Raw genomic sequence first — 121,896 nt, 5'->3', positions numbered from 1 at the left:
TTTGGCAGCCGGATTGGGGGGTGGCACCCAGTTTGAAGAAGAGTGGGCGGTTGTAGTGAAAGAGGCAAGAGGGCCAAACCCCTATGACCTTCAAGAGGAAAAAGAAAACACTGGGAATGCGGAGCGAGTTGAGACCATAAACTCTGGGGTTGCAACTGGGAAAAAGGGCTGTGCCCCCCTCCCCATATCCTGCCGTATCTCTTCGTGATTTGTGACTCCATCAGTTTTCTGGGGTCCTGCTGTTGGTCCTCTTTCATGATCGATGTGTCTTCTATGCTCCAAGGCCACCCTACTAACTCTGTCTCTTGGCTAATGTATATTCTAACACCGCCACAGTAATAAGCTGCATAGCTCTGACCTCTCTCATGCGTTGAAGTCGTGGTGTCCTTGCCATTCCACCACTCCTTCAGCTCACCCTCCTAAATCATCTGGTCCTATGGTCTATGGTCATTTTTATCTGTCCAGAGTTCCAAGGTGTACTCTCATCTTTTTATTTTTAATGGAGGCACTGGGGATTGAACCCTCATAGTGCATGCATGTTAAGCACGCGCTCTGCCACTGAGCTATACCCTCCCACCCAGTATATTCTCATCTTAACAGTAAAGGCTCAATAAGCATTTATGGGTTGATCACAGAGTTTATCACCTAGTTGGGGAGACAATACACGCTTGTGAAATGAAAAGCCATGTAACCACAAGCACAAAGTTAAAGAATACAAACTGAGCTCAGAGAGGTTCAGGAGATGCAGTGTTGTTAAGTGATCTGTCAGGTTGGGCTAGTTGGGGAAAGTTTCCAAGAGCATGGAGCAGGTAAGTTTTGAGCTTTGAATGGGAAATTTAAAGTGATGGACATGAGTTGGTGGAGAGGTGGACCTTTTCAAACAAATGCACAAAGGGAGACAATGCAAGATATAACTCAAGCCAAGACAGGTGCCTGCCCCGCCCTGCCATTTCCCTGTCTCAGCAGCTCTGCGTGATCTGCCACCACACCTGTTTCATTTAGAAGAGAGCTCCTTGCAACCTAGTGCCCACCAGGCTCTCTCTACCAAATTCACTGCTCAGGCAGCACTTACCAAGTACTGCAGGCTGTGCTGGAAGACACATAGGCAGGACCTGTTTGCAGACGTTGTGAGCAACTCTCTCCCATCTCTCTAGTCTGGACCTCAGGTAGGAATACAGTCTTCTTTTTACCGTCTATGTGACAAATGCATGGAACTGCTAGTAGGGTGCAAATGGAGCAGAAGGAGGCAGGAATACATAGATCCAAGATGGTTATGTTACCATGAGGAGACTAATACCACTTTGAAGGCTCAATGTGCTGGCACCTCTGAAAAAATCCCAGGTTGTATGGATAGGAGGAAGGCCTGGTCATCACAGAGTACATATCAAGCAATGCTGTCAATGGTACAACACTAGGCTCTATACAGACTAGTTAAATTCTAGTCCCTCCCCCTAGGAGCTTGCTGTCTAACAGGAAAAACGGGACATGGCCAGGCAGAAAATAAATACAATATTTAAAAGTTGTAAAATGTACAAGTGCAATGTCACTCGATTCCTGATCCCCATTTATTCAACTGACATTTACTGAATGTCTACTATGTGGGGTCACAGAGATATATACAACTTGTCTCTGCCTTCAAGGAGTTCACAGGTCAGTGGAAGAGACATACACCTAAGCAAATAATTACAATACAATATGGTTTATGCTATATAACATAAGCCTGCACAAAATGCCTGGGAATGCAGGAAACAGAGAACTAACTGTACCTGAGCAAGACAGGGAAGGCTGAATAGGAATTTTCCAGAATAAGAGACTTGGGGAGGGGATGATGAGAGGGAGGACATCCCAGGATGAGGAGGGAAAGGTATACAAGGGTATGTACGGTATTTCCAGGAAATAGTGTGACACTCGGACTGGTCAGAACTTAATGTGCCCAGTGAAAGAGGACGCAGGAAAGATGGGAAGTGGCCTGAACCTGAAGAGACCTGTATGCCTTGCTAAGTTTGAACTTTATCACACAGGCAGTGGGGAAAATTAAATGAAGTTTTAAGCAGGTAAATGCTATGATCACATGTAAGTGATATCCCAGGTCTCCTGCCTCCTAGTTGTGTGGCTTTGGGCAAGTCACTAAGTCTCTGAGCATTAGTGTCTTCTGTACAATGGGGACAACAGTGGTACCTACCTCACAGGGTTGATTGGAGGAGTAAATGAGCTAATGCCTGTAAAGCAATCAGCACAGCACCTGGCACATAGTAAGTGCTTCATAAATTTCAGTTGTTATTACCGGGAGTGTTTCTTAGAAAGGTTACTTTGTTGGCGGCACAGAATGTAAACAGCAGCTGGGAAAAGATTCTTGGTGTGAGGTCCAATTAAGACGCTGCTGCGTCTGATAAATTAAGATCTTGAACCGGGATTTCGATGTGGAAGGTTCGGGAGATGAAAAGATGAAGAGTAAGTCTAGTTTAGGAGACTGGGTAGGTTAGGACAACCATTAACCAAATTCAGAGATAAGAGTGTCCAGAGGATAGGGGTGTGGGTGCAGGAACAGATAATGAGTCCTGTTTGGAACCTGTTGAATGAGAAGTGAAGCCGCCGAAGATGGAAACCTGGAGAGTATCAATATTTTAAGGAGAGGCCAGAAGAGCCAGTGGGGAAAACAGATTGGTCAGCAACCTCGTATCAGTGGGAACTGCGTGTGGGGAGTTGAGGGCAGCGGGGGAGACCCTATCATCAGCCAACCATTTGTTTATGTTCCCCAAGCCCTCCACCCAACTCCTCAACACGCATACAGCCTATTTTCTAGTCCAGTTCCTTGCTTCTCGCTTCTCGGTTTTCTGTTTCTTGCAGAGATCGCATTTTTTTCCTTTTGCCCTCTTCTGCCTGAAAGAGGGAAAGGTGTAGCATCTCTCAACGCGGTCATCCAGGCGACCCCTAATCACAAGGGAGGAGGTGGGAAGGGCGTAAGAGGAGGAAAATGATTTTTAAAGAAAAGAAAAAGTCCGCAACGACCTCTAAGGATTAAAGTGCCACCTCTCTATATCCTGCCACGCCGCTCTCCTGCCTCCCTTATCGGGCTCCTGGCAGCGAAGTAGGACGGGAAATGTAGTCCTCAAACCCGACCAGGGTGGCACGGCTGAAGAACTCGGTTTCCCAACCGGCTCTCCAGGCGCGTGCGCAGATGGCTGCCCCGGCGAGTGGTAAACAGAGACGTCAGGCGGGGGCCGCTGCTTGGAGCAAAACAAAAGGGAAACCCGGGGGGCGGGGGGTGGGGGGGTTGATAGGGGGATCGGTGCGGGAATTCGAGAGGCCGAGGCGGCGGGGACTTGGACCCGGTTGAGAGTCGGGGGGAGGGAAGAGGCGGAGGGAGGGGGAAGCAGGGGAGGGGCAAGTGACGCGGGGGAGCGGGGCGTGGGGGAGGGCAGTGATCCGGGTGGAGGAAATTTGGGAGGAGTGTCCGGGGGGCAGCAACTTAAAAGGGGGAGGGAACTGCGGCTAAGGAGACGTTCGGTGATGGGAGCGCGATGTGTGCCTCAGGTTTAAAAGAGCAGGAAGCTGAGTGAGAGGTTGGGGAAAAAGTGTCTTCGCTAGGCGGAGGTTACAGGTGGTGTCTCGGAAAGAGCTCCGAGGCTGCAGGCAGTAGTGGAGAAGAGGATCAGAGAACTGTGTGGAAGGGACAGCTTAAGGGCTAGCGTCCTGGGGCGAGGGGGAAGTTCGAGACTTTCTGAGGACTGGTAGGAATGTGCCTCCTGGCCCTCGGTGCTTCCCCCCTGGGGGGAGGCATCGCGAGGTACGGTGGCAGGCTCCTCTGAACGCTGAGCGCCGGAGGTCCAACTCCACGTATGGATCCAGGGAATGAGAATTCAGCCACAGAGGCTGCCGCGATCGTAGACCTCGATCCCGACTTCGAACCCCAGAGCCGTCCCCGCTCCTGCACCTGGCCCCTTCCCCGACCAGAGCTCGCTCCCGAGCCATCCGAGTCGCCCGAGGTGGAGTCAGGTCTGGGAGAGAAGGTACACACGGAGGGGCGCTCGGAGGGGCGCTCCGAGCCGACCCTGTTGCCCTCCCGGCTCCCAGACCCGGCAGGGGGCCCCCAGCCCGGGATCCTGGGGGCTGTAACAGGTCCTCGGAAGGGAGGCTCCCGCCGGAATGCCTGGGGAAATCAGTCATATGCAGAACTCATCAGCCAGGCCATTGAAAGCGCCCCCGAGAAGCGACTGACACTCGCCCAGATCTATGAGTGGATGGTCCGCACTGTGCCCTACTTCAAGGACAAGGGTGACAGCAACAGCTCCGCAGGATGGAAGGTAACTATGACCCCCTTACCTCCGTCCCAATACCCGTCTGCCCCTGAGCCCTCCAGTCTCCTTACTGCTACTCCTTTTACACCCCTACCCCAGAGATCCACCTTCAGTGGTGAATTAGACAAACATTTACTTAGTCCATAGTATATTCCATGCTCGGTGCTTGATGCTGGAGGATCATAAATGAATAAGACACTGTCCTTGCCCTGGAGAAAATTGAATTCTCTGCTCACTGCTCAACACTCCCAGTACTTTGGCTTGGGCTGCCCCAAACACTTATCCCCACAGAGAAGTCTTTATCCTATGTACAGCAGGAACTGTGTGGATTCCCTGCAGGAACCTAGCCTTCCCTCCTCCCCCACCTCCCACCCCAACACCTTTTCTCCCATTTCTGTGGGGTTACTTGGATTCCCTGCTTGCCTCTCAACACCTCAGGGTAGAAGTACTATTCTAGAACTCTGCTACCCAAGAAGATGGAGTGGAGTGGCAAAAGGTAAAAAGAGCGATACCCAGGGGGTAAGGTAGCTGATCCTGCGCACTGAGAAAAAACAGGGTGTGGGGGGCTGTGAGCGACTGTCTGTCTCAGTTTACCCTATATAATGCCAAGAATATCTCCCTGGTAAGGGGCTCTCCAAGTTGTGGGGGGAAGTTTTCACTCCCTGTTGAGGAATATTCGTGAAAAAAAAGATAGGGCTCTGATGGGAGAGCACAAGGTTGGGAGTTCCTTGGCCTTCCATGAAGAAACTGTGAGGAGAGATCTCACTAGATGCTCTGAAACTTGTCCTGAGAAATATGGGGCTCTGATCACGAAATTGGGGTGCTTCAACTCCTATCGAAGTCTTGGACACTGGTAAGTGGTGAGATCAGGATGCAAGGAAATACAGAGGATCAAATGAGCAGAGGGTCTTACCTGAGGTGTAAGAGATCAAGGGATCAGATCTGCAGTATCCCTAGGGGTTGGGCAGAACAGAAAACGGGACAGCTGAATGAGACCCTTGGCACTATTTCTGGGTAGACTGCCACGCCACAGTCTCAGCTCATAAAGAGCTCCCCTCCTTGGACCCAGCCTACACAGCTGTTTTTCTTTTCCCTTAGGTTCATTTTCCAGGGTAGAAGAAATAACCAAGAGTTGTTAGTTATGCTGTGGGAGTGTAGTCCCTCCTTATAATTTATACTTATAGGGGGTTTTTTTTGTTTGTTTACAAAGTAATTAATTTTTTTATTTTATTAGTCTTTACAGCAATTCCGAGATTCCTCATTTGACAAATTAATTAGGAGACTCAGGTCTAGAAAGCTTAGGAAACTTGCCAAGATCAATAGAATGAGAACTTGAACTCAGGTCTAAGCTCTTTCTGTTAATCCATGCTGTCATAGAATAATGGCAAAGCCAAATCAGGCCAAGTCTGGGGCCTCCAATGCTCTCACCTCTCACTCCCCACCCCTGCCCTGGTCCAAGGTAGCCTCAAGCCTGAACTGGCTTCCCTGGTGATGGGCCAAGGTTACTACCACCCCACCAGGGGGCGGCACTCACATAGAACAAGAAGGCTTAGTTTAGGTGGTTAGGGGAACAGTGTGCAGTCACCCCTCTTCCAACAGGTAAGAATTATAGGCTTCTAGGGAGCCGACCTTTCCAGGTAGGAGGCTGTACCACGTACTAGTTCCAAGGTCTAAAGAAGAGGGGATGAACAAATGGGCCTCACCGGTACTGAGTAGTAGGGAAAGGAATGAGCCTTCTCAATAGACCCAGAGTTAGAGGCTGCAAAAGGGTGGGGGGGAAATCATGGTGCCGGAAGTCACTGTGGTTCTCAGTTACTAAGCTCAGGCTGGATGGACAAGTGTGATCCTTGAAGGAACCAAAAATACTAATGCAGCCATAGTAGTTGGAGTGCCATTACTGCAGGGTCCCAGGGAGACAAGGAGTTCTTCAGCTAAAGAGCCCTGGAGCAAGAAGCTACTTAAGCATCTTTCCCCAGGCAAAGAGTCCCCTTATCTCCAGCATCAGTCTGAAACACATGAAGTGATTTCTGACTGTCCAAAGCTTCAGCCTCCTAGCTGCTCCAAGCCCTTCTGGGCTCTTCCCAAGTTTCTAAACACCAAAGAGCTTCATGTGGGAGGTCAAATGCCCCTAAGGTTGGAGATATTCTGCACAAATTCCTGAGAAGTAGGGGAAAGGAGGTAGGAAAGAGAAGGGAGGTTCTTGGGGGGGGGGAGGGCGGAGCCGGAGGGGGGCGGGACACAAAAGGATGGTGTAAGTAGCCTGAGGCAGCCAGTGAAAATAAGCTGCTCTGGGGGCCCAAGAAGCTGCGAATCTCAGCTCCCTGGGCCCCTGGGAAAAAATACTTATCTCTAGCAGAATATCTGCAGCGAGGGAGGAAGGAAGAACACAGCTCCTAATACCCAAGGCACTCAAGAGCTGACGGAGCCTCAAGGGGAGATTCACCATCTGTCACCTGAGGGCCACCCACCAATCAGGCAACAAATATTGATTATATACTGGGAGGTTGGCACTCTGAGGGGGGCACTGCTGGGGGCTGCCCACCTGGACAACGTGATCTGTGTCTTGGAAGTTACACTTGATAAGGCAGATTGCATGGAAATGAAGAACAATATACTATAGATTGGGCCTGTTTGAGGGGAACAGCTTTAAATACTGTACCAGAATTTTGGCTGCAGGAGTCAAGCCACCACTTCATAAAACGGGGCACTTAAGCTCGGTTTGGTCTTGATGAACTAGGAGAATTTTAGAGAGGGGAGATCCTTCCCCGGACCAGGAAGGCTGGAGGAATGTGTTTTGGGTATTCGAGGCACTAGGAGAAGCCTGGCCTGAATGTAGTTGAGGGTGTGCGTCCAGAAACTGAGAGAAATCGGAAAAAAAGGAATCTTCAAATCCTACAGAGAGCCAGGATCCAAATGCCCAGTGGGAGAGTGGAGCATCAGCCGTGCTGAGGTTCCAGCCCCTCAGCCTCTTCAGAAAACTGGCTTGGGACAGGGTGGGTCAGTCCTGGGCTGGTGTTGCGCCACTGTCCTGTCAACTCCACCCAAGCAGGCGCTCAAGGAAAGGGGTGGAGCTGTGGAATGCTCTTTTCCATCTGAGCCGAGTTCTTGCTGAACCCGGAGTGTGTCTTCCCGATGCTGGCCAGCCCCCAGAGACTTGGGAGGACTAGAGTGCTGTGAGCTTTTCGGGGGGGTGGGGAGGAGGGGCGCAGTGCCTTCTGAATTGGTGGTTGCTCGGGTTGTCTCCTGGGATCCCTGTGCAGAGAAGTCCGGAGCAGAGACCAAGCAGCTGGTCTTCAGGTGGGAACAGTGTATGGTCTCCTCCCCTACCGCCACCCTCCACTCCTACCCTGGCCTGTCTGCCCCTTGGATTTGACTAGCTTTGAGTTTCCAGGAATGTCCCTGCTGTGTCCCACCCAGCATCCTTGTAGACTGGACTGCTGGCCCCTGACTCCCCTCCATACATCTCATGCCCCTTTCCTGTTGCCTCTGCCCCTCCAGAACTCAATCCGCCACAACCTGTCGCTGCACAGCAAGTTCATCAAGGTTCACAACGAGGCGACTGGCAAGAGTTCGTGGTGGATGCTGAACCCCGAGGGAGGCAAGAGCGGCAAGGCGCCCCGCCGCCGGGCAGCCTCCATGGATAGCAGCAGCAAGCTGCTCCGAGGCCGCAGCAAGGCCCCCAAGAAGAAACCCGCTGTGCTGCCAGCTCCACCGGAAAGCGCCACTCCGAGGAGCCCCACTGGCCACTTCGCCAAGTGGTCGGGCAGCCCCGGCTCTCGCAACCGTGAGGAAGCTGATGTGTGGAGCACCTTCCGTCCGCGGAGCAGTTCCAATGCCAGCACTGTCAGCACTCGGCCCTCCCCCAGGAGACCAGAGCCTGAGGTGCTGGCAGAAGAAGAAATACCAGCCTCAGCCAGCGGCTATGCAGGGGGTGTTCCACCCACCCTGAAAGAAGATCTCGAGCTGTTAGATGGGCTCAATCTCACATCTCCCCATTCCCTGCTATCTCGGAGCAGCCTCTCCGGCTTCTCTTTGCAGCATCCTGGGGTTTCGGGCCCGTTACACACCTACAGCACCTCCCTCTTCAGCCCAGCAGAGGGGTCCCTGTCAGCAGGAGAAGGGTGCTTCTCAAGCTCCCAGTCTCTCGAGGCCCTGCTCACCTCTGATACGCCACCACCCCCTGCTGACGTCCTCATGACCCAGGTAGATCCCATTCTGTCCCAGGCTCCGACACTTCTGTTGCTGGGGGGGATGCCTTCCTCCAGTAAGCTAGCCCCGGGGGTCGGCTTATGCCCTAAGCCCCCAGAGGCTCCAGGCCCCAGCAGTCTGGTTCCCAGCCTCTCGATGATAGCACCGCCTCCAGTCATGGCCGGCGCTCCAGTCCCCAAGCCCCTGGGGGCTCCTGTGCTCACCCCTCCAACTGAAGCTGTAAGCCAAGACCGAATGCCTCAGGATCTCGATCTTGATATGTATATGGAGAACCTGGAGTGTGACATGGATAACATCATCAGTGACCTCATGGACGGGGACGAAGGACTGGACTTCAACTTTGAGCCAGGTACGGCACCCCATAATCACAGCAGCATCTCGCAACCTATACCCACTCCTTAGGGGCCCACCAGGCCTGTGATTTGAGCAAGGGGGAGATTTAGAACATGGCGGTGTCTGGGGCCCCTGGGGAATTGGAGGGAGGATGTCATATTAGAATGGCATCGTTTCCGGATGGGACCCCCCCAGGCCCCTCAGTGCCTACCCCTACAAAGTAGCCCAGGAGAGGTGGGGGGAAGGGCTGTCTCTGTTTCCCTTGGTCTGAATCCTGATGATGGAAAGTCATCACACCGCAGACGAGCCTCTTACCTTGTCCTCCCATTTGTTCTTCCCACAGATCCCTGAGCCATGGCCAGAAGCTTTGTTCCCTGCATCAGAGGTGGAGCCAGGCGTGCCCATATTCACTCTTTACCCTTGACCCCTCCCCGGGAATTTGGGACCCTGCTTTAGGGCTAGGGTAGGGTCTGCTCACAGGGGTGTTGAGGAAATCATAAAGCTGCCCCATATGGGAACTCTAGGGGGTGGGGAGGGGGAGAGGGAGAGGGTTTATTCTCACTGTGCCAATTAGGGGGTAAGGCCCCCCTCTCAGGAGCCAGCCCCGGCTCCCCCCATCCCCACCCTCTAGGTCTTGCAGCAGGGGCAGGCAATGCTGTTGGAAATGCGAAGTCACCAGTGGCCTTACCCCTGCCTTTGGGAGCAGGATTTTTTGTAGAGTCTTATCTGAGCTGGTCCAGGCTGAGTCCAGCCTGGGATTTTTATGCCGTGGCCCCTTCGGCCAGCGGTGTGGGGTTGGGAGGGGGTTAGTGGGGACCTAGAAGGGCCAAGGTCTGAGCACTGGAGTAGCTCACCAGGCCAAATCCCCCTTGGAAGGCTGCAGATAACAGAAAGGCTTTTTATAAACTTTTAAAGAAATATAAACACAAATCTAGAGATTTTTAACAGTGGCAAGGTGCTAGTGATGGGGAGAATGCTTTTTTTCTTTCTGAAGGCTTTGTCATAGTGACATGATGTAAACACTACAGACATTACTACGGGAAACAGAGGGGAAGTGACAGAGAACTCCAGGCCAGCAGGGTGCAGGGAGCAAGTGTGGACTGGATCTAGAACAAGGTCTGTGCAACACTAGCTTGGCGGTACCCTGAGGAAAAGCTAAGCCAGGGCCTCTCGTTCTGTCACCTTGTGCCTGGGAGTGTGTGGCATTGGGGTGCAGCCACCCTCTCACGTGACCCCCTGTGGCTTAGTGCTCCAGTGGGAGAGTGCGTTGAAGGCCTGGAATTAGTTTGTGGCCTGGGAAGGGGGTGGGAGGAGGGAGAAGAGGAGGGAAGGATTTAGGGTGGTAAAGTTAGGCACAGAGACCTCCCTGTTCAAGGCCCCAGGCAGCTGTCCCTGCCCTTCTTCCCCTTGCCTGACTGCAGGGGTTATGTGGAAGTGTGTGTGGTAGCAGGCAGGGGGAGGGGCGGAACAGGGAAGGGGGAGCTGGGGAGCTTGGCTGAGGGTCTGGGAAATGAGCAGGGATGGAGGGGAATGTGGATCAGGTTTACTAGCACCTGCTAGGGAGGCCATCTGGGGCTCCTTCTCCACCCCAACCCCCAAAGCAGCCCCTCCCCCAGTCCCCTTTGCCTTGTCCCCTTCCCCCGCCCCTGCTGTGGGTTCCCATCACTTCCTGTGTCAGCGCCTGGCCTACCCAGATTGTATCATGTGCTAGATTGGAGTGGGGAAGTGTGTCAAATCAATAAATGAATAAATTCAATAAATAAATGCCTATAACCAGCTCTGGTTTTTGCTTCCTCACTGTTCTTGGATAAGGAGGGGAGGGTGGGTGGTAGGGACTGCCCAGAGGCAGACCGGTGGGGGGTGGGGGAATTTCAGCCGGGGACTGAGGTGGATTGTGGTGGGGGGAGGGAAGATGCTCAGAAGTCACCTAACCCCAGCAGGAGTAGGCGGGCTTCGATAGGCCTCCCAAAGGGAGGTAGTCTGGTTGGAGAAGACCCCACCCCCTACTCTGTCCCTCAAAGGCTCATTGTACTGGACTTCGCTGTCTTTCCTCGCCCCCACAGCCCCCACCCATGTGCTGGTCCCTGCCCTCTCCCGCTGCTCCTCCCCACCGTTAGAGCCTCCTCAGTGCTGGGCGACTTAAGCCTTGGTGCAGATAACTGGGAGAAGTCTTTCTTGAAAACAGGAACCCCACGTTCAATCCCACTAATTTCATACCTAGTATTACTGCTCTCACTTGGTCACTTTATTTGGTCAGCGATATTTATCCCTCCTAGTGACAAAGTCCACTCTATTCTTAAGGATTGGACCCCTGCGAGTGGGCCCCTCTTCGTCTGATCGTCCTGATCTGGACTGGAAAAGGAAAGGGTCAGTGAGCAGATAAAGAAGTCCCTTTGCATGGCAGCTTGCTTCAAACTAGGGCCAAAGGCTGGACAAAAGAGGTTAGAGGCAGGTCTTGGGAATGGGTGTTGGATTTGGAAAGGAAATTCATCCCAGAAGGCCGGGGTAGAGGAGCCTTGGGTTGGCTGGGGCGGGGAAGGAGGTTGCTGGGAGAGACCACATTTGGGAAGTCTTACTGGGGGGTTCATGGAGGATTCAGTTGAAACAATTCTTCTGGCTTCTTGGCTTCTAAGCATTTTCATTTGGTTCCTCTCCAGGACTTCACATTGTGTACGCAAGGCATCTAGGAACCAGGAAAAGGCACTCCACCACCACTGAAAACTAGAGACCTTACCTACCCATCCTGTCCTTCCCGCCATTCAAATGATCCCTTGGAGTAACCGAGCCGAAAGCTACGCTTTGCTCTCTTCAGCAGAAATTGGGACACCCAGACTCCAAGAGAAAAGGATGAAGGGAAAGATGGAAATGATGTGGTGGTGATAGGGAGGTGTACTGAGGAGATGGTTGAGAAATGGTGAGGAGGGGTGAGCAACACACGCACACTCCTCCTGGTTTGAGCTAAACATCCCTCCTAAAGCGGACCTCAACCCGATCCCCCCTTTCCGAGAATCCTGTGACCCAACCTGCTGTATTCTAGCAGTCCCACCTGCCCTATATTCTCCATCACCTAGCTGTGTACAGTACTATCTGTGTTCCTCCTTCCTCCATCATACTCCTTACCAATTAGCTCAGGTTCTGGATTCTTCAGGAGGGGCACAAAAGCTCGGTAGATTTTCTCAAATCGAGTTCCTGTGAACACAGCAGTATGCACTCCCCAGCTTCCCGTCACCCAGTCTCCAACCTTCCAAAGCCCAAGATTTCAGGACTTTCACAATCAACACTACCTTGAACTGGTGTCCCTTATTTCCTCCCCTCAGGTCCATCCCTAGGATCAGGTGAGGGGCAAAGAATGTGCTAACCTACCCATGGTCATAGTGGCAGTGCCCTTTCTTTGGCTGACTAGAGACGGTCTATTTGGAGCTGGTTGAAGGTGCCTTATCTGAAGGACAAGGTTCCCAGGCCATCTCGAGGGCTTTGTTCTATCTCTAGGGAATGCTCCCAAGCCTCTACCTGGTGGCCCAAACTTCACCCTACAAACGTAGTAGGTGCTTCGAGCTGTAAGGAATTTGTTGGCATATTCTCCAGGGGTCTTCATCAGGAAAAGCAACTTCATGGTCCCCGTTTCATCGCACAAATCGATGGTGTCTGGAGGGAGGCCACAGGATAATTGGGGCAGCTAAGGAAGGAGAGTGGGAGCAAAAGGGGCCAGTGACCCTATCCAGAATGGGTTGGAGGAAGCTGTCAAGATTCAAGAAGCTCTCCTTTTGCCATCAGGAGGACTCAGGGGCTGGAGATGACCCTACCACTTCTGACCCTTGGGCATCAGTCCCCTCCCCACACTCCTCACCTCTTTTCGGCAGCCCCAGTTTACGGCGGGTATAAAGCAGCAACAGGAATACAGAACAATTAGTATTGGCCAGAAACTGCTGATCATCTGAGAAGAGATGGGATAGGGTGATGTGGCCCTTCTCTAGGTAGACACCATCCCTGAGATCTCCATTGCCCTCAAACACCCCTCACCCTCAGCCTAGACTGGATGCCAGCTCTGTGGTACTCCTCACCTCCATGTTTGATAAAGATGAACATGCTCTCAAGATCTTCTCACTCTTCGGAGGCAGGCTTGATGATTCATGGCAGAAGGAGGGAGTGTTCTAGGGGACTTGGGGGGCCATATGGGCCCATAAATTTGGGGGACCGGAGAGGCAGAGGGATTACATTGGCCCAGACTGGGCAGAGAGGAGAGAGCTATTGGCAGCTGCAAACAACCAGCATCCCTAGGGGTGGGGCCTGAGCCTGCAGATGAAGGATTATGAGGTCAGAAGTGGTATGTGTGGCAGAAGAGGGAGAAAGGATAAGGCGAGAAGAATCTGGGTAGGGTCTAGAAAAGGTTGGTTGGCAATGGGGGCAACATGGTAAATCTAACTCTAAGCGGCCCCTCAGAAGGAGCACAGGACACCTAGAGAAAAGTAAGTTTCTGGCCCAGTCTTCTTTTCTAGTGAATTTCTACTGCCTCCACCACATGAGTCCACGTATCCATTCCCTGGCACCAGGCCTCCCACCCTCACTGCACCCCCGTTTCCTTTGCTCCCCGCCCCAACAACAGACATTCTTGAGGATTCTCAACAGAAATTTTATTTCCCATTGATTCTGGAACAACTGAAGGGTAGATGGAAAGAGGGAGGGCGGGAGGGATGGACATAAGAAGCAGTCCTCTGAGGAGGAAGAGCTGGGTTGGGGGAAATGAGATACCGGGCCATGTCGGGGGTAAAGGGGCAATTCTCAAGTAGGAGATATTGAATGAGGGGGCAGCTGGAGGGGGCACAAAATTCAAAATCAGCCACGGAGGGTGGGGCACAGGGTGAGGGGAGTGTTGGACCCAGGCTAGTTGGATGAGGAGAAGTTAGTACAGTTTAGGGCTACAGGACTGTCAGGGTTGCTGTAGGGTTTCAGGGCTCAGGTTTCAGGTTTCAGGGTGTAACATGGGGGAGCCCAGTAGGGGCTGCGCTGGCTGCAGGGGGAGCCCCCAGGCCCTTCCCCTAGAGTCTTTCCTTTGGGGGCAATCTCACTGACGTGGCAGAGCCGCTCACTGTAGTCTGGCTGTAGGCTCTCCGCCAATCCCTTAGAGACTCCACTCCAGGCCTAAAGACAGATATCGCCAGGTCAGGGGTCAATTAGGAGCAGGAAGTGAAAGAGCCAGGCTCTGTGCCAAGGGAACTCTCACAACATCTGCAACCCCTGTGATTACAGAAGGGACCCGCACATACTTCTGGGCCCCCCATACCACTGTTTCTGTCTGCCTCACCCAACCTAGGATCTGTCCTTCTGTGTGTCTTCCTCCACTAGCCCATCCCCCAATTGCTGGCCACATCCTAACTGTTAGTGCAGCCCCTCTCCAGCCCCCATACTCTGTCTAGCTGGCAGGCAGCTGGCAGTTGACAGACTGCAGTCAGCCTATGACAATGCGCTCACCGAAAAGTTTCCGTGGTATTCAGTAACCAGATCCTCTAGGTTCTTGAGGGTAGGAATTCGGGGCATAGTCCTGAGGGGGAGAATGAGGGAGCAGGGGAACATCGGTTATGCTCTTTTATTCCCCTTCTCTCAGTTCTCCCATCTGGAGTGAAGTGATTCTGTGTTCTCTGTGCTGGCATCTTCCTTCCATCACCGTGACCACTTGGATGATCCCTCATTCCTTACTGTCCTGCCCTCTACTCCTGGAGACCGGGTGATAACCCTCCTCTACTCTTCCCAGCCACCCGCCTCCCACCTCATTTTGCCAGGATTCTGAAATCTCACCGTTCCAGCCAGCAGTACACACAGATGAGGCTAACAATCAACCCCATGGAGCCAAGGGGGATAAGCACAGCTTCCAGTGCAAACCATAAAGGATTCTCTATAGAAAAGAAAAAGGGAAGAGACTGAACAAATGTAGTGCCCCTACTATGTGCCAAGATTTAGAGCCCCCACTTGGTGCCAGGCACTGTGCTATACACTTTCCATAGACTGAATGCTCAGAACTCCTGAGAGGGGGGAGCACTTACTATCTCCATTTTACAGATGAGGAAACAGAAGAAAGGAGGTGAGTGATGTGCCCAAGGTCAAAGAGGTGGTCAGTGGCAGAGGCAGCTTTCAACCCTAGATTTGCCTGGTTCCAAGGCCATCTTCACCAGGAAGGCTTTCTGGGAATGCTGAAGGCAAATCTACATTCTATACCCTCTTTGACTACCCCTCAGCCTCCTCCTCCTCCCTCTATCTTCCTACTCTAACACACCAGTCCCACCTTACACAGAAAATCCCTGCTTTCTGGGGGTTGGCGTTGCACACTCAGTGAGGGGAGATGGGCCACCAAGTTTGAGGGAGGTAGAGCAAAAGATAGTGGTGCTAGAAAGGTTGAGGGTACTGGGCTCATGGGGTGGGGTGATGCCTTAGACTCATTTTACCCTTTGAAGTATTGCTGCCCCAATGGATTGGGTGGCTCCAGTCACTCCAGTGCTGAGCACTTCCACAGAGTGGGTTATAGCGGCTCCGAACACGGAACGTATAGAATTTCTGCGCATCCACACTAGGCAGAGAGAAGCTTTGTCTGTGGTACACGGATTGTTCCTTGGGAGAGAAAGAGGGCGAGGGAAAGATGGGTGTCTATACAAGTAGGGAGAATTTAAACTGCTGCCCCCCAACCCACCCCATGTCTTCTTCCAGTTCTTCCTAGTTTCTCCCTCTTCCCTTGACTACTCAAGCCACTCTGCTCCCTTCGCTGACTAGACTTGAATGCCTCCTCTCCAGACCCCCTTGAAGGCTTCCTTTTGTTTACTTGCCTGTCTGGTATTGGGAAGAGTAGGGGTAGGGAAACCTTAAGGAAAACTCACTGGCAATGATAGAGAAAGGAGTTGGCGGAGGGTGGAAGGTGGGCAGGGGAACTGGGAGGCAGGAGTTTGGCTGATTGAATCCTTTTATCCCCACTTGCTTGGCCTTCGCCACTATCCCCATGCACTCACAGTCCAGCCTCGGTCCCGGTCACTCCGGTACTGCACCAGGTGCTCCAAACAGTGGTCCAAATATCTGTTGCTCCAGCTCAGTTCCAGCTGGGATTCACTCAGGTTGCGAAGTGTCAGATTCTCTGGAGCCCAGGGGATCACTGGAGATATGTGTGCGTGTGTGGTCAGTCCCCTGGCCTAAACAAGTCAGGATCCTGAAGGTAGTGCCCCTGACCCCTCCTCCCTTCCCCATCCCATCCCTCACCTCCCCTCTTCTGCCCAAGTACTCTTATGGTGAAAGAACCCCATTCCATATACTTCAATTCCTCCCACTATCCCTTGGCCCCTTTCCAAATTACCCAGATCCTGCAGTTTTAGCATTTGTTCATCCTGCCTCCTGGGTTCCCGTGGATCCTGGAGGTGGACAACAAATGTTTCGTAGAGACGGATCTCCTCTTTCCCCAACCAACAGCCGGAAGTGATCCCTTCAGAGAATAGATAGTGGCCACACTCCTGGACTTTACCATCGTCAGGGTTCTTGTACCTGGAAGAGGGTTTAAAGGCAGAATAACAGTGAGGTAAACTTGAGTACTACAGATTTCCACAGCCCAGCCTCAGCTCCTCTGAACTGACTTAGGACTTACCCCACGAGAAAACAGTGGGGAGCCTGGGAGGCTGGCTACCCTCCTTCTTGGTCCCCACGCAGTCTCTCACATCTAACCCACCTCCTCTCCCTCTTCTGTGCCATCCCCTCTTCCCTTCTCTTACCAATAGTGCAGAGTCAGGTTGGTGGGCTGGGGCTCGGAGCTGCTGTTCCAGGTGCAATTCATGTACTCAACATTGAACACGAAACACTGAACCTTTGGGAGGGGCAGAGTGGAAACGCTGAGGGTCCCGGAGGGTGTAGCGGTCAGGAAGAAACCTAGGTGAGGGAGAAAAAGAAGTGGGGGAGGGGAAGAGAAGACATGATGGTCAGCAGAAGCAACAGCCTGAGGCCGGGAATCTTTTTCCTCTTGCCCTCCCCCACAGTACTCTTAAGTTCTACCCACATCCTTCTAATGTCCAGTGGCAGGTTCCAGATTTCTGTACGACCCCTTCCTACAGCCTCCCTTCTCACCAATACCCTCCAGTCCCAGGTTTCCCACCAGTTGTGCTGTCTTCATTTCCATTGGGCGTGAGGACTGTGGGGTTCAGCCCCACCCCCAGCAGAGGCAGCTGCAGGAATAAGAGGGATCTGAGTGGCAATGGTGGCTTCAACATGGCGCTTACTCTTCGTTCCCTGGGTGTAGACTGTGTCAGGAACCCGGGCCCCTTACCCACTACCCCTCCCCACCCACACATTTCCTTCTGTCATAACTTCCGGTGGAAAGAACCTTAGAAACCAGGGCTTTACAGAGGGTGTGGCGAATGTGTGCTATGACACAGGCTAAATCCTCTGGGAGATTAGGTGTTAATCTAATCTGTAGGTGTAACACCACCACTGTAACGTGGTGTTAAGTAGAGACTAAAGTGGGGTATCCAATAATGTCACAGACTCAAGAATCCTCAGACTACCTAGATCCTGGGAAGGATTTATCACCACCACCACCACCATTCCCAACCACCTTCTCTTCTAAATCATTTTATCCTGTAGAGTGGAGGGTCTGAACTCTCCCCACCACATCCTATGCTATGCTTCTTCCTTGGCGTAGTCACCTTGAAACTTCTATCAAAGCTCTACCATCTTGGCTGGATGGAAAATACAGTCTTGGGTCTTGTGGGCACGTCTATAGCTACCTTTCCTCTGACCTAATTCAAACCAGAATATCCACCCTTAGCTGTTGTTGGAGCTGGGTCCCTGTTGAGACTGGTAAGGAAGCTGGGACTTAGAAGTAGATTCTGGAAATAGTAGAACAGATACTAGCTCAAACTCCTTATCTTTGCCTGAATCTGCTTCTCTTCCTTTGTCGATATCTCAGTTAATGGTATCATCACCGTCTCAGTCACCCAGACTTGAAACTTCAATGTCATCTTCAATTCCTCCCTCTCTCTCACCCTGAGAATCCAATCAGCTCTACTACTTTGTGTTCCTCCCAGCAGTGTCCTCCTTTCCATGATCACAGTCACTGTGCTAAACCATCCTTTCATTCTCTCAACTCATGATTATTACTAGAACTCCCTTTCTAAAGGCCCCCTGCTCTCTCATCCATTCTTCATTCTGCTGTCAGATTTATCTTCCGCCAAACAGAGCTGATTTGAGACACTAGTTACAGGAATGGTTTCTTTAGTAAACATTTATCGAGCCTTTAATATGTGCCAGGCACTGTGCTTAAGTTCTAACTCACCCTAATTTTCTGAGGGTTAAAATTCCTCAGGGTTAGCTCAAATGTTACCTCTTCCAATGTTTTCCTCTTCCCCAATCAGAATGAATTTGTCTTCCGATTGTGATTCAATGGCATTTTGTTACTGTTACTTTTATTTGTTATTTGCTAGTTTTATTGTTTTAAATTTATTTTGGGGGGTGATTAGGTTTATGTATTTATTTAATGGAGGTACTGGGGATTGAACTCAGAACCTCATGCACGCTAGGCATGCACTCTACCGATGAGCTATATAGCCTTCCCCTATTTATCGTTATTTGTTATTTTTATTATAGCACTGTCTTTTCTCTAAAAGGCCATACATACCATCATAGAAAGGGTATCGAGAGTCAAGAAAAAATCCTGGTCTCCACTCTGTTATTCAATAGCTGTATGATATAGGGCAAGTGAACTTCAACCACAAAATGGAGACAGTAATAACCCCTAACTCATGGGGTTTTTTGCGGATTAAAGGAGGTAATGTCTGAAAAGCATCTGACACTTAGTAGGTGCCTCTTTAGATAGAGCAAGGGTTCTTAACCTGGAGTTCACCGACACTCAGAGGACATATGTTTTAATTTCGGGGGGGGTGGGGTTGGAATCTAAGAATCTCCCTGGAAAGTGTCTACCATTTTGTATATCTCTACGTGCATTTTTCTGGGAAGAAGGGCCATAGCTTCCACCAGCATTTTAAAGGTATTGTGAATCAGAAAAGGTTAAGAACCTCACTGCTAGACCATAAAAACCTTGAGGTATTAAAGCCGGCCTTTCAGGCTTTAATGGGTGCTTTCTTATGCATACATAGTCTCTAATCTTCACGATAGTCCCTCTGAAGGAGGTGTTAGTACACCCATTTTTCAGATGCGGAAACTAAGACATGAAGAAGGGGTTTGTAAAAGGCAGAGTTCCTACTCAAGGCACAGACGATCGAGCACTTATTCTAGGCCAAGAACTGAGCGAGGCGCTGGGAACCCTGTTCCAGTCGGCTCCCGCCTCGCAGGTTCGTATCCCCAAACGCAGCGCACACGGCTGGCGGATGTTGCCGAGCTACTCACAGCGTGAAACCGATCTTCGGCCGCGGGGCCGAAAAGCTCCGGGCGCGGAGCTCCGCCCCACGCCGGCTGGGCCCCGCCCCCCGCTGCGGTCGGTATTGTCCGACAGTTCCCGGCTTCCCTCGGTTTCCCTCGGTAGTTTCCGGCAATGATCGAGAGTTTCTAACGTGCCGCCTTGTTGTCTCTCGGCTGCCGTCCTCGCAACCGCCGCCCCCTCCTTTTCGGCTCCCTCTCCCCCTCCCTCCGCGGCCGGGCCCGGCTGGCGCCTCTGGCGCTACGGGCTGGGTAAGATGGCGGCCTTCGGGATCTTGAGCTACGAACACCGGCCCCTGAAGCGGCCGCGGCTGGGGCCTCCCGATGTGTACCCTCAAGATCCCAAACAGAAGGAGGTGCGTTCAAAAATCAAGGCTTTCGATGGGCCAGGGGCCAGCGATCGGCAAAGGAGGAAGCACTGATGGCTCGGGAAAGGGGGGGGCGGGGCGGTTTGGTGAGAGCGAAAGTCCCGAAAGGGGGAAGAGTAAAGTGGGCTGGTGGAGGAGAGTAGGACCTGGGGGTCGGGGGTCGGAGGAGTGGTCCCTGGGTGCGAATAGGGAGTGATGTAGGGGCTGCGCTGGAGGCGCCCCCCTCTACGCACACATACCTCAGAAAGTTGTCTGAGGCAGCTTGGTGAGCTACGGCTGCTTGCAAGGGAAGAGTGCTGTGGAGCGAGCTCTGGGGGATTGGGAATCTTAGTGACTGTGGGGGTGAGGGTGGGGTCCAATGACTATAAGGGCCTAGCTTTAAGTAACAGTCTGTTCTACTCAAAAATTTCCGCCTTGTTCCCTTCTCTTCTGCCCTCCTCTCCCACCACTCCCCGCCCAGGGGAAAAAAAGCTAAAATGTCGTTTTCTTGCCTCAGGATGAACTCACGGCCTTGAATGTAAAACAAGGTTTCAATAACCAGCCTGCTGTCTCTGGGGATGAACATGGCAGTGCCAAGAACGTCAACTTCAATCCTGCCAAGGTGAGACAACCCTGCCAGGCTGAAGGAAAAGGCTGGAAGAATCTGAGAAGGAGCAAAGGCCCTGGGTTGGGAAGACTTAAAGGGACGACCTAAAGGGCCGAGTTTTCCTTCAAAACGTAATGCTACCATATTGGCATTTGCCCATCAGAGGCTCGACCACTTCTCTGCCCCTTCTTGCCACCCTGAGGTGTAGTTTTCTTCCCTCAGATCAGTTCCAACTTCAGCAGCATTATTGCAGAGAAGTTACGTTGTAACACCCTCCCTGACACTGGTCGCAGGAAGCCCCAAGTGAACCAGAAGGACAACTTCTGGCTGGTGACTCCACGATCCCAGAGTGCCATTAACACCTGGTTCACTGACCTGGCTGGCACCAAGCCACTTACACAACTAGCCAAAAAGGTGAGGTACTGTTTCCTGTTCTTCAGGCCAGGGAGGGGAGCCTGGGTACCAAGTACCCTCCGATTCCTGAATTAAGCTACATGGATGCTAGCTCACGGGGGTAACAGAGGTCTCACCATTTGCCATGTCCATCCAGGTCCCCATTTTCAGTAAGAAGGACGAAGTGTTTGGGTACTTAGCCAAATACACAGTGCCTGTGATGCGGGCTGCCTGGCTCATTAAGATGACTTGTGCCTACTATGCAGCAATGTCTGAGACCAAGGTTAAGAAGCGACATGTCGTTGACCCCTTCACGGGTGAGTAACTCCTAATACCAGGGGCCCCACCATTGATCGCTTCAAGGAGTGGTAGAGAGATCCTTGAAATTATTCCCCTTCCTCATCTATATTCCTTGTATCTTGCATTTACTCAGTCAGTAAACATCAATTATCTTGAGTATCTACTGTGCGTGTGTGTGTGTGTGTGTGTGTACTGGGCTATAAAGATGACCACCACCCAACCCCTGCCCTTAGGATGCTTATAGCCTAGTAGAGATGCTAAGGCATGTGTGTGACTCATATGATTAAGTATAGGATGTAGTGTCAAAAGTAGAGGCAGAAGTTTCTTTGAGACTTCAGTGGACAGAAAGATGACTTTTTTTTAAAGATGTCTTTCTTCTGAGGACACCTAGGAAGGCTTTAGGAAGGTGGCATTTGACTAGAGCCTAAAAGGGATGAATAGGATTTAGAAGTATGGTGATTGGGGGTGGGGTGGGGGACAGAAGGTGTTCTAAGCAGAAGGACGGGATCAAATCGCCTTTTTCCCATCTTTCCCCTAGAATGGACTCAGATTATTACCAAGTACTTATGGGAGCAGCTGCAAAAGATGGCTGAATACTACCGGCCAGGGCCTGCTGGAAGTGGGGGCTGTGGTTCCACTATAGGGCCCTTGCCCCATGATGTAGAGGTGGCAATCCGGCAGTGGGACTACAACGAGAAGCTGGCCATGTTCATGTTTCAGGTAGGAAGGAGGGCGTGGCGTGTGGGGCGTGGGATTGAGCCTGCCCTCATACCCTGCCAGCATAGAACAGAATCCGCCTGCCACCTTGCCCCACTCATGGTTCTCTTTGTCCTTTCATTTGCTTTATCAATCTCATCTCTGTAAGAGTCCCTGGGTGAAACTAACCCTGTTCCGACCCCTGGTACCCATAGGACGGAATGCTGGACAGACATGAGTTCCTGACCTGGGTACTTGAGTGTTTTGAGAAAATCCGCCCTGGAGAGGATGAATTACTTAAACTACTGCTGCCTTTGCTGCTTCGAGTAAGGCCTAGGATATTGGGGGGGGGGGGTCTAGGGAGGATGTGAGGAGGAATAAAGCGTGAGAACAATGTCCCTTGGAGAGAACTAAGGGGGTTTGATGGTCATGTCTTCACAGTACTCTGGGGAATTCGTTCAGTCTGCGTACTTGTCTCGCCGCCTTGCGTACTTCTGTACGCGGAGACTGGCCCTACAGCTGGATGGCGTGAGCAGTCACTCGTCTCATGTGATGTCCACTCAGTCAACGAGCACACTGCCCACCACCCCTACTCCTCAGCCCCCAACTAGCAGCACACCCTCTACACCCTTTAGTGACCTGCTTATGTGCCCTCAGCACCGGCCCCTGGTTTTTGGCCTCAGCTGTATCCTTCAGGTAGGTACTATATGGGCCTGAGGAAGTATTAAGAGGCATCTTGAGAAGAGTTAGGTTCTTGTCCTGGAGAACAGGGGTGATTCTAAATTGGAGGTGACGGTAGGCACTGAGTACTTGCTTGGAGAGTGTTGCTTCTCGCTCATGGCGTGTTAGGTCCTTTTCAGTTAGTTAGTTCTCTTGTAGGTCCAAACCCTTTAGGAGGGTGGATGAGGGGAGGGGCTCAGAAATGGACTGATGACACCCCAGGGATTCAGAATAACTTGGGATCAGAAATTTAAGGGTTGGGTCTTATGATGGGATTCTAGAGAGGTGGCCATGGTAGTGGAGTTTGACTTAACTGTTTCTGTCTTGGCAGACCATCCTCCTGTGTTGTCCTAGTGCCCTGGTTTGGCACTACTCACTGACTGATAGTCGAATCAAGACTGGCTCACCACTTGACCACCTGCCAATTGCCCCCTCCAACCTGCCCATGCCAGAGGGCAACAGTGCCTTCACTCAGCAGGTGAGTCTGACCCGTAGCCTGGTACCCCCAGATTGGGATGTGAGAGGCTTAAGTGACTCTTTTGGAAAGAGTGACTTGGAGTCTGGTGCTCTTGTTTTAGCCTGGAGCCCCGGCCTTTTGTATGCCTTGCTACATCCTTAAAGCCTTCCTTCCTGCAGGTTCGTGCAAAGTTGCGGGAGATTGAGCAGCAGATCAAGGAGCGGGGACAGGCTGTTGAGGTTCGCTGGTCTTTTGATAAGTGCCAGGAAGCGACTGCAGGTGGGTGCCAGAGTACAGACAGTAAGAAGGATGCTTGAGGAAAGAATGGGGATGATAAGGACATATAGATCTGAGACTCGGAGTACATTGGACCTCTAATTAAGTCCCCTTTACCACTTTCCCTCCTTAGGCTTCACCATTGGACGAGTGCTCCATACTTTGGAAGTGCTGGACAGCCATAGTTTTGAACGTTCGGACTTCAGCAATTCACTTGACTCCCTTTGTAACCGAATCTTTGGATTGGGGCCTAGCAAGGATGGGCACGAGGTAATAAGCAAGAAGGAGTGCATAACATAGCAAGAGCAGCAGTATATATGAGGGGAAGGCATGGTGAGGCATTAAAACCAGGGGCTGTCTGAAGAGACGGATGGTCTTACTGGGCATCCGATGGTTTAAGATGGGGCCCAGTCATTGGGAAATTGGAACTCAACTCTTTGTCCCCAACCCTCCCTTACTTATCCCTGTCTTCCTTTGGTCTCCAGATCTCCTCAGATGATGATGCTGTGGTATCATTACTGTGTGAATGGGCTGTCAGCTGCAAGCGCTCTGGTCGGCATCGTGCTATGGTGGTAGCCAAACTGCTGGAGAAGAGGCAGGCAGAGATTGAGGCTGAGGTGAGGGGGCAGAGAAAAGAGAATGCAGTCAGCCAATGGGGCAGTGGCAGCTGGGGTCGGAGCCAGATTGAGCTGGTTGTGAGACCACAGTTGAAGTTGTGAGAGTAAAGAAGTGGTCGAGAATCTCAAGGGAAAGTTGAGGACATCAGGCGAAAGTAGAAAGGAGTTGATCAATGTCAGAGTTAGAGAAGCGATCCAGGCTGCAGCTGGGAGGTGGTCAAGAAAATGGAAGTCAAGGGGGGAGTGGACGTGAAAAGCTTGAGGTGGAGGCAAAACTGGTAGTAGTTCAAGGATTGCGCATGAAAGAGTGAAGAAACCAGTGAAACCTCCAAGCTTACCGTTTGCTCTCTCTCTTACAGCGTTGTGGAGAATCTGAAGCCTCAGATGAAAAGGGTTCCATCGCCTCTGGCTCCCTTTCTGCTCCCAGTGCTCCCATTTTCCAGGATGTCCTCCTACAGTTTCTGGACACACAGGCTCCCATGCTGAGTATGACCTCTGTCACCCTCTGTTACCTCTCCCGAGACTCAGTTACTCATCCCTGTCAGGAGAAAGCATTGTGAAGGGCCTTCTGGGGTATATTCTGTCTTGAGCTCAAGGCAGAATGACTTTTGGACATAATTCTAGTCTCTGATCACCTTACAGTTGAACAGAGTAGAGAAGTAAAGAGAAGAATCAAAATAAGAGCATACGGGGGGAGGGTATAGGTCAGTGGTAGAGTGTGTGCTTAGCATTCACAAGGTCCTGGGTTCAATCCCTAGTACCTCCATTAAATAAAAAAAAAAAAAAACCTAAATAAATAAATAAATAAACATAATTACCTCCCTCCCCCCAAAAAATTTTTTTAAAAAAACAAGAGCATATGATTGAAGCATTTTCATGTATAAATAACAGAGATGCTGTATTCCTTTATGAGATGGTGTGCGGGTGGGAGGTGGGGTAACTGAGCACACTTTGTCCCTCAACAATTTTGGAGGTTTTTTTGAAGGATATCATTCTTATTCTTGCCTTAGGTGTGTCCCTCTCTCTTTCTTCCCATCTCTTTCCCGCTCCCCTAACTCATCTTTTCTCATTGCTTGCCTCCAGCGGACCCCCGGAGTGAGAGTGAGCGGGTAGAATTCTTTAACCTGGTACTGCTGTTCTGTGAACTGATTCGACATGATGTTTTCTCCCACAACATGTATACTTGCACCCTCATCTCCCGAGGGGACCTTGCCTTTGGAGCCCCTGGTCCCCGGCCTCCCTCTCCTTTTGACGACCCTGCCGATGACCCTGAGCGCAAGGAGGCTGAGGGCAGCAGCAGCAGCAAGCTGGAGGTGAGCAGGCTTTTCCTTGCCCTAGTTTCTTCTGAGGTTCCATCTTCCTGGTTCCTAGAGTCCTCTGAAAACCCTTTACCTGGTAACGAGGGTAGGACCATCTTAGTGCTTCGCAGTTTACCAAGCCCACTTATGTCAGTTTTTTTTAATTTGATCCTCGCAGCATCCTTGTAAAGTGTTCTTTTTTTAAATTTTTGTTGTTGTTGAGGGAGGTAATTAGGTTTATTTGTTTTTATTTATTTATTAACAGAGGTACTAGGGATTGAACCCAGGACCTCGTGCATGCTAAGCACACACTCTACCACTGATCTATACCCTCCCCCTACTTGTGAGGTATTCTTATCCTCATTTTAAAGCTGAAGGAAACCAAGGCCTGTGGAGATTATGTGACCGGTCAAGGCCTGACCCAGATCTGGTGCTTTTCCCAATGTGATCTCCTCTCTCCAACTTCCCGGTCAGCTTTTCCTGATGGTGGGAAGCAGCCCCCTGGAGCTGAAGCAACTTCACATCTGTTCTCTGCCCTCAGGATCCAGGGCTCTCAGAGTCTATGGACATCGATCCTAGCTCCAGTGTGCTCTTTGAGGACATGGAGAAGCCTGACTTCTCAGTAAGTTAGATCCCGCTGTGGAAGAATCTGGCTCCTGAGGTCCTCCCGTGATGCCACTTTGGGGAATTTCTTTATGCCCCCAATCCCTTTGTCTTCCTCTAAACATTCTGCCCTCTCGCCTCTCTCTTAGTTGTTCTCCCCTACTATGCCCTGTGAGGGCAAGGGCAGTCCATCCCCTGGGAAGCCAGATGTTGAGAAGGAGGTGAAGCCCCCACCCAAGGAGAAGCTAGAAGGGACCCTTGGGGTTCTTTATGACCAGCCGCGGCATGTGCAGTATGCCACGCACTTTCCCATCCCCCAGGTACCGTTCCCCACCACCTCGCGACCATCTGTTCTGAGCCCAGGTTTCTGTCCAAGGACTGTGCCGAGGGGTTGGAGCTGTTCTTGAGGGTGTGGTATGCTGGGAAGGGCTTGAGCACTGGGATGCTGAGGGGCATGGAGCATGCTTTTAAGAGGAGGGAGAGCGATCCGTGCCTACTGGAGTCTGACGGTGCCGCTGGGATGCAGGAGGAGTCATGCAGCCATGAGTGCAACCAGCGGTTGGTCGTACTGTTTGGGGTGGGAAAGCAGCGCGATGATGCCCGCCATGCCATCAAGAAAATTACCAAGGATATCCTGAAGGTTCTGAACCGCAAGGGGACCGCGGAAACTGGTGGGTGTGAGGCTCCTGAAACAGATCTCCCCCCAAGAGCGCCCTAGTCAGTCTTCCCCTCCCCAGTGTAGGGAACTCCCAGTCATGTCCCGATGTCCTGTCTCTTGGAGTCTCCTGAGAGCTCTAGTCCTTTTGAAACTTCCCCCCTCATTCCCCTCCTCTGCAGACCAGCTTGCTCCTATTGTGCCTCTGAATCCTGGAGACCTGACATTCTTAGGTACCTCACAGTAAGCCCCATACTGCCCGCCCTCCCTCTCCCTTCCCTCCCTCCACCTAGCACCTCCCTGTACGTATTCCTCTAAGGTCCACATAGTCTGTGGTCCTCCAAACCTTTGCTTCGCTGTCCCCTTCCCTTCATCCCCTCACCCACCCCTCCCTTGACCCACCCTTCCCATGTCCCCTCTTCCTTCCTTCCCTCCCTGCCTCCCTCCTTCCCTTCCTTCCTTCCCCTTTCCCTCCCTGCCCCCATAGCCTTCTCTCCATACCCCCCTCCCCACCCCCAGTCACCTAGTCATCTTCCCTGTCCTGACTGGTCCCTTTCAACTGTCCCCTCAGGTGGGGAGGATGGGCAGAAGCGGCGACGCAACCGGCCTGAAGCCTTCCCCACTGCTGAGGACATCTTTGCTAAGTTCCAGCACCTTTCTCATTATGACCAACACCAGGTCACGGCTCAGGTATGGGCCTAAGTCCAGGCCGCTTTCCCACATTCTGGCCTCCTGTTCTGTGCTCCTTTCCTCCTTATCTTCCATCTACCCCCCAGGTTTATCCCTTTCCATCATCATCCTTTCTCGCTTCCTGAGTTCTCCCCGCCTCTCTCCGCTCCCATCTCACTCCCACTGCCCTTATCAGGTCTCCCGGAACGTTCTGGAGCAGATCACGAGCTTCGCCCTTGGCATGTCATACCACTTGCCTCTCGTGCAGCACGTGCAGTTCATCTTCGACCTCATGGAGTATTCACTCAGCATCAGTGGCCTCATCGACTTTGCCATACAGGTGGGGAAGTTGGGAAGAGAAGGGCGGAGGAAGGAGTTTGTGCTCCACAGGCTTGTGAGGACAGGGGAAGAAGCTCAGGCCAGTGGCGCGGGCTGTTTGGAAGGACTGAGAGACTAGTGTGGGGGGAGAGACCCATGAGCTAAGCCAGCAGGAATAGACTCAGGTGCTCCCTGGGGAGGCTGGAGAGATGGAATTGAGCATTGGGCCCAGACTGTCTTCCCATTGTGGAGTTCGTAGGATTGGATCCTGGAGACTGGTCACCTCATCGATGTGGCGTGTTTCGTGAATAAAATAAAGGACAGGCATATGACTGGGGCCCTCCTGTACTGAGGTGGCTTCTTTAGGAAGTGGCTCGGGCCGGCCTTGCCAGTTTCCTGGCGGGAAGGGGGTTTGCATGTAACCTGCGAGGCCTCTTCTGGTTTCTCATCCACCACTTGCTCTGCTAGCTACTGAATGAACTGAGTGTCGTGGAGGCCGAGTTGCTTCTCAAATCCTCGGACCTGGTGGGCAGCTACACTACCAGCCTGTGCCTGTGCATTGTGGCTGTCCTGAGGCACTACCACGCCTGCCTCATCCTCAACCAGGACCAGATGGCACAGGTCTTTGAGGGGTAAGCCAGCCTTCAAAATACCCGGAACACGCAGGGCTTGGGTGGAGGCTAGTGGAAGTGGCCTGCAGAGAACACACCGGGCTCTCACAGTGGGGAAATGCATGCTGTCCAGTCATGGGGGGAGTATTGCCAAGGGCCGGGCATCTTTGCTGCTCCAGGCACACCTCCTGACCTTGCCCCCTCGTGACAGGCTGTGTGGCGTCGTGAAGCATGGGATGAACCGGTCCGATGGCTCCTCTGCGGAACGCTGTATCCTTGCTTATCTCTATGATCTGTACACCTCCTGTAGCCATTTAAAGAGCAAATTTGGGGAGCTCTTCAGGTAAGAGAGGTGGGAGGTAAGGGGTAGAGAGAGTGGGACCTCGTCCCATCTTCCCGCTCTCACCCGACCCAGAAGCAGAGCACAGCCCAGGACCCTGCTGTTTCTGCTCTGCAGGGTCATTTGGGGACTGTGTCCTCCACGTGTTCTTGGCTCCTGAGAGTGGGCCTCCTTCCTCCTCAGTCTGTCTCCAGCCCATCTCCATGGGGCCTGCACTCCTCCTCCCTGCCTCGGGAGGCCCCTGCGCCTTATTCTCACTGGGTTCCCTTCCTCCCCAGTCAGTCTGCTTTGTCCCATTTCCCTTTTTCTTGTCCTCAGGCCCCTGGTCCCTCCCTTTCTCCTTTTTTTTTTTTTTTTTTGCTTTTCCCCCCTTTCCTGACCCTCCCTCTGCCTCTCCAGATCTTCCTCAACACTGCTTTCTCCTGTCCCCCACCCCTGCAGCGACTTCTGCTCCAAGGTGAAGAACACCATCTACTGCAACGTGGAGCCGTCAGAATCCAACATGCGCTGGGCGCCCGAGTTCATGATTGACACTCTGGAGAACCCGGCCGCTCACACTTTCACCTACACGGGGCTAGGCAAGAGTCTTAGTGAGAACCCTGCTAACCGCTACAGCTTTGTCTGCAATGCCCTTATGCACGTCTGTGTGGGGCACCATGATCCCGATAGGTATGGGGCGTACTGAGTGAGGCATGGGCACCACGCTCCCGCCTGATATTGGGAGGGATGAGATGCCCGGGAGGTACTGCAACCTTGGCGATTGCCGGGGTGGAGATGAAAACTTAATGAGTCTGAGGTTTTGCAGAACGAGGTTTTTCCTGAGGGCGTTTGTACTCCTCCCCAGGGTGAATGACATCGCCATCCTGTGTGCAGAGCTGACGGGCTATTGCAAGTCGCTGAGTGCGGAGTGGCTGGGGGTGCTTAAGGCCTTGTGCTGCTCCTCTAACAATGGCACCTGTGGTTTCAACGACCTCCTCTGCAACGTGGATGTGAGACTGGGGCTGGGGGCACACCAGGCACTGGGCAGTTCCCAGGGCGGAGGTCTGCTTCCAGAATCGGGGGAGCAGAGGGATGGAGTCTGGCAGAGTGGAGGCAAAGCGCTTTGAGTAGGCATCCTCCCGCCATACTGAGTTGCCGCCTATGTCTGCTTTTTCCTCCAGGTCAGTGACCTGTCGTTTCACGACTCACTGGCTACTTTTGTCGCCATCCTCATCGCTCGGCAGTGTTTGCTCTTAGAGGATCTGATTCGCTGCGCGGCCATCCCTTCCCTCCTTAATGCTGGTGAACTACCAATCTGTAACCCCTAGAATATCTAGACCCCACATCCCAATACACACTCGATGGCTGCTGCTGTTTGGTGTGGGGCTTCTGGTGGCAGCAGAGGCCAATCCTGTGGTGTGCCTCAGGCTGGGAGGGGCCTCTTTCTACCCCTGCATTGGCAGCCCTGATCTTTCCGGTTCCTGACCCTTCGAGGTACTCTCTTTATCCTGCAGACCAGTTCGCTGCCCCACCTCTCCTCCATTGTCCTGTTTTTCCTCCTTTCACCTGACCTCAGCTCCCCTTTTAGCCCCTCACCACCCACAAACCCACAGTTGGCCTTCATCCTTTCCCCCTGCTTTGTCTTCCTCTCTGTAGCCTGCAGTGAACAGGACTCGGAACCAGGGGCCCGGCTTACCTGCCGTATTCTCCTCCACCTTTTCAAGACACCTCAACTCAATCCTTGCCAGTCGGACGGAAGTAAGTGACCCCGATCCCCGCCAGGCAGCCATAGAAACGGTGGCTGCCCCACCCCCACTGTTTCTACTTTTGCTTCCCCCTGACTTGGGCTCCCTCCCCAGACAAGCCTACAGTAGGAATCCGCTCCTCCTGTGACCGCCACCTGCTGGCTGCCTCCCAGAACCGCATCGTGGATGGAGCTGTGTTTGCTGTTCTCAAGGCTGTGTTTGTACTTGGTATGAGGGTAGGAAGGGAGTGGTGCCAGAAGTGTGTATAGGGTGGAGTGCCAGCTAAACTACAAAGGACAGTCTTTCTCTCTCCTGAAGGTGGTCTCTCTGACCTTTGGGGAGGAGAGGAGGGCAGGAAGTATATTTCTGTCCCATAGGGCAGGATTTGGGGAGTTGCTGCGTCTGTGGGTCCGGGGCGGGTCTCCACACAGCATTCGTTCGAATCTCACTCTGCCCTCCCTATCTCCCGCCCGTGAACCACAGGGGATGCGGAACTGAAGGGGTCGGGCTTCACTGTGACAGGAGGAACAGAAGAACTTCCAGAGGAGGAGGGAGGAGGTGGCAGTGGCGGTCGGAGGCAGGGTGGCCGCAACATCTCTGTGGAGACAGCAAGTCTGGATGTCTATGCCAAGTACGTGCTACGCAGCATCTGCCAGCAGGTCAGTCTTACCGTCCCCCCACACCTCCTCAGCGCCACTGTGCGATAGCGTCCTGTTTCCAGCCATGATCCCACTACCTCCTGACCATACTTCGTGTCCCTCACTAACTCCCGGTCCATCCCCCTTATTCCTAACCCCCTCACCGGTCGCCCCAGTCTCCTGATTATCGGCTTCCTCAGGAATGGGTAGGAGAACGTTGCCTTAAATCGCTGTGTGAGGACAGCAATGACCTGCAAGACCCAGTGTTGAGTAGTGCCCAGGCCCAGCGCCTCATGCAGCTCATCTGCTACCCACATCGACTGCTAGACAACGAGGATGGGGAGAACCCCCAGCGGCAGCGCATTAAGCGTATTCTCCAGGTAAGCCAAGGTGACGGGGCTCTTGGAGGAGGTGGTGGGGCCTGAGTGTGGGGTGAAATGATGGGAAACCTTGAGAGAGAAAGAGGCGGAGAGTTAAGGAGGAGGACGGATGAGGATGTGGGTGGAAGATGGTGAGATAAACAACTCCAGCATGGGTTTCCACGTCAAGCCAATATGGTCCAGACTCTAGAGTTAACTGTGAGTGAGGGCACAGCTCTCTGGAGTAGGACTCTAGCTTATCCGTCGGAGGCATAGCATCCGGGAGACCTAGGTTTTGGCCTTGTGTGTTTGGCACGTTGGTCACGGCTCAGTAACGAGTAGCACCCCTATCGAAGAGCTCCCACTTGTCGAGTGTCTGCTTCATGCTGGGTGCTCTGCTCAATAGTCCTGGGACATCTTCCCATTTAATCTTTACAACCTGTGAAGTGATCTGAGCATCCCTGTTCGACCAGTGAGAAAACTGAGGCTTGAAGAGGTGAAGTGACCTGCCCAAGGTTAAGTAACTCACACAGCTAGTTAAGTTCAGAGTCAGCATATGAAGCTAGGTCTGCCTGTGTCCCTTCTGGCTGGCCACGGTGCTGCAGACACTCATGTGACTGGAGGGTGGAAAAAGAAAGCCGTTGTGGAAAAGCTCAAGGAATGAGGCCTGTTCAGCCCAGAGGAGATAATGACGAAGAGAGATTAGCTAAGACTAGCCTTCGGGTCTGTAAAGGACTTTGAGCAGCTGGTTTAAAACAGGAGCGGCAGACTTCAACTTCAACATCAAAGATTTAGGTTAAGCATTAAGCAGAACTTCCTGATGCTAAGGAATGTGAGGCTCTGGAACAGGAAACTGGGGAAAGATGTGAAGTCTTTCCAAAACCGCTTTTCAAGTAGGCTAGATTTTGCAGCCATTTTGGATTATTTATGTGTGATCTTTCCAAAAGAAGGGACGTCGAGGTCCCTTCAGACCCATGGGCGTATGTGATTTTAAGATTGTGAGAGATCAGGAACTGTCCTCTGGGTGATGAGTGGCTGGGGTGACATGCTGATGACTAGCCTGGGGTGGATCTCTATCGCAGAACTTGGACCAGTGGACCATGCGCCAGTCTTCCTTGGAGCTGCAGCTCATGATCAAGCAGACCCCTAAAAATGTGAGTGGTGCCCGGGCCCTGTCTTTCCTGTGCTCACTTCCAGCAACACATGTCAGAGAGGTGGGCCACCACAGAAGAACCTAGGTCCTACCTTTGGGTTCTGGAGATAAGACAGGATGGGAAGATGGCAGACGTGTGGCACTGATGATAAGGGAAATGGGTTGGGAGCACTGGGGCTCTGAGCTGTGGGGAAGGTTGGCACTGGCGACGGTAGAGGCTGTTTCTGTGGCCACAACCATAAGGAGGTATGTAAAGGAGAAGACAGTGGGGTGTGGGAGAAATCTGAGGTGCTGGAGGGCATGACTCCCAGAAGAGTGGTGTTACTAGCCTCCCATCAACCTCCACAGATGCCTTTCTCCATTCTCATCTCTCAGCTCTCCTACCATCTCTTTTCCTTTGCCCCCAGCTCCCTACTTAGCACCCCTGTGCCTTTCGTCCTCCTCAGGAGATGAATTCCCTCCTAGAGAACATCGCCAAGGCCACAATCGAGGTTTTCCAGCAATCAGCAGAGACAGGGTCATCTTCTGGAAACACTGCGAGCAACATGCCCAGCAGCAGCAAGACCAAGCCTGTGCTCAGGTTGGGTAGAAATATACTAGACCCCATCCCCTTGTGAGTGTCTCTCCTGGTGGCAGGAATGATTTTGGCCATGGGGAGGTACCAGGTATGTCTGTCTGCAGAGGAGAGGATGGATGATTCCAACCCTGCCTGGCTCTTCTGTAACCCCTTGTCTGCCATCTCTCCAGCTCCTTAGAGCGCTCTGGTGTATGGCTGGTGGCGCCTCTCATTGCCAAACTGCCCACCTCGGTCCAGGGGCACGTGTTAAAGGCTGCTGGGGAAGAACTGGAGAAGGGCCAGCACCTTGGTTCCTCTTCCCGCAAAGAACGTGATCGACAAAAGCAGAAGAGGTACAGCAGCTGTGGGGGCGCCAGGACTGAGGGGAAGAAAGGAGAGGCAGGCCCAGGGAAGAAGAAAAGTTGAGGCACAGGGGTGAGGAGCAAAATCAGAGAAAAGTGGACAGTTGGAGGATGAGAGTGGGTACGGTTGAGCAAGAGGCTAGATCTTTTTGTCTCTTTTCTTGAAGTATAGTTGATTTACAACGTAGTATTAGTTTCAGGTATACAGCAAAGTGTTTTAGTTATACGTACACACACACACACACACACACACACATATATATATAGGGGGTAGATAATTGGTTTGTTTGTTCATTTGTTTGTTTTTTTAATGGAGATACTGGGTATTGAACGCAGGACCTTGTGCATGCTAAGCGGGCACTCTACCCCTGAGCTATACCCTCCCACTATGTATATATTGTTTTTCAGATTCTTTTTCATTTATGTGTGAAACTGGATCTTAAGAGAATAGAGTCTGAGGGCTCAGAGGAATGAGATTGGAATTTGCCTGATCTCCAACCCATGGTCCTGTTCTGTTCTGTTCCTCCCGTCTAGCATGTCCCTGTTGAGCCAGCAGCCCTTCTTATCCCTCGTGCTGACATGTCTCAAAGGGCAGGATGAGCAGCGTGAGGGACTCCTTACCTCCCTCTACAGCCAGGTGCACCAGGTACAAGTCTCTGGGCCCTGGAGCCGGGCAGGAGGGCAGACAAGGATGCAGCCACGAGGCCGCTTACATACTCCGAATCCACAGTATTTTCGGATGAATGCCCTGAGTGCTTCTCATGGCGATGAGAAGATCCTTGAACTGTGTGTTGTGCTTGTTTCTCTCTTAGATTGTGAATAATTGGCGAGATGACCAGTACTTAGATGATTGCAAACCAAAGCAGCTAATGCACGAGGCCCTCAAACTGCGGCTCAACCTGGTGAGAGGGGAGCAGGGGATAAAAAAGCCAGGGGTGGGGCGAGGACCGCAGACAAAGAAGCCGCAGCCTGGGGAGGTGAGGGTGAGGATGGTGGGCCCAGGCTCTCCTAAAGGATGCAGGACCTGGAAGTGGTTAAGGGGACTGGATCCTTTCAGGGGCCCCACCTCAGGATCCTAGATTCGGGCTGGGTCCAAGCAGCCCTTGAAACCTACTGTGGAAGGCTGAATGGAATCTTGGACATTCTCTAGTCCAACTCCTATCATTTTATAAGTCAGGAAACCGAGGCCCAGAGATGTCAAGAATTAAGTCCTTGGCCTGAGGATATGTAGCCAGTCATAGGTACAACTGGAACATTGACCTCAGGGGTCCCGCCTCCAACCCAAGTTCTAAGCTAAGTTTTCCTTAAATGCTGGGCTTTGCCCCCTGAGCCATCTGACCGACTCATTGTGGCCCCGGCAGGTGGGGGGCATGTTTGACACGGTGCAGCGCAGCACCCAGCAGACCACAGAGTGGGCTGTGCTCCTCCTGGAGATCATCATCAGCGGCACTGTCGACATGCAGTCCAACAAGTAAAGCATCCCCGCCCCCTCCCTCCAGTTTGCTACCCGAGAGGATCCCCTCCCCCCACACCAGGTGACCAACCCACCAAGATTCGGTGTGGCTGGTACTGTGGACTCCGCAGTCCGGGGTTCCCCGCATTGTTTTGGCGCCCACTCCCTGCCTATGTCCAACCTGGAGCTCTCTGTCTGTCTGAACTTCTTTCTCCTCTGGTTTTCTCCCCGACTTCCTGCCACAGTGAGCTCTTCACCACAGTCTTGGACATGCTGAGTGTGCTCATCAATGGAACACTGGCCGCGGATATGTCCAGCATCTCCCAAGGCAGCATGGAGGAAAACAAACGTGCCTATATGAATCTGGTGAAGAAGCTGCAGGTTAGTGGAGGGGGCAAGGCCGAGACCTGGGGGCCTGGAGTGTTGGCTCCCGCTCCCCTGACCTTGCTTTCGGGGGTCCCACCTCTATGGCCTTGTGCTGCCCAAGGCCCGCTACTCTCCCCTTGCGCTGCCCAGCCAGCCGAGTTTTCTTTGTTACTCATATGGTAAGGATTGACTAACTGTCTTCTTGGGGCTGGCTTCTGTGCTGTCCCCAGAGAATTCCTGTTCCTGTTTTCCCGTGTCCTTGAACTCTTGTCCCATTTTCCTGTGCCTGCAGAAGGAGTTGGGGGAGCGCCAGTCAGACAGTCTAGAAAAAGTTCGCCAGCTGCTGCCACTGCCCAAGCCGACCCGAGATGTCATCACATGTGAGCCACAGGGCTCCCTTATCGACACCAAGGGCAACAAGATTGCTGGCTTCGACTCCATCTTCAAGAAGGAGGCACGTTCCATTGTCTTCCCGTCCCCTGCTCCCTGCCCCACCCCAACTTTGTTCCCCTTTGGGCCGGAGCCTCCCCTGCATTAACCTTGTAGCTACAACAGACTCATCAGGCTCTGTTGATGAGAGCCATCCCTGGGGTGTTGAGCCAATCACGTAATTTTCCTCACATTTCTTCTCCCCACCTTGGGAGTCTTGCTCTCTTTCCTTGGTGTCTACCCACCTCCCCTCACCCCCTCTCCCCTGTTAACATACCACTCATTTGTCAGCACCCAACTCTCCTCTTTCCTCTGTTCCCCCCACCTCCTGTCCTGCTCTTCCCCAGCTGGCACCCCACCTCTCTGCCTGACTGACGGCCTGTACCTCTTTCATCCTGCGTTTCTCTCTCCCCACACCCACCCACCCATCTCTGCAGTTTTCTCTTTCCCTTCTCTCTGTCAGTTGCAGTATTTGTTGAGAAACCATAATCTTTGTGTGTAATAGAGAGAGAGAGAGAAAGGAAAAAGAGGATGTGGAGCTTAAAATCCAAAGTCCAGCATACTCATCTAGCCATCCTCTTTATTCCTTCCCAGGCCCATCTGTCTCTGTCTGTCATTCTGAGTGTCTCTGTCTCTCTGCCTTTCTCTCTCTTCCTGTTTTTCCCTCTCTCCCTGTCTCTGTCTCTCTCTGCCTGTCTCTAGTTTTACTGCCTTTTCTCTCTTTGCCTTCCTGTTTCTATATCTGTCTTCCTCTGTCAGTGTCTGTCTGTCTCTGTCTGCTCCCCCATCACCCTTCCCCTCTCAATTCTCTCTCCCTCCCCACCGTGTGTGTGTGGAGGGGTGGTCTGTGTGCCCATGTCCGTCTGTGTTCCTCTCATCATCTGCCCTGAATTTACCCATAACTTTTGGGGGGGGTTGGGGGTGCAGGGAGGTAATTAGGTTTATTTATTTTTATCTATTTTTTAATAGAGGTACTGGGGATTGAACCCAGGACCTCATGCATGCTAAGCATGCTCTCTACCACTGAGCTATACTCTCCCCTCTACCCATGACTTTTTTCTTTTACTGCCGACAGATACTTTCCCCTCTCCTCCAAATCCTTAAGGTCTGTCTTCTATTTTCCAAGTTTCAACAGCTCACTGTTTCTCATTTTCTGGAGCAGGGTCTGCAGGTTTCCACCAAACAAAAGATCTCTCCCTGGGATCTTTTTGAGGGCTTGAAGCCATCAGCACCACTGTCTTGGGGCTGGTTTGGAACAGTGCGGGTGGACCGGCGCGTGGCCCGCGGAGAGGAGCAACAGCGGCTGCTGCTCTACCACACGCACCTGAGGCCGCGGCCCCGTGCCTATTACCTGGAGCCGCTGCCGCTGCCGCCGGAAGATGAAGAGCCCCCTGCCCCTGCCCTGCTGGAGCCTGAGAAAAAGGCTCCAGAACCCCCCAAAACCGACAAACCTGGGGCTGCCCCACCCAACACTGAGGAACGCAAGAAGAAGTCCACCAAGGGCAAGAAACGCAGCCAGCCTGCCGCCAAGACAGAGGTCAGTGCCCCCGCCCCGTCACCCCTCTTCCCCAGGCCCTCTCTCTTCCTGATTCTGTCCAGTGTCTACTTTGTGGGAGGGATGGGGGCCCTGGGGATGTACCTTTAAGATGAAAAGAATGAACCATGTCGATCCAGCTCCTGTCCCCACCCCCCGCACCCCACCTCACCCCACCTCACCCCAGCCCTCTCACTTCCATCCTCTGCTGTTGACCCAGGACTATGGAATGGGCCCGGGCCGCAGTGGCCCCTATGGAGTGACAGTGCCTCCAGACCTCCTGCACCACGCCAACCCTGGCTCCATATCCCACCTTAGCTACAGGCAGGGCTCCATAGGCCTGTATACCCAGAACCAGCCACTACCGGCAGGTGAGTGCCAGCCACGGGGCATGAGGGACTGACCTGAACATCCCTCCTGCCTGGGGAATGATACCAGTGCTCCCAGGAACTCAGGATGCCTGGGGAACTGAGCAGGAGATGAGGCATGAGGAACCTAGAGAGGTCCACCTGCTCCCCTTTCCAGGCGGCCCTCGCGTGGACCCATACCGCCCTGTGCGGTTACCTATGCAGAAGATGCCAACCCGACCACCTTACCCTGGAGTGCTGCCCACGACCATGACTGGCGTCATGGGGCTGGAACCCTCCTCCTACAAGACCTCCGTGTACCGGCAGCAGCAGCCTGCAGTGCCCCAAGGACAGCGCCTTCGCCAACAGCTCCAGGCAAAGATAGTGAGAGGGGCAGTAAGGAGGGCCGTCAGGGAGAGGGGCTTTTGAGGACTGAGGGGACACTCGGGACCTTCACAAGGACACGGAGAGTGGGAGATTCAAGCAACGAGGTGGCAGAAAGCATTTCCTGAGTTTGAGTCGGTCTCCTTTTTCCCTTTAGCAGAGTCAGGGGATATTGGGACAGTCGTCTGTCCATCAGATGACTCCCAGCTCTTCCTACGGTTTGCAGACCTCCCAGGTAAGGGCACGAGGTGGTGGGACTCAGGGAGCTCGAGGCAGGTGGCTCTTCGCATTCTTGGCCCTGACACCCTCTCTCCTCCCTCCCCCCAGGGCTATACTCCTTATGTTTCTCATGTGGGATTACAGCAACACGCAGGCCCCGCAGGTACCATGGTGCCCCCCAGCTACTCCAGCCAGCCTTATCAGAGCACCCACCCTTCTACCAATCCTACTCTTGTAGATCCTACTCGCCACCTGCAACAGCGGCCCAGTGGCTATGTGCACCAGCAGGCCCCAACCTACGGACACGGGCTGACCTCCACTCAAAGGTACCCAAGGGAGCCGGAGGCTGTGAAGACACACTGAGGCGTTTGATCTGGGCCAACCTGTGCCTGGAGGTGATGGGACGGGTCAGAACTTTTGGAGGCGCCAAGAACACTTATCCGGCCACACAGCCTGTCGCCACAAAATGCCAGAGCCGGAAGGGACCCTGGCGACTAATAGTCTCACACCTGCTTCCCCAGCATTTCTTCTCGGACCAGAGAGGGGAAATGTTTTACGGGACTCTGAGAAGGCAAGACCTGGGGTTCACAGATGCGCTGTGGGATAAGGAGTCATCAAAATGCTGTTCGAGCCATTTAGCAATAGAATGGACTAGCGAACACATTCTCCCACCAGGCTGAGTGTTAGTCAAGCTTTAGTGAAGACATTGTACCCTTGACTTGAGGCTCTGCTGCTTAGGGTTTAGAACACTGTGGGGTGGACCAGAAGGAAAGTCCCTGACTTAGAAGTGTTGATGAACTGTCCACTGTGTGGCCAGCACTATGCTAGGACCAGGTGGGATGAGAAAAAGTATTTTTAAAAAATACAGAGTTCCTCACCACAAAGAGCTTTCACTATAGCTGGAGAGATGAGACACAGAACACTGAAGGAACACTGTGCTGACAGATGCAATCAGCTGTGTAGTTGTGTGCTGTGAAGGAAAATGGGAATTCAGGAAAAGTGTGGGATGAGATCACTGTGAGCCTGACTCATCAGAGAAAGTTTCGTGAAGGAGGTCAGACTTGAGTTGGCCTTTGAAGGCTAGCTGTGATTTGGATTTGTGGAGAGGAGGGGAAGGAGAGGGTTCCCTGGTAGAGGATGTAGCAAGAACAAAGGCATGGGGACCTGAAGAAATGGGTGACTGGGAGGCCAGGAAGGAAAAGAGCTTGGATGGAGTGTAAGATTGGTGCCAGGGAAGTCATAGGGGATAGGCTGGGAGTGGGCAGGGGAGAGAGAGCCTTGAGTGCTCTGTGTAGAATTGAGACACAATCTCAGAAAGGGCTCTCCTGATCAGGAAAGTGATAGGATGTGTTGGGAGCCTTGAGAGATTAACATGGAATGCGTGGGGAGGATGTATAGGGAAGGTGAGAGGAGACTTGAGACCAGTAGCCTGTTACAGTGATTTCAGATCAGGGTCAGGAACGTGTCCGGAGCAGAAGAACTCAGCAGTTTTTAAGACCCTGAAATGCTATTGGGGCCCAATGACGACAATAACCGAAACAATTTCAGTGAGTGTTCATAGAATGCCTAGCCTGGGGGGCGGGGGAGTATAGCTTAGTGGTAGAACACGTGCTTGGTGTGCACAAGTTCCTGGGTTCAATCCCCAGGGCCTCCACTGGGGGGAAAAAGTCAAATAAAATAAAACAATCAAGGGTGAACTTAAAAAAAAAAGGCCTAGCCCACACTCAGACCGTTTTTCATTTTCATAAGAGAAAAACAGCGACAGCAGAATTCAGAAGTTCCTGACCACAAAGGTTAGGAGACATTCAAATAGGGTGTTGCCTCTGCCCCTCACTCCCCAACTGAGAAATCTGTCAGAACGCAAAAGGGCCCTTCCGCTTGGTGACAGGAGGAGTGAATGAAATGGCTCGTTGACATTTCTTTCAGGTCAGGGACCTGGGGCTCATCCACCTCCTCTGTCCCCAGCCCACGCCTTGGTCTCTGGACCTCCTTGTCTTGTAGGTTTTCACACCAGACCCTGCAGCAAACGCCCATGATAGGCACCATGGCCCAGCTGGGCGCGCAGGGCGTCCAGGCCGGCGTCCGGTCGGCTTCCATTCTGCCTGAGCAGCAGCAGCAGCAGCAGCAACAGCAGCAGCAGCAGCAGCAGCAACAACAGCAGCAGCAGCAGCAGCAGCAGCAGCAGCAGCAGCAGCAGCAGCAGCAGCAGCAGCAGCAACAGTACCACATCCGGCAGCAGCAGCAGCAGCAGATCCTGCGGGTGAGGCTCTGGGATTTCATCTGGGACCTGGGACCCCGAGGAGGAGGAGAAGGAGGAGAGGCACGGGCTCAAGGGTGCTTCTCAGGGCGCAATGAGGCAGCAGCTGGCATGCAGTGGGAGCTTAAAAACCAGTTTCCTCCCCTCCCCCCTTTTCCCAGGGGTCCTGGTGGGAGAGAGTTGGGGGATCGTCTGCTGGGTACTCCAGATTTGATTTTCCCTGCAGCTCTCTAAGCAGGGAGGGCAGGGGACCCAGAGTCCCCTCCATCTGCTTCACTCCTTTCCCCATCCCTCCGCCACTGAGGCTCAGCCCCATGGTCTCCTTAGACCTGCATCTCTCTTCTGTCTTCACAGCAGCAGCAGCAGCAGCAACAGCAGCAGCAGCAGCAGCAGCAGCAACAGCAGCAGCAGCAGCAGCAGCAGCAGCAGCAGCAACAACAACAAGCACACCAGCAGCAGCAGCAGGCGGCTCCGCCCCAGCCCCAGCCCCAGTCCCAGCCCCAGGTAGCTGCCGGCCAGCCCCAGGCTCAGGGACAGCGGCCCAGGGTGGGCAGGAGGCCAGTGAACCAGATGGGGGAAAGGTGGGAGGCAAGGCAGGGCCCTCGACATGAGGATGGAGAAGGACACTCAAGGTTCGAGTTCCATCTTCCACTTCCCATTTTCAACTCAGTTCCAGCGCCAGGGGCTTCAGCAGACGCAGCAACAACAACAGACAGCGGCTTTGGTCCGGCAACTCCAACAACAGCTCTCCAGTAAGCCCGCCTTCCTCCCCTAGGAGAGCCCCGTGGTGGGGGCAGTGGGGGAGGCCAAAGTAGCTGAGGTGGCTTGCTTCCAGCCCAGGTTGTGCGGGAAGTGTTGCACTCTATCCCCTCGCTCGGTACCTGAATGGCTCTCCTCATGCATGCCCACAGCCCCTGCTTGGCCTCGCACCCCTGACAATCTCTGGTTTTTCACAGATACCCAGCCACAGCCCAGTACCAACATATTTGGACGCTACTGAGCCACCCGGAGGAACTGCTTGTGCACTGGATGTGGCCCCACCCTTTCTTCTTAATCCCCAGCCCCCTTCCTGGGCTAGCACCAGTAGTGGTTGGGGCTCTTCCCTCAGGCTCCATTTTTAATGAGTTTTTAGTATTTTTGTTAATGTGAGGCATTGAGCTGTTGGGTTTTGTATATTATTTATATAGAGACCCCAGAGCTGTTGCACCCAATACACAGAGCTTCTTTGCAAAGGGATTGTGTGAGTTTTGCATGTCCGGGAAGGGCGGGCTTTCGGAGCTGGGTTGGGGGCTGGACTGATGACTCAGAGCCTTCATTCTGTTGGGATCATCTCCCCTGTTTACCTTCTACCCCCCAAATTTTAAAACTCTTAATTGGATCGCTACCCACTCTTCCCTTCTCCAACCTGCCAACACATTAAGGGTTGGGACCTTAGTCTCTTAATGAGGACAGCATACCTCCTCGGCTAGATGGTGCGGCTGGTGTATGGCTTTTCTCCCTGGGAGCGTACACCACTGGGGTTGGGGAGGGGCCGTTGGGCCAGAGGAAAAAAATCACTGGAACCTGATTCTCCTTCCACCTGACCCATGTGCTGGGTTTTGAACAAGCTTCTGGGTGGAGGGTGTGACGGACATGGCCTTCTCTTTTTGCCACCTTGTGCGGTCCCCGTCATGCACCGAGTGGTACCCTAGACAGAGAACTTCCCTGAGTCACATTTGTGGGATGAAAAATTGCCCTCTGTTGGCAAGTGTCACCATCAGATAGGTGGTGGAAGGACAGACAGTGTGGTCCTAAGAGGAAAAGAAACCAGCCAAAGGAAGCACCCTTTTCTCTGCTCTCGCTGGAACGGCTTGTTTGCACACGACCCACCTTGTCAGTTACCCCGGATGACCTGCTCACTCGTATTTTACAGTAGAGAAAATGCAAAACTGGCTGCAGAGTCACATTTGGAGCTGTGGCAGGGCCATTCTCAGCCCCCTTGCCTTCAAGTTTGGGGCGTTAGATCTAAGGCTCTGCAGGAGAGCCAACCGGTTTACTACAATGGAGTCTTCTGGTGTGCCCAGCTGGGGCTGGAAGAGGGCCAGCCCCAGCCTCGTGGGTGGGTGGTACCGGATGATTTGACAACTTCAGGACACCGTCCAGGCCGTAGAGTTGTACTCTATCATCACTGGGAAGTGTCAAGTGTGCTGGTAACACCAGGAGCATCAGTCAATACCCAAGTTATAAAACTTTTTAAAATTAAATCCCTCTTCAAAGTCCACAAAGCTCTTGCTCAGATGGGACTTAACCAAGTCTAAGAGTTGTGTGCGCAAGGAATGGAAATCCCCGACGGTAAAGGTGAACGTGACTAACTGAAGCTTACTTCTGACCAGTTCTGTCCCTGGCAGGAGCATTCTGAGGAGCTATGGGGGTGGAGGTTTGGCTGGAATAAGGGACACTCAAGAGGGGCTTGGGGGCAGGGGCTGAACAAACTGGACAGGTGCATGACACACAGAAACAGAAGACACAAAGACAGCCGGATCTGGAGGGGAGAGACTGAAATGGTCGGACAACTGGCATGCTGACAGTCCAAGTCTGACATGCCCCTACAGAAGCAGCAGAAAGGAACAGCACTGACCTTTGGGAGAGTGACGGGATGAGGGCAAAGCACCCCCCCACCAACCTACTGGTTGCTGCTTGAGTAGCACTGGTGCTGAGGAGAGGTGAGGGATGCTGAGTGAGGCAGAGGCGGGTCTTTGTGGAGGATGACTGGAGACTCCTGCAGGCGGTGCCTCAGTTTCTCCCTTTGTTTCAAGGTCTCAAGCTTTGCAGGTAAAGTTTGGACTCGCTGCCTGGGACGATCACCTGTCTGATTTGAGGGGTGTGTGGGAGAGAGAAGGAGAGAGAGCTTAAGCAGAGCATGCTTGAGCCTGAGAGGAAGTGGGCCATGCCCCAGGACTTGAGCCATCTCTGGCACAAAAGGAGTTAATGGCAGGGACCGCGCCCCCCCGTGTCCGGGCACGCGCAGCGCGCCCCCTTGGTGCGCGGGCACAGCAGCCAGGCTGCCGGAGAGCAGATCTCGGGGATTCGGGTGCGGAGCCCTTGGCCTGGAAGCGATATGGGTGGTCCGTGGCCCGGTTCAGTCGCTCGCAACAGCCCGGGGAACAGGTGAGGCCGCCTGCCCCGGTCTCTCATCCTCTAGCTGCCCATACCTTGCCTCGATCCTGTCCTCTCCCCATCCCGGGGTCCTCCACTCCCCAGTCAGTGCTCCTCAACCTTCTCAACCCCATGTTCTCCATCGGCATCCCTGACCCCGCAATCCTCCCCCGCTTCTCTTTTCTTCTCCACCTCCTCCCTGAATCCCGCATCCCTATCATCCTCCTGTCCGTGGTCCCTCTATTTCCACAGCCCGGGCCGCATGCTCATCAAAATACCCCTCCTGAGGGCCCCCAGCCCCATTCCTGAACTGCACATCGACAGTCCCCCTCCCCCGCAGTGCAGCCCCATCCCTCTTCCATCATAGCATCTCACAGCCAGGCTCCCTCCCCCACTCTCTGCAGCCCCCCCCCATCAACAGAGGCCTTTATCCTATCCTCCCCCATTCCAATGCAGCTCCGTCCCCCAATACCATTCTGAACCCGCGTAGCCCCCAAAATTGCAATTCTCAACACCAGTCCATTCCTGCACAATGCCCCTCGCCCAACACTGCTCCAGCCCCAGAAGTACCTCCAGATGCCATTCTAATCCCCAGCATTGCCGCCTCCCCTTGTCTTCTCCCAAATTGCAAGTTGGATCAGGATGGAGATCTTGGCCTTGGGGACTCACAGTGGGTCCTAGGGTACAGAGGGCGTTTGGGGGTCGGTCGATTTGTCTAGGTGTTCCCGGGGGAGGGGCTGCAGGGAATTGACTCAAAGGGGAATGGCATTTGGCGCCGAAGGGTTACTGGAGAGGTAGGCATCCTGAAAGGGTTAATGGAATTTGCGGGGAGGGGTGGCACTGAAAGGGTTAATGGTGTGGGGGGGGGTTGCTGGCGGGGAAGCCGTGTGAATGAGCGGTCTGTGCCCCAGAGTTGCCATGGAGACGGTGAATGGGGGGATTGTGTGAACTCAGCTGCGGACTATCCCCCCCCAATACACACATACACACACACACACACACACATACACACACACCCACTCCCTCCTGCCCCACCTCCCTACTCCTACCCCTTCCTTCCCCTTCCCCTCCTTCCCCCAACCCCGGGTGCATTCTGGGCTGTGTCTGGGATCTAACCACCCATACTTTGCTCCCCATTTCCTCTGAGCCCCCACCCCTTTAGTCGCTTTGCCCGCCCTCCCTCCTTCTCCTCCTCCTCCTTCTTCTTCTTCTTCTTCTTCTTCTTCTTCTTCTTCTCTCTCTCTCTCTCTCTCTCTCTCTCTCTCTCTCTCTCTCTCTCTCTCTCCCTCTCTCACACACACACACACACACACACACACACACACACACACACACACACACACACACACACACACATTGTCATTCCCCTCTCGTGGTGGCCGATTGCCGGGCGTTCCCAATCTCCCTCCCCCACCCCTTCAGCTAGTTCTTAAAGGAACAGGCCTACAATCTTGGAAGGCGGGAGAAATGGGGGGAAATGAAATTGTGTGTGTGTCCACGTGGGAGTGTCTGTGTGTGCCGGTGTATATGTGTTGACCGTACAACCATTGTGTCAGAAGGCCTGTGTGCCTTGAGTGTGTGGCTATTTCTGTTCCTGTCTCCACCTATGTGTCACCGTCATGCTGCATGTGTCTTTGGATATTTACCTATGCGGTGTGTATGATTATGTTTCAGTAAGTCTGTGTGTGTCTCTGAATGTATCTCTGTGATTCTCTGGCTCTGTGAAGCTCTCTGTCTCAGAACGTGGGACTGTACGAGGGGATCTCTATGGATTTGGAATGTATGTCTCTGTGAGTGAATATCACAGTGTCTGTGATCCTGGCTTGGTCTCTGTCACTCCCTCTTTGAGTCTTTGTGAGTTTATTTCTCTGAGTTTCTGAGTGTGTGTCCTCCACACTCCGTTGTTTCTTTTACACTGGCTGAGCATCCACAATGCCTAGGGTGCTAGGCAGAACACTTTCTGCCTCAGTTTCTGGCACCCCATGTGAATTAGAGATAGCCTACAGAAAGGACCAAGGCTTAAGGATTTAGGAGCAGTGAGGGCTGAGGAGAAATGTACAGGATGGTCTGGGGAGTCTGATGAATGGCCATCCTGCCCCTGCCCTGCCTGAGGAAGAGGGGGGATCTCTCCGTGGGACCCTTTGCCTATCCACTGCTTTCCCTTCTTCTGTCTTCGTCCTGGAATGAGGTTCTCAATTCTACCCTCTCCTGATGTAGCGGTCCCTGTGTGGGGTGACAGTCCCAGGGGCTAGAGAGCTCAGTATCCCCACAGTGTGCCCGGGGACCAGAGCTCCACTTCCCTGTGCTCCTCTGGCTCCAGCTGACCCCAGTGAGCTCCATTGGCTGAGGAGTTGAAGTTGGGGACTGGGCACTTGCAGTGGCAACTACTGTCCATCTGTCCATCCCCTTTGGCTTTTCCAACTGCAGCCAGGTGCAGTGAATGGCTCTGACTGGCAACAGAGATCATCTGTGGGTCCCTGGAACCCGGGCACTGGAAACCCCTCCTCCCAGGAGGAGAAGAGCCCAAGCCCAGCGGGGCCCCAAGCCCGACTCCCTAGCCCTCCCCAACCATCTTGGATGACGCATCCTTCCCTCTTTCCACAGGCCTGTCTGGCCCTGAGGGAGTCCCCTTTCTGAAGCTGTGGTGCTTGGACGACCTGCTCTCCACGGTGCTGGGCACCTGTAGGTGTCCCTCGAGAGCTCAGTTTTGAGGTTCAAGTCAGTGTGGTCATGAAGGGGCTGCCTGTCGGGCTGATGCTGTGACCCCGGAATCTGCCTTTCCTGCCAGTCCCCCGGCCCAGAACATGTGGCTGCGGCTTGGCCCGCCCTCGCTGTCCCTGAGCCCCAAGCCCACAGTTGGCCGGAGCCTGTGTCTCACCCTGTGGTTCCTCAGCTTGGTGCTGAGGGCCAGTACCCAGGCCCCAGCACCCACGGTCAACACTCACTTTGGGAAGTTAAGGGGTGCCCGGGTACCACTGCCCAGTGAGATCCTGGGGCCTGTGGACCAGTACCTGGGGGTGCCCTACGCAGCTCCCCCAATCGGCGAGAAACGCTTCCTGCCCCCTGAACCACCCCCATCCTGGTCGGGCATCCGGAACGCCACACACTTTCCCCCAGTGTGCCCCCAGAACATCCACACAGCGGTGCCCGAAGTCATGCTGCCTGTTTGGTTCACGGCCAACTTGGATATCGTGGCTACTTACATCCAGGAGCCCAACGAAGACTGCCTCTACCTGAACGTCTATGTGCCCACGGAGGATGGTGAGTGCGGCCAGGCACTGTGCCCTCCCCGCCTCCCACCTGCCCCGTGGTGTTTGTGGCTTGCATGTGGTGGTGTGCCCTGCAGCATGCCTCTGTCTGTCTGTAAAAAGGCTTCTCACCATCACTCTGCTTGGCCTCCCCCTTCCTCCTCCCTGTTCTTCCCTCTCCCAGCATTGTCTGAGCTCCCATGTGTGAGTGAACTGTTACCAGGAGGGGCCTGGCCAGGCCTGAGAGCTTTGACAGGTCTAGGGCCAGAGTGCTGGCTGGGGGTCCCCTGGGGGAGTATGGGTCACGGCTGGCAGCTGCCCGCGGGAGGATGCTGGCTCCACCGGGCCCACCCACCCCCGTCACCATTCCACCTGCTCTGAGAGGTGGTAGGTGCGTGTGGCCGAGGAAGCTGGGTGTGTGGGGGGCTGGGGGGCAAGCCCGGTGGGCAGTGCTTAGGTGCCTCCTCTTTCACTAGCTGATGCCTCCTCCCGCGGGGGTCACACTAAGGTAAGTGACAGAAACAAGGAGATGGTGGGACAGGCTCTCTGCCATGTGCCGCCTGCAGAGCAGCTCTTGGGGCCTGGGGGGGTGGGGGGGTGCATGCCCCTGGGCAGAGGCCTCCTGTTATTTTTTAGTTTTTTATTCATTTTACAGTAAAGCGGATTTCCAAGGAATGCGCCCGAAAGCCCAACAAGAAAATTTGTAGGAAAGGAGGTAGGTAGCGAGCCGGCGGGGAGGGAGAGAGAGAGAGAGGGAGGGCTGCCTGCCCACCTGCCTTTGCCCCTGAAGACCCAGCCTTCCTTCAAGTAGCCCGGGCTTAGGGGGCAGTCGGTGAGCAGGCATAAGCTCCACCTCCGCCAGGGGCCCCGGCTGCTCTTCAGGGAGGATCTGGTGGCCTAAGTCAGATTCAGAGCAGAAGCAACCACCCCATTTCTTCCAACCTCCCCAGCCCCAAATTACACCCTAAAGTGTATGTTAAAGAGAGAGCCAGAGGTTGTCTCCGGGACACCTCAGGAGAAACTCTAGGCCGCCAAGATGGAGCCAGAGGCTCTGACCTTTTTCCTGGTGAAGGAGCCACCAGCTCATCCTCTCGTGCTCTTTCCTGGGGACAAAGTGGAGATTCAACTCTCCAGCCCTGGAGCTGAGACCAAACCACCCAGGTGTTAGTAATGCTGCCCCCGACTCCGCCCACCACCTCTGGCCATGGCATAGCTGAGCCGGCCTAGTCTGGTGGCAGACCTTGGGGGTTTCTGGGGAACTGTGGACTCTACAGGATGCGTGCGATCCTGAATTTCAAATTCACCCTCTTGCTGGGAGGAATTTGTGCCCCCTGTTCAAATCCCCCTTTATGGTTTCTGCAAAGCACTTGCCTACTTAGCTCAGAAAATCCTCTCCACATCTCTGGAAGCTTATGAGGCAGGCATTGATATCCCAATTTACAGATGCGGAAACAGGCCCAGGAGAGTGACTTGCTGCTGCTCAAGGCCCCAATCGCTGGTCTGTGGCAGGGCCGGGACCCAAACCTGGGTCTCGTGACCCTCAGGGTGACGTTCTTTCCACTGTAGCATGTGAGGCCACTCTCATCTGGTCATTCCCACCTCCCCGACTCTGAAACAAATGGTGAAACGTGGATGGGTTAGGTCGAATTGGAAACAGAAACAGACTCAAGAACAGGTGGAAGAGCACAGCCTGGTCCCTATAACCCTTTGGCAAGCTTGCAGTTTGTTTTCCTTTGAAATCGTAGGGGCAGGGTTCCCCAAATGGGGTAGTCAGGATTCCTGGGGCTGGATGCTCCCTATTGAGTAAGAATCTCTGGGGACTGAGCCTGGCAATCTGCATGTCGAGCAGGAGCACTGAGTGCTTTCAATGCATCCAGAAGCTTTGAGTGAGGTCTGCTGCCCTGAGGATAAGTGGTCCATCACCTCCCGGCACCCAGCCCAGGACCTCACAGTCAAGAGGCAATCAGTAAACACGTTTTTGCACGAATGAAATATTGTGATGCTGCAAAAAGAGTCTGGGTCTGGAAGCCACTAGCTTGACTGAGTCCCAGACCTGCCGCTAACTCATGGGGAAACCTTAGGCATGTCTTTTCCTTTGAGAACCTCTGTTTCCGCATCGGAAGGTGGTAGGAGACGATTCTGGTCTTAACATTCCATTAACCTAGACATGAGTCCAGGAAGAGGGTGTCCTCAACCTGCTCCTACGAGGACTTACTTGGGTGCAGAGGTGAGGAGGTGCCCTTCACTGCAACCAGTTCCTAGGAGCAATGAGCCCTTCCCCCACCCCAGCCCCTGGCGCCAGAACCTAAGTCCAGTCCAGAGAGTTTGCCTTGAGAGCTGACAGGAAGCTCCAAATCCAAACATTTACCAATCATGATTGTTGATTATGGGCAAGGCCGTGTGCTAGGTATTATTGAGATGTGGAGGGATGGGAAGGAGAGAAAAGAGTTAGAAATAACTAAAGAGTTGATTGCTACTCTGCCAAAGTCCCTAGCCTAGTTTAGCTAAGCCCCACAGCCCAAGCTGGGAAGTGGGTTCCAGACAGCATGGAAAAGGGGATCTGGTCACTTAGCTGTTCCAATTTGTTCTCTATCCAGGGCCTGTAGGCCATTTGGAACAGACTTAAAAAGCCTGCCTCCTGGGAGGTGCAGGGAGACCCGTCCCCAGAGGCAGTGAGGGTTGTGGTGGGCACAGGGCAGACAGGGACCCTGCAGCAGCAGCCCAGCGCTGGGATGAGGGACGGTTGTTGAACTAGCCTGGGAGACAGGCCTGGCCGCAAGCAGTTGCTGAAGGAGTGCTAAGCCAAGGGAGCAAAGGCATCTGTGTGGAGGAGGCTGAGACAAGGCAGGCAGCAACCCGGGGACCCTCCTAAAGTGGGGCAAGAGGGACGCAGCTTCAAAGTCAGGGCCCAGGGGAGTTGAAGATGTGTCCTGTCCCCCCTAACCTTCACCCCCATCAAGTTGAAGGGAATTCGTGTTTCAGGATGAGTGATTCCTTTCCATTTGCTGGGGGGCTGTCCACTGGGTGAGTGATGATGCCCCAAGTCCCCTGGAGTTTCAGAGGGCAGTACCGTCGGCAAGTGTGAGGACAGTAGGCGCCACTGGAGGTGCGGGAAGCTCGGAGGCAGTTTCTGCCCCTCAGGCTGGGCTCTTGCCCTAGTTGAAAAGCCATTTTGTAATATGAGGGCGGCTTCTGTTTTGATTAATAGCTGTAAGGGAATTCAGTCACAGGAACCCAGACCAGCTGAGAAAGAGGGCTATTTGCTGCCTCCGGGCTGAGAGTATCTGGTGTCACAGGCAGGAGGGTAGAAGCCCCAGGGTGCCAGCAGAATGAGCTCTGTTTCCATACACTGACCAGCATCCAGGCAGTGGGTCCTCTTTCTCAAAGCCATTCTCGTCTCCTTAGACCAGGAAGGCAAATTGGTGCCAGCTCACCCGCGGGTCCTAAAGATCTCTCTTCTCTAGTCTCTTCTTTTCTCTCCTTTCCTCCCCTCCCCTCCATGCTCCACCTCTTTCCTGCCTGATTTTTCCCCTTCCCTCTCCCCCATCCCAGAAGGGTAGCATGATGCAGTGGAAAGACCATGGGCTTTGGAATCAAGCAGACCTGGGTTCGAATCTCACCTCTAGCACCTCCTAGCTGTGAGATCTGAAGCAAGTCACTTTACCTCTCTGAACCTCAGTTTCCCCATCAGTGAAACAGGAATAAAGATAGTATATTCCTCACTGGGGTGTAAGGATCAAACAATATGGCAGAAGTAGTGTTGGGCACATGGTAACTATTCGGTACATGGTAGGAGCTACTGCCATTATTCCTATCTTTCTGTTCCTCTCTCTCTCTCTCTCTCTCTCATATGCCCCTTTCTCCTTTTCCCCTTTCTTCTCTCCCTCTCTCCCTCCCTCTCTGGCTCTCTTTAGATCTCAGAGCAATGCTTGCTTCTCTCAGGCCTGGTTCCTGTGGGCAGGAACCCCATTTGCCATTACCCAGAGCAGGCCCCAGCGAGGAAGACCAGAGGGAAATATTCATCTCCCATTTCCTCCTGTGGGAATCAGGGTCAGCTGAGGCCCAGCTTGAGCCCGCCCACTGGGCCCAGGTAGCTCAGGGCTGGAATCCTAGGCTCTGCCCCAATAGCCCACATCCATATCTACACGTGCTGGCCACGCCGCCTCTCACCTTCGGTGCCTGCCCCTGCTCTCCAGCTTGGCCGGCCTGTGTACACACGTGCAGCCCCTTCCACCCGGGAGAAGTCCTTTCCCTGAGTGGGTCTCTGGCTCTGTGCCTGGGCCCACCCGCTGCTTCCTCCTTCCCAGCTGGGAAGGTAGTTGGTTGAGATGGGCTGTTGGGGACAGGGCGGGGGGGACAGGGAGGTGCAGGGAGGCCGGCACAGCAGGGGCCTGCAACACCATCATCCTGATGAAGGTCTGGGCCTCAGCCCACCCATTCCCTCAGTTCTTGCCATCCCTCCTGCCTGTCCTGGGCCCAGGCCCAGAGCTGGCTTGCTGGGCCACACTGCAATCATGCTGTTTTTGAATTCTCTCTCTGTTTTGTTCTCTGTTCTGTGCTGTTGTGTCTCCCCGTGTCTGGTCCCCAGGATCCGGCGCTAAGAAACAGGGCGAGGACTTAGCGGATAATGACGGGGATGAAGATGAAGGTATTTGGGGGCTGCAGGGCGCGGCGGCTGGTGCATGGCACAGAGCCCCTCCCCCTCTCGATGGGGAGAAGCCCCGTCTGTCTGTCTGTCCGTCCGTTGGTGTGTTTCTGTTCCTGTACAAGGCCGTTGGGCTATTCATCCATCTTTGGCCTGGTCGGCCACGGGGAGTTCCAGGGTGATGGACACGGCTGGGGGGAGCAGGGGACCATGAGCAGAGCCATGGGGAGGGCATCCTCCTCGCCCGGGTCCTCCACTAACACTGCTTGGAGACAGCTTCCTCCTCCATCTTCTGTGGTTCACGGGCACCTGCCCCTACCGAGCAGCAGGGAGAGTGGAGAGAAAGCAGGGCTGAGGGAGGGCAAGGAGAGGCACAAAGGAAACTGGATGGCAAGGAGATGCCTGTGTTTCTCTCATTGAGGAGACACCTGTGTTCTGTGGGGAGACTGGCTCCTGGGAGAGGGGCCCAGCAGGCGGTTGAACTGAGGAGGGAGGCAGTGACCACTGAAGGGGCTGGGGCACAGCGCCACCTAGAACCTCCTCAGCCTTCTCCCAGAAAGCGAGAGATGGCCTGGGGGCCAGGGGCTGCAATAGGTTCAGGACAGGGCTCGAAGGACTGGGCTGCCACGCCAAGCTGAGGCCAAGACACCGCAGCCCAGTCCGTGGATGGCATAAGATCCTTGGGTGACAGTGGAACCAGTCTTCCTTCCTCCTTGGGAAAACAGGTGGTGTTTGCTCGGCAGCAGAGAGCATTCCGTTCTACCTCCAGGCCCTGGCCCTGCCCCGGGGGCCAGACAGCTCAGGGGGGCCCACTGGTGGCTGGAAGGGCTGTGCTGGTGTGGCAGAGTGTTGGTCCAACGCACAGACTGGGAGGCTGCGGGTCAAGGTGATCAGGCTGGGAGCCTTCTAGTGGCCGCCCCACCCTGATGCCTCCCTGCCTGGGGCTTGGGAGCGGCCGCTTAAAGGTCCCTGGTTGAATAGCCTCTGTGGAGGCACCATCTTCATCTTAATGCTGACTGGGGGAGGCTCTCTCGTTCTTAGTTCTGCCCCCTCCTCTTCTCCATCCCCAGCGTTGCCAGTTAAGTCAGCCTGATGCCCGGGGAGAGTGGGGTAAACGAGCACATGGCTGAGAAACCATGTCAGTAAGGTCCCCTCCACCCCATCTCTGCCATTCACTCCCCTGTCCCCACATTCTCCCTTGTTCTCTCCCTGTGCCACCCCTGATTCCCACCCCTCTTGTCTCTGTCTGCACTGGGGGGCCAGCTGCTGCCGATGGCCGTATTTCCATGTAACTGGTCTAGTCTCGGGGGTTTCAGGGCTCCCCCGTCCCTGCTATCTAAAGCCATGTCAGGTCCCAGGACTCCTGGGTGCCCAGGGCAGGGACTCACTGATCCAGCTAAGGGACCAGCCCTTCCTCTTCCTCCTGCTCCCTGTCCCCAGGGCCAGGCCACTGCCTCTCTAGGCCCAGCTGTACCAGGCATGCCTGGCTGCCTTGAGCTGGGAGGCACTTGAAACCAGAGTCTTTAAAAACATCACTGAAGTCAAACTGTCTCTGGCCAATGCTTGAGCTCCAGGCTGAGCGCCGGATGAGTCCCGCCCTCAGAGCAGGTGGTGGTGTCCTGGCACCTGGGATAGCTTTGCTTCCCGCACCCCCCCAGGGCTGGCGGGGGTCGGGGAGGACGGGCAGCTTACCCAGCCCTCGTCTCACCCCTTCTCCTTGCAGACATCCGGGACAGCGGCGCTAAGCCCGTCATGGTCTACATCCACGGAGGCTCTTACATGGAAGGCACGGGCAACATGATTGATGGCAGCGTCCTGGCCAGTTATGGCAATGTCATCGTCATCACCCTCAACTATCGGGTTGGGGTACTAGGTACGGTTCCCAGCTGGAGGCCTAGAAGGAAGCCTGGGTTCTCAGGGAGGGAGGTTCAGAATGCTGGGGAGTTAAAAGCAGGCCACCTGGGTTCTCTAGCTAGTGCTAACAAGCATAGTCACAATGTCGTCATCCCGTGGCCCCTGCCCAAGGGCCGGGAGCTTCCCGGCTTCCATAGGTCCTTTCCTGGAATGTTGAGATGCCATTGGAAATTCAGGTCAAACTTCACACCTTCTCTGAGGTCTGAAGCCAGGTCTCTGCTTCTAGGCTTGTGCTTGGCTGAGCTTTGGAGAGTCCATTAATTTTCTAGTGTCCTGTCCTCATCCCTACCCATCCACCCGTATTCCTTCTAGCTAATCATATATCCACACACCCACATACCCTCCCATGTCTGCACACATACAGTTATTTCTCTCACCCCCCACAAGCACACACACATACCCATACACTTATAGACCCTTACAGCCACATGCACAGACCCCCTCACCTATATATACTCCCCCACTGCTCCATACACACTCCACACAGATAGTCTCCCCTGTGCACATGTCCACATACCCATATACCTCTAGACACTCCACATCTGTACCCCACATCTACACAGATTTCTCACACCTTCCATGCGTGTGTACACACACGTTCCCATAGATCTCTCCCTCCACATCACTATATTCACATCTATACCCATATGCACTACACATGCCCACACTCACACTTTCCTCTACCCCCAGATGTACATACTACACAAAGATCCACGCCCTGCACATTCTCATCCACACACAAACCCCACACATATATACCTTCAATGTATATAAATATTCCTTCGGCACATACACAGACATGTCCCTGTCCCCCAAAACACCCCATTTCCACATCTACTCCAACACCTACATACACACAGATGTCCCTCACCTTCCCCACACAAACAAAAACCAACATCCCCCCTCCCTAGACATACAGGAGTCATACCTGCATGTCCACACCCCCCCCACAATATACAAAAGCAACCCCCACACAACTCCTATCCCTGCTTCCACATCTACACACACATCCCATGCACTACACTTCTATATCCCCCATATACACACACCCGCAGACCAACCCCCCGTACTCCCACACACACACATACTACACACATTCTTCCAAAAAATATTTGGCACATATATATTCAATACATATATATGTACATATTCCCCCTCCCTACCCCACAAATATATTATGTGTCCACGTATCCATATCCCCGCACCTGGCCATCCATATCTATACACTCACCTCCACTCATCCCATGCTCGTGCACACCCCAGATATACACACTGCACATCTTCTACTCTCTCCACACGTACATCCCCATACACTCCCACCTGTCACACAAATGCACGCCCACCCCTATACACTTATCTCCCAAAGGCTTCACAGACACCTACATGCCCTTCCCCACACATACTCTGTCACCCACAGGCTTATTTTGATTATTATATATGCTTATTATATATTACTTGGTCATTATATATGCTTAGTTAGGCTGCCCCACTAGCCTGTGCCTTCCCTGGTAACTGTTAACGCCTAACTGTGCCCAAGGCCTTGAGGTAGACCTGTGCCTCAGGGAGAGCAACTAAGCACACAGGGCCTTGCCCCCTGCTGGATGCCCACCTAGGCCGCTGAGGGTGCACACGGCCCACAGCCCTTGGAGTGGTGCAAAAAGAAGCCAACTTCTTGCCCAGAGGGCTGGTGTCCTCAGAGTGCTGGTGGGAGTCTGGGTCTAGGCGGTTTGTCAGGTCTGCAGGCCTGGGGTCTGAACCAGCAATTGGACCTGGCTGACGCCAGGGCTGGTTGGCTGACAGGACCTTATTTTAATTTGCTTTTGAGTGTGTTGCTTTGCCAGTTCAAATCCCAGAGGCCCTGGAGCTGTGTTTCACTTCTGGGTACAGTTATGTATGCAGAAAGTCCATCTCCTCTTGACTTCCCCATAATGCCATGTGGGATAGCAAGACATCTTTTGGGGGTTCAGGCTGGAGAAAGGATAGTCCCTGAGAAAAGTGGAGCCTGCATCTCCTTCAGGGGTGTCTGGCTATTGGGTGTGACGTACACGGGGCATCTCCCTGGTCTTACTACAGTCCAGTGGGCTTTGGGTTTCAGGGTTCTGCTGCTGCTCCTCTGTCTCACTAAGTTGCCCCAGACATCATGGCAAAGCTCCTGTAACATGTTCTGTCTTGAGTCTCCAACAGTAAAAATGGTACCATGAAGGTGGCTGCAAACCCACACGCTAGGGCTGCACAGTTCTTGAAGAGTAGTGAATATACAAATGTAATCACACCTAGATACACAGACACACGAGCATGGGAGTTGAAGGCCAGAAGCCATGTGGTTACTTTATTTTCTTAATGAAAGTGATAGAAAATGTGCAACTCAGCTGCTTTTAAAAATTATCAATACAGCCACTGTGCGGGTCCGGCTGAGCCCCCAGGGTTGGGCCAAACGTGAATCAGGCCTGGCGTGGCAGGAGAACTGACAGCTGTGCAGGACTGCGGGCCAGGTGGTGACCCACGTCCCCCCAGTGCGGGTAAGGCCTGCACGGCCGAGGGTCTGCGCCCCAGAGCATGAGTGTGTCGGGGCCTGACCGGGCCTGACCCCCGTCTCCTCCAAGGCCAGTCAGACCTAGTGCATGATCTATTCCCACATCAGTTCAAGCAAAAAAAAAAAAATTGTCAATACAAAGCACCATGCCATAAGGATCATTGGAAAGCGCGGAGACTGCTAAGAATATGCTTCAGTTCCAAATGATCAGACCAGGAATGAAGGGAAAGAGAGAGTGGAGGATCGGGGAAAAGAGGAGAGAAACTAAGGAAGAGAAGGAAAGGACAGGGGAGAGAAAAGAGGACACGAGTGACACAGAGGAAGGAGGCAAGAAAGAGGCAGAGGAGAGACACAGGATCTGAAGTGTCAGTTGGGAGCTGTGAGCCGTACAGGAATGATATCCTGGTTTGCTGATTACTTCACAACCCTTCAGCTGCCCTAATCCTTAAGCTTGTATATCAGAAGTTTTTAACTTGTGGGGGAGTCTTCGACCCCTTTGAAAATTCTGATGAAAGCTATGGACTCTCCCCCAGAAAAATGCGCATGCGCACACACACGCACACAAACATCCCACTGAAACTCATCCATGAAATTCAGGTTGAGACCCCACCACCGCCGTTTCAATAACCAGAACAGCACATCTTGGGGCAGGATTTTTATTCTTTGGGCTTAAATAGTTAATAATCAAAATAATATTACCCAAACTTCAGAAGGAGCCATAAACCGAGATTTGGCCAGAAGTTCTCCACCACTTTCTCTGTCCCCTTCAGTGCCTGCCCTGGAACACAAATGTAATCAGTAAGCCCTTGATTGGATTCTAGGTCCATACAAGATGGTTTGGTCTCTTGGAGCCAGATATAGAAGATGGGTTTGACCTGACTTTTGGGGATTTTGCTGTATAGCTGAGGCTTTATTGTTTTGTTTCCCAAAACATCCTGGAACAGGAGGCCAGTTTTGGACCTCAATTATATGTATTCATTCACCTTCCCTCTCAACAGCTTCTCTGGAGCCCTGAGCTTCTCTGGTTCCCTCTAAGGAGCTTCTTTAGACATCTTGGGTTTTTCATGTATTTGGAGAATGCCACAGGCTAGTCCATGGATCCCGTCCAAGGCAGAGGGGTGGCTATTATTTCAGATGCCCCGACACCTTGAGACCCACAAAAGAAAGGGACCCCAGCAGGATTTAGGCTGTGGTTATCCCTGGGGCTGAGAAATTAGGGGCTTGCCAAGTTTTATTCCGGGTTTTGGAATTTGATACTACATCCTTGCTCAGGTACCCTTCAGGCAAACTGAAAACCTGGTCAACACCAAGCCTTGAGATATCTGGTTTTGCTACAGTGCGCCAGATCCTCTGTCTTCTGTTGACAAGCAGCTTACCATGTACTGCAGTAGAAACTTGGGTCCGGGAAGACTGGCTCAGATTTGCTCTGACAGTTTCTGGAGTTTGGTATTTCAGCCCTCATTCTCACATGGTTTCTGTCGATGGCTGAGTTACTGGGGAGCTAGCAGCAAGTGACTGCTCTCCCAGACTGCCAGGTTTTGCGTGCTTGTGGTCAGTGGGGTTTGCTCTATTGTCCACCTGAGCCTGTTGGGTAGAGCACTTCAAGGAGAATGCTTGTAGCAAGATGGCTGACATGGCGTCATCCACGTACTTCAGTGCCTTTTATCCCGAGGTTTGTGGGATCTGAGAGAGAGCAGAGAGTGATGGTTAAATCCTCCACTCTGCCCTTTCGGGCCTTTGTTCCTAACCCAGAAAATTGGTACATGTCGGAGAAATCGACTTTACTACATCCCAATGCAGGCTCTTCCTGCTGATTAGGATGGACATATTTGACACATTTCACCAAACGATACCTTGGCAAAGGCTGAAGTCGAGTCTGCTATTGCCTAGATAAGAGAACAGGAAGAGAGAAAATGGGGGAAGGAGAGAGGCGGGAAGGAGGACAGGCAGGCTGAGAGAAGCACGTAGTGATTTTTGCTGGAGGGTCTTAAGGCTTGGACAGCCAGGTTGGATCTCGGTCAGCACACTTTTTCAGACTTGCAGGAGCAGCATCAGCCTGTGAACGGGCCAGGCAGAGGAGAAGCTGGTTCCCTTGTCTAGAGGAACACGGGCTCCAGCGTTCATCCTCATTCAGGCTTTCTCTAATTCCTTCTCATTTCCTCATCGGGAACCTGGGGCTAAAGAGGGCTTGTGACTAGGTCCTAAGAGGAATAACTAAGTACTTTACATACTTAATTGCACCAAGAGTAAATTAATAACACACGTGAAGATGGGGAAATGAGCTCTTTTGCAGAAGCTAGAAACAGAAGGACTCGAGAAAGTCAGTGATGAGGTCTTGTGCCTGCTTGAGTCTATTTGAATTCAGCTTCTGCCCGTGGACTGCCAGGACTGTCAGAGAACACTCTGTGAGCTGAGGGAGCCTCCTCAAACGTGGCCTCCCACAAAGTTGATCCCAGGTGCCGTGAATGAGCTTTTAAGTGTGGAGTCAAAAAATACTGACCTGGGTATGGGTTTCCAGTGCATAGGAGTGCCACAACTACCCACTTGGAAAGAACCTTTCCGAAAGCCTAAGGCAGGAGAAGACAGAGCCTTCCAAGGAGCCGAAGGATCAAGGAAGAGAGATGAAACGAAGCAGCAAGATCAGACTAAAATGGAAGCAGGGTGGGGGGGGGGGAATATAGGACATCTCTGTGGGATAGCCAGCAGGTGGGCGGGAAGGTAGTCTCCATGGCAACAAGTCTCCACAGCAGCAAATCCCAGCAGGTGGGTGGGAAGGTAGTCTCCATGGTGACATGTCTCCTCAGCAGCAAATCCCAGTGGGTGGGCGGGAAGACCTGTTTCTGTGGTAACATGCTGTACTGACTTCCCCATTTCTCCACCCGACAAAAAAGATGGTCTAACCCAGCAGTTTTCCAACTTGAGGAGGCAGCAGAATTACCTGGCGAGCTTGTTAAACACACAGACTGCTGGGTCCCCTCCCCAAAGTTTCTGATTTATTAGGTCTTGGAGGCAGGGGAGATGAGGACCTGCCCTGAGAATGAGGAGAAGGGGGCATCTGAGGCCCTGGAAGGAAGTGGAGATGGATGAACTTGGACAGGAAGGGCAAGGAGAGCTTAGGGATTGCTGCCTCTTGGGATCTTCACTTCCTCCAGAGAGAAAAGGAAGGAGAGAGAGAAGTAACTATAGATTTACAATATGCTGGGCATATTAGAGATGTTCCTGTTGGTTTTATCCTTGTTACATCCCTCTGAAGTGTTTTTTTTTTCTCCCTTGACGGAGGTACTGGGGACTGAAACCAGGACTTCGTGCACGCCAAGCACATGCTCTACCCCTGAGCTATACCCACACCCTCCCCCTTTGAAGTATTTTATCCCCATTTCACTGAAGAGGAAACTAGAGCCCAGAGATTGTAAACAATTTGCCCAAACCTACATGGCCAGGAAGTGGTAGGGCTAGGACTCAAACCAAGGACTATTTGACTCCAGGGTCCCTGCTCTTCCCCTCTCTCTTGCCAGGTGCTAGGGTAAGGTCCTGGCTAGCACATCAGGGCAGAGAATTTGCAGTTCCTGCAGTTTGTCTCCCACCTGGAGGCATCCCCTTTGAGTGGTCTGGTGACCCCTCCTTCTGAACTGGAGAATGGGTGGGAGGTAGGGAGCAGACCCTTCTTACAGTGATGCTGCTAGACCTTGCAGAAAAGAGCAATGGTGAACACTAGCTCGGTGGAGAGAACTATGCTGCATGCTCATCCTCTGTCCTCACGCCCCTGACTGCCATCGTCGTCCAAATCCTCCATCCCTCCGCCTTCACTGTCATGCCCTTTGTTGAATCCAGGTTTCCTGAGCACTGGCGATCAGGCCGCCAAGGGCAACTATGGGCTCCTTGACCAAATCCAGGCCCTCCGCTGGGTGAGCGAGAATATCGCCTTCTTCGGTGGTGATCCCCGCCGTATTACTGTCTTTGGCTCAGGCATCGGCGCATCCTGTGTCAGCCTCCTCACGCTGTCACATCACTCTGAGGGTGAGTAGCTCTTGGGACAAAACACGAACTAGCCAAGCACTGGCTGCCTGCCCTGAGGATCCAGGGTGCCCAGCTCCATGTCCTCAGAGCACCCAGGGGAATGAGGAGCCCTGACCTGCCACCTGGCTATCTCTTTGGGTAGAAGTGGAGGGGAAATGTTTCTCTAGGGGTAGACATAATTCTCCCAGTGTGAGAGAGCAAAGGAAAGGATCCCGTTTACCTCTTGAGAGAGGAGGGTTCTCCTTCTAACGGAGTCTTATTTAGGAGTGTGGGAGTAGAATGTCTCTCTCTGCAGGGACGATGGCTCTTTTGGGGTGGGGGAAATCTTTCTGTGTGGGAAGGACACGTGACTTTGGGGAGTGATCTAGGGTGGAAATTAGTTTTTAGGTGTAAGAAACACTCATTCTCTGCCCTTCTCTCTGAAGACCAAGTCTGTGCAAGTAGGGGACTGTCCTGGACGCAGGAGGTAGGACGGAAGTGAGGGTTACTAACCTGCAAGTGGGCTTTCTCTGAGGGATGGGTAACTGATCAGACTCCAGATCTGCCCGCCATGGCAGTATGACCCCACCCCAAAGGAGACTCATTTTTAGCCTGAAGGGAAACCTCTCTCCTTGCTGTGGGTCCCTCTGCCAGTGACCCCTCCAAAGCGGCCGACAAGGCCCCTTTTTTGCTCAGCAGGAAATCTTCTCTTCACCTTTGGACTACAGAGTACTCTTGATCTCTGAGAGGCAAAGTTGAGCTTCTCACAAAGAAGAGATCTTCCCGAAATAGGTGCCCTTCTAGGAAGTAAGGAAATCTGGGAGACAGGAGATTTTTCACTGAGATCAACCTTAGGAGATCAAGATAGTCTCACAGGAAGACTTGCAGTTTCTCTTTGAAGAAGGCCTGTCTCTCTGAGAAAGAAAAATCACCTTCTCTGACCTAGAAATTCTATCTCAGTCCCTCCAGGGACTCCCCTGGTGAGAGAAGCCTAAGGTGGGATGTAGGGGATGTAGGATCTACATCCCAGATTAGAATGCGCTTCTAGGTGACAGCAGGAGCATGGAAATCTCTTTCTTCCACAGAGGAGGGTGGAGTGACTGGCTATGAGGGTGCCTCTCTCTCTGAAAAGAGGAACGGTGCCTCCTCTGTGAGGCTCTATTTCCCTGGGAGGAGATAGCCTTGCTCGGTGTGCTGCTGTTCTGTCTCACAGCGGGCCTGTGACCCTGGAAGCCCGGCTGCTTTAAAGATTTGTTCTCTCTGTCTTTCTGTAATTGATCAATGGAGAATAATCTTTTGAAAAGTGAGGCTCTCTTAAGTAGTAATCTATATTTCTCTACCCATCTTTTCACCTGTGCACACCGCCTTCCTCTTAGAGGAGCAGAACTGTGCACCTTAGGGCTGGATTCTCCCTTCCTTGGGAATGTTGGGACTGGAGAGAGAATGGTACCTTTTTTTTTTCCCTTGCGTGGAGGAATAATTTCCTTTTTGAGTTCGGGGGACTGGCTTCCTCTCGGTGAGGGGAAAATACGGATCTGAGGCAGCAGTAGCTTCAGAAAAAGCAAATTCTCTGTGGAGACTATGGACTGGGAGGTCAGGTTCCCTGGAGACTTTCAGACCACAAGGCCTTTGCCCTCGGGACTCCTTCCCCAAACTCCCAGCATGTGAGGCTCTCTCCTGCCTGCATTTCTCATCTCTCATGAAAAAGACCCCTTTGTGGTGGGAGCGCCAGCTCCCTGGTGGTATGCTGGCACAGAGCTGGGCCCAGCTGGGCAGGAAGCAAGAGGGGAAGACAAGGAGAGATAAAGAGAGGGAGTATCAGAAAGCTGATGTCTGGGACTCAAGGGGTTAATTCTTCCTGGCATGTGCTTAACCCCCAAGTTACCAACCACCACCCCAGAAGAAGGAAGCGAGAAGCAGGCAGGAACCAATCGGGAAAGGGGCCCAGCAACCCCTCCTCTGGTCCTCACCCATCATTCTGGCCAAAAGGGTTATTCTTCCTTCACAACCCGTTCAACCCAGAGGGCAGTCTTGGTAACAGAGGAGTCAGAAGCCATCTGGTTTGTCCATCAGGGACAGGCCGGGGGGGGGGGGCCTGGTTCGTGGGTGACATGACAGATCTGACCTGGTGCTGCCGATTTTCTGTAGGGCTTTTCCAGAGGGCCATTATCCAGAGCGGTTCTGCTCTGTCCAGCTGGGCCGTAAACTACCAACCAGTGAAATACACCAGCCTGCTGGCAGACAAGGTGGGCTGTAACGTGCTTGACACAGTGGACATGGTGGACTGTCTTCGGCAAAAGAGTGCTAAGGAGCTGGTGGAGCAGGACATCCAGCCGGCCCGCTACCACGTGGCCTTCGGCCCCGTGATTGACGGAGATGTAATTCCCGATGACCCTGAGATTCTCATGGAACAGGGCGAGTTCCTCAACTATGACATCATGCTCGGTGTCAACCAGGGTGAGGGGCTCAAGTTTGTGGAAGGGGTGGTGGACCCTGAGGATGGGGTCTCTGGCACCGACTTTGACTACTCAGTCTCCAACTTTGTGGACAATCTGTATGGCTATCCTGAGGGTAAGGACACTCTGCGGGAGACCATCAAGTTCATGTACACAGACTGGGCAGATCGGGACAATCCTGAGACCCGCCGGAAAACCCTGGTGGCGCTCTTCACTGACCACCAGTGGGTGGAGCCCTCAGTGGTGACAGCTGATCTGCATGCTCGCTACGGCTCACCCACCTACTTCTACGCCTTCTACCATCACTGCCAGAGCCTCATGAAGCCGGCTTGGTCAGATGCAGCTCATGGGGATGAAGTGCCCTATGTTTTCGGTGTCCCCATGGTAGGCCCCACTGACCTCTTCCCCTGCAACTTCTCCAAGAACGACGTCATGCTCAGTGCTGTTGTCATGACCTACTGGACCAACTTTGCCAAGACCGGGTAAGGAGAAAGTAGTTCTTCTTCTTCAAGACCCCAGCACACCCTCCCCTCTGCTCCTCTATCTAAATCTCTTCCATTAGCTCCCTTCCTAAGACAGTCCCCAAATCTTGACTGGTAACCCTTCTCCCACCTCCTACATGCCCCTTTTGAGTCTTTCATGTCGTTTTCTTCCCCCCAAAATTTTGTTGAGGCTTAGAACTCGGTTAGCATTAGGACTGAGCAGGAGTGAGAGTTACTGGCAGAACTACGGGATTCAAGGTTAGATGGTTAGAGGCCCTGTAAAGTGGGAATAAACTCCATTCAGAAACAGTCTTTAGCGGGGGAGGGTATAGCTCAGTGGTAAAGCGCATGCATGCACAAGGTCATGGGTTCAATCCCCAGTACCTCTATTAAATATAATAATAATAATAATAATAATAATAATAATAATAATAATAATAATAATAATAATAATAATAATAATAAATAAACCTAATTATCTCCCCCATTCCCTCCGCAAAGAAAGTCTTTAAAGGGTTCTTGGAGAAACTGGGCAGCTGAGAATATTGACGGGTGCTCTGTAGCATGTGAGAGTCCGATAGTTTGATCTTACAGGACGGGTACAGGGAAGGTTGAGATGGTTTCCATGATGCCATGGGCTATTGGAGCGAACGCCTGGGGAAGAGGAGGGGTATGGACAGAGGGAGGGACCCTGCAAAAGATGGAAATGGTGGGAAGTTTTGGACTGGGGAAGAGGTTGAGGGGTGGGTGGGAGAGGAAGAATGTTGGGAGGCCCTTTGCCCATCTAGGTAGAGTGGTGACCCCAGATTTCCCATGTGGTATTTCAGGGATCCCAACAAGCCGGTCCCCCAGGACACCAAGTTCATTCACACCAAGGCCAACCGCTTTGAGGAAGTGGCCTGGTCCAAATACAATCCCCGAGACCAGCTCTACCTTCACATCGGGCTGAAGCCAAGGGTCCGCGATCATTACCGGGCCACTAAGGTGGCCTTTTGGAAACACCTGGTGCCCCACCTATACAACCTGCATGACATGTTCCACTACACGTCCACGACCACCAAAGTGCCGCCCCCGGATACCACGCACAGCTCCCACATCACCCGCAGGCCCAACGGCAAGACCTGGAGCACCAAGCGGCCAGCCATCTCCCCTGCCTACAGCAACGAGAACGCCCAAGGGTCCTGGAATGGGGACCAGGATGCAGGGCCACTCTTGGTGGAGAACCCTCGTGACTACTCCACTGAATTAAGTGTCACCATCGCTGTGGGGGCCTCCCTCCTGTTCCTTAACGTTCTGGCCTTCGCTGCCCTCTACTACCGGAAGGACAAGCGGCGTCAGGAGCCCCTGCGGCAGCCGAGCCCTCAGAGGGGAGCCGGGGCCCCTGAATTGGGAGCAGCTCCTGAGGAGGAGCTGGCCGCCTTGCAGCTGGGCCCCACCCACCACGAGTGCGAGGCGGGTCCCCCCCATGACACCCTGCGCCTAACTGCGCTGCCCGACTACACGCTGACCCTGCGGCGCTCCCCGGATGACATCCCACTCATGACCCCCAACACTATCACTATGATCCCCAACTCCCTGGTGGGGCTGCAGACATTGCACCCCTATAACACCTTCGCCGCCGGGTTCAACAGTACCGGGCTGCCCCACTCACACTCCACTACCCGGGTATAGCTCCAGCCCAGAGCGCAGCCTGTATCCCGGCTCCGTCCCGCCCAGATCCACGAACGCGCACATGCGCACTCACGCACACAGACACCCCCCCCCCCACAGAGACATATATGTATACACACACCCCCACACCCTACAGCAGACCCACCTGCACAAACACAGACAGATGTGGACATGCACCCGCATGTACAATGACACAAATAAGCAAGTGAACCTGAACAAACCCTTCAAATGGGGACGCAAACGAGTCCTCGGGAAACCCCGAGGACCTGTGGAAAAGCAGCTGAAGCTGGCTCCCTGCGCCTGACTATAGTCACTCCTGGGGAGCCTGAAGCACCAGCTGGACACTCCCTTGGTGCTCACCTTCCGCCTCTCTTGGAACTGCACCACCGACCAACTCCAGACTTGGGAGCTTTAAAGAGCAGAGTCGCTCTTTCTCCCCCAGACTTGGTCTTTTTCTGGGTCTTGTTTTTGTTGATTTTTAAAAACAAATTTTGGAACCAATGCATCTCCAACCTGTGGGAGCAGAGAGGCTCCGGAAGGGAGGGCTCCAGGCCCAGGTCTCCCTGGCTCTGGAACTCCCAGTGCTCACACAATCCGACCAAGGAACATGACCCCCAAGAAGGAAACGGTTTTGAGCAAGACTATGGGGTAGAAGGAGGAAGGGGCTGCCACTGGATGGGGTTGGAGGGCCGCAGGGGACGACTCCCCAGCCATCTCTGTATCCCTGCGGAGGGCTGCAGAGACCTGCTTGCCCCCAGAGACCAGGTACATCGGCCTGGCTAGACCAGGGGACCCCAGATGTGGTGAACGAGGTTTTGCGGAGGCCGTGTTATTATCAGGGGGGCCCCCGGGTATAATCTGGGTCCTGCCTCTGCCCTTGGGGTAATGCTATCAGAAATTTGCCCCATTTTCTTTACCAGAGTCTCTTTTGTGTCTGTCATTTCTCTTTCCAAAAGGCGGTGTTTTTTGGTTGTTGTTGGCTTTTTTTTTTTAAAGAAAAATTCTTAAAACACTAACGGAAACCCATGGAGTTTGTCCTTTGTAAAAATTTTAAACACAGTGTCTTGACAAAAATAAAAATTCCAGTTAGCACTCCCAACCTGCCTCCCTTGCACAGGCCCAGCCCCAACAGACCTCCCAGTAGGGCGCCTCAGTGGGGCTGGGAATCGCAGCCTCCCTCTGCATCCTGTGCCTTTAAGCTGAGACAAGTCCGGGCGGGCACCTCTCCAATCTTAATCAGGTTGCTGTCCCCAGCCCCCCACTCCCGGCCCCCCCGACGCTCTGGGTTCCTGCGGCTGAAGCCTTCTCTCAGCACCTCGGGCCTCCTAATGAAACGGCAAAAATAACACTTCCTTCTCTGCTGCACTGCTGCCACCGCCTCGACACCCGCCACCGCCACCGCTGCCTCTCCACTGCCACCGGCGCCACCACCATGCCCTCCTCCTGGACCAGGGGCTGGGAGGAGGTCTGCCCTCTAACATGCTGAAATCCTTTTTCGTATCTGAATCCAGTGCAGCATCAGCTCTGTGGACTCCCTGGCTTTGGGTGACTGACAGGGCAGGGGCCTTCTCCTCCCCAGGGATACTGGTTTTCTGTTTTGTGACTTAGAATTGGAGAAGCCCTTGGGGCCCTGGGAGCGATTTCTCTCCAGGACTGTGATCAGTGGCTCCCTGTCAACCCCCCGGGGGACAGATTCAATGGGCTCCACAGAGTTAACGTTATGGTGTCTCACATTCTCCTCAGTGACTTGAAGGACTGAACCAGGAGTCTGCTCATCAAGTGTGACAGTTGGGCGGGGTTGCTGAAACCTCAGAAACCGGGAATAGAATTTTTCAAAGTGACCCTGACAAAATGAGGGAGATGAACAACACCACAGGAGGATGTTCAGAGGGGACGAACACGAGGTGGTACAAAGACCAAAACCGAGAACTAATATACTAATATGGTACGTGGGGGACGAGAGAGATAGGCAATGATTGTCTTGACACAGGTTAGTTCAAAAAGAAAAAAAACTGGGGGGAGGGTGTCAGGGTGGGTCACGAGTTGACAGAGTTCATAGTGTAGAACTGGTTTTTTCCTCCTCCCTCCTCCCTCCCACCCTCTCCCTTCTCCCCTCCCCCACTCCCTCCCTCCCTTCCTCCCTCCCTTCTTTCTAAAACTAATGCGAATACTAGCATATAAGATAGCATGGAGTTGCTGGGAAGTAACCAGAGTCTGAGTTTTTAGAATTAGAAGTAACCTCAGAGTCATCTAGTCCAACCCGCTTCTTTTATAATTGGGGAAATGGGCTCAGAAAAGCACAATGTCACAGTTAGTGTTAGAAACAGACCTAGAATGCCGGCCAGTAATGTGGGACCTTTCCCACGGTCCTCAACTTTCCCCACTCTACCTAGTATCGCTTCGTTCTTTGGGAACAGTAAGGGGTCTTGCCCTCGGTCAACCCATTTTCCTCACCTGTGGAAAAGCTGGAGAGGGTCTGGAGAAGAGCAAAATCAACCCGCCAAAGGACTAGGGTTTTTGTCTTTTTGTTTTTTAATTTAGAAAGGAAGAAGCCAATGAGGTAACATTCAATCATTGTGGAGCACCTACTGTTTGACAAGTGTGGTATAGCATCTTCAAAAATGGAACTCGTAAATAAGGACAGAGCTGATGATCTAGTCTCCATTTCTTCTGAGAGGGATAGAGGGGGAAAGATTAAGTTAGACACAGGGCCAAACTTGGCTGGAGATAGGAGTTGATCACGGCACAGAGTAAGTCCTCCATAGCAGTTGCCGAATTGAATGAATGACACTAAGGGAAGCACTGGTGCTCATCTTCCTGAAAGCAGAGGGCTGGGTTACATGACCATTTTAGATCGATTCAGAGTCTTTGCTGTTAGGATCCTTTGATTGCTCAGATATTACCAAATTGGGCCTCCTCTTCTAGGGTATGTGTGTCTGTCTGTCTGTCTGTCTGTGTGTACCTCCATATTAGGAGGCTTTCTATTTGGGGAGGATTTAGACATTGCCTCTCCTCTAAGAACTCAAGGTGCCATAGCAAACCCAGCTCCAATCCTACTTAGGATCCATCAGTGAGAGATTACAGTTGGTCTTCACAGCTTTGAAAGGTCTGGGTAGAAGTGACCTCCAAGGCAGGCAGGGTTTCAGTCGAATTGGCAGTCAGCACTGTGCCCAGAGAGGGGTTTGAGTGTTCTCGGCCCCCTTGCTGACAGCCAGCCCTGAGTCCCGCTAAAAAGCCCAGGTCCTTGTTTGAAGAAGGGCTGGGAATATACTTGGATTTTATTTCACACTGCAAAAATCACTGGTGCCTAGACTGGGTCCAGTCTGCATCCCTAGATTTATCTAGTTTCTCTATTAGTGCTTTGGGGAGCTGGACACAGCTATCTTGGGATCTGAACTTGTGGTGGGTGTGAAAGGCCAGAGGTTGATCACTGTGGAACTATCCAGAGGAAACAAGGATGGCTATCAGGACTGTAGGCCCGGCCCTGTGCTGATTTATATACTATGAGAGATAAAAGATACCCCCACTGGGGTGCATACTGTCAGGAAGACAAAGCTGAACTATGATCAAATGAATGAATTGTATAATCTATGTGACTTCAATTGTATGGTAAAGGTTAAAGGGGCTGAGAAGTTGCAAGGAAGGCTATGGTGAGATTTGGGTGGGTGGGTAGAACAGTGGGGATCCCAAATTGGGAGAAGGGCCTCAGCCAGAGCATGGAGATAGGTTGAGACATGCATGAGGTGTAGTGAGGGGTCGGACTTGATCCACATAGAGGGTTCAAGTTAAATGGTGGGAAATCAGATTGGAGAGGTAGGCTGTGGTGGTCTTCAGAACAGCAGAGGAGTTCTGAGTGTTCCTGGATGAGTTATGGGGCGCCCTAACTTTTTCTTTGGCTAATGATCTTCCAGAGAGGAAACAAAACCTCCTCAGCAACTCTTGTGTTCCTTGTCTTCTGCAAGGAGAAGGATTTTTGGAGTAGAAGGGACAAAGTGAGCACCAGAGACAGGCTCCTCAAGGCAGTCTAGTCCCAGGGAGCCCTTAGCTGCTCTCTGCACCTCCATCTCATAGTCTGGGTCAATAACAGCCTCAGGCATTGTGATGACCTGCAGCTCAAGTTGCAGGACAACTGGTGGTGGCTTTGAAAATCCCACATAGAGTGAAGGGGACAACACACAGCCGCTTCACGGAGATCAATGAGTTTCATATTGATTGAGGGCAAGATTCTAGAACAAATGATGAAAAGGAGGGTTGGTGAGCATTTCCAAAAGGCAGAGATCACTCAGCCCCTGCACAGATTCCGGAAAAACAGATCATTCCCCAATCAGCTCATTTCCTTTGATAGGGTGACTTGATGGGTAGATGAGGAGAATGCTACACCTACAGTGTATCCGGCATTCAATGGAACATTCGCTCATCACACTCTTGGGACAATATGAAGAAATGCGGGGATTCTAGGCAGATTCTTAACCGGTTGAATGACTACACACAAAGGGGTTCTGTTTTCACATTGCTAGATCAAATTTGAAAATTACACATAGCTGCGAGAGAGAGCCAAAATGTGAGATGACAGAATAAGAATTCATAGAGATGTCAAGAGGCCGCTATGATGGACTCACTGTAGCAGAATCAAAGTTTCCAAGGACAAAGATGAAGTCACCTATTTGAGTTCCAAAATGTAACAGTACAACTGTAGGAAGTGAGAGATGGGGCTTAGAGGGGTTTAGAGTAAATGAAAGCCCATTGTGAGCCATGAGTCAAAAGCGTACTTTGGTTGTTACAGAAAATATTGTGACCTTGGGCTGTATTAATGGAAGTATAATGTCCAGAAAAAAGGAGGTGATCATCTGGTGCTACTCTGCACTGGTCAGACCACAGTCGAGGCCCTCTGTTCAGTGCGGACATCACACTTCAAGGGAAATGTCAACAAAAGTATAGCCAGAGAAAGAGTGGTGAGAATAGTGAGGGGACTAGAAAATCCCAAGAGAAAGTTGTCTACTGTCAGCAAATCATTACTGGGCTCATGGTGAAGAGGAAGCTGTAGATTTATTCTGTGTATGACTCCAAGGGCTCCGGGATCTAATGGGTAGAAGTTACAGGAAAGCAGATTTGGGTTCAACATAAGGAAGAGGCTTTTTTTTTTCTTTCTTTTTTATAATGAAAAAATGATAATAAAAGTTTTGGCTCATGATTCCAGCCTCTTGAAGTCTTTTTAAAATTTAACATCAACAGGGGAGTGGGGGGATAGCCCAGTGGTAAAGCACGTGCTTGGCATGAACAAGGTCCTGGGTTCAATTCCCAGTACCTCTATTTAAAAAATTCTTTAATAAAATAAAATTGATTACCGACAGTTTCAAAAACAGAGAAGAAAAAATTCCTAATGTCAACATCCTGATAGAAGCATTTTTGCTGTGTTTAGGAAGACCTTTCTCATGATTAGTCATGCTCTCTGAAATGAGACTGGGACTACCCCAAAAGGTAGGCAGCTCGCCATCCCCAGAGATATTCAAGCCGTGACTGGACAACCGCTCAACGTGGGTGATTCAAAGCATCTGATAAAGGACTGAGCCAGATGACCTCTAGCATTTCTGGGATTTGATGATACGTGAGCTGGAAAGTCTCATGATAAAGTATTCAGAAAAATATTTCTGGAGCCTATGGGCACGGTAGGCTGGAAACAAAGATAATTACTAGCCAAGAGGTACCTACTCTGAGGGCCTCAACTATTTTCACCTCTAGCCCCCACCCCTACCCTTGACTTGAATCCCCAAATTACAGTGTCAGAAGCCGACTTAATGGTTGCCTAATTCCTCACCCTTATGATCTGATGCTTGATTCCCTCTGCAACCTCCTTGCCAAATAGTTATCTTGTCTCTGTTTAAATACCTCTAGTGATGGGAATATCTTGTCCTTTCAAAGCAGACCGTTGCATAATATTTGGTCATCTTAAACTATCATAAAGTTCTTTTTCAGGTTGAGTCAAAATATGTTTTCCCAGAGCACATGCCCTTTGCCCATCTTCTAGAGCAAAACAAGATGACTCCTTCTTCGTATGATGAACCTTCCAGTATTTGAAAACTTGAGCCCAAACCACCACCATCCCCCTTATTGATCCCTTCTCCAGGTTAAACAGTTCCAGTGGTTCCTATACGATGACTCTGATGTCCTCTCACACTCCCGGCCCCTCTCTGTTGTGCATGCTCCAGGTTGCTAACGTCCCTGTTCCTGTGTGGTGTCCAAGGCTCAAGACAGTCCTCCACTGTGGTCTAATGAGCAGAGAAGAAAGCACAACTGTAATCTCCCGCATCCTAGACCCGAATTCATTAGCATTTCGGGCAGTTAGTGTCAAAAATAATGAGCTTACAAGCACCACAGACACCTGAAACCTTTTCACACAGAGTCATGTCTCTCCTACCTTGCACTTAAGCATTTGTTTTTGACAGATTTGATGATGAAACTTAACATTTCATTTTCCTGGTTCATTATGGCCTCTTGGGATCTTCCTGAAACCAGCATCATGTCATTTACAAATTTGATCAGCATGCCATTAGTGTCCTGATCCAAGACGTTAATTAAATTAGTGGACAGGCCAGGGGCCTCTGAAGAGCCATTAATCACCGGCTGTGAATATACCTTACCGTCCTATCTTCACCCCACATTTTTTCTTCTTATCCACAAGGACATCTCACACCAGGACATTCTTAAACAAAGTGAGATTGCCTTCTGAAATCCTCTTTGGAAACAAGGGAGAGGGGAGTAAAGAGAGCCGAGATGAAAGGAGTTTGACCTTTAGATCTTCCCCCTCCCTTTTCCCCAGTCCCATGATGAGTTCCATGACCTCAGTCTCCATGAAGGAATTTCTAGCCAACAGCGCAGGTAGAGAAGGTTGAAAGAACTGAATTTAGGGTCAGAAAACCTGCCTGCAGACCCATCTCTGCCTCTTCCCAGCTGTATGACCTTGGGCCAGTTCTTTAACTTCTTGGGGCCTCTTTGCTCATCTGTTAAATAGGGATGCTAACACCTACCTCACAGGGTTGTTGTGAAGATTCAATGGGAAAATGGATGTGAATGTGCTTCGTAAACTGTAAGAACCATGTAAATGTAAGATATGACTATCACTATTATCTATTGAGGGTTGACTATGCATCAATAGAAGGTATAAAAAGATAAGTAGGCTATGATCCTTCCCCTTGGGGAGCTCACAGTTCTGTAGCGGAGATATGTTCACAAACAACTGTAACGTGAAGTAGAAGAAGAGGGCAAGTGGCACAAAGTGTCATGGGAATTTAGAAAAGCGGAGGTCCCTTTGGACTGGGGGACATCAAAGAAGGCCTCATGGAGTTCTTCTATCTGCGCCTCAACAAGTTGGTTGGAGCTGACAGACAGAAATGGCTGAGAGAGGACCGCATTCCAGGTGGAGCCTGGAATGGGAATTTATGGAGCATGTTTGAGGGGCTGGAAGCAGCCCTGTCTGATAGTAAGAGGCGATGAGGGTGGTTGGCCACGGCACAGCTTTAGACCTGGTCATTGCTGACATGCCGATGATGGAGCGCTCAGCCCTCCAGAAGGAGGACCAGCATTTGAGCAGAACCCCCTAGGTCTCATGTCTGCCACTCTTCAGCTGACCTCCTTGAAGGAAAACAACTCTTCTGGAGGGTGGAGGCATCTGAAATGATTCCAGGAAAGTCACCATTTTCCTTATCTGCAGCTGAGAACTAGGTCTCCAGGAAGGGTGGGGACTAAGATGGTGTTTAAATCCTAGGAATCTTCAGCTGGAAGTGGCTCTAGCTTAAGGATTTAAGTGTTTTCACTGAATGAGAGTCATCCACCATATCTGAAAGGCTTCTTATTTTTCAATTCCATGTGGGGAGCGGGGAGGGAGAGGAAAATAGTTCAAGGGCTCTCAAGGTCCATTTCCTTCCAGGTTCTTAGGAGTTATGGTTATAATTTGGTGCCACCTGGTGTCAGAGACGGACTATAACAGCCACCTTCCCGCCTTCCCAAAGTTAGAGCGCGGTACTGGCACCCATCATCTAGGATGGGGCTAGCTTCCTTCCAGTTGGGTAGAGCTAGCCATTCGGAGGCACTCCGGGGTCTGGGTAACAAGAAAGAAGAGGGAGAAAGGGAAAGTGCTGTTCTAGGTCTCATGGCCGTCCTTTCCTCTGTCGCTAAAATTTCTATTCTCCCCAGATTATCCCTGGAGATGTGTATTTTCCCAAATACTACAGGATTGTGTTTGCCATGTCCCCCTCTTCCCACCCACGCCATTCACACATTTTTAAAGATGGCTTGAATACCTATAACAGATACTAATGCTACAAGATCTTTTTCAGACTTGACCAAGAGACACTGTTGTGAGCTTCTAGGGTGGCCAAGGGAGTAACAGTAAAAGGGCCTGGTTCCCCCTACAAGCTCAGGTTTAAGTGTCTCCTTCTGAGTGAGCAGCTATACTGTTCTAGAACAACTAGGCCCAAACTCTTTCATAAGAAATCTGTTCCCAGGGGGCTGGAGGGTGGGTATAGTGCATGCTTAATATCCCTCAGGTCCTGGGTTCAATCCTCTGTGCCTCTATTTTTAAAAAAAACTGTTCCCTACACTTCTAAAAGACTAGGTGAGAGAGAATGGGGGGCCTCAGAGAACAGAACAGGTGGTGGCCCCTTTTTCCTTCAAACCCCATTCCTGAACAGAGTCAAAGTGATCAGTAGGGGGAGGGAGAGTGTAGCTCAGTGGTAGAGCACATGCTTAACATGCCTGAGGTCAATCCCTAATACCTCCCTTAAATAAATAATTTTAAAAACCCAAAGTGATCATTAAAACTAAAAACCGGATTGGTCTGATGAGGTCTCAAAATAGAGTAATAGTAGAGGGTAGATTGAAGCCAGCGCTAAGTAAAGACAAGACTGGGCTAGCGAAAAGGTGCATCTTCTGGCACTGCCTCCATCCTAAGGTACCCTGGAAATCTGCTTTTCTGTTGTGCCCCATCTTCTTAGGCACAGCTCTGCAGGCTCTTCTGAGTGCCTGGGCCAGCTCTCAGTTTGGAGTATGGATCGTGGAAGCATGAAAATGGCTGAAGTGCAAAAAGAAGGAATCGGTAAGATTAGAACGCTTCAATTCTCCGATCCCAACTTTTGTAAGTCCCAGCTCTTCCCTGGTCCCTACAATACAGGGAGGCAGGAGTGAAGGCCCCCTAACTGGACTGGCCAAAAATTTAGCAAATCTCTTTTTATCCCGTAGTTTAGCTACAACAGGGTTGCCTTTTTTTTTTTTTTTTTTTAAGTAATATTTGCTATGAAACTAACAGATAAGAACAGGAACAAAAGAACACACAAACAAATGGGTTTATGGGTTAACTAACATTTCTTACCCTATCCTAGATCAGCTAAAGTCTAACTGTAGGTGAACTTATCTGGTGCATTATACAGGACACCCAACCAAGTCCTTTTGTGTCAGGGCAACCTTGCAAAACAGGTGAGAGGTCAGAGGTGAGACCAAGCTGCTTAGACTTCAGCCTGACATAGATCTGATGAGCCTGGCGGTCCCCGGCAGAATCGGCGTCCCACCGTTGCCTTCTTTCCTGGCCCCGGGCTGCCTTCTGGTTCTGCAGTCACCCTGGCCCCTGGGCTCCCCGACCCTTTCCTGCTCCGTGAGAGAGAAGAGACTCAGTGAAACTCCACTCGTTCACATATTGTTCTGATGTTTCTTAGGACATATGTTTTGGCAAATAGAAGTGTGCTTGTGAGCCTCATCGGAAAAAAATTTGGATTCGAGATTGCTTCTGAAAACCTGCTTCCTTTCGTGGCCGTTCCTATTATTCTCACTGGTGTCCCGTTTAGTCCCCTAAAGTGGCCATGTGACCTTGATGGCAAACGCCATCTTTCTAAGAAGCCTGCGTGTGCTGCATCAGACTCCTCTGACGGCTGCTCGCGGCTCGGTCTTTTCCGATTTCAAAGCCTTAAGGCCGCCCACCGAGACCCTTTTTCCGGTCTGAGAGGCCTGGGAGGCTCTCAGGTCATTTGTGGAGGAGACGTGATTGACACGGCCTGTGTCTAATGAATGCTCTTCTCCTTCCCAGCTCAGATTACAAGTTCCGCTCTCCTTCCCAGCTCCTTTTTGATGACTCACCTCTCAAACTCCTCGCGTTCTCTCCTTCCTTATATTCGCCCCACCCGTCCTTTCTCTCTTGGCTCCTCGTTGTCCCCCACCTTTAAGGGAATGGTTCTTGTGAATCCTCTCTGGTGTAGTTTTTACTTTAAACATATAGAAGCAAAAAACATAATTTCCGCGCAGAAAAGTGAATGTTCATTTCCTTATAAGGAGCTTAACCCGTGACTGTTCGGTGAGGTTTCCCTTTCTCATGATGGGGATGGCTTCTGCCTCTGTTTCCAGTTCCACTCCAAACCCCAGGCAGCTCTGAGTTCCTAGCAAAGGTCAAGCAGCCCCGTTCTAACTGCTGGTGTCGCTGAGGGAGGAGTCCGAGGAGGCAACGACCAGGGTTGGAAGTTTTCAAACACTTCCTTGGGTCTCTGGGGCATCTGCATCAGGTACATATGACAGCTTTCCTGGGGACTGCAGCCCTAAAGGGGAAATAGACCTTGAGTCGTGGAGAGCGAAGTGGGGGGTGGGCAAGTAGGGGGCTGAGACAACTTAGAAGTTGTCCTGGACCCAGTCTATTTAAAGAGGTGAATGAATGGACTTTCACCTGGGCAAGGGTCCTCACAGCATGCTTTCCTGGACAGGCCAGTGAAGCCAGTAGGAAGTTGGCAAGGAACGGCCTAAGTTTGTCCCCCTTGGGTGCTTGTGGGCTCAGTTGCTCTTTAGTGCTCACACATTCATCACCCCTTCTCTGCTGTGTATTATGCCACAGCTAAAGTCTGTGACTGAGAGCTTCAGTTCACCTAGGTTTAACACTGCCTGTATAGGGCTTTGGGCATAGTTGGAGTCTGAGCATCATACCAAAGGCTAGAGACTCAGGGACAACCCAGTCTGCAGACTGCGCTCAGACCCAGGCATCTATTCGGAGGGGATTTATACGCCTGGGTATTGTGTCTCTGGGAAAAGAGAGGAGTTTGTCGCTTGGGGGAAAGAAGGTGCTGAGAAATAGGTAGGCACCTTCCTTTTCTATTCCCTTCTCCGCCGGCCCGCTGCTCTCCCTTTGGAGGCCCCTGGGCTAAGTCCCGTCCGCAGCTCAATTGCATTGTCCAGGCTTGCCCCTCGGCCTCTGAGAGGAATGTAGCCAATGAACAAGAAAGAGGCGGCATGCTTTCTGCCCCTGCTGGGGTGAAAAGTAAGTGGAGACACAAATCTTATCCCCTCCCCAGCTTCTGCTCCCACCTCCTCTCCTTCATCTTCATCACAAGACAGTTAGGAAGCATTTCTCTGCCCAAGGCTCTGTCCTCATTAGTTTACACCCAGTCTTAGCCCTGACAATCAGAGGCAACAAGGGCTGAGTGACACTGACAATGCAGAAAAGCACTTACACATAGAGGTGGTGCCGAGGGGAGAAGTGGGCTAATGTGGTCAGATGTGTGGTCCAGAGATGTTCACGCCGGTGTCATATCTGGGGGTCAATGCAGTTTGGGGCTGAGGAATCAGGGTAAATGCATGTAATTGTGATGAAATGTCAGAGTGGGCAATTGTGAGAGTTTTAGATCTAGGTAGATTGGGGCAAGCAAAACTATTGGCTCTCAACTGTAAAGGATTCTTAGAGGAGGTGAGATTTCAGAAATAGCTGAGTGACAGGACCAAATGGCCATAAGGTATTTACATCCTGAGGTGGGAGTGGAATTAGCAAATGGACTAGACCTTGGTCAGGAAAGCTTGAATAACCACTGATTGTTAGTCCTCCTCCTCCTCCCTTCTCAACACACGTGTTGAGTGCCAATTCTGTCCTAGTACACAGGGAACCTAAAAATACTCATGATCGCAAGTGGTTATTGAGTATGTCCTGTGTGCCAGGTACTGTGTTAAACACGTTGTCTTATTTACATCTCACATTTGCCTTATGATGTAGGTATCATTATTATGCCCATGTCGCACATTAGTTCAAAGAGATGATGTGATTTGCCCCCAAATCACGCAGCGGGCTGTAAGTGGAAGAGGTGAGATTCGAATAGAGGCAGGTAGCATCTAGAACCCATGAATTTAATCAGTGTGCTCTACCTAATATTCTAGTTGGACAATGATAGAATGCAACTTTTTTTTTAAATTTTGAGGAGGAGGTAAGTAGATTTATTTGTTTGTGTTTTTAATGAAGGTACTGAGAATTGAACCCAGGACCTCATGCATGCTAAGCATGCCCTCTACCACTGAGCTATACCCTCCCCACTAGTTGGACAGTGATAGAAATGGTGGCTGAGGAAGCTTGAAGAGGGAGGACCAGGACTTTGAAAGCAGACCAGGTAAGGCAGAAGCTCCCAGAAGCAAAGGTAGAGCCTCTGGCCAGCTATTTAGACAGACAGGTAGAGCAAGCTTCTGGGTAACCAGGATGCAGCAGAAACTAGGAGGAAGTCCAGCCAGGCAGGTGGTTGGCAGCCAGAGATTCTGGCAGCCAGTAACAGAAGTTCTGCCATGGGGCCTGGGCTTACAGCGCAGGATGCCAGATGTCAAAAGGTCTGGCAAGAGCTAGATGAAGTACTATTCTGGCAATGACTAAGGTGCCAGACAGGCCACTGAGGTAAGACTAAGGAGCTGGAGTCACTTGAATAGGGGCTTCAAGTATGGGCTGTTCAATAACAAACCAGGAAACAGCCCAGTTATTATAGCTAGGAATCAGCTCCATTCATTCATCCTCCCATTTCTTCTTTCAACCACATTTTTTGGGCTCTCCCTAGGTGGTAAGTGCCATGCGAGGCTCTGGGGTAAGACCCAGTCTAGTCGGGGAGCCAGACCTATAAAATGGGTAGCTACAATACTATGGTTAGTTCTGTTAGAGGCACAAGTGGACTTTTGTGTGTGGAGGAGGCAGATGAGACTAACTTTCCTTGGGAGAGTTCACAAAGAATATGAACTCTGAGCTGGGTCTTCAAGGAAGATGAGAAGTTTCCCAGGCTCTGAAGTGGTGGAGAGAATTTCAGGCAGAGGGAATAACCTGGGCCAAGGTACAAAGTCTTGAAAGAGTAAGCCACATTTGGGGAACAATAAGCAATTCATACACGGCAGGGAGCAGGGGAATGTGCATCTGAAGAAGACCAGAGGCCAGGTTATGAAGGCTTTTGTGGCTGCTGCTGGCAATCTTGGACATTCTCCCACAGGTAAAGGAGACCCAGCTGTGGGCTCTATGTGGGCAAGTGACAGGATTGCATTGAGGTGTTTCAGGAAGACTGCATGGGAATAGTGCCCAGATGTACCGGAGGCAGGCAGATCACTCAGGAGGTGATTGAAATTGTGCAGGCAAAAAATGATGGACGCTTGAACTAAGACAGTGACAGAGAGGATTAGTTCAAGAAAACATTTCTACAGGGAGTGCTGACAAGACTCAGTGACTGATGTGGTTGGTGACTGATGGGAAGAAAGAAGTCATGGACAACGCCAACGATTTCTTGCTTGACAACTGAGTCTAGGGTGACATTATTCACGTAAAGACTGGGACTGTAGGGCCAGGAGTGGGTTTTATGGGAGGAGATAGAGTTCAGTTTGGGATCTGTTGAATCAGAGGTGCCCAGTGTTGTGCTTGTAAATGTTTAACTACCAGCTCTGTGTAGTGATGAGACTCTGGTTTACTGATTTCTGTGGTATAAATATACCTACCATGGCCAATTTCAAGCTACCCAATGTGATGTCAACCTGCTCACAAAATTCCTGAAAATTTAACAATCAGTCTCAGAAACCTGGAAAGGACTGTGCTAGGCTATCTGGGGCACAGGCTTATGATGGCATTAGTTAAATAATTTTGAGACCACACCACTGGACTGAGTCAGGATTTTCAGAACTCCAGTAGAGAAGCTAATGGGTTCTTTAAGCAGCTAACCCAAGATCAAGCAGAACAAGAATTAATTATATGGTACTGAATGAACTGATGAAGAATGATTATGGCTTTTGTTTGGAATATTGCTGCTGTATTTAAGGAACCCCTTTCTCTTTTCTCTTAAGTTATCTGTACTCATAACAACCAGTAGATTATACCTCTGCAGTCAAATGCTCTACCACCGAACCAGTAGATTATACTTCTGTAAACAGAAATGAAACTTACCTTTTCTCTGTAACTGATCTCACCAGAATTTGAAAACTTATATTGAGTATTCTTATTTCCATGACAATATGATTATTTGCATAAGTTGAATAAGACTCTATCTTCCTTATAACAGGACATAGTTAGAAACATTGCATATATAACCAAGGCTTTGATTGGAATGTCATATTTGAAAATGATGTGCACAGAATCAGATATGGCCAGACAGTTCTTAGGAACTCAGGTTGACTTAATGGAGCCAATGCTTACAAAGCCCTCTTGAGAAAACTGGCCTGGTACCTGACTTACAGGGTCCCCAGCCTTACAGGTGAGAAAGGAAGGTCCTGGAAGGAAGGCTCAGGAATCTTGGGCTATTTTAAGGACCTCAGGAAAAGAGGAATTCACCGACATCTACAGGTATTGCAGGTGAAATCTGGTGGCAAGTTCTTGGCTTCCAGAAGGTTTTTGAAAGTCTAATGTGAGTTTCTTCATGAAGAGCTCCAGCAAAGCAAACTTTAAAAGGCGTACATGGTGAATTACCACTTTTGCTGCATTTATGTAAATAATCAGGCCAAATCTCATGAGATGAGACATATTTTGTAAACAAGAATCAAAAAGGTGGGGGTGATTGTAGAGAGAAATTTTGCGTTCCAGAGAAAACTAGAGTAGACTTTTATGGGTTATTAGATTCTAGTCCTGTTCATTGTCATTGAGCTGTTTTTCACCTCTTGATAAACTACATTTTATTTTCTACTTTGTTATCTACCTGTACATTGGATTGGATCCTGTCATCTTGCACATTTTGTCAGCCCTTACCAATTTCTTAATTCTCCTAGTGTCCCTCAATAGCTGGTTACTCTCCAAATTGGCATTTCAAATTTTTCTCCCACCCTCTTGACTTGGTACCACTGAGAACTAAAACATGACTCTCCAGATCCTTACTGGGGTTCAAGGTTGTCTTGTACCTGAACATCCCCACGGGATCTAAAGAAGCCACGTAAGCTGAAGCTGGACAACCTGATATAAACCTCAAAGGGGTCATCACCACAGCAGATCACATATGGGCGTTGGTGCCTACTCTCATGTGGGCCACTCAGGAAGTTCACTGGAACACCTGCACCTTCCATGCTCTGCTCCAGGAAATAACCATGCAAACTGCAAGCTAGAAAACCTGTCAGATAGCCACCACCGTCTGCATTCCACTAATGTATAGATAGCTTCTTTGAGTCCAGTGTATAGAAATCTTGTGACTGGCTGACTTCTGGACTCAGAAACTGGGTTTATAATCTGCTCCAACCACTAATCTTTCTATTTCTTTTGTATTCATAGAAATCCCCTTCATTAAATGCCCGATGGTTTACATTATCCAATGAATATCCTCTACTACCTAGTCTAAACATATGGTTCAGTTGATCCTTAACAAACAAAAGGCAACCAGATGAGAAATGGATTTAAATTGCTTAGAGGAAAGAAGCATGTCTCTTCTTTGGTCTGTCCAGCCCAGTCTTAGCAAAGAATTCTGCTAAGTCATCCTCCCATCCTTGGTGAGTGATCACCCTTGATATCTGATCAGGTTCTTCATCCTCCACTTTAAGGGGATTTGTTTCGTTTTGTTTTGTTTTCTCTGGGGGGAGGTAATTAGGTTTATTTATTTATTTATTTCAGTGGAGGTACTGAGGATTGAACCCAAGACCTCCTGCTTGCTAAGTACATGCTCTACCACTGAGCCATTCCCTCCCCTTCATCCTCCACTTTAGATGTGTAATTCCTTGGTCTGCCTTTAGCAAGAGTCTTAGGTCAGTTTAGTGAGAATCCCCCATCCTTGACATCTCCTCTTAGTAACTGTCCATCCACTGACTGCTTTACTCTGGTCATTGGGCTATAAATCCCCACTCATCCTTGTTCAGACTTGAGCCCAATCTCTCCTCCATACTGAAAGTCTTCTTTATCATTATGTAAGGCAAAATCTATAAACTTCAAGGAGAAATAGATAAATCCACTATTACAGCTGGAGACTGTAAAACCCCTCTATCATAAATGGACAGATCCAGTAGGCAGAAAATAAGTAAGGACAGAGTTCAGTTCAACAGCACCATCAAAAAACTGAATATAATTGACATTTTTGGCTACTTTTTCCAAAAACAGCAGAATACACATCTTTCTCAAGCTCATATGGAACATTCACATAGACCACATTCTGGCCATAAAACACACCTTAAAAAATTTAAAAGAATAGAAATCAAACAATGGCTGCTCTTAGACCACAGTGGAATTAAAATAGAAATCAATAACAAAAAGATAATTAGAAAATCCAAAAATACATAGAGATTAAACAACACACTTCTGAATAATACAAAGGTCAAAGAAGATATCACAAGATAAATTTTAAAATATTTACAGCTAAATGATGATGGAGATATCAAAAGCTTCACAGATAAACAACAGCTAGAAGCATTCAGCATCACCAAATCAGCTTTACAACAAATGTTAAAGGAACTCCATCAAACCATAAGAAAAGAGAACAAAAAGAAGAAAGAGAAAAAAAAAGACCTACAAAAGATTGCTTTGGTAGTTCGGGGTCTTTTATGGTCCCATATAAATTTTGGAATTGTTTGTTCTAGTTCTGTGAAGAACATCTTGAGTATATTGACAAGAGTTGCATTGAATCTGTAAATTGCTTTGGGTAGTATGGCCATTTTGATAATGTTGATTCTTCTAATCCAACAGCACAAGATATCTTTCCATTTCTTTATATCATCTTCAATTTCCTTCATCAATGTTCTACAGTTTTTAGAGTATAGGTAACCTCCTTGGTTAAGTTTATTTGTAGGTATTTTGTTGTTTTTGATGCAATGGAAATGTTTATGCCAGTTATACAATTCTGGTTTTTGAAGTGAAAAAAAAAGCAAATGAAGGGCCACAAATGGCAAAATATCCTTCTTTCTTCTGGGTGAGTTGTATTTCATTATGTATATATGCTGCATCTTCTTTATTCATTCATCTATTGATGTGCACTTAGGATGCTTCCATATCTTGGCAATTATAAATAATGTTGCTGCTGATAGCGGGGTGTATGTATCTTTAAAAATTTTTTTAAGTATCAACCACTTTACTGTTTATCATACTTTATCTGTAAGCTGGATTGATTTGATTTTTTTAAACATTTTTTATTGAGTTATAGTCATTTTACAATGTTGTGTCAAATTCTAGTGTAGAGCACAATTTTTCAGTTATACATGAACATGCATACATTCATTGTTACTGTATCTTTTTTAAATTAATTCTTATTTTGTGGTTGGCTTTATTCCTTTAATAACTATGTAAGTTTAAAAAGCTAAAGCTCTAAGTGTTCTTAGAAACAATGAACAGTACATATATGTAAATTTTAAAAATATGTGCAGTGTATTGTGTATATGTATTTATATGCAATATATTGTATATGTGCAGTCAAATTGTAACAATTCTACCTAATAAAACTGAAAAATGAAAAAAATATTTACAGCTAAATGAAAATGAATACACAAATTACCAAAATGTGTGGAATGCAGCAACAGCAGCACTTAGAGGGAAATTTATAGCATTGAGTGCTTGTATTAGAAAAGAAGAAAGCTCTAAACCCAGTAATCTAGGGAGTGGTGGTTATAGCCCAGTGGTAGAGCATATGCTTAGCATGCATGAGGTCCTGGGTTCAATCCCCAGTATATCCACTAACAAAAAATAAACTAATAAAATAATAACCAAATAATTCAAATAAACAAAATAATCTAACTTTCCACCATAGGAAACTAGGAAAAAAGAGCAAATTAAATTCAAAATAAGCAGAAGAAAGGAAATAGCAAAAATTAGAGCAGAAATCAATAATATTGAAAACAGAAAATGATTGGAGAAAATCAACAAAAACAAGCTGAGACTTTGAAACTATCAATAAAATTTGTAAGCCTCCAGCCAGGCTAACTAAGAAAAAAGAGTTACTAATATCAGAAATGAAAGAGGGGTCATTCCTATAGATCCATAAGGATAAAAGAGGAATGCCACGAATAACTCTATGCCCACAAATTTGACAACCTAGGTGAAATGGACCCATTCCTTGAAAGACACAAGCAGCCAAAACTCACACAAGGAGAAACAGACAATCTGAATAGGCATAATTATTGATGAAATTGAATCCATAGCCTTCCAAAAACAGAAAACACCAGACCCAGATGGGTTCACTGGTGAATTCAAACAAACATTTAAGGAACAAATTATACCAATTCTCTACAATCTCTTTCAGATGTTAGGAGCAAAAGGAATACTTCCTAAATCATTCTATGAGGCCAGCATTGCCCTAATATGAAAACCAGACTAAGACATTACAAGAAAAGAAAACTACAGACAAATATCTCTAATGAATGTAGATGCAAAAATCATCAACAAAATAGTAGCAAATCAACTTCAACAATGGGTAAAAAGAATTATACACCATGACCAAGTGGGATTTATCCCAGGTATGTAAAGCTGGTACAACATTAGAAAATTAATACAGCCAATCACATCATGATCATATAAATATATGCAAAAAAGCATTTGAAAAAATCCAACACTGATTGATGATAAAAACTCTCAGTTAAACTAAGAATAGAGGGAAACTTCCTCTACTTGATAAATAATATCTACAAAAAAAACCTACAGCTAACATCATACCTAATGGTAAGAAACTTGAAGCATTCCCACCAAGATCAAGAACAAAGCAAGGATGTCCCGTCACCACCCCTTTTCAACATTGTACTGGTAGTTCTACCTAATGCAATAAGACAAGAAAAAAGAAGAAAAGTTATACAGATTAGGAAGAAAGAAATAAAACTGTCTTTGTTTGCCAATGACATGATCATCTAGGTAGAAAATCTAAAAGAATCATAAACAAGAAACTCCTAGAACTAATACACAATTATAGCAAGGTTGCAGGATACAAGGTTAATATATAAAAGTCAGTCACTTTCCTAAATACCAGTAATGAACATATGAAATTTGAAATTGAAAACACAATACCACTTACATTAGCACCCCCCAAAATAAAATACTTAGATATAAATCCTACAAAATAAGTATGAGATATATATGAGGAAAACTACAAAATTCTGATGAACGAAAGCAAAGAAGAACTAAATAAATGGAGAGATGTGCCATGTTCATGGACTGGAAGACTCAATATTGTCAAGATGTCAGTTCTTCACAGCTTGATGTGTATATTTAAAGCACCTCCTCCAATGAAGACATACAAATGATAGCCAATAAGCACATGAAAAATGCTCAAAATTGCTATTAGAGAAATGCAAATCAAAACTACAATGAGTCAGGATGGCCATCATTAAAAAGTCCACAGATGATAAATACTGGAGAAGGTGTGGAGAAAAGGAACCCTCCTACACTGTTGGTGGGAATGTAGTTTGGTGCAGCCATTATGGAAAACAGTATGGAGATTCCTTTAAAAACTAAAAATAGACTTACCATATCATCCTGCAATCCTACTCCCGGGTATATATTCCAGAGGGAACTCTAATTCAAAAAGACACCTGCACCTCAATGTTCATAGCAGCACTATTTACAATAGCCAAGACATGGAAGCAACCTAAATGTCCATCAATAGATGACTGGATAAAGAAGTTGTGGTGTATAGATATACAATGGAATACTACTCAGCCACAAAAAAATAAAATAATGCCATTTGCAGCAACATGGATGGACCTGGAGACTGCCATACTAAGTGAAGTAAGCTAGAAAGAGAAAGAAAAATACTATATGATATCACTTATATGTGAAATCTAAAAAAGTAAGACAGATGAACTTATTTACAAAACAGAAACAGAATCACAGACATAGAAAACAAACTTGAGGTTACCAGGGGTGAAAGGAGGAGGTGGAGGGATAAATTGGGAGTTTGGTATTTAAAGGTACTAACTACTGTATATAAAACAGATAAACAGCAAAGTCCTACTGTATAGCACAGGGAACTATATTCAATACCTTGTAATAGCCTCTAATAAAAAAGAATATGAAAAGGAATGTGTGTATATATATATATATCTGAATCATTATGCTGTACACAAGAAACTAACACATTATAAACAGACTATTCTTCCATAAAAAATAAAAGAAACTTACAAAAAAAAACCCCACAAAGCAACTCCAATCAAAATCCCAGCAAATTATTTTGTGGATATCAGCAAACTGATTCTAAAGTTTATATGGAGAGGCAAAAGACCAAAATAGCCAACACAATGCTGAAGGAGAAGAACAAAGTTGATGGACCAACTATCCAATGTCAAGACTTACTATAAAACTACAATAATTAAGACATTGTGGTATTGGTGAAGGACTAGACAAAGAGATCAATGGAGCAGAATATAAAGCCCAGAAATAGACCCACACAAATATAGTCAATTGATCTTTGACAGAGGAACAAAGGCAATAAAATGGAGCAAAGGTAATCTTTTCAACAAGTGGTGCTAGAACTGGGCATCTACATCCCCCCAAAATGAATCTAGAAACTGATCTTACACTCTTCACAAAAAAATAACTCAAAATGGATCATAGACATAAACATAAGATTCAAAACTATAAAACTCCTAGGAGATAACATAGGAGAAAGCCTAGATGACTTTGGGTATGGCAGTGACTTTAGATACAACACCAAAAGCACAATCCATGAAAGAAAGAAAGCTTAAAATGAAAAACTTCTTTATGAAAGACAATGTCAAGAGAATCAGAACACAAGCTATAGACTAGGAGAAAATATTTGCAAAAGACACATCTGATGAAGGACTGTCATTCAAAATATATAAAGATCTCTTTAAAAGTATTTTTGGAGGGGAAGGAAATAGCTCAGTGGTAGAGTGCACGGTTAGCATGCATGAGGTCCTGGGTTCAATCCCCAGTACCTCTACTTAAAAAAAGGAAAGACTCAAATAAATCACTCAGCAAGAGTCTTAGAGTAAGAAGACACTGAGGCTAGAATTCTGGGGAGCATCTACAGAGGAGGACAACGCAGAGGAAAATCATGAGCATGATATCATGGCAGCCAAAGGAGGAGTAATTTTCTAGAAATGGGATTTGTTCATAGAATCAGTTACTACTGGGAAGTTCTCTCTGAAGTATGTCTGTGGCTTTTCTGATATGGAAGTCACTTATGAGCATAACGAAAGCTGATGGTTGGGGCAGAGACCAGAATGCAACAATTGAATTATTATGGGAAGTAAGGCAGTAAAGATAGTGAATGGGAACTATTTTTTCTGAAAATCAGAATCTGGGCATCTCTTTTCACAGTAGCAATGCCAGTTACCCTATGTTAGATAACAAATATACAGAAAGTGAGTGTTACAATTTCTTTCAATACCAGCAAGCATTTTTTGGGGTGCTTTGGCCACTGGGGATATGGAGAAGAACAAGTTGAGGTCAGTGCCCCCAAGGCGCTCCTAGTGTAGTAGGAGACAGAGCAGTCTGCAAGCCCAGAGGAGGAAACAGTTTCTGCCAGGAGAAGGGGCTGGGAATTTGCGAAGTCTTAACAGAGGAAATGCCATTAGAGCTGGGATTTGAAAAATGAGTGGAGGTTCTCCTGGTGAAGGGCTGGGAGGGCATTCTAGATAGAGGGACACATAGGCAAAGGCTTGTAGGTGGAAATGTCTCTGCCATGTTTGGGGATGACTAGTGGCTCAGTGCAGGGGCATGGCTGGACTGTAAAGGGGGTCTTTCAGCCATGTTAGTGGGTTTGGACTTTAACATAGATCATGGGAAGCTTTCAGAGCTTTTTTTAAGCTAGATGGGTCACATGTCCAGAATTGGAAGGATAAAATTGCAAGTGGGGAGACCCACTGAGGGACTTCCATAATTATCCGAGCACGAGGAGATGAGAACCTGTTCTAAGAGAGTGGCATGATCTTGGAGGAGAATGAAACAGAAATAGCAAAGTAAGGTAGTTGACTGAACTTGATTTAGGAAATAAAGATGATGACTTGAGATTGATCATAGTGAAATTATTAAGCTCTCGAGCTCTGGAATCGGGAAGAATCCTGGTTCTGCAACATCACAGTTGTGTGTCCTTAAACATCTCTTTAACATAAACATGTTCTTTAACATCTCTGAGCCTCTACTTCCTCATCTGCAGAGTGGGGATAATAAAATGCCTACCATATAAGACAAAACTGAGTAAGTACTCAATAAATGTTAGCTATTATTTTTAATATGATTATTCTTATTGCCCACTGAATTTCAGTGACTGACAGAAATCTCCAAGAGGCAGTTGGAAATGTGAGTTGAAGTGTAAAAGGAAGATATGGACCAGAGGTTTCTGATTCACCTTATAAATATAATAGTTGATCTCGGAGAGCAGCTGAGCCACTGTGACAGGCAGAGAACAAAATTTTGCAGAATATTCATATTTAGAAGTGGTAGAGTACAGAAAATTAGTGGCATGAGAGAGAGAGGGAGAGGTCCTTACCTTGGAGAGGATCCTTAAATTGCTAAATGCAGTGGCTTCATCTAAGTCCTCAGTCCCTGACACCTCTGCACCATTGGATGCAAGTGACCTCTTCAAGCCTTCTTTTAGAAACTCTTCTTCAGTTTCCATGGCATCCTAGCTTCTCTGATTATGCATAGGATGTCTCAGCCTTATCACTTTCTTGCGCCAACCCCCTCATTTTACAAATGAGGAGACTAAAGAGCCAGAAAATGGAAGTAGCTTGTTCAAGGTTCACAGTCAGTTGTTCCTTCTTTGGTTTTTTTTTCCCTTTTCTCACTTCCCACAGTTCTTTTCTCTTTGTTCTCTTATACTCACTTCCTCTTTCTAAAGATTCATCTGTTTGCATGGCTTCTGGGATAGCCTTTAGGTTTTTGATGGCCAAATTGAAATCTCACCCCCTTGCCTCTCTCCAGAGCTGCTATCCCACCCTTTCAACAGTTAGTCAGATGTTCCACTGAAACCTCACGCTCAGCATGTCTGAAATATCATCTTTCCCCACAAGGCTAACTTTCCTCTTTTGCTCCATTATCCTCTCAGTGGCACCTCCATTCTCCTAGTCAGTTAATCCCTTACCAAATCTGATCAATTAGCCTATATACATGTCCACATAGTGCAGTAGTTAAGCACACTGCCTCTAGGGACAAGACTGCTTGGGACCCAATCCTGGCTCTGTAACATTGGGCAAGTGACTTAGTCTGAACCAGAGGCCATTAGAGCTGGAAGAGAGCTTAAAGATAATTACTTCTCCAAGCTTCACCTTTTTTGGAAAAGAAAACTGCACCATAAAAGGGAAATCCCCACAGCCTGTAAATCAGAGTTAGGACTGTAAGCCAAGGCTGTTGGCGCCCCAGTCCAATGCATTTGGACTACACCATATTGCCTCTTGCAATCTTATTGGATCTGTCACCACTGCCCCCTCCCTAGATTGAATATTTACAGCTTCATGCCTGGATTATTGACCCAGCCTTCTGCTTACTCTTGCAACTTCTCCTTTACCCCATCCTCAGTTCATCCTGCCAAGTTAATCTCCTGAAAGCATCATTTCCATCTTGTCATTCCCCTCATCAAAAAGCTTTTAGGGGGTTGGGTACGGCTCAGTGGTAGAGCGCATGCTTTGCATGCACAACATCCTGGGTTCAATCCCCAGTACCTCCATTAAAAATTTTTTTTAAAAAAAAGAAAAGCTTTTAGTGGCTCCTCATTGCCTCTTAAATAAAATTCAAATGTCCAAGCTAGGCATCAAAACTCCTCCAAAATCTGGTGCCAATCCACATTTCCATGCCTCATAACCCACACTGCCCTTTCATACTTCGTGGCCCAGCCATGCCCCATACTGTGTGTTCCTTGAACAGCTCCTGCACTTTCATGCCCTGTTGCCTTTTTACATAATGTTCTCTCAACTTTGAGTGCCTGACTTTGATTTTCCTCCTATCGAATTCTTATTCATCTTTCAAGGCCCAACCAAATGTCTTAGTGGATGAAGATTTTTCAGATTCCCCTAGTCCAAATTCATCTCTATGATAATATATGTGACAGGAGTTCTCAACACAGATAGGTGTTTAGTGAGTTCCTGTCTCCCTTCCTTTTTTCACCTGTGTTCCTACATCATATTGCTGATACCTCTGTTTAACACTTATTTCACTTACCTTATATTCAAACTGGTTATTTCGACAACTTGTAAGACTTGTCTCATTCATCTCTGCATCCTCCATAGCCCCTAACAAGAGTTCCTGGCACACAACAGGTACTTAACAAATAGTTATTGAAATGAAAGGAAAGGAAAACTGTGGAGCCAAGTCTTGAGACATCACTTCATTAGTAATTCAGCAAGACCAACTCCTGTTGCTGAACATGGAGTGATGATGTTGAGAGAAGGAAAATCCGGGAAACCTTGTTGGCAAATCTTCAACAATGTGCTTTGGAGAAGCCTTGGTAACTTTCGACCTGACAGTTTGCTTGAGGGTGATAAGGTAGGAAATGTAACACAACTTAGATTAAGTTCTTATCCATACATGGTTTAAAATAAGATGAGGTCAAGGCAGGTCCATTGTCCCTAGTCAGTGGGTTTACAAGTAGCTGGAGAGCACAGTGGTGTTGAAGAGGGGAGAAGGTGGATGTGGAACCTCTTTGGAGCCATTTGCAAAAGGAGGCTACCATGATCCAGAAATTAATCTTTCCCTGGAAAAGGATCCTTTTTTCACTTTTAATTTTTTAAATGGAGGTACTGGGGATTGAACCCAGGACCTCAAGCATGCAAAGCACACACTCTATCACTGAGTTCTACCCTCACCCCCAAAAAGGATTCTTGACCGAGCTCCCTGGATCACTTCCCTTGGAAGAGTGGGTAACTGTGATGGGTGATGCAGGCTGAGTAGGTTGGCATGTGTGACACATCTTTATGGTGTCAGGGTCTCTCGGTACCAGGGTCTGTTCCAGGCCATACTGGACACAGCTTTTAGCTAAGGCTACTGTGCTGATCATTCCAGTTCTGGAAGTGATGCCTGGAGTATAGCCAAGGTAAAAGATGACTGCATTCTCATGTTGGCAGTTTAAGGACAGGTTGAGTCCTCAAGTTCATTTCTTTGTTTTGTCCACTCCCGTTCATTAATTCAATTGTCATTCATAAAATGTTTTCTAAACACTTACTATGTGCCAGGTACGTAGGTGCTGAAACAGAGGTGAATGGTCCCTGCCCTTAAAAAGTATAATTCTAATGGAGACACACAAGTAAACAGCCAATATGATGAACTTTGATAAGTGCGATCACAGAGATATGCAGCACAAGAGAAACCGTGGGATAGAGAAAGTGGAGGGAATAAAACCTAAACTCCCGAATTTAGCACAAAAGGCCACTGACTACCTCTCATGACTCCTCAGCCTTTGTATGTTAAGGGCAAACTACCTGAGCTGAGTTTCAAAGAATGAAGAAGAGTTGGTAAAGAAATAGGAAAAAAATGTGGGGGGAGGATGTAGCTCAGTGGTAGGGTGCATGCATAGCATGCACGATCCATATAAATAAATAAATAAATAAATAAATAAATAAATAAATAAATAAATAAATAAATAAATACCTCCCCCCAAAAAATTTTTTAAAAGAAATTGGAAAAAGATACTATAGGTAGATTTTATCCTAAAGACAGTGAGCAAGGGGAGGAAGCTAGTGCTAACTCCTCAGATCCCTGGTGTGGGCAATTGTGTGGATATGAGACCATTCAATGGGATAAGGGAACATTGGAGGGGCAGCAGGTGTGGGAGCAGAAGAAATGAGATGGACACTATATATATATATGGAGATGAGAAGTGAGGTCTGGACTGAAGACACAGATTTGGATCTATCAGTAGTTGAAGCCATGGGTTAGATGAGACTGCACAGGGAGAGTCTGAAAAGCGACAGAAATTGGGGGGAGGGTATAGCTCAAGTAGTAAGGCACATGTTTAGCATGCATGAGCCCTGGGTTCAATCCCCAGTAACTCCTCTTTAAAAATAAACACATAAGTAGACCTAGTTACCTCCTTCACCCCCACAAAAAATCTTTTAAAAAATGGCAGGAACAGAGTGCATGGAACTCTGAGAAGCATCAACATTTAAGGGGCAGAAGACAAGGAAAGCATGGAGTAGTCGAGAGATAAGAGAGAGATCAGTAGAGAAAAGTGTAACAAAATTCAAAGGAGACTAATGTGGCCATTAAAAATCATGTTTCAGAAAAGACAAACTACAGAATGGGAGAAAATATTTGCAAATGATGCAACTGACAAGGGACTAATTTCCAAAATATACAAACAGTTCATACACCTTAATATCAAAGAAACAAGCAACCCAATCCAAAAATGGGCAGAAGACCTAAACAAACAATTCTCCAATGAAGACATACAAACGGCCAATAAGCACATGAAAAAATGCTCAGCATTGCTAATTGTCAGAGAAATGCAAATCAAAACTACAATAAGATATCACCTCACACTAGCCAGAATGGCCATCACTGAAAAGCCTACAAATGATAGATGCTGGAGAGGGTGTGGAGAAAAGGGAACTCTCCTACACTGTTGGTGGGAGTGTAGATTGGTGCAGCCACTATGGAGGACAGTAAGGAGGTTCCTTAAAAAACTGAAAATAGACTTACCATGTAATCCAGCAATCCCACTCCTGGGCATATATCCAGAGAAAAATAAAATTCAAAAAGACACATGCACCTCAATGTTCATAGCAGCACTATTTACAATAGCCAAGACATGGAAATAACCCAAATGTCCATCAACAGATGACTGGATAAAGAAGTTGTGGTACATATATACAATGGAACACTACTCAGCCATGAAAAAGAATAAAATAATGCCATTTGCAGCAATATGGATGGACCTGAAGGTCGTCATTCTAAGTGAAGTGGGCCAGAAAAAGAAAGAAAAATGCCATATGACATAATTTATATGAGGAATCTAAATAAAATAATAGTAAGGACACAAATGAACTACTTATTATTTATAACTTAGATGATTGGTTTCTTGAATATGTGTAAGCACATTTGACTGTCCTTTATGATTAGATTACTGCATTCTGTTGATTCTTATTTTATAGTTGGCTTTATTCCTTTGATAACTATGTAAGTTTAAAAAGCTAAAGCTCTAAACTGTTCTTAGAAACAATGATCAGTACATATACGTAAACTAAAAAATCTGCAGTATACGACGTATATGTATCTACATGCAATATAATGTATATGTGCAGTCAAACTGTAATAATTCCACCTAATAAAACTGAAAAAGGAAAAAAATCATGTTTTAGAGAAAAATTTAATTACATTTTAAATGGTCATGATATAATAACAAGTGAAAGAGGATATAAAATAATGTGCATTGCAGAGAACGGATTAGTGGTTGCCAGAGGTGGAGGGGGTGGGTGGAAGGCGGGCAAAATGGGTGAAGGAGGTCAAAAGGTACAAACTTCCAGTTATGAAATAATGAAGTCCTGAGGATTTAATGTGCAGCATGGTGACTGTAGTAAATAATACCATATTGCATACTTGAAAGTTGTTACAAGAATAGATGTTAAATTCTCATCACAAGGAAAAGAAAATTCTATGTATGGTGATGGATGTTAACTAGAGTTACTGTGTGATCATTTCACCATGAATACAAATATTAAATCATTATGTTGTACACCTGAAATTAATCAATGTCACATGTCAGTTATACCTCAACAAAAATAATATGTATTATATAATGACAATTTTATTTTCATTGAAAACTGAATGGAAGATTTCACACCCGTTAGTAATGGTTATCTCTGGGTAGTGGTGTTACAGACTACTTTAATTTTCATCCTTATGATTTTTAAAAAATATTTTCCAGTTTTCCATAAAGAACATGCATTACTGTTGTAACAGCAAACATACAAATGAATAGGAACCGGAGGAAAAAAAATCAAAGAAAGTTTAGAGAAGGTGGGAGTGGTCAACTGGATCAAACACCTCAGAGGCAGTAAGGCTGGTTCTGAAGGGTGTCCATTGAATTGAGCAGCAAAATGGCCTTGGTGAAAACTATTTCAGGGGAGTAGGGACTTGGGGGAAAGCCAGATTGGAGTGGAACTGAAGAGTGAATGGGAGATGAAGAATTGCAGACGGCAAGTATAGAAGTGTCATTCCAAAAATGTGGTTAATAAGGAAAAAAGATAGGGCAGAAGCCCAGTTTAAGATACCATTCAGTTTAAGAATCCCACACTCTGTGTGGTGGCTTTGAGTACTCTAAAGAGAAGTAGGTTATGAAGGTCTTTGGACACTCAGATTTTCAGTCCAAGGGGTACAGTGTAGTGTGGAATTGGAAGCAGCAGCCAGCTCAAGGAATCAACATCAGAAATTGCTCTTCTGGGCTCAGAGGCAAACTTATCATCGTTAGAACTGAACAAAACACTCCAAGAGGGAGGGTGTAGCTCAGTGGTAGAGCACATGCCTAGCATGCTCAAGGTCCTGGGTTCAATCCCCAGTACCTCCATTATTTAAATAAATAAATAAACCTAAATACCTCTGCCCCAAAATAAATATAAATACAAAATTAAAAAAAAAAAACACTCCAATGCTCCATGTGCAGCTACATTATTTAGAGTGTGGGTTAATACTTAGAAAAGAACACTACCCAAAAGCTTGTGATAAGTATGAAAAAGTTGGGGAAGTTCTTATGACTCATGTGATAACAGTCAAGGTGTGTAGCTCATTTTCGCACGTTCTCTAGGAATAATGCCAAACCTCAGTGCCCGCTGTGGTTCAACCCATTCCCAACCCTGGGAGGCGGAATGTCAACAAGGAGAAAGAGCAGTTTGTGTTTATTAAAGCACTAACTCAGATTCAGCCATCAATAACTGCCTGACGTTCTGAAAAGCCCCCTCATGTTGACAAATCCAATGCCACTGAACACCCATTTCCTAGGAAACAATGAAGTAGCCCAACCATCCCTGTCTTTCGTAGGAGGAAAAAACTACCAAAATGGAGGTCCTTTCAGAGGATCTGAAGCTTTTACTTGATATCTGAAGCAGAGGCCCCACAGATTATGGAATCCTGGTTCTGGATGTGTCTGCTTCTGGGATGAGCAGAAGGGAAGGATCACAGGGGCAGCCAAATAGGAGGGCTTTGGGGGGGGGTATAGCTCAGTGGCAGAGCGCATGCTTAGCATGCACGAGGTCCTGGGTTCAATCTCCAGTACCTCCGTTTAAAAAAAAAATAGGAAAGATTTTCACATGAGGAGGCCCAGGGCAGCAGAGCCACAGAGGAGAGCCAAAATCTTTAAATAAAAGGCAAGATGAAGATGCAGATATAGGAAGGGAGACAAAACCTTGTCTGAGAGGCTTGGGAGCAAGATTGTCCTGTTCATATGCAAGGAACAGATTAAGGAAAGTAGGTAACTTAGAATGAAGACTGTGAAGGATGGAGATGAATGAGAGCGCCCTCTTTTATACAGTGCTTGGAGCCTGTTGCAGGGACTGATTTGGCAGTTTAAAGAGGGTCTATAGGAGGAGATCTTATCTTCCCTTACACACACACACACACACACACACACACACACACACACACACACACTGTATTGGCTGGAGCTGGAGCTGAGTTAGCACAAAGCATTATGGATGAGAGTTAAGGCTGCACTCAAGCTCTTGTGGGTACCTGTCTGGCCCACAGTTCTCTCCCTAGACCAGATGCTGGAATCCACATAGGTGGGGCCATCCAGGAATCCCCGTACCACATGCGCTGACTCCCCATCCCTGATAGGATGGATGGACATGAGCGGACAGGAAGGAGGGTGGGTTTCAGGCAGAAGGCAATGGAGTTCATGATCTCAGGGATCTGAATGGGCCTAGGAATCAATCTTCTCACTGGCAGCAGAGTTGGCTGGGGCAGGGGCAGGTGGAGTAGGCGGAAAGCGCCTGGTTTCCTACCTAGACAGCCCACAGTCCCTCCTAGGAGCAATGCGTGTCATCAGTAGCCTGGAATTTCCCTAGGTGTTGACCTGCGAGTGCTGAGTGGTTCAGGGAAATAGCAGGGTTAGTGGTTGTGATTGCTGAGGCAGGGGGATTCTGAAGGAGGCATTCATGGTGTTATTGTGGGCAAACTTGGTTGTTAGAGGGAAGGGCAGAGGAGTCCGAAGATTAGACAGAAAGGATGAGCCCCAGGGCTTCTATTTGGAGCCTGGTATATATGTTTTATTGGATTATCAGTTTGAGGGGTAGGTGATGGATCAATACAGTTCTACATGGAATTCCTGGAAAAGAATCCTATGGAAAAAAATCTCCTTTATATACAATGTGATTTCTGTGATAGGTGTGTATATAAAACAAGGAAACTGGAAGGAAAGAAGTAAGCTGTTAAGAGCTTAATGGGCAGGGTATCAGTCCATCAGGTTGGACAATCAACAAAAGTAGACAATTAGCAGAACAGGCTAAATTCTTCTGGATCCTTTTTGCTTCACCTTTGAAACTTGACACTTTGGCCCCATTTTTCCGGCTATGACCTGGATGCCTCTCTGATTCCTCACCCCCACCACACTACCTCTAGTCCCCTTGGGATTGGATTCAACCTGGGAACTTTCTTCCCCTGTATCACACTCTGTGGGTCCTACAGTGCCCTATATCCCAAAGTAGAAAGATCAAGAAATGGACATCAAGCTATATTGGCTGAATATGAGCAACATTAATATGTAGCTCAGTGGTAGAGTGTGTGCTTAGCATGCATGAGGTCCTGGGTTCAATCCCCAGTACCTCCATTAAAAAAATTAATCTCAAAAGTTCTCATTTCACTGTTTTCACTTGGATACCTGGTCTAGTGAAATGATGTGGAACTTTCTGGTGTCTTTTGCAAGTAGACCCTCTGTTAATGCAGTGATCAGACATCAGTCAAAGACAGTCCTGGTCCTCAAACCCCAGGAATTTGGATCTTCATAAAATACAGAAAACAGAGGTCAAATTAATCTCAAACCGCTGTAAGTGGATATCGTGCTGCTTAACGTTCTTACTCCCAGCAAGCATAGAAGCTCCAAAGAAGCACCACCTCAACTTTAGGCTTTACTGTTGATAGAACGAGTGTGCTGTCCTGACTACATGGGGTTGGTTTTAGGATATTTCATACTATTAGGTCTTTTGAGGGGGAGGGCTGAAGCAAATTAGCTTTGTTCCTCACTCCAAACTGTCTGTAGAGCAAAAAGTATATGCCGAATGTCAAGTGATTTGGGTACACTTCTTCAGAAACCCTCTTGGAAAAATAGTGATAACTCCCCCTGCCTGACCTGTTCTAAGAATATGAATCCCTGGGGCCAAACTCATTCACATAACTATGTGTCCTTTAAAGAGGATTTGTGCAAACCAATAACAATTATGAATACAGGACAACTTGTATCTTTCCCTAGCAGCCCTGACTGGAAACAGTTGGTGTAACCTTCCACAGCCTGAGCTGGGGTGGGCACTTTTGAAATGTTCTTCAGATTTTCAGGGTGAGCCATTTCCTTAATCCTGTGGACCCATTTGGGAGGAGTTTTGTGCCTGTGTGTCTTAAGCAACATTTATAGTGGAAGCTGTCCCCTTTGATTTCTGAGCCATACAGCGATGCTGTCCCATTGATCAAAGCCATACAAAATGCCACATTTTGTTCGGTAATGAGGCCCAGGGACGGGCTGGATGATGGACTCCACATGTGAGGCAGAGTTGCTGCATGCCAGCCAAGGAAGCCTCAAGATCGCCGGGCCAAGGCGGCTGGCAGTGTTCCGGGATGTCGACAGCAGAGCTTCCACCAGCCTGCTGATTCTGCTGATGAGGTCCGAACTTCTGAACTATGATGGTGTTTTTGGAGAAATGTGCTCTTAAATAACATGAACAGTTTCTTCCAGCAACTGTCATGGTCCTGGGCAGAACAGGAATGGGGGAAGCCCTTGTTTGGGCTGATGTCTGAGCAGTGCCAGAGACAGCAGGCTTACAGTTTAGGGCCTCTTATCTTGTATGTTTCAAGATCTAATGAAAACAGAGGAGAATGCTACTTGTGTGACATCTTGCAAATAAGCTGAATGCTGAGTGCTAAAAAAAAAAAAAAAAAAAAAAAATAGAATGAAGATCTCCCGGAGTGAATCTGAGGAAGTAAACAGGCTGATGAAAATTTTTCAAATATGCTCCCAAAACATCCTTTGTAAAAAGAAAGTCTGCTTAGGATTCAAGGCAGACACTGATTTTAGCTGCTTACCAGAAGCAAATGGATTTGCACTGCTCGCTATAGTCCAGTTTTCCTCCCCCTCTTTCCCCTCTCATGCCCTGCCTTCTCTCCCCTCGCCTCTCCTCTCTCTTGCAGCAGGACCCCACGCAGAAGATGTCTTCAAGTAGCAGTAAACAGGCAGAGGACAAGTTGATTCTAGCAGCGGTATTTTTTATACAGCTACAAACTACTCCAAAAGACTTCCTGGAGCCTGGAACTACAAGCACCCCAGAGAAACCCTGCCAGAACTCCAAGACACAATGAGTACACACTGATATTGACCTGTATTTTCCCTTCCTTGGAGCTCTGTTTAAGGAGCTTTCTCTTCTGGTCAAACAGGTCTGCCCACCATTCCCTAAACACATCTCACAGCTTCCTGTCACCTGGAAAGCCTGGCCTCTCCATATCCTCTACAACCCACGTCTGACTCTGCCTCTTCCAATAAAAGCTACCTTTTACTCCTACATCTGAATGCCTTCTGGCCCCTCGTATCTCCGTGTGTCATTTAGGACATACTCCCTTGCCGTAGGTACTCAGGTATCGATCTCATCTCTCCTGCCAGCTTAGAACCTTCTAGAGTCAAGGACTAGTTCTCACTCAGATTCTCCACGGGACCTGTAGAGCCCATCAGCTGTGACATAGTGGTTCCCCGAACAAGTTCTGGAGCCAGACTGGCAGGGTTCAAATCTCTCTTTGTCACTTGCTAGCTGGGTGACCTTAGTTATGTCACTTAACCCCTGTGTGCCTTAATGCCCCCTGTAACATGGTAATATTAATGATACCCTCCGCAGAGGGTTATTTTGAGGATCCAAGGAATACTTGCAAAGCACTTTGAACGTTGCTTCTCACGCATTAAGTTCTCAAGAAATGCTGCTCTCTTTATCTGCTCCTAGTCGTACTCTCAGCAGGAATTGCTAAGCACCAAAGAATGGTGTTCAGCCTCTCCCCAGCGGTGTGTAACTCAGTTTTGCATTCTACCAAGTCTGCCAGACACTCACTAAAGGAATTTCCTACCTGACTTTAAACACCCTTCCTACTCAGCTGACTGATGGTATCTTCCACAGTCACCTGACACGGTCTTGCCTCCTTTCTGTCTCCCAAACAGGCCCTGCTCATTCCAACCTCTGTGCCTTTACTCTCACTGTTCCTCCTCCCTGGAATGCTAGCCCTACCCTTCCCCTTTCCAACTCCTACCCATCCTTTACTTCTCCACTCAAGCCTCACCTCCTCTGGGAAGCCTTCCGTGATTACCTACATTTCCTCTCATCTTCCCCTTCTTCGAACTCCCTCAGCCATCCAAGGCAGAACCACATAACTGAACCCACACTGATATTTTTCATGGCAACTTCTTGAGTCTTGGTCTCATCTCCCCTCCTCAAGAAGTTGATAAAATCCCTAAGAACCATCAAGAGGTTTCCCTCTCTTCTTCCACTTGCCCTTGACATGTATCCAGGGCGAGGTATCCAATAGGTGTCCAGTCAAGACTTATCAATTGAGGTATCCATATGGCCGAGCCGAGGCTCTTTTTCTGGAATTGAGCTCAGGCTGGGGTGAAGAGCAGAAAGGCAAAGGACCAGTTTCTGCTGACTTCACTTATTTCTTCACTGCCAGTTAGGCCACAGAATCAGCAGGGTCTTCAGGTAAACCCTCCTTCAAACTGGACTGATCCCTCAGTTAATGGTTGACAGTCTCTGTTTACCTTAATGATTGCCAAGATCTGTTACTGTGCACGGTATGCTTTGTGGTTCAACTGCCTTTGCCCCGAGGGTAGAAGGCACTTTTGAAGAGGTTTTAGGGTTGTGGGATGGGATTGGAAATACTCTGGTCCAGCCCTAGCCACTCAGGACACGAACAACAAGCAGAGGGCCAAAGAATGCCCAGGTACTGCCATATGGGGGGAAGCACTGCCATCCCTCACCTCGATCACAAGGTGCCAGTAAGCATTGCCCATGGCTTTTTTTTTTAATTGAAGTATATTTGATTTACAATGTTGTTTGTTTCAGGTGTACAGTAAAGTGATTCATTTTATATATATATATATATATATATATATATATATATATATATATATATATATATATATTCTTTTTCATTATAGGTTATTACAAGCTATTGAATATAGTTCCCTGTGCTAGACAGTAGGACCCTGTTGTTTATCTGCCCATGGCTTTATTTTTTCTCCCCATAGTCACATTGTTTTGGAAGCCAAGAGCTGGAAGGGATGGAAGGGATGGCATCCAGAGCCAGAGCCCACTCTGGAGCTTGCTTATGCCCTGGCTCTCCCTATGGCCAGGAGTTGGGGGAAGGCTGAGGGCTGGTGTTGAGCCCAGACCCACTTCAGTCTCCCAGGTGGGCTGAACATGGGTGCATGGGTGAGAATAACGCCTCTCTTCCTCTGGGACTGGGCAGTAGCTCCAGATTATGTGATCTGTCTCTCCCAAGCCACTGGGAGCCCAGGGGATCAATCTTATTTAATGATTGTATGTAGGAGGAGGCAGGGCTGGTTAATGTTTGTCTGGTTCCTCTTGGGCTGTGGGCCATATCTGGCTTCAGCCCTGGGCTCTTTGTCCCTCCCCTGGACTGGGCTGACAGTACCTAGTGACATAGTGCAGACACGCCTGCAGACATTCCTTGGGAAAGGGCAGCAGCCACCAGGTGAGGAAGCTGGGGGCTGAGGGAGGTGGGCCCTGCGGGCTGGTGTAGCCAGGGGTCAGCAGTGGGGGCTGGGGCGAGGCCTGGGTCTTGCTTTCTCTTGGCCTCAGCATTCAGTCACTTTGATCCCTTCTGTGTTTCCCTCTGAGCTGGGGTGAGGCCCCTCCTGCAGGTGCCAGTCTCTCTCGGTAGCCCCAACTTTCAACCTCTTTTCAGGTTGAAAGTTGATTCACTGCTCACTCTTTTTAATCCCAGACAAGGACTCCCCTCATCCCCACAGGGTGGAATCCTCAGGAAGACTTGAGGGCACCCCCTCCCTCCCAGGCGCAGGGTGGCCAAGTTTGTCTCTTTGAGACATCTCCTGCCACACAGGGTTAGGGCTCGGTGGGACTGCCGGACACTGCCAGGTGCTATTTTCCTTCCTTGATTAGAAGGTAAACCAGGCATGCAACCGACATGGGGGCTGTGGGCCGATGCATACAGTGCACTCAGCAGGCAAAGAGGAATAGCCAACGGGGCCAAGATTTGGGTGCGTGTGTTTCCATTTTCTCGAGGGAGGCAGGGAGACTCCAGCTGAGCTTGGAGTAACTAATGATTTGGAGATCTAAAGGAGGGGTAGCCCGTCAGCTGTCTGAAAGTTGTTCCAGCTGTTGGGAATGGCACAGCAGAACGCATGGGCTTAGACATGAGATGAGGAGAGCAGAATAGAGGCAAGAGGGGTTTGAATGGAGAGAAGTATAGATGAGGATGCGGTGGAGCAATGGGGAAGGGACCCAGGCTTTGGTGAGGGGCCAATATAAGTCCTAATCCGAGCTCCAGTGCTGGCTTAGCAGCTGTATGATAAGTTTGTCAGCTTCTTTCAGCCTCCACTGCCTCATCTGTGAACTGAAGACAATAACCCACAGCTCACAGGGTTGTTGTGAGAGTTAATGAACATACAGCTCCTAGCACACAATAGATATTCCGTAAACGGTAGCTGTGATAATAAATCCAAGTAGAGAACAGCAGGAAGTCAGATAGCTGATGGAGGAGTAAGAGGGTATAGTCCAAACAGTGAGGAAGGGAGCTGATATTAGCAGGCGTTCCATGAGAAGACCATGGCAGAGCGAGAGAAGGAGAAAACTGATCCCAGCCCGGCCACTGAATACATATGGCAGAGTGGAGGGGACGGTGCAGTGAGTGAGATGCTGTGGAACCACAGGATGGAGGCAGGGAAGAGAAGCAGGCGAAGAGGAAGAGGGCTAGAGGAGTTTGGTCTTCGTGGCGCCAAACTGATGAAGGCAGCCCAAAATTGAGAACAAAATCTCAAAGAAAGCCCCCTGTCCTTTCCTGGCCAGAGGCTGCCTGTGAAATGGGGGAGGGAGCATGGAGCCTGAGGCTGAATATAACCTCATCCAGCCCAGCCAGGCCCTCCTTCCCCAAACCAAAAAAACACAAGGATTTCCTGTAGTTGGAAAAGGGGACAGGGGAGAGGTGGGAGCAGAAAGAGACAGACTTGATGAACGTATGTGCACATGCACGTGTGCATGTGCTCATGTATGCGTGTGTGTGTGTGTGTGTGTGTGTGTGTGTGTGTGAGGAAGAGCACATAACCACGTGTGCAGGCACATGTGGGAAGGAGAAGACGTTTTTGAGTTATGGGCCTGGTCTCAGAACGCCATGTCCTTAAAGGAAGAGAGGCTGCCAAAGGCAGTGCAATGTACAAAGGCTTTGGGGTCAGAGGAGAACAAATTTGAAACTTGGCTCCACCATTTAACAGCAGTGCAGTTGCTAGTGAGGCAACTTATTTAATCTCTCTAAGCCTCAACTTCCTTGTCTGAGACGTGGGTATAACATTCGTTGGAGGAACTAAGGACATCTGATTTTGATCTGTGCTTGACTACTTGGGCAAGTCAGAAACCGAGGACAAGGCTAGAGCCTGACGTGGTCAGAGAAGTCTTGTCTAATTAAATATGACCACAAAGCATGCCTGTAGCAACACAGAGCTTAGCAATACTTGGACTTTAACCCAAAGTCACAAAAACAGTTTGGATTTCAAAATCAGGTAACTCCCCTGGATGTTTTTGAAACAAAACCCTTGAGGTATTGGTGTTTACATAAGGATCAGCTCTCTTTCCAAAGGGAGAGCAAAAATTGAGATCCCAGTGCCCACACAAGTGTCCTTAGGGGCCCAAAGGGAGCTACTGGCTATGTCCCAGAGGGCTCAGGAGGTTGAGAGGCGGAGAGCTATAAGAATCTAGAAATTCACGGGTGGCCAGACTGTCTGTGTGCCAACCTGAGGGGCAGAGAGAAGAGAACAGCTGACCTTTGCTTTGGGGAAGCAGCCCAAGACAGGTAAGGAAGGAAAAAAAGAACCGAAAGCCCTGGGAAGGGAGGAGAAGGAAAGAGCGGTCAGTGACAGGAAAGGGAAGAAGGGCTGGAGAAGAGGAAAAGCCAGACCAGTCTTGAATCTCTCTATTTCTAAAAACACTCATAGAATGAAAAATTCTCATTGCAGCTGAGGCAGTAAAGCTTATGGGCTCTGGAGTCAGCTTGACCTGGCTCAAATCCCAGCTCTGTCACGTACTAACTATGTGACCCTTGTGAGCCTGGGACGATTCCCTTCATCTTGCTTTACCTCAGTTTTTTCAGGGGTGACGTGAGAATTACAAATAACACCTACCTCTTGGGATTGTTCTCAGGTTTACGTGAGCTAGTGTGCGTGCAAGGGTCTGGCGCATCACAGTGCTCAGTAAATGGTTGTTCTTTTTTTTTTTTTTTTAACGAATGTACTGGGGATTGAACCCAGGACCTTGTGCATGCTAAGCAGGCACTCTACCCTGAGTGTATTACTCCCTCCCCCAGTTATTTTTTTCCCTAGTCCCCAAAATCCATTTACTATATTGTCCTCAGATAGAGGACATATCAGATATTAAACTGATAAGAACAGATACTACACTTGATCTTAGCCAAAAGGCCGAGAGGCGATTGGTTATTCTTAATAATGGTCCTCAACTACCAGTTTTTTAATCTAGCATGTCTCCTTAGATGCAGCATTTCTTTACGTGGGACCTGCTGTAGCAGCTCTGCTTTCAGAATCCCAGGTTTGGGAGAAAGGGCACCTGTGTTCCTGCTTTCCCACACTGGTTTAGGCCCACAGCATGAACTTACTGAGGCTTTTTTTTTTAAGCTAAATGAAGAAGCCTGTTCAGAGAAGTATCTATGTCCCATGGACTGTCCCTTTGGGTCCCCTAGTCTCTTTCATTCCATTCCTCAACTTTTCCAGTTGCTAATACCCTATCCCTTCCCCCGACAACAGAGAGGACCATCTGCAACTGAATATAGGCCTTTTGCCACAACCACTGCCCCTGTGTTGAGGGGTAGAAACGCAGGCTATTTCCTACCAGTCCAGGCCTGTGTGTTCTCACAGCCAGTTCCCTGCTTCCCATATGATCTCCTTACAACTTAACGGCAGAAGTGGAGGGAGGTAGAGGGAGGCCTTCTTTGCCTGCCTAAGGGACAGAGGGGAATTTCTTCCCTGGAACAACTGGCCAGCTCAGGAGACCAGGAGTTACAATGTACACTTGACGTTTGGGGCAGGGCAGCAACGGAACAGTCTGTTCTATCTCAGACAGACACTATAGGTCAACAATAGCACTGGGAAGAAAGAAAGGGGGATATTGGGTTTGGCCACTGAGTTCCCCTGAAGCAACATTGTTTCTCTCCCTGATAAGGTTTTTACTTCCTCTGATTGCCATTGCAGGTTGCTACATTGAACTTCACAATAACCCTGTATAGAGGAGCAAGCAGATTCAGAAGTTCAGCAACTCACCCCACAGAGGCAGGGGGTGATAGAGCTCAGTGGTAAAGCACATGCTTAGCATGCAAGAGGTCCTGGGTTTCAACCCCCAGTAGCTCCATTAAAAAACAACAACAAAGAGTAAAACTGTAACTAACCCAAAGTCTGGTAGGTGGAGAACCAGAATCCAAATCCAAACCTCTTACTTACTCATTCTACCTTCTAACCGTTTGCTTGGTTAACTTTTGCTTTCTCCTTCTGGCTTGTAATCACCTGGCCACCCTCTGTATGGGTTCCCTTTCCTGAAGCTCAAGGACGGATGGTCAGGGTTTGCTCCATGACACTGGAGTTGGACTGTACTCACAGGTTGGCAGCCTCCCTGTTTCTTGTGCTTTTATGAGTAGCATTAGCCTTTGCTATTGTTGTTGTTGTTAACGGCTAGCCTTGGCTTTTGCTGACACCATCTGCAAAAGCATGAGGAGTATACGGTGGAAAGAGCCTAGACTTCTGCTTCAGATACTTTTGTGTCTCATCTTACTCCAACACTTGCTAGCTGTGTGACCTTGAGTGAGTTACTTCACTTATCTGAGCTTCAGCTTCCTCAGCTGGAAAGGCTGGGCTAACAGTCCTTAGAGGCTTGCTAAGTGGGTCAAAAGAAAGAATGGATGGGAAAACGCTTAGCACAGCTCCTGGCTTAATAACTGTGCTTTCCCTTTCCTAACCTCCAGCTCTCCCATACGCTGAAGGGGATCTAAGTCAAGGAAAATTCCTGCTGGATCTAAATTTCTAGTAAGGTCATGGGAGAGGGCCTCAGCCCAGAGCCTCCTGGTTCCCCCCCACCCTGGGTCCCCTCTTACATGCACCTGCCTTTGTTCTGTCCTCCCCCCAACCGTGGCCATTCTTCTGGTGGGGCTATGGGGCGGGTGCGGCGATGGACCGGGCGGGCACAGAACAGGTGGGTGCAGGCTGGGTGTCCGGCGCTGGGACACAAGTGCTCTGTGTGTAGGGTGGGCGGAAGTCAGGGCGTTTGATCTGAATTCTAAAGGGCGTTGTTCAGAGCCCCACAAAGGTTCCATTGTGCAGACACTGGGTATAAAGCAGCATATGACTCCCCAGCACCGGGCGGCGATGAATTGGGACGCAGGCGCGGACCCAGGGACCACTCCCCCTGCACAGACATGAGACCATAGGGGACCTGTCTGGGTGGCCTCAGGGATAGGCGCTCCCCAAGGTAACGGGGCTTTGTTGGGTTGGTCCCAGGTCCAGACTTAAGGAGCTGGCGGGTGTGGGGGCGCTAAAGAGGATGGCCGATGGCAGAAAAAGATGGGCCTGGCCGAGAAGGGCTGGAGAGGAAAGAATGTTGGACGAGAGTGAAGAAGGGAGACGGGGCTCAGGGAGGTCAAGTCATCAAGTGAGTGAGTGAGTAGGAGAGGAGGCAAGGAGGAGAGGCTGGCAAGGGAGAGGGGGGCGGCGAGGAAAGCTCTGACTCTCCTTCTCCCTTTCTTGTCACTGGCTCTTGGAAGGGGTGAGGAGGGGTAGGGTGTCAGGCAGTGTCATGGTGTCTGGCTCCCTGGCCCAGCTTTCTGACAGCTTGCTCTGTGGCTCGTGTCTTGCAGGTGTGAATGAGGCAGGATGAACTGGACGGGTTTGTACACCTTGCTCAGTGGTGTGAACCGGCATTCTACGGCCATTGGCCGAGTATGGCTCTCCGTCATCTTCATCTTCAGAATCATGGTGCTGGTGGTGGCTGCGGAGAGCGTGTGGGGTGACGAGAAGTCTTCCTTCATCTGCAACACCCTCCAGCCTGGCTGCAACAGTGTCTGCTACGACCACTTTTTCCCCATTTCCCATGTGCGTCTGTGGTCTCTGCAGCTCATCTTGGTTTCTACGCCGGCTCTCCTTGTGGCCATGCACGTGGCTCACCAGCAGCACATAGAAAAGAAGATGCTGCGACTTGAAGGCCACGGGGACCCGCTACACCTCGAGGAGGTCAAGAGGCACAAGGTCCACATCTCAGGGACACTGTGGTGGACCTATGTCATCAGCGTGGTCTTCCGGCTGCTGTTCGAGGCTGCCTTCATGTACGTCTTTTATCTGCTGTACCCTGGCTACGCCATGGTGCGGCTGGTCAAGTGTGATGCATACCCCTGCCCCAACACGGTGGATTGCTTCGTGTCCCGCCCCACCGAGAAAACCGTCTTCACCGTCTTTATGCTGGCCGCCTCCGGCATCTGCATCATCCTCAACGTGGCCGAGGTGGTGTACCTCATCTTCCGGGCTTGTGCCCGTCGAGCCCAGCGCCGCTCCAATCCGCCCTCCCGCAAGGGCTCCGGGGGCTTCGGCCACCGCTTATCCCCTGAATACAAGCAGAACGAGATCAACAAGCTGCTGAGCGAGCAGGACGGCTCCTTGAAAGACATACTGCGCCGCAGCCCCGGCACCGGGGCTGGGCTGGCTGAGAAGAGCGACCGCTGCTCGGCCTGCTGATGCCACCGACCAGGCAACCTCCCATCCCACGCTCCCCCCACCCCCCTACCCCCGCCCCCGGGCTCGCCCCCCTCTCGCCTGCAGGCGCGATGCGCAGGCCTCTGCCTGCGAGGGATCGCTAGATCAAAATCTTCCTTCCCTCCCGACCTCCCTTCCTCCCGGGGGCCTTCCGTCTCAGGCGCTGAAGGGGTAGGGAGCTGGAGGCCACCCACGCCAGGGCTCAAGGCTGCTGGGGATGTGGGCAGCTCTCGTTGCTGTGTCCCTTCCTCTTCCCTCTCCCTCTCCCTGGGACCACTGAGGACCAGAGGTAGGATGCTCTGACGGCATCTCCAATGATGAAACTAATCTTAACCCCGTGCTGTCAGAGACCCTCTTTCTGGCGTCACCTCGGTGGGGAGGGGTGCGGGCAAGTGGAGTGGAAGGAAGGTGCGGTGGGCACATGGTGGAGGAGGGAGGGTAGCAGATGCTAGGGAAGGAGGAATAGCCCTTGCTGGCCATGAGGAAAAGGGGGACATGCCTGGGGTGGAGGCGCTAGGGAGGGAGAAGCAGGCAGATCAGTTGGAGTGGGGGGTTGGTCAGGGCTGCCTTTGCCTCTAGTCCCTAAGGCCTCTCTCTGCCTGAAATGTTACACATTAAACAGGATTTTACAGTAAACGAAGAGATGGCTTGTGTGTTTGTGAAGTTCTTTCTCCTGCAACCTCTGACCTCCCCTGGATGAGCTGGTCTTGGCTTTTTGTTGTCCAAGAAAGGAATGGGTAAAAGAAATAGTGATTTGAGTTGCACAGAAGGATCAGCCACCCACCATGGCCCGGCAAAACCAGGCCCTGAGCCATTCTTTCCTGATTTATTTTTTGGGGGGTGGGTATTATTCCTTTCATTTTTTAATAATAGCTTTATGGGGCTCTAATTCACTTACCCCCTTCCTGTGATTTGATTTTTTTCATCTATTTTAAGTATACAATTTCTTGAGTTTTGGTCATTTTGTGCCATTTTGTAAACATGATCACAATCTATTATAAAACATCTACATCACCTCCAAAAGTTTCCCTGGGCCCCTTCCTCTGATTTTGAAAAGATTAAAATGACAACTCCCTCTGGAGACAGGAAATGATAGAGAAAGTTTCCAAGTCCGAGCCGGTAGCATACATTCCCTTGGCGAGGCCTGTCTCTGGCACTCCTGGGAGAAATAGGCCCTGTCCTTCCTGGAAACTCAGGGTTCACTGCCAACTGCTGCCTCCCAAACCACCTGTTGGATTGTACAGTGACTCTGACCCCTCTCATCGGACATGGCCCCTGATTCGACCTTCTTCCCCAATTTTCTTCGGTCAGGAATCAATGCCTCCCATCCTGGAGAGGCCTCTAACACAGGTCAAATGTTTCCCAGCAGCAGTTTCCTCGTCAGCATCACTCACCGGAACAGCAGGGAGCCTCCCCTCCCTCAGTCAGCTGTGGTGGGAAGAGCCCCAGGCTGGGACTTGATAAAGCTGGTTCAAGTCCTGGTTCTGTCACTTTTAGTAGCAAGGCATTCTTCTCCCCAAGCTTCAATCTCCTTGTGGGCCAACAAGGGCGGGTCTAGCACCTCTCTAAGCTCCCTTTAACAGTCTGGGCTCCTCAGATTCCTCAAAGACTTCCCCAGTCTCGTGGGGGTTCCGGGTCAGGTTGCAGAGTCACTGGCCTCACAGATGGCTCCTCAGAGTAAGAGTTTCCCGCCCCCCCAGCAAGTTTCTCCCCTCCATTTCCCTACCTCTCAGCAGAAAAAATTCTTTGCCACTCCCTCTCAGAGAATGCTGACTCCCTGTGGGAAGTATATTAGAAAGGAAGAGAAAATCAGGCATAATCTTATCAGAGCTATTCTCTAGAAACAGTCTTTCCTCTTCAGACAGAAAGTATGGAAGGTTCCCTCATTCCAGGAGGTTTCTCTTTTAGAAAAGGAGAGAGTAAGTATTCCTTTCCCACACATCCAGCAATCTTGAGAGCGAGCGAGCTTCCTTCTTAAAAGAGAGGCATTCCTTTCTTGCAAGAAATTTCCTTCCTCCTTAGCAACCGATATCATCCCCTGTCAGAGGAAAGGCCCCCACCCCGTCACGGTGGGGGAGATTTCTTTTCTTACTGAAATCCATCCCCGTTCCACAACACAACACGACAAACAACAGCATCTCCTCTCTGTCCAAAAGGCCATCAAGAGAAAGATTTTCTTTGTAAAATTCCATCCTGGTTCCACCAAGGAACCTCACGTGCTTCCCACATGGAGAAATGTTCAATCCATCACCTCAGAAATCTAGTTTCTCTTCAAAAGATTCTATGAAGCCCTGCTGGAAAGAGGCTCCAAGTCCAGATTGAAACTTTCCTCTCCAGGGGGCAGTGGTGGGACAAACAAGTTCCTGGGCTGGGTGTTCAGCCAAAAGGAGGAGGCTTATTCCTTTTTTTTTAATGGAGGTACTGGGGGTTGAAACCAGGACGTTGTGCATGCCAAACACTCACTTTACCACTGAGCTATACCCACAACCTCCCAAAATTTTGTTTGCAATTTTTTTTTGTTTGGGGGGGTGGTAAATTAAATTATTTATTTTGTAATGGAAGTGCTGGAGATTGAACCCAGGACCTCATGCATGCTAAGCACACACTTATACCCCCACCCTCGAAATGGTTTGGTTCTTTAGGGGGGAGTAATTAGGTTTGTTTGTTTGTTTGTTTGTTTGTTTGTTTGTTTGTTTGTTTGTAATGATGGTACTGAGGACAGAATCCAGGACCTCGTGCATGATAAGCATGTGCTCTACCACTGAGCTCTACTCTCCCGCTAAGGATGCTTACTCTTGTGTCCTGTGAAGCTTATTCTTGTCTCCTGGTGGGAGAAGGCCAAAGGAACCTTGAAGGGAACTGGTGTATGCAGTACAGCACAGAGGGAGGAGGATGAGTCAGGTGAACCCCAGGACTGATGATTTTATTTGAGGCTCCATCACAAGAGTGTAAGAAAGAGCAGGCAAGTAAGGCTTAGTCCCTGCCACAGAGTAGACACTCAGTTGAGTGACCAGGATAGTGAAGACAGCAAGGGAATTAGGAGACCTGGTTCTCCATTTATTAGCTCAATCCCCTTGGACACTTCATTTTTTATTTTTTTATTTTGGGGGGAGGTAATTAGGTTCATTTATTTTTAAAGGAGGTACTGGGGATTGAACCCAGGACCTCGTGCATGCTAAGCATGCGCTCTACCACTTGAGCTTTACTTTCCCCCACCCCGGACACTTCACACTTAATGGTCTCCCAGTCTCAGCTTCCTCATCGGCAACAGAAGGTTGATGAGAATCTCTCTGCAGCTTGCACGGAGCTTTTGTGAGAATCAAACAAGATGTGTTCCAAAGCCAGTGATACACTGTAAAGTGAGGTCTGATAGTATCAGAAGCGCTGAGACCACAGCCTTAGGGCATGCTAGAACTCACAAGGAGCCAAAAGGAATGAAGCTGGTTCAGCTATGCTTGTGGTTCAGAATGCTTGTGCCATTTACTGGAGCAAGCAGAAGGAACTTGGCAACAATAGGGATAGCTCCCCTAGGGAATGGACAGCTGTCTAAATGGCAAAATCCAAGAGATGTTGCAAATTTCTCTTGAGCATGATTCATTTGAGGATCAATTTTTTAAAGAATTTATTTAATTTTAAATGGAGGTACTGGGGATTGAACCCAGGGCTCTGTGCATGCTAAACATGAGCATTACCATTGAGCTATTTCCCCTCTTTCCTCAGGATCAATATTTATGGGGTCTTATTTAGGGGCAGAAAAGACCGAGTAACGGGAGCTTCTTGCACTCTCTCATGGTAGTGATGCTTCTAAGAACGTTCATGGTCTTTTAGAGGCATCTGTGTGCAGAGATACCCAGAGTTAGGGGCAAAGGAACAGAGTTAGCTCCTGGATGAAGGGGCTGGCCCAACTAGGAGAGTAGTCAAGGCCCCAGCCAGCTGAGTTGGGATTTCCAAGCAGGCTGCAGTCTCCATAGAGAATTGGCATGGCAACCATGAACTTATTCAGATGCCCAGTCAGATAGCCTGGGTGCACACAGTGGTGGCCAGAGGGGAATGCTTGTACCATTTACTGATTCCACAATAGTTAAATGCCAGACCAGACCTGTGAGAGAGAGGGGGCTATAAAAGCCCACCACACTTGGCTCCCTTTGATTCCTGGACTAGGCTAGTCTGAACTTGTCAGGTGGGGAAAGGATTGGGGCATTCTAGGAACAGGGAATAAAGCAGGCAGAAAACACACAGATATCTGAAAGGGTGTGCCATTGTCTTCAGAGTTAGACAAATAATCCGCTGTAAAGGATTGGAGGAGTAGAGTAGCTCGTGGGGAGGTGGGAAAGATAAAACCATGAGAAAGATAAGATAAACTGTGACCAGCTTATGAGGGGCCTTGTGTGTCATTATAAGGGGTTAAGACGGTCCTATAGTTGGGGGAAACCATGCAGGGTTTTGAGGAGGGGAGTGCCACCTGCAGCTCTGTGCTTTGGGAGCTCACTCTGGCAGCCGCAGAGAGAGTGGGCCAGGGGTTGGGAAGACCAGAGGCCACATGACCACTGTGGAGCTATGGCAATAGCCCAAGTGGGGCCCATGGGACTAGGACTGTGACAGGAGGAATAAGAGGAGACAAAGGTGAGAGACACTCTGGACGTAGAATCAACACGAGGACTTGATGTCTGAGTGTGGGGAGATGGAGGATCCAAAGATCATTGGGCAATTTCCCTCCCCTTCCTTGATCGGTAGCCTCCTAATCAGTCAAGACTCAGCTCCAAAGTCATTTCCGATGTGAAGCCTTCAATGGTCTTCTCCTTGCCCCTCCCCACCAGTCCCTCTGAGAGAGTCTTCCCGCCATTCTGAAGACCTGAAGGATACCCGAGTGCACACTGATTAGAGTGCTTATCAAATTGTGTAGTAATTACTTGCATAACCTTAACACAGAGTAGGTGCTTAGGCTGTTCAATGGAGGGCAGTCGGGAAGAGGTTATAGGCATGCACAAAGTTTCAGAGTCTTGAAAGAGTAGAGTGTGTTCTAGAGCAAAGAATGCCTGGGAGGGTGCATGGGGCAGGTCGTAGTAGGAGGTGAGACTGGCAAAGCAGGTTGGGTCAGGTCATGAAGGGTCTCCTATGCTGTGTGTAGAAGTTGGCACATGCATTAAGGTTGACAGTGAACTACGGAAGAAAGGGCAGAGTGATTTGACAGTAGACTTCAAAGAGAAAGGGTAATTACTCAGGATGGTGACCAACTGCTCTCCATGTCAACTGAAGACTCTCTGAAAAGTCCGTATAGTAATAGTCACTGTCGCCAAGTTACCTGGCCACTCTGTGCCTCAGTTTCCTCTTCTGTAAAACAGAGATAATAATAGTACCTATGTCACAGGGCTGCAGTGAGGATCAAATGCACTAATTATATATGAAGTACTTAGAACAGGGCCTATTCGATAGTAAATTCTGCACAAGTGTGTGCTGTTTTTATTTCCTCTCCCCATCTTTGCCATCCTCCAACGATTCACCAAATCTTTCAAACACTGAGCTAACCTCCGTCTCACCCAAATAATATGCTTTCTTGACTGTCTAGTTGTCAGTTGCCGTGTGTGTGCTGAAGTAGGCAAGTCTGCCTGTCTGCACACACATGTGTGTTTGGGGGTGCCTAAGGTTAAGACAGAAATGGTGAAAGTTGAGTAAGGGGCTGCCTTGTGCTCAGACGAGGTAGGGCAGTCTGGAGGGAGGGGACTTCTCCAGAGATCTCTGCCTGAAGCAGGATCCAGAAATTGTCCATCCCTGGGAAGCAAGGGAATCTGGGGAGTGCAGGGAAGGTGGGGAGAGAGTTATTCAGAACCCCCACCTTCCAAATTCCTCAATCAAGATAAGCTTTTGAGGGTGAGCGTATAGCTCAGCGGTAGAGCGTGTGCTTAGCATGCATGAGGCCCTGGGTTCAGTTCCCAGTACCTCCATTAAGAAAAATAAATAAAGGTCTCTCTCTCTTGCCTTCCAAGACAGCCCGCACTCTGTCTATGGAGTGTGTATCTACCTTTACTTTAACCGCCCCCCTCCCTGTGTACATCTCTCTAAATAAATCTACTTTTATTCGACTATGGGGAAAAGAAAACCTAATTACCACCCCCCCCCAAAAAAAAAAACCTTAGTTTTAAAAAGATAAGCTTTTGAAATCTCCACTATTTCTCTCCCTTAACCTTAGGGATCTCAAACACATGCTTGGTTTTCCAGCAGTTCCCTTATTCGTTTTTCTTTCCCCTCCACCTTCCCTGCAAGGGACAAAGCCTTTCATTCCATAATTAGAGATAAAAGTCTTGAGATGCAGCTACCTCAGAGGATTTATGCCCACAAAAACTCATTCGCGCTAAAATATAATCAATTAACCAACAAAGAAAGGTTTCCCAAATCCTTTCCAAGTCTCTTTCCTCCTCTACATTCCCCTCGTGCTGCTGCCTTCCTCCAGGCCTTGAAATGATCTCCTAACTGATACCGTGGACAATAAAAGCTAATGTTTATTAAGTGCTTGCTGTGTGCTGGGCCCTGTGCTAATCAGTATCTCCCTTAATCCTCACCTTTCAGTGATGGAAGTACCATTATTGTCCCCATTTTACAGATGAGGAAACAGGCCCACAGAGGTTAAGTAACTTGCTCAGGCCAAAGAGCTAGGAAAGAGGGCTGAGCCGGGGAACTGGAACTCGTGTTGGCCAGATGCCAAAGGTGAAGCTTATACCCATTTCTAGATCACTGGCTCCCCGGAACTGGCCTCCCAGCTTTCTTCAGTACCCAATCCTCCTCCATTCCCCCAGACACGCTAGTGTCACCTTAAAACATGACGCCGGTCCTGCCAATTCTTTGGGAAAATCCTTTAATGGCTTTCCACTGCTTGGAGGATAAAGTATGACTGTTTTGGTTTGCCAGGATGCTGGACTTTCATTGCTAAAACTAGAAAGGCCCTGGGCAAACAGACATGGTTGCTTACCCTAGCAGGGCATGGTATTTGATGCCTTTCACCACCTGATCCCCGTTTCCCCAGGACCACCTCCCACCACTCCTCACCCTTTTCACTGTGCCTTCTCCACCTCCTCTGCAGCCCAACCACCCTTCCCTGAAGACGCTCCCAGGTCTCTTTTACCTCCGTACCTTTGTGCGCACTGATCCCTGCAGCTCTCCTCTGCCTGACAAACTGCCCACTCCTCATGAGAACCTAGCTCCCATGTCACCTCTGTAGTCTTTCTTGATTTCCTGGGATGGAAGGAGTAACAATTACCTTCTACCTTGGTCATCTTATTGGCGAATGAGTCTTCACCAGGGTCGGACTAGGGTGAGGCAATCCAGGCACCTAGTGTGAAAAATTTAAGGAGGCACTCACTCTCCCGGTAGTTCAAAGGCCAACCCTGTACTCACATGACCCTGGCAATGAGTGTCTTCTTAAACTTTGCACCCTAAGTACCTTGATTGTCTCACTTCAGTCCCAGCCCTGGTCCTCCCTGACTGAAGAATTCTCAAGAGCAAACCTCAAGTTCTTCCTCATCTTTGTATCCCTAGTGATTAGCACAAGGCTGGGCACAGAGCGGAAATCTAGTCGAACAAATGACATCAAGCCCTTCTCTGTTCCAGTAGGTGAAGGAGGTAGGAGAGCCAGATGGCTCTGAGTCCTGCTGAGGATAGGAGAAGGAGAAAGCAAATTAATAGACTTCATCCTGGCCTGGAGTATGAGGATAGCTTTTCATCAGGTGGTTCTGTATTTGGGACCCGGTAGATGTGGGGCTCCTCATACTTCTCTGATCTCTCCTTCTCAGTTCCTTTCGCTGGTTAACTGGAGATATTCTCCAAGGTACCATTTTTTGGTCCTCTTCTCTCTCCATTTTCCCCTGAGTGTTCTTGTCCACTCCCAGAACTTCAGCTAGGAGCCCTGTGCAGATAACTTCTAAATTGACACCTCATGCATTATGCTAAAAGAAAGACAAATATTGTGTGATATCACTTATATGTGGAATCTAAAAAAGCCCAATTCATAGAAACAGAGAGTAAAATGGTGGTGTGCAGAGGGTGGGGAAAGCTCGGGGATGTTTGCTAAACGGTACCCTTCTAGTTCTAAGACGATTATGTGTGAGGATCTGATGTATAGTATGGTGTCTATGATCAACAATACTGTGTTATATAATTGAAAGTTGCTACAAGACATCTTAAGTGTTCCCACCACAAAAAAGAAATTGTCATTACATGACAGGAGGTGTTGGCTAATGTTACAGTGGTAATCATTTTGCAATACATGTGTATTAAATCAACACACTGTACATCTTAAACTTATAAATGTTCCATGTCAATTATATCTTAATAAAGCTGAAAAACTAGACACCTCATCCCTCTTTTAAGCCTCAGACCCATACTTCCAATTGCCTAGGATATACAATAACATCTACTATCAGTATTGCTCTTTCATGTCCACTTTCTCATCTAATCTTTGCAACAATTCTGTGAGAAAGTCAGGGCAGAATCGGAATGCATTTTTAGGGGAGACTCAGAAAGGTAGGCTTGCACAAGTTTCAGTGGCAGAGCTATGATTAAAAGCTCAAGTTTGGGTGCTCGACCAGTCAGAATGACCATCAGTCAAAAGGCCATGAATGATAAATGCTGGACAGGGTGTGGAGAAAAGGAAACCCTCCTACACTTCTCAGTGGAATGTAGTTTGATGCAGCCATTATGGAAAACAGTATGGAGATTCCTCAAAAAACTAAAAACAGACTTACCATGTGATCCAGCAATCCCACTTCTGGGTATATATCCAAAGGGAACTCTAATTTGAAAAGATACATGCACCCCAGTGTTCACAGCAGCACTGTATACAATAGCGAAGACATGGACACAACATAAATATCAATCGACAGATGACTGGATAAAGAAGTTGTGGTATATTTATACAATGGAATACTACTCAGCCATAAAAAAGAATAAAATAATGCCATTTGCAGCAACATGGATGGACTAAGAGATTGTCATTCTAAGTGAAGTAAGCCAGAAAGAGAAAGAAAAATATCATACGATATCACTCATATGTGGAATCTAAAAAAAACAACAAAAGGACACTATGAACTCACCTACAAAACAGGAACAGAATCACAGACATAGTAAACAATCTTATGGTTACCAGGGGAAATGGGATGAGAAGGGATAATTTGGGAGTTTGAGATTTACAAATGTCAGCCACTATATATAAAAATAGATTTTAAAAAAGTTTTTTCTGTATAGCACAGGGAACTATGCTCAATATCTTGTAGTAACCTTTAATGAAAAAGAATACGAAAATGAATATATGTATGTTTATACAAAAAAAATAAAGAAAGCTGGAGAAGGAAAAAAAAACCCTCAAGTTTGGTGTTCTTTCTGCTACGCCATGTTACATAGACCATGACACAGATGGTTCAATGGAGTCTCAAACCCAACGTGATCAAAACCTCAAACTTGTTACCAACCTCCTCTGACCCCTACTCCCTAGCAAAAAAACAAAACAAAAACAAAAAACCCAAAACAAAATAACAACAAAACTTTGTCCCTACATTTCCCAACTTGGTTAAAGGTGTCCCACTTTCCCAATCATCAAGTCTAGAAACTGGGCTTTCATGCTGTTCTCTCTTCTCCATAGCCTAAGGACTTGACCTTCAAAATGTCTGAAACTCATTTTGAATTCTTCTTCCTTCTCTAAGCCCACAACCCCAATCGAGGCCTCCAGAATCTCTTAGCCACACTCCTTTCACTGAACTCCTGGCCTTGAGACCTGCCCCACCCCCAAGCCTTCATTTCATTCTAGAGAATCTCCTCCCTAAAGCAACAGATCTGATCCTGTCATTCCCTGGTTGGAAAATCACAGCCTTTGATTGTGCCGGTCCCCCAACCCCTCCCACTTATTCTTTGAGGCCCAGGTCAAATGCCACCTCCCTCAGTGAACTTGCATTGGATAAACTTGAAATGAGCTCCTTATTCTCTGTTCTCCCACAGCACGAGGTTATTTATTTCATTCTGCCTGTCTTGCAACTGACTGGTCTGTCTCCCCTCTAGCCTGGGAACCTGCTGGGGATAGGATCCTGGTCTAATTAATCTTCGTCTTCTCTCAAACATGTCATATAGGTCCTTAAACACAGTAGGTCCTTCACAGACAGCTGTTGAATAAATGTTTTCCCTTAAGTGTTTGGAAACTGGTTATAACAAGGACCCTATTCCCAGTGGATTCATTCAGTGAGGTGGGCAGAAATGATTGGCAAACTGAGGTGGGACACCTCACTTCTTTACACCCTGAGAGATGTGAAGTTGTCTGGCACTGCTCTTCTATCTCCCTCACCCCTCCAAACACTGCTCTCCCTCCCCCAGAGAAGGCAAAAGACAATTTTAACTCTTTATTTGAAACAAACAATTCCAGAGACAGAAGGTTAGTCGTGACAACAGCTTCTCACTACAACACAAGGGCGGGCATGGCTCACTGAAGGGACAGGCCAGGCGCCTCAGAACAATATATACAATTTAAACAGTGGCTAAACTGGTGACAGTTATAAAAACACAAAAAGGAGGCTGGGGAACAGCAAAGCCAACAGGGAAAGAACTGGGTACCCCCTTTGCCAGATGCTAAGAGTTTTCTGGAACTACAGAGGCAAGATGGGGCAGGGAGAAGATGGAGGCAGTGGGAGCAGGACCCATGCCCACAGCTCCTCACCTATCCTTTGACCACAGATTCCCATCCTGCATGACCCAGGGCCCCCCACAGGCTTGGCCTGGCTCTTATGATGGGGGAAGAACAAGAGTGGGGAACCCAGCCCCAACCCGAGTCAGAAGGTAGTTTTTGCCTTGGGAACTCCGTCCACTGAACTAAAGGGAGGCAGTTACAGAAGGGGGCTAAGCATGTTGACACCATGGCTCATGCCAACCTAAGATGGCAGAGAGAGACAAACACAAAAACCAAGGGGACAGGAGTCTGCTCCCCGTACTTAGAGTCATTCTCTGCCTTTGAGGAAAAGAAAGCATTTGGAAGATATTTTCATTGCAGCACCGAGGGCTGGTGCTTGCGGGGCAGGGGGAACAAGGTGGCGAGGGGGTTCCAACAACCAGTTATCTCTTGGGAGGGGAAGAGTGTCTAAGCTCTGTATTTTAGGTAAATGGTCCCCTCATTACTTTCATAGTTTCTTTTGAATCTTTCATCCCAGACCCTTCAGAGTGGTACCAGGGAAGAGTAGAGAAGGGAGTGGGCAAGGGGCAGAGAAGGCAGCTGGGTTCTTCCCTTGGCCAAACCTAGGAACAAGGGCCTTTACCTATGTGAGACAGGTCAGAAAACCCAAAGCCAATAGGATCACCAGAGCTATTAACACTCCACCCAGAGTCTGGCCCCAGGAGAGGGGATTGACTCTGCAACATGAAGAAAATGGCCTAGCTGGTTTTTGCCCATCACTGGGAGACCAGTCCCTGAGTCCAAAGGACTGGGGCCCCGTGGTTGTCAAGTGGTTTGGGAAAAGGTAAAAGCCGGGGATTCCTAGGGAAGGCAGGGAATGGATGAGTAGAAAAGGGCAGTCAGGGCCCTTCAGGATGAGGAGCATTGGTTCCAGGGCCAGGTGCCCTGTGGGACGCGGCCACGGGACAGACATTGGTGTGAAAGATGGATACGGACAGCACATGGGCTCAGTCCAGATCTTCCTCCCCGGGACGAGCCAGCTCCTCATAAATCTCACGCACAGCCAGGATGCGATTGAGCATGCTCTCCAACATGCTGCGGTCCATGGGGATCACAGAATACCAGAGAGGGGACTCGGCGATGCAGGACCGCTCAGGTTGCAGGTAGAACACATCATTGCGAGTCCGGAGGCTTTCGGGACTGCAATGGTGGTGGAGGTCGGGGGTGGGCAGAAGGTGGAAGGACAGATATCAGTACCTGGGCAAAGTAGAGCCTGTGGGTCCCCATGCAAACGGCATTCCTGCAAGCCTGCCAACTCACCATTTTGAGAGATAGAATTCATAGAACTTGACAGGGCAGCGGAGGGGATTCATGCGGTTCTCGCGCTGCTCTAAGATGGGGGCTTCATCTTCTCTCTTCCGTTTCCCAGGACCTGTGTCTGTAGCGGAGGCAAGTGACCCAGACTCATTAAAAGTGCAGTCTCGTCGAGACTCCTCCAAGAGCACAATGCAGGGCATGAGGGTGGGGGTAAGGCCTCGGGACACAAAATGCAGTCCCCATGAAGAAACAGGTAGAAGAAGAGTCAGTCAGTCTGTCCGCACCAACCAAACATTCCGTAGGGTGTTGCTCTGCAGTGTACCCTGGTTCTCAAGGCTAGGTTCTCTCTAGCATCTTCCCCATGTTGATTTCCTGAAGAGGTGGTCTCAGAAGTTACATGTTCAAATTGACAAAATGGACCCTACTGCAAGATTGGGCTCACCTTCAGGGATAAATAGCAATGGCCCCAGCCCCCAGCACGTTAGTCCTGGTGGAGGCTCAGGTCTGGAAGGGACCTTGGGAACTGATTCCAGGGCCAGAATGGAAACCAAGGTGCTGTTGCAGTTACATCCACCAGTAAAGAGCCATAGAAAGCCTGTCATTCACTCCTTTCAACTCTCCCCCACAGCCAACCACACCCAACAGCTTTCCACCTGTCCACCACTCCCCAGAAAAGCAGGCGAGCAAGGAAATTGTTCTGAAATGAGGAAGAGCAGGAAATGGGCAGCTGAGTGATCTCCTGTTGATGCAATAGCCAGTATCCATCAGATTGAAGGACTGGCTGTTTTGATCTTTTCTATAAACTCAGGAACGGAACGATAGGGAAGCTAGTGGCAATGGAGAGGGCCAAACTGGTGGCATGGTGGGGCATGGAAGGGGAAAGTAGAGAAGTAGAGAAAGCCACAGAGGGGGCAGCCTCGTACCTCGCCCTTTCCGCTGGCGGACTGGTGCATAATAGCGGATGCTCACCACCTTGGTGGTGCCCCGAGGGGTGGTACACTTGCGGGACTGCCGCACCACATTGGTGAAGGAGAGCTGCATGTGTTCCTCAGCTGTCTGCAGTCCAAAAAACTTAGTGTTGAAGAACATGAGGGTGTTGAGAAGAACGAAGGGTGAGTAGACGCCCAGCTGCTTACACTCCCAAAGGTGTTCTTCCTCCACTCGGGAGAACACCGTATCTGCAACGGGCAAAGAGGAGAGGCTGGTCAGGAGGGATAGACCACCCAAACCCGACCACTTCTGCTCCCAGATGCCCTGTTCACAAGCACTGAGCACACCAGACTCATTTGTAAGGGACCACTGTGTGTGAAACCCCGAAACCCCACTACACTGCACAGGAGGACAGATGTTTCTCTACAGTTTCCACCTGCATTTGGAGCTTCGCTCACCATCCTCAAGTTTACCAGCAGGTTGATGGAGACCTTGAGGAGTCCCACAGCTTTTTCTTTTCTTTCTTCACTTACCACTCAAACCCTGGTCACTTTTTGGGGGCCCAGAGATAGCTCTTCAGATCTAACTCTTTATCCCCTCCCCAAGTTCAAGTACAAGGGCTCAGCTGCTAGAGCTCTAAACCCTGAGGCACCCAACTACACTCTTTTGCCCTCAGACCCTTTGTGAAGAGTGGCAGCCCAGATGTCCTGGGACTTGGAGGAAAGGAGGGAAGGGTGTAGGGGTCGCTAAGTCCCAGTCCCTTACTGTTGGGGAGGAGTGTGGGTTGCCAGGTACTCAGAGACTTGTTGAGTTCTTGAACGAAAGTCAGGTAGTAAAGGTCCGTGAAAATGTTCACCATTCGGTTATTTTCCAACAAGTACTGGAAAAAGAAAAACAGACATACATAGAGCTAGACTCCAGGCCCCAGACGAAAGACCAAGAGGCCGAAGGCCCCAGGCACAGTGACCTTGACAATTAGGAGACAATGGGAAACAGTTGCTTGATTGAGTGAGCCAGAGTGCTTTCCCCCAGGGATACCTACAGCTCCGTGGTACCGAGGCCTTGCTGGAAGAGGAGGGAGTTTGGAGGAGATGGGTCACAGCTGCTTCTTCACAAGCCCAGACTCTCTTGTCAGCTAATGCATGACTAACCTCTCCTAGTGGGAACTAAACCTTACCACCATTCAGGGAACCAAGCTCTGCCCATCCCTCCCCTCCTAGAGTGGGTTTGAGGGTGACAAAGGGGACTCGGAGAGCAATGAAGACAGCTCCTTGGCCAACAGCCCTGGAATGCAGCCTTTGATTTTAGAAGCGTATTGCCCATATCTTGTCCTGTCTGGAGCTGGAGCTGAAAGGCAAGCTGCCTGTTCAGGGTAGGAACAGGGTAGGAACCTCAAGCTGAGGAATAGGGAGTGGGATGGAATTATTTCTGAGGGGACCCTGTGTGCTGTGTTGAGTGATGGCCAGTGAGGCAGGGGGCGAGGGGTACCTGTTGGATGCCAAGACACAGATAGTAGATACTGTCAGGTTCGTATCGTTCACCGTTGGGTCGAGTGATTTCTCTCACAAACTGGGCCAGACCGTAGTTGAGCTCAGCAGCTGAACAGGCCAGAATATCCTCTTTGATACGCATAGGTTTGGCTGCAGTGATATACAGTTGAGGTGGATGGGATTAAGACAAGTCCACATGGAGAATTTCATTTAGCTCCACCATTAATCCCTTCATCCCTTAGTCACATCCAGCTCCAGAACAAACCCACTGATTACAAAGAGTCTTCAGCCTGGAAACCTAGACAGCATCTCCCCTGATTCTGCAAGTTCTCCCCATCTTCACAGGTTACCCTTAACTGATCACAGCCTGATCACTCATAGACATCTTGAGCTGAATCACAGCTCTGCCCCTTCTCCCCTTCCCCTCCACCTCCCCTGGGTACTTACGGCCAAAGCGCAGCTCATCACCCTTGCTGGTTTCTCCATTGGCATATTTTGACTGCACCCAGCACTTCCAAGCATTGACACCGTAGGAATAGTTGAGTCCAGTACAGCTAGGCTGGCTGCTCATGGAGTCCCGGGAACAGCTCTCTGAAAGCACGAGCCGCTTTTGACCCTAGAGGGGAAGAGAAAGGAGCAGGTGGGTGAGAGAAAGGTAGCAGGGGTAAGGCCAGGGGCACCATGGAAGCTAGTCAGCTCAGTGTCCGCCATCAGGGGACAGGGACTGATGGAAGAACATAGCCAGCTTCCAGAGCATAGAGCCCCAGCAACAGCTCTGATGACCTCTGATGAACTGGTGAGAGAACAGAGTTTGGCTGCATCTTAGCACTCACGGTGGTGGAGAAAGGAGGCTCAAGAAGGCCAAATTCAGGCTGCCTACTTGGCTACAAAAGCCACCCACCCCCACCCGCCCTTTGAGCCTCCATCCCTCTTCCGTGGATACAGCAGCCCCAGCCCTCACCTTCCTCATAGTTCGGGGAAGGTCTTGTTCAGTAGACACGTCCTCTGGCCCGACCAGGCCACAGTCAAAGAGGAAGTCTACACTGGGGTTAATGTCCAAAGGATCTGTTAGAGGGGAAATGAAGAAGACATCAATTTCTGAAGCCCTCAACACTGTGGTCCTCCCACCCAACCCCTGCTACTTGCCCAGGAGACTCGAGAGGAGCCTCCCAGACAGCTTCATCCTACTCACTAGGAGTCGGCAGAGCTATACACTGGGAATGTGCTCAGAGGCACAGGCACACAACTGACAACAATGGGGATATTCCTGACACTGCTGAGCTGCACGCTTAGACATGGTTAAGACGGTCCATCTTATTTTATGTGTTTTGCCACGATTAAAAAAAGCAAGACTCATAAACAATAAGTTTATACTTATAGCACAGGGATCTATATTCAATATCTTGTAGTAACCTATGGTGAAAAAGAATATGAAAACAAATATATGTATGTTCCTATATGATTGAAGCATTGTGCTGTACACCAGAAATTGACACAATATTGTAAACTGACTATACTTCAATAAAAAAGGTAAATAAATAAAAACCAAGACTCAAGTGTAGAAGAGTACACCTGTCCCGGTATTTCTGGCACTGCTTTCTGGGAGAGTCTTCTGTTCAGGGTCACGCTTGGGGTCACAAGCAATACTCCTTTCCTGATGGTACTGTACTCAGTGGGCACACTGTGCATCCTACTCACTCTTGGGGAAGTCGGCCTCCAAGTCTTGCCCAGGCTCATCTAACACGTTGGCCATCTTGACAGCCATGGCCAGGACATCATCCCGAGCTGGCCCGAACAGGTCACAGTCTTCCAGAAGTCCCTCTGCACTCTGGTTGCTCACCAGATCTGGGAGGCAGAGAGGCTGGCTTAGTCCCTGCAGCTCTTGCCTGGTGCCTTCACAGGCTTTCAGGGGCTGATCCCAACTATTCCCCGCTTCCGCCAGGCTCAGAGATCACCACTCTCCAGCCCCTTAAGCAGAGGCAGGCTGGGAGCACCCCGCCTCCCTCATCACCACCTTCCATGGCATACCACAAAGGTCAGACGAGGCCTTGTCTAACTCCTCAGCCTCTGCGATCATTTCTGCCATAGCCAGGATGTCAGCCTCCAAGGGGTTGGAAGGGATCTTCACCTTCAGCTCCTCAATAGTCTCCACAATCTTGTCTGTGCTCTCCAAGGTAGTGGGCAGGAACATGGGCACAGGTACCTGGA

General features: G+C 49.6%; 7 protein-coding genes and 1 pseudogene across 26 annotated transcripts in view; 4 read left to right on the top strand and 4 right to left on the bottom strand.

Annotated features, from left to right (window-relative positions):
- Positions 1–3,402: 3,402 nt before the first annotated feature.
- On the top strand, positions 3,403–10,354 carry FOXO4 (forkhead box O4). The gene is made up of 3 exons (XM_010973618.3): positions 3,403–4,304; positions 7,797–8,856; positions 9,184–10,354. The coding sequence occupies exons 1-3, from the start codon at positions 3,840–3,842 to the stop codon at positions 9,189–9,191; spliced, it is 1,533 nt and encodes a 510-aa protein (XP_010971920.1). The 5' UTR covers positions 3,403–3,839; the 3' UTR covers positions 9,192–10,354.
- A 739-nt stretch (positions 10,355–11,093) lies between these two features.
- Positions 11,094–13,382, bottom strand: CXHXorf65 (chromosome X CXorf65 homolog). Its single transcript, XM_010973617.2, has 6 exons — positions 12,902–13,382; positions 12,688–12,774; positions 12,351–12,485; positions 11,961–12,029; positions 11,417–11,523; positions 11,094–11,192 (listed from the first exon to the last, which is right to left on the bottom strand). Exons 1-6 carry the CDS (start codon positions 12,924–12,926, stop codon positions 11,094–11,096), a joined length of 522 nt encoding a protein of 173 aa, XP_010971919.1. The 5' UTR covers positions 12,927–13,382.
- Positions 13,383–13,450: 68 nt separating this feature from the next.
- Positions 13,451–17,119, bottom strand: IL2RG (interleukin 2 receptor subunit gamma). The gene is made up of 8 exons (XM_010973613.3): positions 16,957–17,119; positions 16,580–16,733; positions 16,171–16,355; positions 15,833–15,972; positions 15,278–15,440; positions 14,634–14,730; positions 14,310–14,379; positions 13,451–13,979 (listed from the first exon to the last, which is right to left on the bottom strand). Exons 1-8 carry the CDS (start codon positions 17,069–17,071, stop codon positions 13,794–13,796), a joined length of 1,110 nt encoding a protein of 369 aa, XP_010971915.1. The 5' UTR covers positions 17,072–17,119; the 3' UTR covers positions 13,451–13,793.
- Positions 17,120–19,290: 2,171 nt separating this feature from the next.
- On the top strand, positions 19,291–41,155 carry MED12 (mediator complex subunit 12). 11 transcript variants are annotated; one of them, XM_074359516.1, is made up of 46 exons: positions 19,292–19,591; positions 20,100–20,204; positions 20,412–20,603; positions 20,740–20,899; positions 21,421–21,602; positions 21,794–21,904; positions 22,020–22,274; positions 22,630–22,776; positions 22,935–23,034; positions 23,165–23,301; positions 23,517–23,648; positions 24,008–24,134; positions 24,732–24,961; positions 25,488–25,568; positions 25,699–25,869; positions 26,076–26,220; positions 26,387–26,437; positions 26,776–26,894; positions 27,070–27,213; positions 27,660–27,823; positions 28,014–28,145; positions 28,584–28,811; positions 28,987–29,131; positions 29,303–29,423; positions 29,778–29,879; positions 29,981–30,094; positions 30,350–30,525; positions 30,705–30,884; positions 31,946–32,017; positions 32,463–32,596; positions 32,764–32,925; positions 33,469–33,580; positions 33,747–33,836; positions 34,296–34,405; positions 34,633–34,768; positions 35,046–35,207; positions 36,345–36,719; positions 36,937–37,087; positions 37,242–37,447; positions 37,608–37,682; positions 37,775–37,829; positions 37,905–37,992; positions 39,668–39,926; positions 40,278–40,427; positions 40,594–40,675; positions 40,880–41,155. In XM_074359516.1, the coding sequence occupies exons 1-46, from the start codon at positions 19,493–19,495 to the stop codon at positions 40,921–40,923; spliced, it is 6,513 nt and encodes a 2,170-aa protein (XP_074215617.1). In that variant the 5' UTR covers positions 19,292–19,492; the 3' UTR covers positions 40,924–41,155. The 11 variants fall into 11 exon arrangements, with proteins under 11 accessions (XP_074215619.1, XP_074215617.1, XP_074215616.1 ...); XM_074359515.1 differs by having other exon boundaries at positions 37,605–37,682; XM_074359517.1 differs by having other exon boundaries at positions 19,293–19,591; positions 37,242–37,438; positions 37,605–37,682.
- A 1,249-nt stretch (positions 41,156–42,404) lies between these two features.
- NLGN3 (neuroligin 3) lies at positions 42,405–69,287 on the top strand. Of its 3 annotated transcripts, XM_074359206.1 has the most exons (8): positions 42,405–43,070; positions 45,663–46,319; positions 46,962–47,021; positions 50,895–50,954; positions 52,675–52,824; positions 59,230–59,415; positions 61,543–62,332; positions 63,160–69,287. In XM_074359206.1, exons 2-8 carry the CDS (start codon positions 45,863–45,865, stop codon positions 64,001–64,003), a joined length of 2,547 nt encoding a protein of 848 aa, XP_074215307.1. In that variant the 5' UTR covers positions 42,405–43,070; positions 45,663–45,862; the 3' UTR covers positions 64,004–69,287. The 3 variants fall into 3 exon arrangements, with proteins under 3 accessions (XP_074215307.1, XP_074215308.1, XP_074215309.1); XM_074359207.1 differs by lacking the exon at positions 46,962–47,021 and having other exon boundaries at positions 42,406–43,070; positions 63,160–69,286; XM_074359208.1 differs by lacking the exons at positions 46,962–47,021; positions 50,895–50,954 and having other exon boundaries at positions 42,406–43,070.
- A 29,601-nt stretch (positions 69,288–98,888) lies between these two features.
- On the top strand, positions 98,889–105,952 carry GJB1 (gap junction protein beta 1). Of its 3 annotated transcripts, none has more exons than XM_010973668.3 (2): positions 98,889–99,032; positions 104,424–105,952. In XM_010973668.3, the coding sequence occupies exon 2, from the start codon at positions 104,440–104,442 to the stop codon at positions 105,292–105,294; it is 855 nt and encodes a 284-aa protein (XP_010971970.2). In that variant the 5' UTR covers positions 98,889–99,032; positions 104,424–104,439; the 3' UTR covers positions 105,295–105,952. The 3 variants fall into 3 exon arrangements, with proteins under 3 accessions (XP_010971970.2, XP_074215290.1, XP_074215291.1); XM_074359189.1 differs by lacking the exon at positions 98,889–99,032 and adding an exon at positions 101,163–101,363; XM_074359190.1 differs by lacking the exon at positions 98,889–99,032 and adding an exon at positions 102,952–102,975.
- On the bottom strand, positions 101,872–101,997 carry LOC123613892 (U2 spliceosomal RNA; annotated as a pseudogene).
- Positions 105,953–115,675: 9,723 nt separating the features above from the next.
- Positions 115,676–121,896, bottom strand: part of ZMYM3 (zinc finger MYM-type containing 3) — a 15,500-nt gene continuing 9,279 nt past the window's right edge. For all 6 annotated transcript variants that reach the window (XM_010973608.3, XM_010973609.3, XM_074358824.1 and 3 more), the window contains exons 17-25: positions 121,717–121,891; positions 121,387–121,533; positions 120,650–120,753; positions 120,136–120,304; positions 119,687–119,838; positions 118,964–119,078; positions 118,192–118,446; positions 117,272–117,389; positions 115,676–117,151 (exon numbers count right to left, since the gene is read on the bottom strand). In XM_010973608.3, coding sequence (XP_010971910.2) covers positions 116,959–117,151; positions 117,272–117,389; positions 118,192–118,446; positions 118,964–119,078; positions 119,687–119,838; positions 120,136–120,304; positions 120,650–120,753; positions 121,387–121,533; positions 121,717–121,891 — 1,428 coding nt within the window. In that variant the 3' untranslated portion in view covers positions 115,676–116,958. The remainder of the gene's footprint in view (positions 117,152–117,271; positions 117,390–118,191; positions 118,447–118,963; positions 119,079–119,686; positions 119,839–120,135; positions 120,305–120,649; positions 120,754–121,386; positions 121,534–121,716; positions 121,892–121,896) is intronic.

This window comes from Camelus bactrianus, chromosome X (assembly GCF_048773025.1).
Source record: "Camelus bactrianus isolate YW-2024 breed Bactrian camel chromosome X, ASM4877302v1, whole genome shotgun sequence".
NCBI classification, from domain to species: domain Eukaryota; kingdom Metazoa; phylum Chordata; class Mammalia; order Artiodactyla; family Camelidae; genus Camelus; species Camelus bactrianus.
This window is presented reverse-complemented; position numbering and strand designations above follow the sequence as displayed.

Excerpts from the sequence above, each read along its gene's own strand:
- FOXO4 (XM_010973618.3), top strand. The coding sequence starts at position 3,840 with ATGGATCCAGGGAATGAGAATTCAGCCACAGAGGCTGCCGCGATCGTA. Across the intron at positions 4,305-7,796 it reads ACAGCTCCGCAGGATGGAAG|AACTCAATCCGCCACAACCT; the intron begins GTAACTATGACC and ends CTGCCCCTCCAG.
- CXHXorf65 (XM_010973617.2), bottom strand. The coding sequence starts at position 12,926 with ATGTTCATCTTTATCAAACATGGAG. Across the intron at positions 12,775-12,901 it reads CATCTTTATCAAACATGGAG|ATGATCAGCAGTTTCTGGCC; the intron begins GTGAGGAGTACC and ends ATCTCTTCTCAG. Across the intron at positions 11,524-11,960 it reads TCCAGAACCTGAGCTAATTG|ATGCCTTGCGTACACAATGT; the intron begins GTAAGGAGTATG and ends CCTGGTTCCTAG.
- IL2RG (XM_010973613.3), bottom strand. The coding sequence starts at position 17,071 with ATGTTGAAGCCACCATTGCCACTCAGATCCCTCTTATTCCTGCAGCTG. Across the intron at positions 16,734-16,956 it reads AAATGAAGACAGCACAACTG|GTTTCTTCCTGACCGCTACA; the intron begins GTGGGAAACCTG and ends TCCCTCACCTAG. Across the intron at positions 16,356-16,579 it reads AACCTGACTCTGCACTATTG|GTACAAGAACCCTGACGATG; the intron begins GTAAGAGAAGGG and ends ACCCTCTTCCAG.
- MED12 (XM_074359508.1), top strand. The coding sequence starts at position 19,493 with ATGGCGGCCTTCGGGATCTTGAGCTACGAACACCGGCCCCTGAAGCGG. Across the intron at positions 21,905-22,019 it reads TGCTGCCTTTGCTGCTTCGA|TACTCTGGGGAATTCGTTCA; the intron begins GTAAGGCCTAGG and ends ATGTCTTCACAG. Across the intron at positions 23,302-23,516 it reads CTAGCAAGGATGGGCACGAG|ATCTCCTCAGATGATGATGC; the intron begins GTAATAAGCAAG and ends TTTGGTCTCCAG.
- NLGN3 (XM_074359206.1), top strand. The coding sequence starts at position 45,863 with ATGTGGCTGCGGCTTGGCCCGCCCTCGCTGTCCCTGAGCCCCAAGCCC. Across the intron at positions 52,825-59,229 it reads CTATCGGGTTGGGGTACTAG|GTTTCCTGAGCACTGGCGAT; the intron begins GTACGGTTCCCA and ends TGTTGAATCCAG. Across the intron at positions 62,333-63,159 it reads ACCAACTTTGCCAAGACCGG|GGATCCCAACAAGCCGGTCC; the intron begins GTAAGGAGAAAG and ends GTGGTATTTCAG.
- GJB1 (XM_010973668.3), top strand. The coding sequence starts at position 104,440 with ATGAACTGGACGGGTTTGTACACCTTGCTCAGTGGTGTGAACCGGCAT.